The sequence below is a fragment of the Carya illinoinensis genome, chromosome 11 (assembly GCF_018687715.1).
Source record: "Carya illinoinensis cultivar Pawnee chromosome 11, C.illinoinensisPawnee_v1, whole genome shotgun sequence".
In the NCBI taxonomy this organism is placed as follows: Eukaryota; Viridiplantae; Streptophyta; class Magnoliopsida; order Fagales; family Juglandaceae; genus Carya; species Carya illinoinensis.
The window spans coordinates 12,250,757-12,393,086 of record NC_056762.1 but is presented as its reverse complement, the minus strand read 5'-3'; the positions used below and the strand labels follow the sequence as shown (position 1 = coordinate 12,393,086).

The window sequence follows — 142,330 nt, the reverse complement described above, 5'->3', positions numbered from 1 at the left end:
TAAATCCTTACCCTTACCCGTTATGTCATCAAAAAAGAAAAGAGACTTAAATGTGGAGATGAAGGGTGAGTGGGGGGAAGCTGATTTGAAAAAACTGAAGAAGGTGTTTAAGGAGGGGGAAGAGAGTAATGACTTGGGATTGGTGGAGGCTGCTTGTCAACCCCGCCAAGAGTTATGAAAGTACTAAGTTGAAACTGTTGGGGACCCCTGAACAGTTCAGATCCTTTGCTCTATAGTAAAGGAAAAGCTACTCGAGATAGTTTTCTTAATGGAAACTAGAATGAAAGTAAGGAAGACAGGTTTTGTGCAGAGGAAACTGAAGCTTGATGGGTGTCTAGTAGTAGAACCGAGGGGTTTGAGTGGAGGGTTAATAATGCTCTGGAAGGATGAGGAAATGGTGGAAGTTGAAAACTACTCCCAAAGGCATATCAATGTTTGGGTGAGAAAAGATGAAGGAAATGCCAAGTGGTTATTGACTGGTTTCAATGGGCACCCTGACCAGAGTCTAAGGAGTCTCTCATGGGTTCTCTTAAAATCCTTCAAACCACCAGCTAAGATTGACTGGTGTGTGGAGGGGGATTTTAACGAGATTGTTTTCAAGAAGAAAAAATGGGTGGTAAGGAGAGAAAAGAAGAACAAATGGATTTGTTCAGGAAGGCCCTTGAATGAGGTATGATACATGATCTAGGTTGGAAATGGTATAGGTTTATATGGAGCAATGGCCACGATGATAACATTTTTATAAAGGAAAGATTGGATCGGGCAGTGGCTAATCAAGAGTGGAGCGGTTTGTTTCCAGTAGTGGAGGTTAAGGTTATGGTGACTTCTGTTTCTAATCACAGATCCCTTTTGTTTTCATGTAATAAAGAGTTAAGGAAAAGAAAATATAGGGGAAGGTTGTTTTGATATGAGAAGGGTTGGGAGTTAGATGAGGAGTGTGGCAGAATAATTGAGAAAGAATAGATGAAAAGGGGGGTGGGTGATGATCCAATGGGCAAGGTCCAAGTATCTCTCATTGAATGTAGAAAAGCATTGGGCACGTGGAGTAGGAACTCAGTCGTTGCAAGAGAAAAAGAGATGAAGTGGAAGACTAAAAGTTGAAAATACTTCAGAATGGGGAAGGTCCAGAGAAGATGGATGAGATAAGGAAGTTGAAAATGGAGCTGGGTGTTCTCTTCAACCAAGAGGATCTATGGTGGAGACAAATGGCTAAAATACATTGGTTACAAAAAGGGGATAGAAACATCAAATTCTTTCATGTCTGTGCAAATCAAAGAAGAAAGAAGAATGTTATTGAAAAAATTGTTGATTCTTCGAGGAGGGAGACTTGTGACAAGGAAGAGGTGGAAATGGTTTTTTTGAGTTATTTCTCTGATCTATTCTATACAACACATCCTTCTAACACTGATCTAGAAGCTAATGTTATGGGTGTTGAGGGGAAAATAAATGAAGTTTTGGAGGAAGATGATGGGAAGGGAGTTTACTGCTGAGGAAGTAATGATGGCTTTGAAGCAAATGTCAGATTTTAAATCCCTTAGACCCGATGGGTTTGGGTCTAACTTTTATCAAAGGCATTGGGGTATTGTCGGGGAGGAGACATGTAGGGCTATTTTAGACTTTCTGAAGCATGGGGAAATGAAAATGTGGGTCGATCAAACCCCCATTACTTTGATTCCCAAGATAAAGGCCCCAAAAGAAGTAAATGACTATAGGCCTATTAGTTTATGTAACGTGTTGTATAAAATAATTGCCAAAGTCTTGGCTAATAGAATCAAAGTAGTGCTACCTGAGATTATATCTCCAAATCAGAGTGCCTTCATATCTGGTAGGTTGATCACGGATAACATTATGAATGCCTATGAAATGTTGCATTCAATGAAGAAGAAGCAGAGAGGGAAGGTTGGTAGTATGGCCATTAAACTCGATATGTCAAAAGCTTACGATTTTGTGGAATGGCCTTTACTTGAGGCCATGATGAGGAGACTGGGATTTGGGGAGAAAATTGTGAGTCTGATCATGAATTATGTTTCTTCTATGAGCTACAAGGTGATGATTAATTGGGCATCAGGAGAAGCTTTATTCCCTCAAGAGGGTTAAGGTAAGAGGATCATCTATCCCCATACATCTTCTTAATTTGTGCTGAAGGTCTAAGTCAGCTGCAGCAGAAAGCTAAAAGAATGGAAAATATAAGAGTCACAACAGTAGTTAGAGATGGGATAAGGTTGAACCATCTTCTATTTGTTGATGACTATGTGATTTTCTGTAGAGCCTTGGTGAATGAATGGGTTAGACTATACTCCTTATTGGGGGTATATGAGAGAGCTTCAGGTCAAATGTTGAATAAGCAGAAAACTTCAATAATGCTTAGTTCAAACACTGATAGTGAGTCAAGGTCTGCAATGATCAAAGAAGCTGAGACATTGGCATGTGATTGTTATGAGAAGTATCTGGGGCTGCTTGCAGTGGTGGGAAAATTAAAATATAATGATTTTCAAAACATAAAGGAGAGGGTCTAGTTTAAGATCCAAAATTGGAAGAATTTCTTTTTGTCCAAGGCCGGTAAAGAGGTGTTAATAAAAGTAATTCTACAGGTTATTCCTACCTATACAATGAGCGTGTTTAGACTACCTAAGAAGCTGTGTAGTAACATTGAAACTTTAATTGCAAAATTCTAGTGAAGTCAAAACCAAAAAAATAGAGGTAACCATTGGAAGAAATGTTGTAGGATGGGAGAAGGCAAGGCAGCTAGGGGCTGGGTTTCAAAGAGATGGAGTTCTTTAATAGTACCATGCTGGCAAAGCAGTGGTGGAGGTTATTAAAATACTACCAGTCACTTGTGGCCCGCATTTTCAAGGAAAAATATTATAAGAATTCAAATTTAAATGAAGCTACATTGGGAAAGACTCCTTCATACTTATGGAGGAGTATTTGGTCTATCTTGGAAGTGGGTAGGGAAGGTGCATTGTGGAGAGTGGGTGATTGTGAAGAGAAAAATATATGGGGTCAGAAGTGGTTACCAAGGCCCATCATCGTTTCTATCTAATCACATATGAGAAAACTTACTAAGAACTCTAAGGTATAATATTTGTTTTCAGAAGATGATAAGTCATGGAATGTGAATCTGGTGGAGGAGATTTTTATGGAAGAAGAAGCAAAACTGATTTGTTCAATTCCTATAAGCAAAACTGGAGCTGCTGATAATTTGATTTAGGACTTCTACAAAAGGAGATCTTTTCTATCAAGAGTACATACTGTGTGGCCCAACAAATGAGGAGAATGGGGGAGGGGTGTTCTTCTGAGGAGGACAGGTGGGGGAGTTTTGGAGGCAGGTGTGGCAACTTGATGTCTTGGTCCACGAGGCTTTTTCTATTAAGAGCCTTAAATGACATTTTACCTACAAGGCTCAACTTATGGAAAAGGAATGTAATTGATGATTCAAGATGCTCAATTTGCAATAGGGAAAATGAATATGTCCTTCATGTTTTTTGGAGCTGTCCAGCCTCATCGAATGTGTGGGAAGACCATGTTAGCCCTCTACATAAATAGAAGGTCTTTGGTTGGGATTTTCTATAGTTGTGGTCTATAATGTGCAATGAGCTATCAATAGCTTAAGTTGAGAAGATTGTAGCAATAATCAAATGCATATGTTCTAAAAGAAATAAGTTTTGTTTTGAAGAAAAGTTTTCTAGTCCCAGAGCTGTTGTACAAAATGTTGTTGTAGGATTTAATGAGTTCCAGAAGAGTAATAAGATGTTGGAAGAGGTGAGGTGTGTAAAGGAAGGGACAGTGGAAATGGGGGTTTGGAAAAGACCGTGCAACAGTTTTGTTAAGGTCAACTGGGATACTTCCCTTGATCAACAAAATAGAATGATGGGACTTGGCATTATTTTCAGAAATGATATAGGAGAGGTGATGGCGGTAACATGTGGTCGAAGGAACAATGTGACACAACTTGCATTGGCTGAATGTATGGCATTATGGCATGCTTTGAAGCTTGGGCAGGAGCTTGGTTTTCAAAGAGTAGTATTAGAGGGGGATGCACTAGCTGTTATAAATTTTGTAAATAGTGATATAGAAGACTTGTCTTACATAGGGCACATTATAGAAGATGTTAGACAGTTTCTTTTGTATAAACCTGAGTGGAAAGTGTATTATACACATATGGACAGTAATGTAGTTGCTCATACACTAGCTAAGGAAGCTTTAAAGTTTGAAAAAGATTGGGTGTGGATAGAAGGGGGTCCTGAGTTTATTTCTAGTCTGGTAACAAAAGACAGGCTCTATAATGACATTTGTTATGATGAATATGAATTAAGGAAGTTTATACTCCAAAAAAAAAAAAAAAAAACACATAATTGTCAATAATCAATACTAGTACATGTCTATTTACAATAATGTATAATAACATTATAGACTTATAGTGCATTTAATACCAATTTATAATGACACTAATTCTATTTAAATTTTAGACAATATAGCACAAGTTGATTTAAATAATAATTGTTATTAATCAAGTATAATAAAATGTAATACTATTGTATAATAACACAAGTATAATAACATGTATGTAACGTCCAGACCCCAAAAGTGTAATTTATTATTATTATTATTATTATTATTATTAATTTGAGATATGTTTTAAGATAGGTTTTAAGATAGTGTTTGTTGTTGATTAAATTTCTTCCCCAATCCAGAGTATTTTTCCCCGTTGGTTTTTCAGTTTGAATAAGACCCCTAAATCGAAACCAACTCTCAACTCCAAACTTTATCTATCTCCATATCACTCACGAATCCTCCCTTCCTCTTGTCTATAAAAATCTCATGAAACCCTCAGATTGATCGTACAAAAATCTAGTCAACAGAGAGGGAAAAAAAAAAACTCGCTCAACTAAGTACTCTACCCAACCATTGCCGATCACCCCAGGACGTTAAAGCACCACCAGCGATGCCAAAAACTGCCAGCCAACCTTGTGCTGTCGCACCCACTCCCTCGGGTAAGCAACTGTCGTCACACACACCCTTTCTCCCCCTCGGTTGGTTGAGTTTTCAATTTCTCTCTCTAAGATTTCTTTCCTTTGTAACTCTCTCTCTCTCTCTCTCTCTCTCTCTCTCTCTCTCTCTCTCTCTCTCTCGGGTCACACCACCATTCTAAGGAACCTAGTGGTGTAGCCTCAGCTTCCCCTCAATGAGCATCGCACGACCGCTTCCTTTTGTTTAGTCCCAGTTTCCTCTATTGCGCGATGTGAGCCTCTCCCCATAAGCCTTTATGCTTCCTTTATATTCAATTTTCCAAAATAACCATGTCATTAGGATGTTTTTCCAAAATGCCCTTCTTAGTAAGTTGAGTTTTGCTAGGGTTGGGTTTTGATTGTAATTGGGCTAATATTTTAAATTGGGTGGGCTTGATTTATTCAGAAACTATCATAATAGTTAAGTGAGTTGAACTCATGAGGGCTTGATGTTTAAAGTAGGCTAGTTATATTTTTTCAGAAACTATTTTAGTGTATTTGAGTGGACTGTTTTACTTAAATAAATATATTAGTCATAGACTTGTTTTTAGCAGAAAAATATTTAAAAGGATTGTTAGCATATTTTAAACTATTCTTTTATATTATTTTTAGCCTATAATTTTAGTTAATTTTCCAATGACCTTTAACTACTTTTTTTTTTATAGAATATTTAAGATATTGTTTACACAGAATATTAAGTAGTATGATATGATTTTTGAATAATATTATTTCATGTAATCTTTGTATAATTTTATATTTATTAAATTATCTCTTTGGTATTATTTTAAGTATTTAAAATGCTACGACATATTTTTCTAGAAATGTTAGTGACGATTAGTGCCTCGTATAGGTCACAAGCTACAACATAAGATTTTGGAAGCAGCGCTAAGAGGTAATTAGTATAATCATATAATTGCATGTATACTATAAATGTTCTAATAGTATATGAAAATATGATGTTTTTCTATGCTATGGTACGAGTTAAGTCAAGATTAGATTCCTTTCATGATTTTTTATGAATAATGACATTATGCTTGCATGAATGAATTTGTTGTTTGATGGATTGTATGATTTTAAAATCACATGGAAGTCATGAAATATTCATGTAGTAATTTTAAGTCAAATATGCCAGGTAATATAATAGCCAAATTATGTATGTCATGTTTATGTAGTACTTAGATCATGTATGCCATGTTTATGTAGTGATTAAATCATATATGCTATGTAATGTCATAAAGTATTTAGATCCAGTATATTATGTAAAGTCCATATAGAACTTAGATCATGTATGTCATGAAATGTTTATGTTTAGATCATATTATGCCATGTACAAGAATATGCAATGTTATGCCATCTACAAGTATATGCCAAGCTAGAAAAGTTTATGATATTCAATAAGTTCTCACGCATTAAAAAAGATAAGATATTTAAGGGTAAAACAGATCTAAGCATATTCACCACAATCTATGTTAAGATGGTGCCACAGAATTAAGCGTGGTTCACCATAAGTTAAGTGAAACATGAATCTAAACGTGTTTCACTCCAAGTTATGTTAGGGATGATACAGACTTAAGCGTGTTCATCACAAGTTATGTTGAGGATAACACAAATCTAAGTGTGTTCATCACAAGTTATGTTAAGGGTGACACGGACCGAAGTGTGCTCACCACAAGTTATGTTATGTGGTGCCATGAACTCAAGCATGGTTCACCTTATGTTAAGGGAAACACGAACTCAAGTGTGTTTCACTCTATGTTATGACAAGTTATGGGGTGCCACGAACTCAAGTGTGGTTCAACATATAATAAGTGAAAGACAAGATAAACAAGTAATTTATACATTCACGTTATATGTTTCCCATGATTATGTATGTTTCCGCTCATGTTGTTGATGAATAAACATGCTATGAGAATCTGTGAATGATATATATTTGTTTGAAGATTCTTTCAAAAATTAAGTCTAAGCTAAGTTATATTTTACAGTATGATGTGCTATTTACTGAGTATTCGACTCAATTTTTATTTTTATTTTTTGTTTTATCCTATGTTTAACTGTCACAAATGATAATTGTGAGGACATAAAGCTGGGAACCAAGAGTAGATCTAGTGCAAGGACTTAATTTTCTTTTATGAGTTTTGGATAAAAAGTTACACATTGGTTTAATTTATGTTTTTACTTTACGTTTTCAATTTCAAGTTTCAAGAGCAGTTATGTTCAGTTTAATTAATGTTTTCAATAAATTATGCATTTTAGGATATGAATCTCTTTACCTAGTATTATGTTATGTACATTAGTAATATCTCTATCCTACGAGAATAGGGTGTTACAATATAATAGTAGTGTATAATAATTAATATATAATAATATGTAAAACTAACGTATAATAATAACATGTAATACTAATGTATAATAACATATAATACTAAAGTATAATAACACTAGTATAATAACATATAATCTTAGTCTAGTATATATATAAGTTAAAAACTAATATAATAACATGTAACACTTTAAGTTGAGTATAATAATATGTAATTAAACACTATAGTACAAGTCTATAATATGAATAAGTTAGCCATTAGTATAAAATATTATAATGAGTTAATAACATGCAATAGGATAATATAATAATATGTAATTAGACACTAGTTAAATAGTAATGGTTAATAATCAATACTAACGATAAAACTTAGTGATAAAAAATTATAAAACTCATAAATAAGAAAATTTATGGCTAAAACAAAAATTAAAATTGGTTTAGGATTTGACTTAGGGTTTAGGAAAAAAAAGAGGCTAAAAACAAGGTTTCAGGAAAAAGAAAAGAAAAGGTTTAGAAGCCGAAAACTCTTGTAGGCCAACCCAAAAGGCCCAAAACAGAGTCCAAGACTCAAAACGACATCGTTTTGACTTTGTAAACCTCACCACAACCGTACTATTATGTAAAATGGTGTTGTTTTTATAGGGTAAATACCATTTCATGTGTTTAGGAACTTTACAGCCCCCACCCCTTGTTTGATCTCATCACTTCCAGAGTTCACCGCTATGTCTTCTAAGAAACCCTAGGTCCCCCGGCTCATCCCCACCTCTCTCTTTCTCTCTCTCTCTCTAGTGCCTCTTTTGCTCGTGACCTCACTCTCCCGTCATCATCCGTGTGTTCCTCAACCCTTCGGAGTCGCCATAACTACCCCTTACCTCTGGATCCTTCTCTTAAGTCCCTCTCTCTACCTCTTGGTCTCTGTCTCTCCTAAATCCCTTACTGTCGATCTCCATCTCTCGCTCGATCTCTGTCAATTTGTTGATTTTAATTGGAGTGTAAATATGCATTTTGGATGATTTTTCTTCCAAATTTTGGAGTTTATGATTTCGGTGATTTCACTTGTGAAAGTTACAGAGTTTTTCACTCTTCAAATAATTGATCATTGGCCTTAAAACTTTGCGATTAGATATCTTTGTCCAGTATTTATTAGGGTAGGTTAGGTTTAGGGCATAAGATAAGACACAAAATTCTTATATGATCTCATTTCATCTCATTTTATCTTATTCCTAAATATAATTCAAATACAAAATTTTTAAATTAATCATTATAACTTTTTCAAACTAATCATTACAATTTTTTCAAACTTTCAAATAACAAATTAAAAACAATTTCAACTTTTTCAAATCCTCAAACAAAAGTAATATGATAAAACTATATTCTTACAATATATTTACTTTATAATCTTTTTATTCTTCTTTTTCTATCTCCTGTCCCAAAACTTAAAAAATAATTAATTCAAACTATCTTATTGCTATTCACAAACTATTTTACTACTATTTACAAAATTCTCATTTTATCTCATTTCCTAAACCTGTCCTTAGTGTTTTTAATGACAAGTGTTAGCTCATAAAAAACTGACATGTGTCATTTCATTTCAAATTAACATTTATATAAAGATATAATAAACTAACATCAAATCTAAAAAATATTTAATTAAATTTAAATTAGCAATTATATATCCAGTCTTGTAATGGAGGGAATAAAGCTACTTTATTAAACTCAATACATCAAATAAAGCCTGAAAATCTCATTTGAAGGCTCCAGTGAAAAATAATGGTGCTATTATTGGTACTCTATTCTGTTTAATGTTGTATATTAACCTATATGTTTTATTCTCTAGACTAATCATGTTCCATCTTATCTTGTTTAATCTAATCTTTGGATCTCTTTCTATTAACCTTGTTGATAGTTTTTTATAAATAAAATCCCGCCACGTTAATCAATATAAAATATATATTTTCCATAACGACTTACAAGTTACAAATAAAAAATAGATGTATTTTATGGTTGAGTTTGGTTGTTGAATCAAACTCAAATCATCTTAACTCATTTCAAATCAATTATTGATATGATCCATTATTTTTTCAACTTCTTGTAAAAAAGTTAAAATCATTTCAACCTACTTCATTCATCTCAACCTAAAAGTTAAACTCATCTCTACTTAAAAAAATTAAACTCATCTCAATAAGTACCACTAAATTCTACCATTCACAACTCATTTCAACATCCAAATGTAGGCCGTAGTTCGTAGTCATAAAATATGTAACTCTTTTACAAGCAAACAATAAAAAGTTACCATGATTTTATTTTGATTATATTTTTTACTCTACACCATCAAAACTAAGCATTTATAAAAGAGATGGGCAAAGAGAGAATTAGAATATACGGCTAAAAATAACATATAGTGGGAGTTTAGTATTTTAACAAAATATAAGGAGAATGATAGGGGTTTTGGTCAATATTTTATGAGAAATGACATTTGTAGTCCTAGAGTGTGCAAATCTCATACACTTTCTTTAAAAAAAGTGGGTAAATGGATAAATCTAAGACGTATATGAAGAAAATCAATTTTTAAGGGTGAATTCTATTTTTTTCTAAATAAGTACGCATGACTTGCACATCTTGAAACTGCATCTACTATTACTAATAATATTTTATTAACTACCCTTCCAGCTCCTCCTATTCAACCCAATGTAAAAAGAAATGAAAGACTGAAATTATGAGAAAAATGGAGCGAATGAACATTCATTTCAATCCATTGCATTCTCTTTTAATTAAGAGTTTTGCTATATACAAGTAAAGTCACGTACTAATCTGCGTACCAATATTGATTTATTCATACTTAAAATTTAAATTAACACCATTTTTAATAAAATTTACTTTTTGACCAATCACATCAAGTTGGTGCGCAAATTAGTGCACAATTATGCTTGCAATTATATTTTTCCTTTAATTAAACATTCAAATATGGGGATTCTCATTCCATTTACTTATAATTAAACTCCCAAATGTGAAAAACAAGGTACTATTCTTAAAACTAGGGGTGAACAATTAAACCGTCCACACAAGCCGATTCGAAATTTCGACCCGAACCGCATAATTTTACCCGAACCGAAACAAAATAATTCGGAAGCGGTTAATTCCATTGCTACATGTTTTCAAACGGTTCGGGTCGAGTACTTACCCGTTAACCGATTCTGTGCGGAGTTATTTTTGAGAACCATCGGTGATCGCTGCGAATTCACCGAGTGATCCGTTGGACATGTCCGTCAAGTTCCAGTGGCTAGATAGGATTCTCTTGCCAAAGAGAGTGGTGAGAGCCGCGGTGCAACCGGACAGGGTCGAGGCCACGTTAATGCCAAACAAAAGGTTTTCTATGTTGAAAATGCTGGCCTAGCCTTTGGGGTACCAAATCCAGTGGGATACGACAAGGTAAATGAAACCAGTGAGGAAGGAGTAGATGAGGTAGGCGACAAACTGGGTGCCCCTGGGGATGGAGCCGCTAGTGATACCTGCAACTGCGATAGCAAAGGCCCACTGGTAGAGTAAGTTACCGTAGTCGAAGGACGACAAAGGAATTTCCTTGAATCTGAAGAAGTGGCGGCTGATGAAGCTGTTGGAGGGGGAGCCAAAGGCGAAGGCAAACCCGAGCAGGTAACGCCATGGAAAAACCGTGTCGGTGAACTTGTTGGAGATGGTGGAGATTTGGTCACAGAGGTAGCCTGCGGCAGCCGTGGCGTCGGTAGTGTTTGGGCCCAATACCTGAACCAGTCGGCCAAGTGAGCTGCTCGGTAACGGTGTAATGCCATGGCTCACTCAGAACAAGAATGAGAGAGAGAGAGAGAGAGAGAGAGAGAGAGAGAGAGAGAGAGAGAGAGAGAGAGAGAGAGAGAGAGAGCTCACTTGGCATGGCATTACGCCGTTACCGAGTAGCTCACTTGGCCGACTGGTTCAAGTATTGGGCCCAAACACTACCGACGCCACGGCCGTAGGAGGCTACCTCTGTGACCAAATCTCCACCATCTCCAACAAGTTCACCGACACGGTTTTGCCAAGGCGTTACCTGTTCGAGTTTGCCTTCGCCTTTGGCTCCCCCTCCAACGGCTTCATTAGCTGCCACTTCTTCAGACTCAAGGAAATTCCTTCGTCATCCTTCGACTACGGTAACTTACTCTACCAATGGGCCTTTGCTATCGTAGTTGCAAGTATCACTAGCGGCTCCATCCCCAGGGGCACCCAGTTCGTCGCCTACCTCATCTACTCCTTCCTCACTGGTTTCATTTACCTTGTCGTATCCCACTGGATTTGGTACCCTAAAGGCTGGGCCAGCGTTTTCAACACAGAAAACCTTTTGTTTGGCATTAGCATGGCCTTGACCCTGTCCGGTTGCACCGCGGCTCTCACCACTCTCTTTGGCAAGAGAATCATATCCGGCCACTGGAACTTGACGGACATGTCCAACAGATCACTTAGTGAATTCGCAGCGATCACCGATGGTTCTCAAAAATAACTCCGCACAGAATCGGTTAACGGGTAATTACTCGACCCGGACCGTTTGAAAACGGGTAGCAATGGAATTAACCACTTCCGAATTATTTTGTTTCAGTTCAGGTAAAATTTTGCAGTTTGGGTCGAAATTTCGAATCGGCTTGTGTGGACGGTTTAATTGTTCACCTCTAATTAGATCTTACTTTATTTTTAATTATTTTAATTTGTCCAAAAAATATATATGTATTTTATATTCTTAAAATTGATATTACATTTTGAGATAAGAGTCTGGCATACCTGTCGCCCTAAAAATATATACAAATGAAGTAGACCCTACCAACCAAGAGTTACATTAGTAGAGTGACTAAAAATTACTTAAAAGTGACTATACATAAAATCTTTATATCTGAAAATATATGAAAACAGTTATGTTCCATGCTCTAAATGATTTCGTACACAGTTTTTGCATTCAAGTACGTTCTGACTAGGCTAAGAGTATATCTGTTGCTGCTTATCTCTAAAGGCTCATCCTAACTCATCTGACAGAATTCACTGCCAGCTTTAAAATTACAGTTCAATGGAAAATGGAAAATAAAAAAAGATAGGAATGCCAAGTGGGAAAAGTCCCAAGGACATTTTAGGCACCATAACACTTTCTCGTTGGAGCCAATTATTCTTACAACACCGAAATCAGATAATTCTACTTATTTGTGCTAGCAATACTAAAGTGAAGAGAAACTAATGTGCTGAAAGGAGTAAAATATCCTTCTCCCGAGCACATTCAGGAACATCCTATATTAACAACTATGTTTTCTTATCTTCACAATCTATCTAGCTCAAAAATAAAAAAATGTGATGGGATCAGTTCTCTCTCTGAAGAGCGCCTATGGAGTTTATCTATTTGAAGACATGGCTTCTTCAATGCTCCTAATCACGGTGCCAAGTCCGCTACCATTTTCCAAAGCTTTAACAGCAGCTCGGTGTGCATGTCTATGCCATTTGAGCAGATTATAAGATTGAAGAACCGACCATCTTGCTTGATTTGACATCTAATCAGGGTAGCGATCGTCAGATGACAAAACGAGTATATTATAAACAAAAGAGAACAATCATATAATCAAGCAGATAAGTTAGAGAGAGACCTCAGCAACAGATAACGGCGGTTGCAGAAGAACACAAATACTCCTAAAGAGATTTTCATCGTTCTCTCCACCCTCTGCCTCACCATAAATGAGTGCTTCAGCAGCAATGCCTGCAAAAAGCACCATGCAGTACCTAACCATTGTGTCATTCCAAGAATCAGTTATCGCTTGAAAAGAAGGGAACAAAAAGAAAGCAACCATTTCAGTTGCCATATGACATGCTAAGTCACCTCCATTCGGGGGTACCTAGGGCTGCCAATTCTTGACATGACATGCAAACCCGAAATAGGGCTAGGGTTGGACATAATTGGATTCGGGTCGGGTCAACCCCCACGGGTTCACAAGTTGACCCGATTAGCCAACACAGAAAACTGCCATTCAGTCATTCCAGGTTATTCCGATTGACCTGCTACATATTTTTAACTAGGAATTTAATTTCAAATTAAAAATATAGCTCTAATTTTAAAATATTCTCTTAAATAATTCTTGTATAGTCTTTGTCTTGTTATATAATAGAAGGAATGATAAAATATTTGTGAATATTTTCATTTTTCATTTTTTTGTTTTATTTTTAAACTGGTCAAATGGTTTGTGTTCAACCCATAAAATAATCATGTTGGGTTTGAGTATTAACCCGAACCCCTGAATTACCCAACACGATTAACAAATGGTACCACCACCAAGCAGGTATCAAAGTTTGTAGGCAGTGGGATGTTTGGTATTTATATTTTTTTGATGGAATAAGTTCCTTTTTTTATTGGCAATGGGTGTCCAGAAACAAAGTCCCAACAAGTGTGATGGAATAAGTTATTTATTTATTTATTTTTTGATAAGTTGATGGAATAAGTTCTAAAGAGTGAAAGTCTTAGCAGGACAATTTTTTATTTTTGATATAAAGTCTTAGCAGGACAATTTAAGGAATCATATATATTTTTTAATCAGTAAACAAAGCTTAAGGAATCATATAATATAAGTCGTGAAGGGTATTTCAGGCTTTTGGAAGATCCTTTGGTAACTAAAACTTCAAACATGGTTAAAATTGTTTGTTTTCAGACAGAAGCTAAAAGTAAATGAGTTACAACTTGAACCAGCTTAATTAGACAAAGTAGTTCCTGCAGGAAAAAATAACGTAGTAGTATGGACAAAAATGCACTATTCATTCAGCTATAGGCAGCCAAACACTTAATTAATTATTCAAGGAACCTTTTCCATTCACGACTCACCTGTCAAAAGCAGTGCCATCAAGTCGTCCTTCAGCAAGATCATTGGCCATTTTCTCATCCCAAAACTGAGTTCCAGCCTATAAAATCAAACTACGAATGAGTCTTATTTGTCATAAAAAGAATGCAAAATCCATGATGAAGCTATATTTATGCGAGTATAAGGCAAAGTTGAATTAATTCAAGACCTAATCAGAGTAAACACAAGTTGATTCAATTAAAGAAATCAAGAAGGCAAACTTCTTTTACTAATAAGTTGTTTAAAATATTTACTATATTCTAACCCAAAAAGATATAATAATATTTGCTTATTCCTTGGTGCAAACAACAAAAAAGTTGTGCTATAACGAATTATTCATTGCATCATAAAAAATTTAATGTCCATGCCCCAATTAACGCCAGAGGTTTGATGTTTTGATTTATGGGTTTGACCATAGGGTGGATTCTGATGGTTCTTTGTGATTGTGAAATACGTATGAGCATATTTCTAAGTACGTGCACGTGAAGTGACAATGGAAAAGAACTAGAGTTTGTAATCTCAATAAAATAACCATGAAGCTGAGCACAGAACATTGTATGTTAGAAACAGATTTATTCATCCTTAAAGTGATAACCAAGAAAAACTGCAAAGCAGAAATATTCAAATAAAAAAATAGAACAAAAATAACTGATTTGATTAAGAATGTGTTCTTGCTAGTTATTCCCATAAATTCATTGACTTTAATGATTGGGCAGGTGCTATTTTTTACCCCTAATCCATCCAAGAACTACCCTGCTTATAGGTTAAGAATTAATACTTTACCAAAGTAAGAACAGCCTATCCTATTATTCCCATGCATAAAAAATTACAGCATATCTAACATGATGGGTGACTCCATAAATAGAAGCACACATGTCTAAAGATTAACATCGAAAAACCCAAGCCAAAGTGGTATATGATTGAAGCTTCAAACATGAAAGACGATAAGACAAAGAAAACAATAAACCATCCAAATAATATATACATATTGAGTAATGGTCTGTGGTTTAATGGTATGTCAAAAGGGCTCTGATACTGATATGCAACTGCAACCTAACTCTAATCTCCTCCTACTCCTCTTTCCCTGTATAACGTTTCTTTCTCCCTTCAATCTCTTCTCATTCTCTCTATTGATAAAAATGTTTTAAATGAGGGAAAAAATTGAACAAACATAATAATTTAAACTTGCATCGTTTGGTTTTGTATACATCTTGTATCTACCGGTAAAAGAATGTTTTCGATTTAGGTTTTAAAACAAAAAATAACATAATCATAGATACACACAAGCATAACGTATTGAATGAAGCTTTACTATGCCATCTTCCTGCATTCCCAAGAAAAAAAAAGGTGTACGAATGGTTACATCATGAATATCCAACTAAGCATGTAAGAGTGTCAATGATTCAAATCGTGATACGATAGAAAACCAGACCAGGTGCAATTCTACATGAAGCACAAAAGAGAAAAGATTACCTGCCCTTGAATGCCCATTTGCATTGCGACAATTGGATCTAAAATTACTCCACGAATTGGGCAGCCCATTAGGTAAGCTGCAAATTCATCCAGAAAATCCATGTGAGACTGTAGATGTAGCAATGCACATCTGTTCAATAAACAAATTTTGTCAGAAGCTTAAGCTATTCTGTATTGCTTAAAGAATTATACCAATTTTGAAGCACCAACTTAACATCAGGGCTTACCAGTCAGGAGATGCCCTGCTTCATGAACTAGGATCCGCCGCCTATTTGGTGGCCAATAACTTGAGATTTGAGCTAAACAGGAGCCACCAAGGAATATAGAGTCCATGAAGGCTAGCACCAATATCACTGCAAGGTTAGGCCTGATATCAATCCCTTCCGAAATAAGGAAAGATACCCCACCAAGAAAAGCAACCAAAACAGCCTGGGAGCTCCCTGAAACACCCCACTTCTTTGGAGAGAGTTTAGACACTGGACATCAAAATTGGAAGAGGAAAAAAATATCAAGATACATTTGGGGAAGACTATATTTGAAAATTGTAAAACGGTCACAACACCAAGTATTTTCTGAAGTATGAATAACTTGAACACTCAATGGTCGAGATGAGAAGAGAAAACTCACCCTCTAAACCCGTTGAAGACTTCAATATAGTTGGTGTAATGCTTCTTGGTCCCTCCAAAACTGCAGACAGTAAAGACAGAAAACAGAGTGAGGCAATCGATTTAATTAAAGGTATAAGAGTCTTAATGCCTCCGTGAAGTCTCACAGAATGACATCAGAAATTATCACCTTGTATACAAGAATTTCTAAGTAATTGCAAACACAACCCATGCATCAGCCTGTAATTAACACTAAGTCCAAAGACCATTGGCAAATGGACGTGAGTCAAAAGTATCAATAGACACATGAACAACGGAATACAATGCTCAACTGCATATCCAACTCTTAGGAAACTCCTAAAACATATTAGAAAAAGGTTACACATTAAAAACAGGCCTGGACCTATATGGAAAAGTTCACTAATGGCACACTAGGATGATGATTGTTGGACCATCAATGAGAAAAGGTCTCCACTATACGAAATAAAATGAGAAATACAAACTTATTATGAAAATGGAGGCTATGCCCGTAATAACAGAGATACAAGGAACAGCAGTCGGTAATAGCAGCAGACATTACACTCTGCTAGCAAGCTAAAGTGGTAGATGGTTGCAGAACAGTAATAACTCCAAAATATCTTCGAAAAGTCCACCTTTGGCGGCATAGAAACAGGTATGCAGTGACATTGTAGATGTCCACCTATTGTGATAGGGAAGTAGTGACACCCCAATGTTGCTTCGAAGGGACTGCTCAATGTGCAAATAATTACACCGCTCCCCTTTACGGCTCTAATCCCTTTCCATGGGCGTCTTCTTCTACAATAGAAGTAGAAGACATCGCAAGTCTACTAAAGAGACTAGATCGCGGGCTCCCTCTTAAGATTGATGAAAAAATAACATTACTTCGCTTTTTCTACCGTAAAGAGCCTAACGAGTGCCATTACACAAGTCAATAGCCTGAGCACCAAATATTGGCAGCATCCACGAAAGACCAAAAATCATAACTGCAAGAAGAATTTATAGCAGAAATAAAAGCATCATATCACAGTAACAAAGTGGATACTGTCTTGTTTTCAAAACATAGCAGGACGCGAAAAGATTGAGTTCTTGCGACAAATGTTCAAGTTAGTAAAATTTGCAACTATGCTACCATCTTATGTAGAGGGTATCTAAAAACTCAAAAAATATACAGAAAAACCATACTCAAACAAACGCAATAATTCCAATATAAAAATATACAACGAAAAAAAAAATCAAAAGACAATACCAATATTCCTGCATTTGCCAAAGTTGGGCAAAAACCCCCTATCCTTGAGGAAACCATAAGCGCTCGCCACAAGCTTCATATCATCAGCATTCAGACAGGTGTCCAGAACCTCCCAGTCCCTCTCGTAGCCAACCAGCCCCAACTCACCGAGCAGGGACCGAGTCGACTCGGCCGAAGCAGACCCATTAATGCGCTCAATTTGGTCTTTATTGTTGTCGCGGCTAACGGTCTCAATGGATTTCAAGAACCTGAGGGCTCCAACGAGGTCCTTGCGCTTCACTGCCTCCTCATATTCACGCCATTCCCGGAGAGCCGCCCTCGTGTTGGCGGAGGAAAAGACCAAGAAGCGTTTGGTTCTTGTACTAGGTGGCGGGGTTTGGACGCAATGAGAAGAACGCTTTGGATGGGCAAAGGGGGGGAAAATTGTGGGGTTCGAAGGAGCAAGATTGAGTGCCATGAGAGACCATCAAGATGGAGCTCGCTATGATAATTAATGAGGAAATTACATTGCACACCGGAACGAATATAAAATTTACAAAAAAAATTTATGGGAAATCAATTTTACACATCTTTTTATATATTTTATTAATAAAAAATAATTAATACAGTCAATTATATTAATAAAATTTATAAAAAAATATATAAAAGTAATTATATATATCATTTCACTTAAATTTAAGACTGTTGATTTACATATTTTGGATTTACATATTTTGATTTAGGACAATGCTACGTGCCTCCCAAATTTGTCTGTATATTATTACAAATGAGTTTTTTTTTTTTTTTTAATTAAGTAATTAAGCAATACGTAATATAATTATATAATGAGTAAGTATCATGTAATTATTTAAAAAAATTATTATTAAAAATATTAATTTCTTTTTATATAGATATTATATTTATTTATTTATTTTAAGTGATTGCGTGACGCTTGCATAATTATAATTGTAACTATTATTTCTCTTTTTTATTTTTATTTATTTTTAAGTATTTTTTAAACATTCTTAACTAATAAGAAAAAATATAAATTACTAATAGTCACTTCTTTAACTATTAAAAAAATAAAAAATATATAAAAATATACGAATAAATACATTTGATGGATATATTTGATATATCATACTATCATTTTCCATTAAGTTTTGGGAGAGATTACAAAAAGGTTTCCTAAAAGAATAATTCATTTTTTAAGAATAATCTCATAAATAGTGTAATTTCACGTAAAATAATTTTATAATATAATCTATTACGTCAAACTATATTAATTTGTAAATTTACTTATATCAAGTTCTTTTGCAGAAAAGTATTTCTTATTGCTAAAAGAAAAATGTTACATGTATAAAAATTTTTATAAAAATAAACTCATAAATTGACGTGACTTATATGACATATTTGATCTACTTTACAACGTGATATTTCACATCAACCTACACTAACTTGTGAGTTTATTTTTCTAAAATTTCTTTGTGATTAAAGTATTTTTGTCTATTTTTTATTTGTTTAAAAAAATTTACTATTAAAATTCCAAAGGGTGTTGTACTAACACCGTATCATGAGTTTACCCTCTCAAACTTATCACTAGTGCAAATTACAATTTTGTTTTCTTTTTTTCAACTTTTTTTTAAATATCTTTAAACATTTTTTAGAAATAAGAAAATATATCACGTCATTGATAGTCACTTCTTTAATAATTAAAAACAAATAAAAATGAAGTAAAATATTCAAGCGATAACTTTGAAGATGCAAACTCATGGGGCAAGTATCATTTTTCAATTCCAAATGTTTGGACCTTTTATAATTGAGTAATGATAAATGTGTTATATCTTACATAATGAAATAAAAGTGAGATAATAGTGTGGTGTATAAAATTTTTCTTTATAAATTGATCCTATAATAATAACTGGTCTATAAATAAATTCTATAATAATAAAATTACAGATTCATATGGTTTAATACGTTACGTTAAATTGTAAAATTTATTTGATTATGAAATAGATCTAACGTCTCACATTAAGTCACATCAATTATATAATTTCTATATACATGTAGCATTTAATTTACTCTGGCTGGATTGTTACATGGAAGCCATCCAATCAAATAACTCCCCAACTGAAGATACCCTTCAAATTTTAGAATGTGCAACTTGAAACTTGACTCCATATTTTTCACATCAAATGGATTGATGGTGTTTTCATTGTTACCGTCATCATCCCCATTTCTCCGAATTCTCTCTCTCCAAAATGTAGATTTTGTTGATTTCACAAAGCCGTGGAGCCACTAGCAGAGTATTTCAGAAGAGAGCACTCCTAATAGATGCTGTATAATATAATTTTCTTTAAAACATAAAGAAATTATCTCAAAAGTGACATTTAATGGATCTTGTGTTCCATATTTTATTTTACATTTTGTTACACGAACTCACTAAATGTTGAGGAAACTATTCATAATTGTAAATATGTTAAATTAATTTCTCTCCTGCTATCCATTTTCTATTAAAGGAAAAATATTAAAAAGTATAATATTTAAACGTTATGAAGAAAAAATAGATAAGTTGATATATGGTATATAGTAAAAATCAATATGTAAAATAGAAAAAGTGAATTTTGATGATATATTTTAAAAGATAAAATAAAGAATCCATTGATCCCAAATCCATGTCTTGCATTGGCATCTTTTGCATTGTGCTACAAAACGAGTGTCCAGATGCTCATTTTGTCTTGCAAAATCATTGCTCGGACTTCCATTCAAACAAGTCATCCTCAATATGCTCCCCATACACCATGGTAGTAAATTCAGGAGGCTTTGAAAAATGCAATTGGCTCTAAGACGAACTAATGCAACTGGTTGCAAGCATTTGACTTGGATGCCTGTTGAGGTTTAATATGCATATTTGGTTCTAATACTAACTAATGCAGTGTATGGTATCAAAATTCGATGTCGCAAGTGCAGCGAAATGTCGTAGAACAAAATTGGCTCTACTTTAGATCACACAATGCTTATGAAATCTTAGTCCACTCTAAGATAATAGGTGATAGGGATTAGGAAGAAATTCTTTTGCAAATTACTTAATATATAAATCTAAATATAATAATAATAATAATAATAATAATAATAATAATCAAATTCTTCCGAAGATGAAATTCTCAACATAGGTAGTTGTAGGAGAAGTGATGCGGAGAGCAAGTATTTGCACGAGAATGCTACCTACAAGAGCTAAAAACGGGAGAAGGGACATATGAGTGATGAAAAAATTGAGGTTTGGCGAAGCACCATCGTTGTCGCCACCTGAATTCATTAACCATGACGTCGAAATAAGGGATGAGTAAAACTTGAGACAAGTAGAGGTGAACGAACCTCTAGAGCTCATAACCCTGGACCCAGACAATCTTGAAGCAATGGTGAGGATTGGAACCAAAATGGGATCATGAGTAAGACTGCAGTTAAAGTAACTCCTGATTGAACACAAAAACGTTTTCGCTTGAATTTATGAAGATATGCCTGGAATCGATAATGAGGTCATTAAGCATTGCCTTTGTGTAAGCCTCGATGCCAAAAACATCCAGCAGAAATGAAGGAGTTTTAGCATCGAGAAATACACAGCAATAGTTGAAGAAGTAGAGACTCTTAGCTTTAGGGTTCGTTAGGGAGGCTCACTACCCAAGGTGGCTCTCTAATTTTGGTTTTAGTGAAGAAGTCAAATGGCATATGGAGAATGTGCGTTGACTTTACTTCAACAAGGCATGTCTAAAGGACGGATTCCCTTTGCCACATATTGATTTAATAGTAGACTCCATGGTAGGCCACCGAATGTTGAGCTTTATGGATGTTTGTTCTAGGTATAACTAAATTTAGATGAACCTAGACAACCAAGAAAAAACCTCCTTAATAACTAATTGAAGACTATATTGCTACCAACTTATTAAGGATATCACTCAAGATCTTCCTGATTCAAAGGGATAAAGCACATCCAAAATCTTGTCCTTATTCATAGGGTCAATTAGTCAAATGTATTATAAATGCTTGATTACAGGAAAATGTTATAGTAGTATATAAGGAATTACTTTCCTTAATGGCAGCCAAGGTTGCCTTGTATTCCTCTTATAATTGTTTCTGTAAAAACCAACTCTCTCTGAATGTATAGCACATAGAGAGAGATACCATTCATTGCCTTGTTTTATCGTATCAGAGCATACCGTGACCTCTGTCTTCTTTTCTTCCTAAATGGTCATCAATAAGCTAACCAAGGACAATTACCTATTGTGAACAGCCCAAGTTGTTCCCTATCTACATGGGCAAAAATTGTATGGTTTTGTAGATGGAACTATCTCCTGTTCTCCCACTTATATCAAAAATCCAAAAGCAACTCTGTCCATCCATTGCACTTGCAGAAATTATCCTGCATTCACTAACTAGTTTGATCAAGATCAGATTGTTCTTAGTGTCTTCCTTGTCTGAAGGCGTTTTGGCTCAAATGGTGGGGATATCAACGTTTTTTGAAGTTGAGACAACCTTAGAGAAGATGTTTTCATCTCACTCTAACGCACAAGTTATGCAAACATGCCAGTCTCTCTCTAATCTAAAAAATTAAATCAGTCAATTTCAGAATATTGTCAAAGCATCAAAACACAAGTCGATACCTTGGCTTTCATTGGACAACCTCTCCAACGTCATGAGTTCTAGTCATATGTACTTGGAGGTCTAGATTCAACATATGATGCTATAGTGATATCCATTTCCACTTGTGAAGATCCTATGTCAGCAGAGGATCTATTCGGCCATCTTCTCAACTTTAGGTTGAGACTTGAAGGCTCTTGAGGCCACTATGGGCTCTATCAACATAGCCACACGTAATGAAGGCTCTTGACCCCGAGGTGGGAAAACACATTTTCAGCGTTCTTCATAACAGCCTCATTATCAAAATAATTCTTTCTAAGGCCACGAAAGAGGTGGTCGTGGAAGAAGTGGTCATAATGCTTCAAACAACAACTCATGTCCCACATGTCAAGTGTGTGGGAAGGGAGGACATACCGCAATCCAATGCTATCACCGTTTTGATTAGGCATACCAAGGCACACATCCCACCATGGCTACCTACTTGACCTCTCAAAATTCTACTCCAGACAGCAATTAGTATCTTGATACTGGATCAACCAATCACCTTACACATGAGTTCCAAAATCTGAATCTACATTCAGAACCTTATACCGATAGTGATCAAATCCAAATCGATGATGGGATAGGTTTGTTGTAACACCCGTCCTTGTGGTGGGTCCTTTTCAAAACGATTTTAATAAAAATCGACATGAATTACGATTTCTTTTAAAATTTCTTTTCCTTCTATATCAGGATACAAAAGATTCTATGTTATAAATAAAATTCATTTTCTTAATTAAAATATTTCAGTAGAAAATATAAAATTTCATAATTAAAGTTTCTCGTACAAAATATTTTGCTTAGGCCTTTATTCTCTTCTCCTTGGGCTGTACCCGTCCTAACTTGTCATGCTCATCTTGTCCTTGGGAGAGCACACATAAAAACTAAAATGAGTCGATGACTCATAAACATTACTTCATACAGTCAAAATATAATAATATAGGTTTTCAGTCATGCAGTTATCATTCCATACATACATATCTTACATAGCATGCATAGACATTCTTTTCGTTTTAAAATGTTGCGAAGTGGAGTTTTTTTTTTTTAAAACATGCTTTCTTCTTTAAAATAGTTCCCAACGCATCGCTGCCTTCATTTCATAAAGAGTCTTTTCATGCATTCGTCCTTTTAATACATTCATGCATACATACATTCATGCGTTCATCTTTTCTTACTTGCGTACATTCATGCATTTTGTTCATTCATATATACATGCATTCCTTCTTAACATGCATACGTTCATTCTTTTCACTTTCATTGGCCATAGCACACTATTACGTTCCGTGTGTTGGGGTTAGCGATTTTTTGGACTTGATTCCGCTCATGGTCACGGGTTGGGAATCCATTCCATCAGGGTGCAGCACTGGGTGCACTACCAGTACTACTTACATGGCATTGCAATTTGCCTCGTCTAGTCTATTCATTGGTACGATTTCCATTCCATTCATGTGGTCGTTACGTATCTTCATACATCTTGCATTCAGTTCGTTCATTCCTTTACAGTCATTTCCTTTCCTTTACAGTCCATTCTTTCATTTCAGTCCTTACAGTTCTTCAGTTCATAAAGTCATTTAAAAGAAATAGTTTTCTTTCTTTTTGTAAAATTCGTTTTAAAAGAAGTTTCTTAAAAAGAAAATAGTTTTCTTTCTTTTCATAAAAGTTATTTTAGAAAGAGTCATTTTTACGAGAGAAAGTTATTTTAAAAAAAATAGTTTTCTTTCTTTTCTTAAAAGTTGTTTTAGAACCAGTCCATTACAATTTCAGTTCTTACAGTTCTTAACGGTTTTTCCATGCTTTTTAAGCTTCATTTCATTTCCTTTCGTGAACATACATACAATACATACTACTTATAGCATCCATTCACATGCATAAATGTACATACTTTGGGTGCGTGAAAAGGGGCTGCCAAGGAGGGCCTCTACGTACTTATACTTGCAAACCTATGTTTTGTTTTCTTTTGCTTTCGTAAATCGTATCTTTGTGGAGAAAAGTTTCATTTTCCTTTTAGAGAAAAGCTTACATCTCCTTCTTCATTTATATAAGAAAACTCTAGAAGAGTATGAACATAATACTTACCTGAACTTCATGCCATACTCAATCTATGCAGTCCATTTGTGTGTGTGTCAGATAGCAACCTACATGCATACATATAACCTTACGTCATCATCTATCTAATGCATAAGTAACTATTCTAAAAATAGAATTATGCCTCACTTGAAACACTCTCCTTTCATCCCTGGGCTCTTACATGCCATTTACTATACTAAAACCTTCGGGGTCTTATTCCTTAAAGTGAACTTCTATGATTCACCTTAGGGTTAAGACACTAAGACCTCGATCTCATTCTTCTATTTCCACATTCCGACGCATGATTCCGACCGACAAAGTCATGCGTCCCAACCTTAGACTACTTACCCGTTACTACCTTCACGTATCCTAACCTATACTAATTTCTCATTCCCAACCAGTCAGGCTACATGGATTCAATTCAACTCTAGGGCTAAAACACCATGTAACTATACTCAGGACATATTACCCATTACATATGATAAACCTATCTGGTACACGTGTCTCGCTAGAGACACCTGTATCTTATCCCCTTTTATTACCTAAAAACAACTTATAATTCCAATGAACACCCGTTTGTATAAACAAACTCCATACTCTAATACCAACTTGCTCGGACCCGGTCGATAGGACTTTTCCTACTTCTCGACTTTGTACAAGTTCATCCCAACACTTGATAGGAGAGGACTGCATTCACAGATGCACCTCTGTTACATCACGTAACTCAAGACTAATCCCGAGTCACGTCACAACATCCATCATGCTTCCGCTACACTTTCTGATACCTTTTCACCACTTCCATATACTTTGAGCCATAAGTCAACCACAAGGTGACATCTGTCATCTCGGACTACAGGCCATATCACCCCTACTTTGGGACACTGTTACACAATTCTTGCCACTTAACAAGAGGACTACATCCACAAATACGCGTCTATCACATCACGCAGCTTGAGACAAATTCCCGAATTACAGTACGATGCCCATCATGCTTCTAATACCTTTTCACCACTTCACACATACTCTTAGCCACAAGTCAAACACAAGGTGACACCTGTCACCTTAGACTACAGGCCATATCACCACTGCTTCGGGACACTGTTATATAATTTCTGATGCTACACCATACACTCCATGCTTCTCCGCTACGCCATCCAACCTTTCGTGATACATCATCCGGTGTATCACGACATGGCACATAGTACACTTAAGTGAACTCTCTTCCATCCACACTATGACACACATCACTACGATGCATGCCTCATGGTGCATCGCTACACAACAGGGAGTACACACCATGCGTACTTCCTTCGCTACATCACTTATTATCATGACGCACATTGCACGGTGCATTGCCATATAACACAGAACACATGCCACGTGTACTCTATTCACTCTATGCCACACGTCACTATAGCGTACATCACACAGTGCGTCGCTGCAGTACACAGAGTATGCTCCACGCGTACTCCCTTCGCACTTCATGCTGTATCACAACTACGTCGTCCATCTCATGCCCATACTCACAGTACAGTCCACAATACTACCCAGTCAAACCCAACATTTCACAACTATACTTCACCTCACAACTACGTAGCGAACTCCACAATTATTAACCATGCGGTCCACAATCTAACCAACCAACTAATATAAACATAAATAACTAGAGATAGAGGGTTATACCATCGACGGGATAACCCATGCGTTGCTCGCTACTCATCACAATCAAGGCGTTGGAGGAGTCATAAGTGGCGGTAACACCGCGTACGGTGGTTGTCCACAACGTAAAGTGGCAGTTTGGACTTGAGAATAGTTAGGCGTGGTCTTGGAAAGGCTCAAGGTGGCCTCGTGGTGGTCAAAGGTGGCAGAGCACGTCGGCATCACGGAGTGAACAGTGAACCCGAAAAGGAGAAAGGTTGCTTGTAGTAGAGAAAGGCTATAGAACTTTATGGGGAGCTAGGGAGAGGTAGAGGAAGATGTGGTGGAGCTGTGGTGGCAAGGTGGTGGCCAAGCGGTAACTCACGGTGGCAGATCGGCCACAAGAGGTGCAATTTGTGCCTTGGAGAGTGAGAATTGTATACAACTTTGTTGGACATGAAATTTATTGGGGAAGGTCATGGTGATGAGAGGAACAAGATGGTGGTAGTGAAACATTGTGGGTAGCCGTGCATGGCGGTGCAACCGAACCTATGGTTGTGGAGACCCATCAGAGAGAGAAAGAGAGGTAGAGGAAAATGAGGACATGTGGAGAAAGCTCATGATGTGGTGAAGCTGTTGGTGGTGCTTGGTGGCCATTTTGGTCGTGTATGGTGGCTCTAGGTGGAGGAAATGGGTGTAAAACTCATTATGAAGATGATGCCGTGGAGGGAGGAGGAGGGCACGTGGGGGCTCGCCGATGGAAGGGAATGTTGGCCAGAGGGTGGTGGTCAATTGGTGATCGGTGGTGAAGCCAAAGCTGCCGTCTACGGCGGCATGGATGTGGAAGATGGGTTTTTACTCATTTCAGTCAAGGACGCCGTCGAGAGAGAGAGAGAGAGAGAGAGAGAGAGAGAGAGAGAGAGAGAGAGAGAGAGAGAGAGAGAGAGAGAGAGAGAGAGAGAGAGAGAGAGAGAGAGAGAGCATGGGAGTTGGCCAACGGGAGGGAGTGGTGGCCGGCATGAGGGCATGAGAGGAGTGGTTGGTGGCCAGAGGTGAGGCCAACAGAGGCTGGTGGCGGCTGGGCCATGGAAATGAAGCTCACGCACGGTAAGGAAGAGCAAGGGCACGTCAGCTTCTCATGCATGCTGGGGAGAAGAGAGCAGATAGAAGAAGAAAAGGAAAAAGAGAAAAATTGAGGAAGAAAGGCTAGGGGCTTGGGTATCTAATCCAAATCCTTCGTTTCAGGAACTTCAAAAGATCTAACGATGAGTTTAAACACTAATTTAAAAACGCGTAAATGTTTTATTTAAACTAAAGTTTAAAATAAAATACTGAGAGGAATTAAGATAAAATATTATTTTATAAACTAAAATTTATAAAATAATATTTCTTCATCATTACTTAATTTGATGAAGTATCGTTAATTATTAAAAGAGAATAAAATCATTTAAATTAAAGTTAGAATTTTCAACGTAAAGTTAAATCTCTTAATATTTTAAAATAACTAAAATATTTAATTTAATTAATTATCCACAATTATAATATTTTTAGATCTCATTAAAATATTATAATTGTGTTACTTTAAAAACAATCTTATCTAATAATACTATAAATATCTCCTATAAATATTTTTAGAATATTTAAAAATATCCGTAAGTTTTAAAATATCTATCTTATTTTAAAATCCGTTTGATAACTTTTGGAACACGCCATCAAGGTACAGCACGTAGGATAAGGCTTAGCACGTAGATTGAAACTTGGCACATAAAACGAGGCTCAACATGTAGACCAAAGCTCGGCACGTAAAACGAGGCTCATAATTAAGAAGAAAAAAGAAGTAGCAGATATCACATTTGCCCATTCAAAATATTGGATCCTGCAACATAACCCTCTTGTATCTTTACTTTATCCCATTTATTGCCTGTTCCATCTATTAAAAAAAAAAAATCTTATTGCTATGATTCCTTTTGGTAAAGAAAATAAGGTTTTTATTGAATTCATGCTTCTTCTTTTTGGTGAAGGATGAAGCGTTGGGGAAAGTTCTGCTGCACGGCCAGTCTAAGGATGGATTCTACACCTTTCCGCCCACCTCCAACTCATCCCAATCCTTCCTATGTCAACATGTTCCTCTCGAAGTTTGGCATCATCGCTTGGGACATCCATCTTATCAAAATGTCCAACGTCTTGTTTCAAAGTTTTCCTTACCATGTTCAACGAATAAAATTCCTGGGATATGTTCTGCATGTCAACCAGGAAAAAGCCATCGCTTGCCATTTTTTGAGTCTCAGTCAAAGTCCAGTGGTACACTTGATTTGATTTTTTCTGATGTTTGGGGACCTTCCCCTATTATATCAATGAATGGAAATAAATATTATGTTGCCTTTGTGGATTAATTTAGCAAATATACTTGGCTTTATCCTATCCCCTCAAAATCTGATGTTTACAATATTTTTTACTCTTTCCAAAAACTTGTTGAATGTCAATTCAATTGCAAAAGAAAATTTTTTTCAAGCTGATTTTTTTTTGGGGGGGGGGGGGGGGGGGGGGAGTACCGTTCTCTCCATAAATGTTTTACAAACATTGAGGATTATTTGCCCTCATACCTCCTAACAAAATGGATCAGTTGAAAGAAAAGATAGACAAGTTGTCGAAACAGGTCTCTCTCTCTTATCCCACAACTTCATTCCCCACTCTTTTTGGGATGATGCCTTTCTTACGACAAAATGCTTAATCAATAGATTCCGACATCCTCTCTTGGCATCTCACCCTTTGAAAAACTTTATAATAAATTTCCAGACTTTACTCTTTTAAAAATCTTTGGGTATGCTTGCTTTCCTTTTTTACGTCCCTTTAATCCCCACAAGCTTGAATTTCGGTCTAAAATGTGTGTTTTTTTTTGGGCATAAGTAACATGCATCATGGCTACAAATGTTTGGACCCCTTCACTAGGAAAATTTTTCTATAACATAATGTAATTTTTTACGAGATTTTGTTTCCATTACCGTCCTCCACTTACACTCCCACTCAATCCACACAAACGCCTTCCGAAACAACATCATTATCCTTCTCTTTAACTCATTCTAATCACATGTTCCCACCCACCAACAATCTACTCCACACCGACCAAGCAACTCACTCCGTTGCCATCTCCCACCATCATATGTTGTCACCTCTTTCTCCCTCCTAGCCACTCCTGCACCAGTCAAAATTCGTAGTCAGACCCATTTCTCTCCTCTTCGTCATCTGCATCTCATGGGCCACATTTCACATGCTGTATCTTCCTCTCCTGAGCATCTCTATACAGATCCCATGTGACCTCCGAATCTTTTGATTCTTCGTCTCTTCCTACACTTGCCACAATTGCAACTATCCCTGTGCCTCGTATCCACCAGATGAGGACCTGCTCACAGAATGCCATTTTCAAACCAAAGAGATTCCATGATGGCACTATCCAATACCCTTTAACCAAGGCACTTCTCACATTTAGTACCGTGCCTGATGCCCCCACATGCTACTCAGAAGCTAGCAAACATGCTGATTGGCGCTTGGCCGTGAACGTCGAATTCACGGCCCTGATGACGAACAGCAGTTCATCTCTGGATTCATACCAACCAGGTATGAATATTGTTGGTTCAATGTGGGTTTTCAAATCCAATAAGAAGTCAGATGGTACTCTAGATTGGCGTAAGGCCCGCTTGGCAGTCAAAGGTTATCATTAGCAAGAAGGGGTGGATTTCACTGAGACGTTTAGTCTAGTGGTAAAGCCTACCATAATTCGTTTGGTCTTGAGCATTGTAGTGTCTAACAAGTGAAGCATCTCCTTGTAGTGGCATACAAAATGCCTTCCTCCATGGAGTTCTTTTCAAAGAGGTACATATGTCTCAACCCATGGGGTATGTTGATTCTAATTTCCCCACGCACGTATGCAAGCTGTACAAAGCAGTATATGGCCTGAAACAGGCTCCCAGAGTGTGGTATTCTTGTCTTAGTGAACATCTTCTTGCTCTTAGCTTTGCTAACTCAAGCTCAGATACTTCTCTACTTGCATACAGATCTGGCTCAGTTACTATATTTATTTTGGTCTATGTAGATTATATTTTAATAACTAGGTCTAGTGCAGATGCCATTTCTAAGCTTATTGCAGATCTCACCATTGAGTTTGTCATCAAAGACTTGGGCACGTTGAGCTATTTTCTGGGGATATAGACTCTTTACACTCAATGGGGCATTGTCTTATCTCAAAGACAATATATTTTTGACTGAAGCCATGCTGATGTTGTCACCCATGTCCTCTTCTCAACAACTCTCACTTTTTGTTGATCAATCTTTTGATGATCCTTCTCCTTACTGCAGTGTAGTGGGTGCTTTACAATATTTATCATTGACACATCCAGATATTGCATTTGCTGTCAACAAAGTATATCAATTTATGCATCATCACACAAAGGTTCATTGCATTGCAGTGAAACATATTTTGTGATACTTGAAATTTTCTGTTGATTTTGGACTAATTCGGTCTTTTTCATCTACCCATCTCTCAATCTTTTCTAATGCCGATTGGGTGGGATGTCCTAATGATCAAAAATCTACTTTCGGTTACTACATTTATTTTGGTGATAATCTTATTTCTTGGATTTCTAAAAAGAAACCAATTGTTGCTAGATCAAGCACTGAGGTTGAATATCGAGTTGTCACCTATGCCACTGCCGAATCTCTCTAACTTCAGTCCTTATTACATGATCTTTGCATCTTTCTCCAGCAACGCCCCATTGTATGTTGTGACAATATCGAGGCCACTTATCTCACTACAAATCCTATCTTCCATGCTTGTACCAAACATGTGGAAATAGACTATCATTTTGTCCAGGAAAAAGTGCAACAAAAGTCACTGGAAGTCCGCTTCATCTCCAGTAATGATCAGATCACAGATGGATTCACCAAACCCCTCGTGTCCACACGGTTTTCCTTTTTACGGTCCAAACCCAACATTCTTTCATACCTGTTGAGTTTGTAGGGACGTATTAAGGATATCACTCAAGATCCTCCTAATTCAAAGGGATAGAGCACAACCGAAGTCTTCTCCTTATTCATAGGGTTAATTAGTCAAATGTATTATAAATACTTGATTACAAGAATATGTTATAGTAGTATATTAGGAATTACTTTCCTTAATGGCAGCCAAGGTTGCCTTGTATTCCTCTTGTAATTGTTTCTATAAAAACCAACTCTCTCCCAACGTACAGCACATAGAGAGAGATACCATTCATTGCTTTTGTTTTACAAGTGATGCCTTTCGGGCTGAAAAATGTCAAAGCCATGTATCAAAGGCTAATGAACTGCATGTTCAGAAACCAGATTGGGTGAAACATAGAAGTGTATGTAAACAAGCTGCTTATCAAGAGCAAAGAGCCTAAGTAACATGTTGTTGACCTATGAGAAGCTTTCATCGTCTTGCGGCAATACATGATGAAGCTCAACAATATGAAGTGTACTTTTGGTGCAAACCCAGGCAAATTCATGGCTATCGTGGTTTCGAAAAGGGGAATCAAAGTTAATCTTAAGAAAATCCTGGCGATCATCAACGTGAAGCTACCTCAGAATATAAATAAAGTATAAGAATTGACTGGCTGGGTTGTAGCACTTAATACATTTGTCTCCAAAGCAATGGACCAATGCTTACCATTTTTTTAAATACTAAGGAAGACCTAATCTTGGGATAACGAGTGTGGACAAACATTTGAAAAACTAAAGGAATACGTGCCAACTTGCCCCTCCTGAGTCAAGCCAGACAGGGGGAAACCTTATATTTGTATTTATCAGTCTCCTTGGATGCTATCTCAACATCTTTAGTGAAGGAAGATAAAGGCATCCAAAAACCAATATACTATATAAGTAGAGCCTTTAGAAGAGTGGAGACTCGCTATTAGCAAATGGAAATGTTGGCATTTGCATTGGCGGTGGCTACTCATCAGCTTAGACCTTACTTCCATGCTCACTTAATCAAGGTATTAACAAAAGCCCCCTTTAGGAAGGTGCTGAGCCCGATACGTCTGGACAACTCATGAATTGGTTAGTCGAGCTAAGTGAGTTTGATATTGAATATCTTCATTGAAGTGCCATGAAAGGTCAAATATTGGTAGATTTTATAGTGGAGTTTGCCAACTTTTCTGAAGAAGTTCAAGCTAGATTGACAAGAACTCCTTGGCAAGTCTATATTGATTGCTCGTCTTACTACTTTGGCGCAGGGGGGAGTAGGCATGCATATTACAACATATTTTGGAGAAAAACTTTATTACATGATGATCACCTTTAAGACCACCACCAACGAGGTAGAGTATGAGGACTTACAAGTAAGACTCGTCATGGCAAAGGCATTAGGGCAAATAAAGTTGATATAAAGGCTGATTTCCAAGTAGTTGTCAACCAATTGATAGGGGAGTATATAGCAAAAGGCAAAAAACTTAAGAAACACCTACAACAAGTGTGGGAGAAGTGAGAATGTTTCCAATATTTCAACATTAAGGAAATACGAAGGAAAGAAAACCAAAAGGCGAACAAGCTCACACAAACCACCTTGTGCATGGAAGAATCTACCTTTCCTTTGGAGGTAACAACCAAAACGCTAGAAATCCCTACTATTGAGATCTAAGTCTCTGAAGTAAGACTAGGAGTATCAGAATGGGTGCTGGACGTAATCAAGTATTTGGCTGCAGTAGAACTTCCCGATGAAAAGTGGGAGGCGAGAAAGGTGAAGAGCAAAGCAGCATGCTTCACTATGATAGATGTGGTATTATATAAAAAGGCTTCTTCACACCCCTTTCAAGAAGCATCTTGCTAGAAGAGGCACAATATGTACTACTAGAAATACACAAAGGAATGTTTGGAAATCACTCTGGCGAGAGAGCCTTGGTGGGGAAAGTCATGAGAGCAGGCTACTAAGGGTCGCATTCTCTTAAGGACGAGGAAAAATTTATTAGAAAACATGTAAAATGCCAACTATACGAACCAATACCTCATTGTCCACTAGAAGAATTGATGTTGATCATGTTGCCTGGCCTTTCATGCCATGGGGAGTCAACATAGTTGGTCCCTTGCCCCTAGGCAAATGAGGGGTGAAATTGTCACTATGGATTACTTCACAATATGGGTAGAAGTAGCAACCTTGGCCACAATCACGACAAACAGAATCACCAAGTTCCTGTGGAAAGTTATTGTATGTTGATTTGGCATACTCCAGAGTATAACTTAAGATAATATGCGATAGTTTGACTTTGATCACTACTTAGACTAGTGCACCAAGCTAGGAATCAAAGTTAAATATTCCTCCCTAGGTCACCTTCAAGCTAACGGGCAAGTCAAAGTGACCAACAAAACCTTACTTGGATTTTTGAAAAAGAGATTGGTGGACAAGAAAGGGAATTGTGCTAAAGAGCTGCCAAGAGCCTTATGGGCATATAGAACAACTACAAAGATCCCATCGGGAGAAACCCTTTTCGTTTTAACCTATGGAACTAAGGTAGTTATACTAGTAGAAGTCGGAATGCCAAGCTACAAAGTCTAGCATTATGTGAAGGATCTAATAACAGAAGGATATACGGACATCTCAACCTACTGGAAGAAAGAAGGGAAGAAGCTGAAACACGAATAAAGACCAATAAAAAGAAAGCATAACACTATTTCAATAGAAGAGTCAAGTATAGATCATTCAAGGTTGAAGACTTAGTTCTAAAGGAAGCAAGAGTAGGGGTGGCAATTCTTGTTTTTAGATCATGTCATGTCAAGTCATGAACATTTGACTATATAGGTTAACTAGAACCTAATTTGTTAAGTTAAACGTGTCAAACTTTCAAATCCTAATCCGACCCATTTAAATAATGGTTTGTGTAGTGTCACTTGATTTGATCCATTTACTAATTAATTAAAAGTATGTCAACACGACATAATTTATTCAAACCTATTTTATATAAATGGGTTTGAACTTACATACATAACCTATTTGACCTAATTAACATAATTTCATATAAAAAGTTAAAATTTATATTTATTAATAGCTACAATATCCTAAAAAGATAAGACTACCTACTAAAAATAATCAATATTTTCTAAATTTTAACATATAATAAAACCAATATTACAAATCCTACAATAATAATATGAGTATAGATCCAAAATTACAATTTCAACAATTAAAATATAAGCATACTGAGAGATATCAATATTATAATGTAACAATAATAAATTATAATTTTGAAATAAAATCTAAATGGATTAAAACGGGTTGATTCGGGTTAAGTGGGTTGACCCGTTTATAAATCGTGTCTTAATAGGTCAACTTGTTTTGATCCAAACCCATTAACATCAAATCCAAACTTGTTAATTTCGTGTCATACTCGTGTTGGGTTCACGGGTCGTGTTACATATTACCACCCTTAAGCAAGAGCTGTTAAGGTTGTATAGAAATCAACGGGATGGACAGTCGCCGACATGGATAGGCTACCGAAATTCAAAACTGGTCGAAACCGGCAGAGAACCAGTCGGTCGGTCATATAAATTTAATGAAACTAAACTAGCCAATAATATATATATATATATATCTTACGTAAAACAACGTTGTTTCACTTAAGTGAGTAAAACGGCATCAATTTATACCCATGATTTAGGAAAAAAAATTATATAAAACGATGTTGTTTGGTTTAATATACTAAATGATGCCGTTTTGGGTTATGGCTTCAATCTCAACCCTTGAGCCCCACTTCCCCTCCATTGTGTCGTTTCAATCTCTCTCTCTCTCTCTCTCTCTCTCTCTCTCTCTCTCTCTCTCTCTCTCTCTCATAGATTCTTTCATCTCCCTCTCAACTCTCTCTAATGTCGTCGCACTCTCCAATGTCATTGTTGCCCCGTTGCTGTCCCTCTCTCCCTTCGATCCATTTGCACTATTTCAGCCTTTCGGCTCTCTTTCTCTCTCTATGAGATTCTCTCATATCCCTTTTAGCTTTCGCTCTCTCCAGCCCTATTGTTGTCCCTCTCGCCACATCAAAGATTTGTTGATGGGGTTGTTGTAATTTTTTCTGATTTTGGTAATGATTTTCTTGTGAAATTTGTTGATGGGTTTCTGAAGGAAAAACCAACAGGAACACCGATGAACCGATCATAACTAGTCAAAACTAAGTTTGCTGGTTTTATTCCTCTTAATCGGTTGGTATCATCCTCTGAAAAACATGTCGGTGTGGTTTCTATTTTGGACGAAACTGCACTGACAGAAACTGCACTAACAGTGTCAATTTGCACCCTAGGAACAATGACACATGGAGAAGGGAAACTTGGTCCGCGATGGGAAGGTCCATATGTAGTTACTCCAACCACCAATTAGGAACATACAACCTCAAGGATGTGGAAGGAAAGGAGCTACCCTATCAAGGGAATGAGCAACATCTAAGAAAATATTTTACTTGAGGTTATTTTTGTAAGTTCAAAATTATAAATAAAATTGTCTAATTTTTTTAATGCTATTTCTTGTCACACAAAATGTTTTTCTTTGTGAAACAACGACTTTGTGTGAAAGTTGAGTGCCTTGCACTCACGTATGGTGATAAAAAAAAAGATGACACTTCCTTGAGTGCATCAACCCTTGCCCCCCTAAGCCGAGTGCCCTTAAATTTAAACATAGCGATCAAAGGATGATAACACTCCCTTGAGTGCAGCAACCCTCACCCCATTAATCTGAGTGCCTTTGTACTCGCACATGGCAATCAAACGATGATATGAACTCGGGGATTTAGAATCCCTTGAACTCACAATCAATTTAAAAACTCATCCAAGAAAGTCAAAATCAAGTCAATGGATGGACGAATCTAAACCCGTTGAGAAACTCATTAAATGGTGATGACACTCTCTTAAGTGCAGTAACCCTTGTCCCCTAAGCACAGTTCCCTTGCACTTGTACATGGCGATCAAAGGGTCATGACACTTCCTTGAGTGCAGCAACTCTCACCCCCTAAGCCAAGTGCCCTTGCACTTGCACATGGCCATCAAAGGGTGATAAAACTCCCTTGAGTGTAGCAAACCTTGCCCCATAAGCTGAGTACCCTTGCATTCACATATGGCAATCAAAGGGTGATGACACTCCTTTGAGTGTATCAACCATCACCCACGAAACATCATCCCTCGACGTCACACCAATTCTATAATTGGTTACAGAGCCAAAGCATGCACAACAGATGAAGCTTAATCCAAATAAAAAATAATCCAAATTGAAATTAAAAGAATAAACGTAATTTTCCAAAAAATGATCCAAGTAAAAAAAAAAAAAAAAAAAAGAAAGATAAAAAGTCAGGGGTTTTGAGCTAGAGGGGGAAAGGCATTAGGTATCACATCCTTGCCTAAGGAATCAGTGACCTAATAGGTGGCATGACCAGTGTTGACAAAATCTAAATCCAGGGACCTCAAATTTATATGAGGATTCTTCAACAAGTGGTCCCTTAGTTTATGCTGGCCAAGTTTGCAACCTAGCCCCCGACTCTATCATGGACATCCTTGGTTGCCACAAGCTACGGCAAAAGGTGAACAACCTCCACTCTTGAAGCTCTCAACTCAACATCCAACTTAGCCACTTTTTGCTTAGATCCTCAAATTGAGCCTCTAGTAATTGGGCCATCTCACCACTGGTAATATCAAGGTTTAGGCTGAGCTTATGACGAACCCTCTCCGCCTAGGCAGCCTTGTTGGCATACTCGCGAGAGCACTGTTTGGTCTCCTCCAATTCCTGGTCTAGACGGAGCTTGTCCCGCAAGGTGTCGTGTTCCTCCTTAAAAAATTTGGCCTCGAAGTAACATCATGATACTTCCTTATAGACTTGTCCAATTCCTGGTTCATGGTTGAGAATATGAATTTTCTTAGCTGACATTTGAAATATATCATAGATCTTTGACAATCTCAATACTTTTCTTTTCATACTCTTTTTTCTCTCTCTTCTAATTTGTTCACCATTGTCAATGTTTTTCTCTCTTTTTGGGTTATTGGTCTTAAGATCTATGCCTCTTATCTATCTTCAACTTGGGGTGTGCAAAAATTCTAGCGACTCTGATTCTGGCCGACACCCGCTTCGACTCCGACTCTAAAAGAGTTGGGAATTCGGAGCTAGAGTTGGAATTGAAGGGTAAAAATAGTCAAAGTCAAAGTCGAAGTTCGGAGTTGAACAAAACTACAGAGTATTGACTCCTACTTTAGTTAATGTACTTAATATATTTTATATCGTAATATAAGTGATAGAAGGTTGAGTAGCCTAACAAATTGTGGTATTATTTTGTAAACACCACATGAAGGGTTTGAGCCCCCACGGCCACAAGACCAAATTCCTTCAGTTTTTATTTTTTTATTTTTTTATTTTTTTATTGATAGTCTTAAAATGATATCGTTTTTCTCTTTTTATATATTCATCTTTTTCCTTTTCACTAACCCTAACCCTACTCATCTGGTTCTCCTCAGTCTCTTCCTTTTCTTTCTTCATCTTCTACCAATCATCTAAGTCTCTCCGTATGATATTTTCTACTAGTTTGATGTGTTGTTAGGCCTCTTTTGGGATTTTCTCTGTCCTGTTTTCACTTCCTCAACTTGTTTCTTCTTCTTCATCCTCCCATACTTGGTAGATTGATTTTGTGTGTGTGTGTGTGTGTGTGTGAGAGAGAGAGAGAGAGAGCATAAACAATTTTCTATGTTTTTGGAACTTTATTCGAAAGTCTTATGAGTTGTATTCTTGAATTGGAGAGTTGAGGATCTAAGATAGGGTTTCATTTCTGTGGCTTTTTCTGAGTCAAGGGTATTGTTGGTGTTGGTGGGCTTGATTCCAGTGGTGGATTGAAATATTGATTAGAAATGTAAGTTTGCTGAAATTCTAGCTCCAATTTTGAATATAAAGCGCGAATTAGGAGATTGTATAAATGGATGTGGATTCTTCTTCAATGCTACCGAAGCTGCCACACTCTCACCGCTGTTGCGGCAGTTGGAGAAGAAGGTAGACCTGGGTATATCGATCCTAGGTTAATTTATTTTGGAGGTTCTACCATGCTTAAGGGGAATTTTATAGCTTTTGGGACTTTCTGTGGCTCTAACTCTGACTCCAGCAACTTCGATAGAAGTTGGAATCCATTTCGATTCATAATCGGAGTCAGAGTCAGAGTTTAGTTTGGCCTTTAACCAAAATCAGAATCGAAAGTCGAAATTAGGCATTTTGACTCTGTCAAAGTAGGAGCCTATCCCTATATTCAACCACCACACGCCCCACTATGAGAGTCATCTCTTATCAATTTATAGACCTTAGTAATCATTTTTTTTATGCCCAACAAAGTGTGCGGTTCACACACCTCATAAGGAGGTGCATGAGCCATAAGCACAACTCATTCTTGCACTTTGCTTTCCCACCATACATGACTGTACACCACTCGCGTCACCATTGGCAAGCTGCTTCCCGTGGATTGCTAAATTTCTATGTCGATCACCTGTCATTTGAGTCATACCTTTTAAGGAATTACACACTTATCCTTTCGACAATGTAGATGATGTTCAATAACATTTACTCCAATAAGAATATTATAGTGTTCTTCATGACAATCTGACAATATCATGTGTTAAATATCACTGACAATAATTTCCTTCCTCTATGTCAAATAACATGGAAGTGATTTTTTTTTTTTAACCATTTCCCATTTTTTATTTTTATTTTATTTCTTAATCTATATAAATCGGATATTTGTCTAATTTTCCTCTCCCATTTAGAGTATTCTTAATGGCTTATATATTATTATACAAGAAATGTAAATTATTTAAAGAATTATTCAAAAACAAGTTTTATTCGATTATGTAAAAGGAAATCTAAAATACAATTTGCTATAGTAACCCGCTATATATAGAGTAAAATGGTCATCTATCCGGAAAAAAAAAAATTATTCATTGTTTATCTCTCATTGTTTATTTCTAGTTTTTTTTTTTTGTTTTTGCTAATTTCTTTTACTATTTCCTCCTATAGTACATACAATGTCAACATTTAAGAATCCAAGTGTGTGAAAAAACTCTTAATACACTCATTTTGTTTTCATTTTATTTTTATTTTTTCTATTTAGGTTATTTTTATTATTTAGAATGTGGATAGACAAATTACAATCACATTAATAGGAAATATTAAAAATATTGAAAGATGTAAAGACATTGTAAATATGCATATATACTTTTTAATATTCTCATACTATAATATCATTGTTATATATATATATATATATTGAATTTATTTTTACTTTATATTTGACTTATAAATCTTTATTTTTTGTGTATTGGACATAATTGTACGATATTGTATATGAAGAGATATTGTAAATTCATGAAATATTTGAAATGAATAAAAAATATTAAAAATATAATATTTAAATAATATAAAAATAAATAAGTAGATGGATGATATATTATATAAATTAGTATGTAAAATAAAATTTAATAAAATATTGTAAATGATAAAGAATTCATTTCAATCCTCTTAGCTCCGATTGGTTATTAAACTCAACTGAGATTAATTCTATTTAATCTAATTTTAAATTAAGTTTAACATCTAAGTACCTAACTCTTAAAATATTAAATTCACTCAATTTAAAATCTTTTTACACATGTGATTTATAATCTTTTTTCAACTTTTCATAAATATATCGAAACTATCTTAACATTTAAACTTATTTTAAATAGATGCTATATAACTCACTCTTAACTCAATTTATTACTATTTACCAAAAAACTCAAAACATCCGAACAGAAACTATCTATCAGTTCTACTTGGCCACTGAGATTTTTCATATGAGAATTTTGAGTTTTAAAATTAAATATTAAAATATTTTATTTTAATATTATTATTATATTAGGATTTGAAAAAATTAAGAAAAAATTAAATCATTTATTATATTTTATATAAAAATTTAAAAAAATTATAATGATAAGATAAAAATTTTATATTTGAAATGAGAATTTTACCTGACGAAGTACCTAATTTAAGTCATCTTGCTCGTGAAAAATGAGAAAAAAAAATAATAAAAAAAAATAAAATAAAATAGATCATGAGCCAGCCATGCCGTCTGCCGTATGATGCTTAGTAGCACAACCTCCAAAGCATCGAACATCTTCAACCTCTCTTCAACGATAAGAGAAATCCAAACATTGCCCAATCATTCACATTCGGCTTCACGTCAACGTTTCTCTCTCTCTCTCTCTACGGCTCTCATCCTCTTCCCAATCAAAACCAATCCATTTATCTCGTCCACATAAACCTCTCACTCTTCATACACGCGCTCTTCTTCGCTCTCTCACTCTATCTGAGGCGTATCCGATAACGCAGCAATGGCCTCAGCCACCGCACCCACAACCCTCTCTCTTCTCCCCACCGCCACTTCCTCCTCCACCTCCCACATCCGCTCCTCTCTCCTCCACCTCTCCCCTACCTCCTCCTCTTCCTCCTGCTCCATTTCCCTCCGCTCCTCCAACATCCGCCGCCTCGGCTTCTCCGCCGCCGACCCTCTGTTCGCCCATGGAGTGGCCTCCAAAGTTCGATCATTCGGCGGAAAAGCAGTGAGAGGCGTGGTTTCCATGGCTAAGAAGAGTGTTGGGGACTTGTCCGCCGCAGACTTGAAGGGGAAGAAGGTTTTTGTGAGGGCTGACTTAAATGTGCCTCTGGATGACAACCAGAATATCACTGATGATACAAGGGTTAGAGCTGCGGTACCAACTATCAAGCATTTGATTCAGAATGGAGCTAAAGTCATTCTTTCCAGCCATTTGGTATGTTGGCTTTGCAGATTTTGAGGTTTTGGTTTCTGGGTTTTGATCACGCAGCGGATTTTCATTGTGCTTTGTGATTGATGGTTTAGCGTTATCTTTTTTCTTTGCTGAATTGGGTTTTGATCATGCCGTCAAATTTTATGGTTCTTGATGGTGTGGCCTGTGGGTTTGATAGTAGCTTCATTTTAGTCTTCTTGCGTTAAGTTTCGATCGTACATTGAACGTTGATGGCTGCCTATGATTTTGGGTCTGTTAATTATTTTTCAGTCTTTGCTGAATGGGGTTTTTAAAGAAGTCCGTAGAAAGTTTTTTAGTCCCAGTTTAACTATTTACTAGCTGAAATGGACTTGGGGAAGTTTCAAATTGACTTGTCTTTTGGGGATTATAGCGAAGACGTGTCTAGTGCTTTTGTTACGTGCTGAATTGTGTATTATCCAGCATATTTTGTCTTTTTTAATTTTTATTTTTTGCAGTCATAGAAAAGTTTTTCATTCCTAATGGTTGGCGGAACACACTCAATACCTGGGGTCGAGAATAATGCCATGTTTTCTGTTGAGGGCTCATTCTCTGGGGCTTTTAACAGTACGCTAGAGGTTTGGTCAGTTAATCGATGATCCATAAAATCATTGCATACCGCAGAAATATATAGTATATAGGTTTAGCTTGTTTTCATGATGTCTCGCTCAAAGATGTTTCTGAAATAGTTATCTGTTGACACATTTGGGGCACACATTCTTTTCTCTGCTGTATAAGGTAATACTTTTAGTTTGAGGAGCTAAATTGGTGTAACTTTCAATAATTCTTCAGGGACGACCAAAGGGTGTTACTCCAAAATTTAGCTTGGCACCTCTTGTACCTCGGCTATCTGAACTCCTTGGCATTCAGGTGCATCCTCATCTTCATCAATATAGAAGTAAAATAAACAATTGGGAAAAAGGATTGTCAGTATGTGGTGGATCGTGACTCATATCTTGGAATGCCTTTGTTATTTTGTATTATATATGAACAGGTTGTGAAGGCAGATGACGTTATTGGTCCAGAGGTAGAAAAGTTGGTGGCTTCACTTCCTGACGGCAGTGTCCTTCTTCTTGAAAATGTGAGATTTTACAAGGAGGAAGAAAAGAATGACCCTGAGTTTGCAAAGAAGCTCGCCTCCTTAGCTGAGCTTTATGTGAATGATGCTTTTGGGACTGCACATCGAGCTCATGCATCAACTGAAGGGGTTACAAAATTCTTGAAGCCATCTGTTGCTGGTTTCCTATTGCAGAAGGTGGATTTCTCATTTTTATTTGTTTTTTATGTATTGATTTCTAATTATTCTGCTGTAGTTTTTACTTTCTCCAAAAATTTTAATGAGGTGGCATTTTTTACTAATTTCATATATTTCATGAGCCTCAATTAACTGATGCCAGCTGATATAAAATCCATATATTTGAGTAACACAGTTTGAATAGAGGAACAATAAAGTTGGGGTGGATAAATGGAAAGAATCAATGCTTCCTTCCTGTGTATTTTGTGATATGTATCTAGTTCGTAGGAGCTGTAAGTGGTTTATATGAATGATCAATCCTTCATTTTATTTTTCTAGGAGGAATCCTTGAGGGTAGTTGACAGAATTTGGAAATCCCAGACTTGATAGTATTTTCTTCTTTTCTACATGAATTTATGATTGACGTGTGTACTTATCAACAAAACTACGAAAGAAGTATCACTTTCTGTTATCATTTCTTGTTTTAGGAACTTGACTATCTTGTTGGCGCTGTATCAAGCCCCAAGAGGCCATTTGCTGCCATTGTGGGTGGCTCAAAGGTTTCATCAAAGATTGGGGTAATCGAGTCACTTCTAGAAAAGGTTGATATCTTACTTCTTGGTGGAGGAATGATCTTCACATTTTACAAGGCCCAGGGCCTCTCAGTGGGTTCATCCCTGGTAGAAGAAGATAAGCTAGATCTTGCTACAACACTCATTGCCAAGGCCAAGGCAAAGGGAGTTTCCCTTTTGTTACCCACTGATGTGGTAATTGCAGACAAGTTCGCTCCGGATGCTAACAGCAAGGTTTGTTTTCTAAGCTCCCTTTACAAAATTTGTTCCTTGGATATTTTTTTCTCACATTCCATTCATTTCAACGCTTTACTGGAAAATAAACATTGTCATTGCAGATTGTGCCAGCTTCTGGCATCCCTGATGGCTGGATGGGATTAGATATTGGACCAGACTCTATCAAGACATTCAATGATGCTCTGGACACTACTAAAACTGTCATCTGGAATGGGCCAATGGGAGTGTTTGAGTTTGACAAGTTTGCAGTTGGAACTGAGGTATGCAAGGAACTTGTTTTATTCATTTTTGTTTTCACTGTTTATGAATCTGTTTCATCCTATGGATGGCATATTTGGTTGGACATAACGTGTATAGGGATGGTAACATGCAGTTCAGCCTAATGTATCCTATACAGACCGTGTTTGAAACTCTGTAGTCTGTACAAAACCCAGATTGCTATCCAATTATCTGTACACAAACAAACATAGCCTAACAAAGTCTTTGCAGGACGGATTACCCCATAACCGACTCTGTTGCTTGTGTGTAAGAATGTATGTTGGAAACAAGAAGTAAAAGTCAAGTTACTTGGGATGCTATACCAACTTTATCCAGGCCACACCCATATTTGACTTGAAATACATGACCATATAATAGGGTTGCATAGGGACATATGCATATTCATCTCCATTGCATTTGCATACTCTTTATATATAGATAAATAGAGAACAAGTGAAGTTGTACCTATGACTGCAGTCTATTGCGAAGAAGCTAGCAGAGCTTAGTGGGAAGGGAGTGACAACAATCATTGGGGGTGGAGATTCTGTTGCAGCAGTAGAGAAAGTAGGAGTTGCTGCTGTGATGAGCCACATTTCAACTGGTGGTGGTGCCAGTTTGGAATTGTTGGAAGGCAAAGAGCTCCCTGGTGTCCTTGCTCTTGATGAAGCCACTCCTGTTCCCGTGTAAGACATTTTAAGTTGATTTTGTTTCCAACCATTCCCATGCTATTGTTTTTATTTGAGGTGAGGTTGCCAATGAGAAGTAATATTGTAGGAAGATACGAGTTCTGGTTGTAAATGCTCATGATGTTTCCTTTGATGTAAGGTCGAATTGAATTCCAATTTCTGGGGAAATTCAACAGAACATATTGTAAGATTGGGCAGGGAAAGTCATTCAAACAATCTAATAAATTGGTTCTTTGCCATCCTCAATTTCTCCTTTTGGCGTGTTATTGCAGGTTGTAACCATTGCAGCTCCAAAAAAATAAAAAAAAGGTTTGATTCAGATTGATTCAATGGATTCAAAATTAACTCGGTCAGAAAACAAACTGATTTTAGTGTATTTTTTTAATTGTTTATTGAAACGCTTTAATAAGTTAATATTAGGTTTGTGCGGTTCATGGGACTGGGGTTGGGTCCAAAGGGTTTTGCCTTAGAGAGGTTTCTCGACATATAAAAAAAAAAAAAAAAACTAATTAATGAATTTATATTTTATTATTTTTATAGAAGATTTTCAATGCTTAAATTATATTATATATTATTTTTAATATTTTTTAAGTAATTGAATGCGTCTTTCCTGATTGATCTATAACCTTCCGAGCCATATAGCCTTGTAGCTGTACAATTTGTGACGGAAAAACAATAATAATTGTTTAGGGCTAACACTGAGGAACTCATTCGTTTTCTAACGAGGATAATTGTTTAGGGAATGCTTGAAAAATAGGTGAGATAAAAATTTTTGTAAATAATATTAAAATAGTTTGAATTATGATGTCTTATGAGGATTTGAAAAATGAAAGAGAAAAATTTAAATAAATATATTATAAAGTTGAAATATTATTAGAATAAAATTTGTTAATATAATTTTTATTTTGAGATTTGAAAAAATTGAATTATTTTTTATATTTTATTTAAAAATTTAGAAAAATTATAATAATTAAGTAATAATTTGATCATTAAATAATAAAAATAAAAAATAAGTTTTTTTTTTTTTTTTTAGTCACCAAAACACATAATCGAGATACACAATCTAGAGTCCTAGACAAAGTATTTCTATTTTCAAAGATGGTGATATCGTCAAAAAGGGGAAGGGGCTGATTTTGAAAACAGCCCATCTCAAGAACTTGTAATTCTTGACCACAAAAACGAGAGGTCCACATTTATTATGACCTTTTTCTTGCCTTCGTGCACGTCATAATCACATGCCACGCCTTTTCTTTCCCTCCTGTTCTCTTTGCTTTGCATTATGGGCATTAACCAATCTGATCAAAGGGTAATTACTTCTTTCACCCATAACTAGTATTTATTTTTATTTTATACCCTAAATTATAAAAACTTTTACTTTACACCTAAACTATCTATATTTTAAATAATGTGAGAGTCTGAGTTTTCATTTTCTCTCTCTCCATAGTCCTTTTCTCTCTACCAAGTACTATCGGCAGCATTCTCCTTCCTTTGCCTAGAGGGGGTTGGAGATTCGACTCCCTCCCTCCTCCGATTCGGCCAATGCCAAAGTTGTTTATAGTGTTTTTTTCGTTTGTTTCAGTGTTTTCCGTCCACCACACCCTGCACCAATATACTCTCAAGCTGCTAATCTGTCGGTGGTCGAAGAAAACTATTCAAAAAAATGACACGTGAAACTCACACGGTTACGCACTAGAAAGCATTTGCCGACGTCACTCATGACACCACTGGGACTAGTGGCTTCAGATTTCTCAGATCCGCACACGCCATCACAGACAATGAAAGTTGTATGCCGGTGTATTGATGCATCCTCTAGTTGTTCCTATGTTCATTATTTTCCTAATCGATGATCAAGATAAAATGGTCGTGGAAGACTCCTGCAACTAGTCCAGGCAAACAAGTTACAGCACATACCATCACACTGTGACTTTTAGTAGCAGTTTAATATTCTGTTTATTAGATTATTCTAAAACTGCTTCAAGTGACTTCCCCTTGATGAGAAATGGGCGGGAGTCAATTTTTTGCTCTAAATCCCTCTCTTTTATTTTTACTGGTGTTGCGTTTGTTTATTTTGGGATGGTTGTTGGGGATTTCCACTCCCATTAAATCTTGTATCATGTAACCCTTAGTTTATTTATGAAACTGCTTGCTTAAAAAAAAAATATCTATATTTGTTCATTTGTATAATCGAGTAATAGCTATGATTGTTAAGATGACTATGTTGATTGCGTGATATAATTTTAGGAAAATAATTTCCTTGCGAAGTTCTTTTAAAAAATTATGTAAATTTAGGATTCACGTGAAAAAAATAATTTTTTAATAGTGGTATCTACTATTTTTTCAAAAGGAGTATGCATGGTCTGTAAATCTTAAAACTATATTTAGAATTACTCTTTTTTTTCAATTTTATGTGAGAAAAATAAGATAAAAAATATAATGTCTTTGAGTTGGAAAAAAAGAACATGAAGTTGGTTGGATAAGATTCAGGTTCCAAATACGAATTAGTAAATTGATTACCTGAATGTATTTTACAAGCGTTAGTTCATTTTTTGGGTTTATTGACCTAAGTCTAAGAGCTGGAGAGCGTGTGGAGAAAGTCTACATGCTAGATTGAATTTAGTTGAAGAAGTGGAATATAGTAGTCATGCTTTGTGTTACAGATAGACCATAAGTGGCATTCATTCAAGGCTCAAACAAGGTCAAGATGGACCTAAGCATTATACCCTTCAACAAGGCTTGCTGTTGAGGAAAGGCAAACTAGTAGTGGTGCATAATTTCTCCTTTGAAACTCAAGGTGTTGTAGCATATTCATCATAACCCACAAGTTGGCCATGTGGGATATCATAAGACATTGTATAGAGCTAAGTAGGATTTTTTTGGGGAAGGCATGAGGAAAGATTTCAGAAAGTTGGTTAGAGCATGTAATGTCTGTTAGAGAAGTAAGAATGAAACAGTTCACCCAGCTGGCTTTTTACAAACCCTACCTATTCCCTCTTCTCTATGGCTAGACATTTCTATGGATTTTATAGAAGGGTTGCCTCCTTTTAAGGGATCCACAATGATCTTTGTAGTAGTGGACAAGCTTACCAAGTTTGGCAATTTCTTTCCTATGGCCTATCCATACACAGCCACTAAGGTAGCAGAGATCTTTTTCAATGGAGTTTTCAAGTTGCATGGACTTCCCAAGTCAACTGTATCTAATCGAGACCCTATTTTCACAAACAGTTTTTGGAAGGAGCTATTTTAGTTGCATGGTACTGCACTTAATTTTAACTCTGCTTATCACCCATAATTTGATGGCAAATCGAGGCCTTGAAAAAGGTTTTGGAAGGGTACTTGAGGTGTTATACTAGTGGCAATACTAAGGAATGGAGTTTGTAGATTCCTATAGCAGAATCGTATTATAACACCACTTGTCACTCATTTATTGGTTTATATCCTTTTGAGGCTCTTTATGGATTTCCACTTCCTAGATTGTTGACTTACATTTCTGGCACTACTACTAATGCTGCAATGGATCAACAATTAAAATCAAGAGATCAAATCTTGGGCTTATTAAAGGAGAACTTGCTTAAGTTCTAGCAAAGAATGAAACTGTTTGCTGATAGAAGAAAGATTGAAAGAATTTTTGAAGTAGGTATTTGGGCATTTTTAAGACTCCAACCATATAGATAGAGGTCAGTGGCTATGAGGCATAATTTGAAACTTGCTCTAAGATTCTTTGGACCCTTTAAAGTGCTGCAGAAAGTTTGGTCAGTGGCTTATAGTTTGGATTTGCCTAACACTTCAAAGTTGCATCTAGTATTCATGTTTCTTGCTTGAAGAAGGATCTTGGCCAAAATATTACTCCATTGCCTACTCTACCACCCGTGGACTCTCAAGGTCAAGTCCAGCCTGAATTGGAATAGATTTTGGAAAGGAGATTGAGGAAGGTGGGGTGGCATGCAGCTACTAAAGTGCCAGTGAAGTGGCGTGGTGCACTAGCTGCGGATAGCTCCTGGGAGTTATTATGAGAAATGTTTGATGAGGGGTAGATTTGTTAGGTCCTTGAGGTCAAGGACATTAAAGAGAGGGGTAGATTGTTAAGTGTTTGAACTTGCTATGTGGAAATGAAGTGAAAGGAAGGGGAATTCATGAAGGCAACGATATTAACTTTCTGGAGTGAAACGGTGCATTAAATTTAATAATACGATGCGTTGAGGAGTAGAGATTAGTTGAAGGCAAAATGGTGTGTGTTGGTTAATGAAATGGGGAGCAACGAGGGTTCGAGGATGTTAATATGTTGTAGTGGTAAAACGTAGTCATTTGATTGTATAAATGTAATAAAACGTAGTTGTTTCTACAAAGTAGGAAGATATAAAAACAGAAGGCCTCGTATGAATTCTTTTATCTAGTTTCTTGAAGATTAATGATTAAGTGGAGGTTGGAGGTCCCTCGAATATTTCTTTCAAGAATCCATTTCTTGATTCTTGGGTTTTCTGTCATTCTTTTGTTCTCATTTTTACGCATTCTTTTATTGGGTTTTGTTTGTGTTAAGGTGTGGAACTGTATAGGATACTTAACAATTGAGGTAGTGGGCCTAGTGGCTTCCATCATGTAGGAGATAGCTCGACACTGTGAGTGATGAGCACCATGATGAACCGAATCTTAAAGATCTCTTACAAGTTCCAGATGGACCAATTATAAGGTTAAGAGCTAAGAAGATCAATGAAGCAATGCAAGGATTGATGCAATCCACTTGAGCCGAGTTTGCAAATTTATCAAGTAAGACCCCAACATTTAAGATGGATTTGATAAAAGAAGAACTAGTTTTAATCCATGTGATACAAGTTACAGAGGGGGAAGGCATAGCCTAGTGGTTTAGTATAGACTCTTTATTTCATTAAGTATAGGCGTGTGAGCCTATTTAATGTTTCTATGGTTGTAGACATTTGAGCCTATTTAATTCATTAAGTGGACTTCTTTTAATTAGTTATAGGCGTGCAGTTTAGGATATTTTGGACTTAAAGATGTTCAGTCCATGTCTTTTAATTGATGAAGGCCCTAGTTGGCCCTAGGGTTTCATGGAGGGGTTTAAAATAAACTTGTAGCCACATTTTGGAGACAGTTGAACTTGAATGAAGTTTTCTTCATGAAGAATTTTCAGTTTTCTCTACTTGTTCTTGATTGAACTAAAAACTTATTAAATGTAGACCCTTTATGGTGTTCTTACTGAATCTAGGTTCTCGAAACAAGATTTCAATAGGTCTAGATCATCTTGATTTGATTCTTGACTTTCTTGGGTAAGTTTTAATTTAAATGTGGGTTCAACGAATTTCAATCCCGTGGGTTCACATCAGTGAGGTGGTGGTTTACGGAGGTTTGTGTCTACGAGCCTTGATATTCTCATTGTTGGTTTCACGTGGTCTATGGATGGTGTTGAGCTTGATTATGGTGAGAGTCCTTCATGACCTACTGGGAGGTGCTTTATCGTGTGAAAGGATGAATTGCATGAATGGTCCAATGGAGTGGGTGTAGCACTGATAGGGTCCTCGGTCGAGATCCTATACACCGAGCTGTCGCGCCCCTTCTTGCTCCTCGATGACCGATGTGAACTGCCACTTGCTTGACCGTGATGGTTATGGGTGGTGTTGGTTGAGTTCGTATGATTGATCAGTGGTTGGTGGTGGGTGTGATTCTAGTGACTGGGCGTGTATGCATGCATGTGCAGTAGCTGAATGGGCTAAAACGGTTGTGAGTGGGATCAGGCGGTTAGGTGGCTGGTTGACCAAGTCAAGCACACGTGGCTCCTGCTGGTGGCCTGACCAAGTCAGGCACATAGGTGTCTCCTAATGGTGGCTGACCAAGTCAAGCACAGGTGTCGTTTGCTTGGGGGCTGACCAAGTCACGTACAAGTATCTTCTGATGATGAAGCACATGTGACTAAGGGTGGTTTCAGTGGGTTAGCCGAGTGGGTGATGGCTGAGCGGTTTAAGAGATGATTGGTTACTCCCTACAAAGTAGGGGAGCGGTTATGGCTAGACAGGTTGCAAAGGCTGGGCGTGTGGCTTTGCTGGTGGGTGGTAACTGTCAGCTTGTCCCTGACCTTACTCCAAATTCGACCAGGGTGGCCTGGTGTAGACCAGATGCCCTTCAATGGCAACTCCTCGCTGCCTTACTCGATGCCTCACTCGAACGGTTCAAAATGATCAGCAAGCAAATGCGAATGTGATGCAATAGACACAATCCAAAATGCTGAAATACCTTAACAATGCATTAACCAAAGGAAAACAATGAAATGAATAGGTTACCCTGATTCACGAATTGCACAGGGTGAGCCTTCTCCTTTGGGATTCACGGATTGCACCCAATGGAGCCTAAGTGACAAAACACCAATGTGTATATGGGGGCTTACAAGCCAAATTCGTCCAAATGTTCAAAGATAAAGATAAGTGGTGGCCTATTGCCTAACTTATACTAGAAAGCAATTAAAATGATTACAAAGGGAAAATGGTTCTGGGTCCACGCCTCCTGGTTAAGGTCTCATGCTGTCAGTGGCCCATGGGTGGCCAGGATGACTCACAGCATAGGCTGCATGCTTGCATGTGTGGGTCTTCAGGTTGGCTTGCCGGGCTAGCCTTGGATGGTCCATGGTCCTTGCATGTGTGGCCCAGGTTGTGTGGGCTGGGCGCCATTGGTGAGTCGCTGGGTTGGATCGTGGTTGGCTTGAACATGGCAGGCTGCTGCATGGCCTAGGCCAGTGGGGTCTGGGCATTGGTTTGCATGGACCTGGCTGTGGTGCCTGGGCGTTGGTCAGCAAGACCCTGGGCAAAGTTAGGATGTTGATCAGCATGGCCTTGGTCAAGACCAAGGCATTGAGCAGCAAGGCCCTGACCAAGGTCAGGGCGTTGATCAGCATGGCCCTGGTCAAGACCAGGGCATTGAGCGGCATGCCAGCATGCGTGGGCCTGCTGGGCAGCCGCACCGTCAATTCCAAGGTGGGCAAGCAAGCGTGTGCTGTGCGGTGCCTAGGCCATGCATAGGCCTTGTGCCTATGCACAGCCCATGCATGCACGCGGTGTGTGGGCATAGCCCATGCGTGCAGTCTAGCCGTGCGCTGAGTGTGGTGTGATAACCTCACTTGCATGCGCGCGCTGACTGTTCGCTACTTGATGGAGGGTGACCGTGGCCTAGCATTCATTAAGGGCTCGGTTTGTGGGCAATCAAGTGACGCCAACAGTGCTGCTGGCGTGTTGTCCTGGCATGTGCGGGTGCTAGTCAAGGCATGGCTCGTGGCATCCTACCTTGGGGTTTTGACAAGCACGCAGTGGGTTGCTTCGACAAGGTGATAGACGCTGGGTGAAAGGGATAGAGGGGTTTTGGACTATGGCAAACCTAGTTTGTGAAGAGAAAGATGAACTTACGTGCATGGGGCTCACAGTTTGGATATATATAACCATCGGGTAGGGTATTTTGCAATTGGGTGATGGGTCCTTTACCATGGGTCTTGGGCTTATTTCATGGGCTTAGTCACTTAAAAACTCTAACGTGATGATCTTAAACTCTAAAATGAACTCAACTTATCCAATAAATATTTTTAGGCTTTTTAATAAATTATTAGGCCTAATACCATTTAAATAGAGGTGCAGTTGGTCCATAAAATATTAGATGTGCTTTAATTTGATTATTGGACCCAATAAAACCATTAATCCACTACTAATAACTTTTAGTCTATTCAAAATTATCCAATAAATCTCAATTGAGCTTTAAAAAAATATTAGCTTATTAATCCCATCTAGAATTCTCCACTGAACGTTAACCAGCATTTAAATCTGGGTTATGACAAGATACAATTCTATGGTGGCATGAAGCCCCTTTATTAATCTCAGCTTGGGCTAATCTTGATGGTGTAATCTAATTTCAACTTGTATTTTGGAACCAATTTATGAATGAAATCTTAGTTTTCTATTAAAAAAATTAATTTTTATTATTTTTAACCTGGTTTAGGTTTAGCGTCATTATAGTTATTTCAAATGAATAAAGCTCAAGTTTTAATTTGATGGTGGTTTGAGATTTAGATAGAAATATACATTGGATTTCTTGAAACATAATGGGCAGAGCCAAATCTGATGGCGGTTTGGGACCTAGAGACTTGACAAGTTTTAATTTGGCAATGCTGACCAAGCAAATGTTGATATTATTTTAGTATCCTAATTCACTAGCCTCTCAAGTCTTAAAGATGAAATATTTGCCAGGAATTTTTCATTTTTCAAGCAAAACTTGGAAGTAGACACTTATTTATCTGGAGAAGTAGACTTGTAGCTCGATCTTTGCTTGATGAAGGTGTTGTTTGGAGAATAGGAAATGGGCAGCAGGTGCAGATTTGGAAAGATAAATGATTACCAAAACCCAGTTCCTTTAAAATACAAAATGTTGTAAAGATTCTTGATGAAAATGCAAAGGTTCAAGAGTTGATTGATCCTGATACAAATTAATGGAGACCTAAGTTGATTAATGAAATTTTTTCTCTTGATGAGGCTGCAACAATTAAAAGGATTCCAATTAGCCAATGCAAAAATCCATATAAGAGAATTTGGAAAGGAACTTCAAATGGCCAATTCACAGTGAGAAGTGCATGCCACATGCAAAAAGAGGTACAGACAAGCTTAAGGACAGGCATCTTGTAGCAAAAATCAAAAACACATTTGGTCTACAATTTGGAACCTAAAAATCCCCCCAACTAAAAAGATTTTCTTATGGAAAGCTTGTCTAGAAGTAATACCAACAAATGTAAATTTGTTCAAGAAAAAAGCTCTGGAATATCTAAAATGTCTTAATGAAAAATAATCAGTGATCCATGCCTTCTAGGAATGTAGTATTGTACAATACATTTGGGGTTAGTGTTCTAAAAGAATCCAGAAAACTAGTTTCTGCGTGAAAACTTTTTTAGATCTATCTGGAGCTATGAATGTTGTTTATGATAAAGAGGAGATGGAAGAATTTGTAGTTGTAGTAAGAAGAATCAGGCAGAGAAGGAATTTGTTTGTTTTCCAGTCTGATTTCATTCATCTAAATGCTATGGTGTAGCAGTCAAAGAACATATTGCAGGAATTGAGAAGTTTACAAGATCCAAGAAATGCAAATGCTGATGTAATAAGCAATTCAGTTCAACAATGGATACCTCCTCCACAAGGTACTCTGAAATTGGATATTTCTGTGGACAAAATTCAGTGTAAGATAAGTATTGGGATCATTGTTAGAGATTGGAAAGGTAGAGTTTTAGCTTGCACGAGGATGAATAGGCCAATGTTTGCAGATGCTTTACTTACAGAAGCCACCGGCGCTTATCAAGCTATCTTATTTGGTCTTGAGTTGGGGTTAAGTCAAATTATTTTAGAGGGTGATTCATTACCAGTTATCCATCATATCATTAGCAAATGAATTCTGGACCAGCTTTGGAATGATAATTGGTGATATCAAGGAGAGGATTCTTCACTATAGTAGCTGGACGGCTCCGCATGTGAGAAGAGAGGTTAATGCAATAGCTCATATTTTGGTAAAAACTGCGCTTTCTGTTACTGACACTATTGTCAACATGGAGGATCATCCTTCATGCATTTGTTCTTTCATTCATACGAGTTACTTAATAATATTGTTTTCCTTTCAAATAAAAAAAGTGAATAAAGTTCAAGTTTCTATCATAATCTGCTACTTACTGAAACAAGTAGTTCAATTAGTTAGATCTTGAGTTTGCTTCTAAATGGTCGCCAGTTCGAGTCCCCTCAAGATTACTGGAGGTTTACCTGGTCGTTAATTTTAAGGCTCCATAAAATTAGTCGACGTGTGTACAAACTAACCCGGATACTCACAGATATTAAAAAAAAAAAAGATCTACTACTTACCAAATAAATTAACTTTAATCATATCAAAAATATAAGGGACGTGTTCTCAAGACGTGTTTACAAATATGATTTTTCTTTTAAGAATATAATCTAAATTGTTTATGTAGTTCTTATATTTATCTATGAGTAATGCTATTGTACTATTCTAATTATATCGCTCATTTTGCTCTATTAATATGATCCTATTATATGGTACCACATGACTTATTAAAATATATATATATATATATATATTTAAAATAAAATGGCGTGTGAAAAAAAAAATCTTAAGTTTCCTTTATCCCTTTTATAGTTGTATTTTTAATTTTTTTTTATAATGTCAAGTCAATAAAACAAAGTATAACTGGAGCCGCGTAGAAGCATTTTTCTTTATCTATTTAATTAACAGAAATGATTTGTGCAGTCGGCTGTAAAAAAAAAATTAATACGGGACCTACATGAAAAAAAAAATTATTTTTATAACTTTTTATAATTCATGTAGGTCCCCCTGAATATAAAATAATTTTTTTATAATTTTTTTTATTCATTCCGTACAGCCGACTGCACGCCGACTGCATTTCCCGACTCTGTGTAGCAAAGCCCTTTAATTAAAGGCTCTTACCTTGTAGACATATTTCAATAGGATGCCCAAGTTTCAAGCCACCGAAGTATTCTTTCTTCCAAAAGAACTTATAGTTCTATAGAAGAAAATAAAGATTCTAACTACATAAAAAATAAGCAATTAATAAAACAACGGTCTGATGCTCTCATTATCAGTTCAGATTTTATTCCTTACAACTAATGGAGGAAAGGAAACTCAGAAAAAAGATCAAAGAAAGCCCAAGCGGCCGACACCCGTAATGTTTATTACAAGTTTGTCTTTTGTAAAAAGGTAATGATATTTATATACTTTCTTTATTATTATTTTGCTATTCAGTTATTTTATTTTTTTATTTAAATTTAGATTAAAAATGTTAAAATATGGCATTTTTACATAATTTTAAAAAATAAATTCAGTAATTATATAAATTAATTTAAAATAAATTTAATTTTATAAAAATTAACTCAAAGAATAAAAGAAGGTAAAATTTTATAAAAAATTATTTTTAATTAAATTATATAATTATGTTAATTGATTGAATTTATTTTCTTTTAAATTATGTAAAAAATTTATGTTTTGAATTTTTTTTTTAAAAAATACTGAATAATAAAGTATATCGTTATCATGTATAAAAATATAGATTTCATTTAATTTTTTTATATTATTTTATAATAAAATCTAGCTTGTCTAATACAATGATCTCACTTTTCTGAAACCATTCCAATTTTTGAGTCCGTGGATTCTCTAGAAGACTAGAACACAGATTTGGGCGCGGCTAGATTATTCATGCCAAGAATATAACACGGGCACTACATAGTAGCTCTTCACGCCGACAACCCCCATATATACTTTTCTCCAACCTTCCATCTGCCTTGTCTTTATTTGATCACGATTATCTCTTCCTCTCTGTCTAAAAGCTCGAAAGTTTTCTAATTTTCTTTTTGATCACTGTAAGTATTCTACCCACTAATTATAACGACGACCAATCTCTGTAATAAGTCTGATTCTGATCTGGGTGTTAGTGGTTTTGTTCTTGTTTTGTGTGTTGAAGGTAAGGAACTGATATGGCGACCAAGAGGAGCGTGAGCACTCTGAAGGAGGCGGATTTGAAGGGGAAGAAGGTTTTGGTGAGGGTCGATCTAAACGTGCCTTTGGATGACAACCTCAGCATCACCGATGACAACAGAATCCGTGCTGCTGTCCCCACCATCAAGTATTTGCAGTCTCATGGCGCTAAACTCATCCTCTGCACTCACCTCGTATGGCATGCTTACCTCAATTTCAATGTTCCACAATTGGGTGATGTCAAATCTGAGTTTTTCTTAGTATCTTTCGATTCAAGTCGGGATCTTTTTGTTTGGATTTTTATGTTTTGTTGACTTCTCTTCTCAGTGATGGCGCATGGTGATTTTTGTTTTGTTGCTTTTCTTTTGGATGGATTCCATCCGATATATTGATTGGATCGTTGATGATCCACATGGGTTCTCTTTGTAATGTGTAGTGAACAGTCCGAGGAAAAAATATAGATTAAACAGATTGATCTAAAGTGTTCTCTTTTTTAAGGAAAGAAAAGGAAAAAGAAAAAGAGTCCACGAAAAGATGGTACCCATTGTTTTTAAATCTCAGACCTTTAGATGTTGATTCATCAGTTAACTTGTTTCTTAACATTAATTTTGGCTAGTGATGGGTTTCTGATAGTTAGGACTATGATATATTTTTCACATTTTCTGAATATTGTTTGCATACCGATAACTCTATTGCCTGTTTTGTTGTTGCTCTCCTGAGGCAGTATAAGTTGATATCATTATTCACTTTGAAAAATATTCCGTCTTTAATAGCATTCGAAGTTAATAATTTTGGCATCAAGAATCAGTCCCGGGTGAAGAAAAACGAAGCAATTTACTTTTTTGATCGGTAAAGTTGAAGCCATTTATATAAATTGCTGTCTCCAAAATGTTTGTTGCTGATCTCTTTACTTTGATGGTTCTGCTGTAAAAGATTGTTTTATCAAAGATGGCAAATTCGTGGCCTTTAACTGCCATGAAATGTCTTAAATTGATAAAAAAAAAAAAAAAAAAAATGCAATGAGATGTCTTAAGAAATCCTTGGATTTTCTTGGAAGTTTGGATATTCGGGGTTCTTGAGGATTAGGAGTTGTTATTTTAGAAGTGGTCCTGTTTCTTGCAAACCAGTCCTCATTGTCGGTCTCTATCATTATATTGATATTTTTCTGCTACAGTCTTATCTTGTCCTTGTCTGTTTTATGGGTTCACTTTCTTTGTTGTTTTTATTGAAGTTTTGACATTTAATTTTTACTCCTCTGCCATTGGTTAGTCTAATGAGTAAATGACGTCATGATGGTTATCAAAGTGAAAGTTGTGAAAATCTGTTGGTACTTCAGTTCTTTGTTCACTTTTGTAGGATTAACGAAGCACATTTTGTGTCCTTTTCTTTAAAAGCTCATTTTGTACTCAGAGATAGATATAATGATAGTGGAGTATACTGAAATTGTTGGTTAATCTTTTTGTGGATCATGGGCAGTTATGAAAGCAAATTGTAGTATGAGGATGCTGCCGTTAATTCTCTTAAAATCTAAGATAATCAACTTTTTTTCCCTCATTGTATTGATTAAATAGGTATTCTTCTGCTATAGTATTGGTTAGCTACCGAGCTTTTTGGGACGAGTATAATTTAAGTACGTCATAATGAAAAATGTTTTCTATAATGAAAAATGTTATCTTGCCAAGTAAAAAGTGATGGGCATTAATTTGGGCGTATTAAACATCTTATGAGTGATTGTGTGGATTTCTATCTCTCTCTTATTTTGTTAATGTATCATGATTCAATTTGGGCGTCCACTTTTCTCCTCCTATTTTCAAATATTCTCTTCCTTTTCCTTCTTGCATGCTATACATTGTTGCTATTGTGCAGCTTGACTCATTGTGTGGATTTCTGTCTCTGTTATTTTTGTTAATGTACCATAATTTAATCTTTGCAATTGATAACTCCTGAAATTATTTCAACATGGATTGTGGCTCTCAGGGACGACCAAAGGGTGTCACACCTAAGTACAGTCTGAAGCCCCTTATTCCAAGGCTGTCAGAACTTCTTGGACTTGAGGTTTGTTCTTTGTTTGCACGTGTGTGTACTTGAATTTCCAGACTGAGATTCACTTTTTAAAGGCTTTCTTTTGCTCATGCTTATTTATTTCTCTTGCTAATAGGTCAAGATGGCAAATGACTGTATCGGTGAGGAAGTCAAGAAGATTGTGGATGAACTTCCAGAAGGAGGTGTTTTGCTCCTTGAGAATGTGCGGTTTTATAAGGAGGAAGAGAAGAACGACCCAGAATTTGCAAAGAAGCTGGCTTCTCTTGCAGATGTCTATGTGAATGATGCATTTGGCACTGCCCACAGGGCCCATGCTTCCACGGAAGGAGTGGCTAAATACTTGAAACCAGCTGTTGCTGGATTCCTCATGCAGAAAGTATGTTGATCATTGAGTAGTTGAGTCATTTATAGTATTAGCATTGAATGCTAGGATGGTTAACTGAGCTGAACTTGAACCTAAGCAGTGCTAGCATTCCTTGTGCTCAGTTTGATCAAACTCAATTGATTATGAGTAGTTGAGTCATTTATAATGTTAGCATTGAATGCTAGACAGCTTAATTGAGCTGAACTTGACTTTACCTAAGGAGTGCTAGCATTCTTTGTGCTCAGTTTGATCAAACTTAATTGTCTCTGAGCTTGGCCTGCGGCTTCCCAGGCAATATTTTCTATTGCTTGGTTATACTTGGCTATCCATAAACACTGATGAGAGGCATAAAAAAAGTGGTATTTGAATTGGGTCCTAATGATATATGGAATACTTATATTATAGTTAGTTGTTTGTTGCATCATTAATTTGTTTCCATGACTTGTTTTGTGGTTTCAGGAACTGGACTATCTTGTTGGAGCTGTAGCAAACCCCAAGAGGCCATTTGCCGCTATTGTTGGCGGTTCAAAGGTGTCAACCAAGATTGGAGTGATAGAATCCTTGTTGGGGAAGGTTGATCTCCTTTTGCTGGGTGGAGGGATGATGTTTACCTTTTACAAGGCGCAAGGATATTCAGTTGGGTCTTCCCTCGTGGAGGAAGACAAGCTGGATCTTGCAACATCCCTAATGGAGAAGGCCAAGTTGAAAGGGGTGTCTCTACTGCTTCCAACTGATGTGGTTATTGCTGACAAATTTGCTGCTGATGCTAACAGCAAGGTTCATTCCTCTATAAAATATTTACTCTATTTCAAGATGTGGATTGATCATTTTGCATTCTTATTTGGTTGAAAATTGAAGTAACTTAATAGGAAGAACCCTCTTTATCTAGTGAACAACCCTCTGTCATGAACGAAATAACCTAGTGGGAAGAACCCTCTTTATCTTAGTGAACGACTATCTGTCATGAAATCAAGTGTGCTGGACTTGATTGAATTTTAATTGATAGAGTAGGAATTTGAATTCATATTAGAGAACCTAAATACTCTATCGATATATTTGCAGGTTGTTCCAGCATCTAGCATTCCGGATGGGTGGATGGGTTTGGATATTGGACCTGATTCCATCAAGACATTCAGTGAAGTTCTGGATACTACCCAAACCATCATCTGGAATGGACCTATGGGTGTGTTTGAGATTGATAAATTTGCTGTCGGAACAGAGGTATAGCATTCATGAGATCTAATCAAACAGCAGTCTCTTAATTGAATCATTCGCATGTAGACCCATACCAATTTTTGGTGGAATTTTGATGCCATGGTTTGGATGGCTTTGCTCATTTTCTCCAAAGATGCAGTAAAATGATTATGGGCCTTATTTGTTTTTAGCTGGTTTGTCATCAAATTGTCTGCTTTGATATTTTTGAGCTGGTTTGTCATCCAAAGAAGTTATTGCCAGTGATTGTTTTTTCTATGACCATATTCAAAGCTAGATGGTCTTTCCTTGTAACGAAGTTCTATTTCTACTAACTCAGAAAAAGGTTTATTTTAACAAATATTTGAAGGGATTGCAACTAATTTACCTTCTCACGGAATGATTTCTCTGTAGTGGTAAATTGATCGCTGCCAATGTGGGAATTGAAATCTTGCTTGACTAGCCTCTGACTGGTTTCATGTTTTTAGGCTTAGAAATGAGGGCAATTTGTTTGCTGCTTGCAGGCGATAGCCAAGACGCTGGCAGACCTGACTGCCAAGGGAGTGACAACAATCGTTGGAGGAGGCGACTCTGTTGCAGCTGTGGAGAAGCTTGGGCTTGCTGAGAAGATGAGCCATATCTCAACTGGAGGTGGTGCCAGCTTAGAGCTTCTTGAGGGGAAATCACTCCCTGGTGTCCTTGCTCTTGACGATGCCTGAGTTTAAGATGTGTGTGCCCGTTCTCATTTTTCTCGTGCATTTTTAGTGCTGTTATGGTTGGTTTTTCAACCTGAGTGATGTCAAAATAGATCCTATCTTGTAGAGGGTATAGGTAGACTGGAATAAATGGTATCTTTTTTGAGCATCATTAGGGATATGCTGATGCACCGTCTTGGATTGAATCCTTTTTGGAACAATGTTGTTGATTTAAGGGCACGAGTTTGCTTGATGCCCGCTTAATCTACAGTAATAACTTTTGCCGATTAGCCAGTTGTCTTCTGCTTTTATAAAATTGGGATGGTTCCATTTAGTAGGACATCAAACAAACAGTGTTGATATTCAGTAGCACCTTACTTTTGGGGGGGCTATACTTTCTTCTTAGGCCAAATTTTGATCAATGATGTCGGTCTCGTCTAAGCAACAATTGAGTAACAATATGTATACTTCTTTTGTTAGTGGGGCGCAAGCCATTAGAAAACAAGGTGGGAGTCAACACTTCTGAGTTTCAAGGGGTTTGTATGTTCTAGGCTTATTAATGTTGAGTAATGGTATCCACACAACACATTGATGTTGTAAAATGATGTTAGTTTTATAAGGTATTTTATAAAAATATCTATTTTTTTAAATAGTGTAAAGTGTTGTGAAATGTGAGGTGTGTTTATCATATCTTTTTTAAGGAATTGTCTTCCTTACCTTTTGTTTAGGTCTGAGATGTTGTGTCGGTCATATATTTATTTTAGAGAATTGCTACAAATACAGAGATTACATAAAAATAAACTTATAAATTGATATGATTTTTCATGTGATGCGTCATATTTACTTTACACTAAAATTAGCTTTACAATCTGACGTATTAAAACAAATTACGTCAGTTTTTTATTTTTGTGTGATTTATTTTATAATAATAGTAAAAGACACTTAAAAAGTCTAAAGACTTGTTTGGATATTAAGAATATCTCAAAATATTTGTGAATAATAAGGAAATAATTTGTAAATAATAATGAAGTAATTTGAGAATATAGAACAATTGTGTTTTCAAATATGCCCGAAAAGTCTTGTATCCTCATAAAAGGTGGGGTGGGAAGTGATGTTGATTAATATTGAAAACCTGTTGTACATATTTTTGGAAGACACTGTCATCGTAAACAATAAACAATGTTGATCTGTTGAGGTTGAAGTGATGCGAGCTAAGGCAATGACTGAATGGTGCACGCTTTCAATTTAACAATGCCTTTATTGTTACAAAACTCTACCATACATGGAAGTAGAAAAAAATTAATTTTCTTTTTTAATTTTGTTAATCTCTATTTTCCCCCATATTTCTATTTTTTTAATCTATTTAAATTCAATTTAAAGACTCATACATAATAAACAAATGTTCAATTTCCGATTTGTCCGGAAAAATGTGTTCATTTGATGAAGAATTCTAGTAAGGAAAATGCTAGATCCCCTGCTAGGGGATCCCAGTGTGTTTTTTTATTTTTTTATTTTTCTTAATAATTAAGAAAAATTTGTTTAATATTATTATGATTTTTTTTTTTTTTTAAAAAATGTTTCAAAGTATTAAAAAATGTTGTAAAAAAATAAAATTTCTAAACCTAGTGGGAGCTCCGAACGGGGTCCTCCAGCGGCTGTAGAAGGCTCCTTCTAGTAATTTATAGTCTTACAAATAACATCATCATTGTGTGCGTGTGGCAGTGCAGTGGAAGGGGATAACTTATGAACAGACCCATACAGATCTCTGGGGTATAACATTGTCTCTCTCTCTCAAAAAACCAAAATGAAAACAGAATATATATATGGAAAAATCTATTAATCATCTATTCTCTTATCATCTCATGATGTGACATTAAATAATACGTTTACAAATAAAAAATCATAATCTCTAATTATCTAATACCGTATTATGAGATGATGAGAATTGAGATGATAAATAATATATATATATATATATATCTCTATTAGAAGGAGATGCATTGGCTCATTGGTAAAGACGTCATTTCAAAAGAAAATGATGATTTAATTTCACCAAACCATGGGATAGATTTAGGGGCCCAAGGGCTTGGGCATAGCCCAATTCGAATCAGTGACATGGGCACAAGGCTCAAAGAGATACAATGCTTGGGCAGACCAAGGCTTGTCCATGGCTAAAGAGACATGATGCTTGAGCTGACCAAGAGGCACTTGAATGGGTGGCAACGTTTTAAAATTAATTCAAAAGAAAAGTGTTCTTAGCAAGACCCAACCAGTGCCATCCATTTGGGGTGTGATTCACCTATCATTGGGCTAGGAATTATTCTTGGTATGTACATGAAACATCACGTCCTTCAAACTAATAAGTACCAGTTAAAAGTTACAATTCAAGCGTTGCATCTGCAATTGCTAATTTTGTTGTATCTTGGAGGTAAATTGTTTACAACTTGATGGCAAACTCTTTCGAAAGGGGCAATTATTACCCAAAGATACACCTCAAAGTATCATTTATTTTTTCAGACTATTGTATCCGTTCAAATTTCTTCAACAGAACTGCGTTAAAAGGTATGTTTAGTTGGCAACTTGATCGTCCACCTTCTGCTGCTCCTCCGTCTTCAAACCCAATAATCATTATACACAGATTCAATTATTTTAATGTTGTGTTTGAATACTCTCCGTCAAATGGTGATGTGGGGGACAAGATTCTGGCAACTAGAGATGCAGATGTGGGAGATCTAATAATGCAGAGACATGGTTGGCTCCCATGTGAAATCTTGTTAATAATCAATCGTTCTTCACTGTAGAGACAACAGGAATCCTGACAGCTTTGCTTAGAAATCCTCCTGAAACATCATCACTTTTACTCAGAAAAACACTGCGAGTTTACAACATTAGTTTCACTACAAATGCTTTGAATTATTCAAATGCTTGGGTTTGTGGATTCGATTCAACTCTTTCATCCAGCTGAATTCAGCTTTAAAAAAAGTTCATGTCTTGCCAAGCTCACCCTTAATTGTGTAAGCTTGAAGATGCTACATGGCTGTCATGATAATAGAAAATATATAATGAATTATAAATTATGATTTTCTTTCTTCAACTTAGAATTCGATATTTCCATTCGGAGTTATGGTTTTGGAGAACAATATGAATAAGTTTGATTAAGAGATAACACAGAAAAACCATATGCTGCCTTTTTTTTTTTCCTCCGATAATACATGTTTTGCCACGTAGAAATTTATTTTCTGCACACTTTTTCCATTTTTTTGGACTTATATCAAGGACTATTTACACAGTATAGGGCAAGAAACATAAAATGCAATCTGTACAACGATCTGTCAAATATTGTCTTTGTTAGTCTTGCGGTGGTCAATGCAGGGATGTGTGTTGCTATAACTTGTGCACATTCCTTCTATGGTTGCCTTCAATTATTGGTTGTTGATAAACTATTAAAAGTTGATGATTCGTTTCGTGGTTCATGGGATTTGGATTCAGGAGCATCTTCAAGACCTTGAACCTTTTGATTCTCAAACTTTCCAAGCATTCAAGATTCCCATGCAGATTATGCATCTCATTTCCTAACCTTTCTCAAGTCTGATTAATTGGCTAATAGAATAATGGTCTTCTTTTTATGTTACCTTCTGTTTTTTTAAAATTTATTTTATATAGCTAACTTTACATGACCGTAACCAATATTTGGGAGTTAAAAATAAATGCCGAGGAAGATATTAATCAAGTAATGTAGCAAAGATGATTTCAGTAAGGGAGTAATATTTATTTTGGGAAAAGAGAATGCACAAACAGATCAATCATGTACAAGTGTGAATACTAAATACTTTATGTTTTTTCTTCTTAAGCTCCTCTAGTAACAAAAATGGATGCCCATATTTCTCTGTGCATCATGATCATTCAGACTAGTAGTTGAGGATGTTGAGAAGGGAAACTCTGGTTTTGATTAAGCGCCTGAAAAGGCGCTCTAGTCCTTCTTCAAGATCTTGAACATTCGGCTCCAATTTTCCCAGCAAGTTCTGCACATTCTCAGCATTCACTATGTGATCAGGTTTGCTTGCTTTTTCACTGATAATGGCATACAATGCAGCATCGACCATCTCGAGTTCAGATCTTTCTGTTTCTTCATTGTCGCATGCTACTCTTTTGGGAAGGACCAGCTTGGAGACCAAAGACCAGCTACTTGGTTTTGATCTCAACTTAGGGCCAATTATATAGGATAACAAGGATTCAAAGACATTAAGGGTGGCTGCTTCTATTTCTCTTAATGTGCTAACCATGGCCAGATTCTCATGGTTTTTGTTAGCACGCTTACTCTCCATTCCTTTAAGGGCTCTTTGGACTGCCTTCTTGACAACCTTCCTGGACATCAAGTATTTCCTGACCTCCCTCTCAAATCCCATGTCATCTCCTCTTCTCCTGCGCATAATTGATTGGAGCTCACGTGTGCATTCCTTTGTATGGATCACGGCATCCTTGGTTGCGCTACACCCATCCAATAGCTGGAGAGATCCATCAAAAAGCTCTTCGACCCACTTTTCATGGCGCTCTTGGACAATGGCTTGCTGAGTTTGGGGTAACTGAAGCAACTTTTCAACACATTCGTGCAGATCCTGAAGGCAACTCAGTTTGCTTCTTAATGTTGTTGATGGTGATGAAGTAGTGTCTGAAGCACCTAACCTGCACAGATGCTCATTGCATTGTAGAATGAGAGGGTGTGGTCTGGAGGGCAAGCTAACAGAGCGAGCATGGTAATTGGACTTTTGGTTTAAAGGAGAGGAAGCCATGATCTGTTTTTTTTTTTGCCTTCAGATCAGGAAAGAGGAGAGCTTGAAGTTGGATGTTCAATTCAATCTTCAGATTTGCCTTCTTTCCTTGGCATCTACCAAATATATATCACAGGGTGCAGGAGACAAGAGGAATCACATTGATTTCAAAACTCAATGAGTAGCACATGATTTTGATATGGATTTAATTGTTATCTGGGCTATGTTTATGCATTGTCTCCCCAACAACTGTCATCAGATCCCCCAACTCATCACCAAGTATATTTTAACTTCTTAAAGCACATGAATCTTCACTTAGGTAATACGATAATAGAATTTCGTGAAATGACAATAATAGAATATTTTACACACGACGGGTATTGTCACCATCTACTGCAGTACTAGAAAGGCATTATTAGCCATTCTTTCTACTTCACCTGCCTTCTCTGGCGACAAGTCGTGTCACTCGTGGGCTCGTGTATTATAAAATAAGTAACTGCTCAATGGGTGTTACTTTAATTGAAATTAGGTTATTTTTTTTATATGTAAGCAGTTACTGTAGTTATGAAAATGAAATACCAGGACGATTCAATGCAGAGATAGACTTAGACACAGTATTAAATGTTCATGTGGACTTCACCCAGTCCGAAAGTTCTATATGAGAAACATTAAATATTGTAGTATCCACCTTATGTTTGTATCTCTCTTCAGAATTGGTCACGAGAGACAACTATTTCTGGTCAACACGCCTTCCTTCCAAAGGAAAACTCATCCATAATAGTCAATGAAGTTTGCTATCTTTGTGGGGTTATCAAATTTATAAAAACGAGTTATGACAAGTGACAGCCAGTCTTGTCTTTCTATGCCTTCCTAACATGTAGTTATGCATCTCTCAATATGTTTTAGTTGCGATTCTTCTGATCTATATCCCTCATTGCATTCTATAGTTAAATTAGACAAAATCTTACGACTAAGTGGCACTGCGATCTTGTCTACATTAACTTCATTTCTCAGCCCGTGTATAGCATCCTTTTCTAACCTTTGGCGAGTCTGATTAATTGGATAATGGAATAATTGCAGGGGTCTTATCAATTCTTTTACATAGCTGATTTTACACAGCCATATCCGGTCTTTTGGTGTTAATAATGAATGCTGAGGAAGATATCTGTAATCAAGTAATGCAGCAAAGATGATTTCTGTAAATGGTATTATATATTTTGGGAGGAGAGATAATACACATATTGCCCATTCATGTACAAGTGTGAATACTGATACTTCCCTTTTTTATTTTTTCCCCCTTCTATGCTCCTTTAATAACAAAAATGGTTGCCTATGGTTATATATACAGTTCATTCATGTACAAGTGTGAATACCAGTGGTTGAAGGCGTTGAGAAGGGAAACTCTGGTTTTGATTAAGCGCCTGAAAGGAGCTCAAGTCCTTCTTCAAGATCTTGAACGTTTGGCTCCAATTTTTCCAACAAGTTCCGGACATTCTCAACAGTTACCATGTCATCAGATTTGCTTGTTCTTTCACTAACGATGGAGTACAATGCAGAATTGACCATCTCGAGTTCAGATCTTTCCGTATCTTCATTGTCACATGCTACTCTTTTGGGAAGGAACAACTTGGAGACCAAAGACCAGCTGCTTGATTTTGATCTCAACTTAGAGCCTGTTATATAAGACAACAAGGATTCAAAGACATTGAGGGTGGCTGCTTCTATTTCTCTTAATGTGCTAACCATGGCCAGATTCTCATGGTTTTTGTCAGCACGTTTACTTTCCATTCCTTTTAGGGCCTTTTGGACTGCCTTCTTGACAACCTTCCTAGACATCAAGTATTTCCTGACCTCCCTCTCAAACCCATTGTCACCTCCCCTTCTCCTGCGCATATTTGATTGGAGCTCACGTGTGCACTCCTTTGTATGGATCACGGCATCCTTGGTTGCGGTACAAGCGTCCAATAGCCGGAGAGATCTGTCAAAAAGCTCTTCAACTCACTTGTCATGGTGCTCTTGGACAATGGCTTGCTGAGTTTGGGGTAAAAGAAGCAACTTTTCAACACATTCATGCAGATCCTGAAGGCAACTCAATTTGCTTCTTAATGCTGATGATGGTGATGAAGAGGTAGTGTCTGATGCAACTACTCTGCACAAATGCTCATTGCATTGTAGAATAACAGGGTGTGGCCTGGAGGGCAAGCTATTAGAGCGAGCATGGTAATTGTATTTTTGGTTTAAATGAGGGTAAGCCAAGATCTCTTTCTTTCAGATAAGAAAACAGGAGAACTTGGAGTTGGATGTTCAATCCAGTCTTCAAATTCGCCTTCTTCCCTTGGCATCTGCCAAATATATATTTGTATATATCACAAGGTACTTTAGGAGACAAGAGGAATCACATTGATTTCAAAACTCAATGAGTGGCAGATGATTTTGATTTGGATTTAAAGGCTATCTGGGCACTGTCTATGCAATGTCTCCCCAACAACCGATTCCCCAACTGATCACCAAAGTATATTTAAACTTGTTAAAGCACATGATCAGTGTCTTCACTCAGGTAATATGATAATAGGTCTTATTGCAATTAGGATAATAATAAAATATATAACACACGAGGCCATTTCCTGCAATACTAGAAAGGCAGTGATCCACCAGCCTTTCCGGGAGATAAGACGCAGGTTGTGTCACTCGTGGGCACGTGTATTATGCAATAACTAACTGCTCAATAGGTATTACATCAATTGCAATCAGGTCATTTTTTTGGTATGCTAACCAGTTAAAATAATTAGAAAACGAAACATCAATGCAAATTTCTTCAATTATCTTATTAAATTGGATAATAAAATACAGGAAGATAGACATGACATTATGTCTACGTGGTGTGCTTCATATTATTCGGAAATCTTTTAGGGGCAGCATTAAATGTTGTAGAGCTCACATTATGTGCCCTATCTCTCTTCAGATCTAGACGGCCATCCAATTCAGTTAGGCAACTAGATACTGTTACGATTCCACATTGACTAAGTATGAGATTGGTTGGTGGTTTATAAGCCGCCTAGGTACCATTCCCTTGCAAGCCAATTTTCAAGGGTGAGTTTTACCTAGTGGGTTCATAACAAATGGTATCAAAGACACCCCACGCTTCTAAGGCCATATTGCGACGGTTGCAATCGTGAGGTACATGGGGTGATGCCGGCATGATGTGTTTGTTCGGGGCTAGGAAAGACCTAGCGCATAGCCAGCCTGTGTAAGCACCGGGACTGCTGTGTGGATGTTTGCTGCGGAGTGTGATGGTTGTTATGACCCCACAACCACTAAGTATGAGATCTGTTTTTAAGGATGAGTTCTACCTAGTGGGTTCATAACAATCTTCACCAAAGAAATTTATTGCTGGTTAAACACACCTTCCTTCTAAGAAAATTCTTCCATAGAAGTCAATGAAACTATCTGTATGGGGTTATCAATTTACAAAAACAAGTTATCTAGCACAAGTGACAGCTCATTCTTGTCCTACATGTAGTTATGTATGATCTCTCATTATGTTTTAATGGCGATACTTGTGATCTATATCCCTCATCGCATTAATCTATATATAGTTAAATTAGAAAAAATCATAGCACTAGGTGGCACTGGGATCTTGTCTCCCTTAATCTCCTTTCTCAGTTCGTCGTGCATTGCATCGGTTTCACACAATTATTCATTAAAACATTAGCCTAATTTCTAACTACCACTTTAATTTATTGGGAAACTTAATATATGTTTGTCTCTGATCTTGGGAAATCCTGAAGAGTTTTATATAAATTAAGGAGCATGCATGTGGTTCTCTCAGTTCCATTCGTGCGCAAAGATGATCATATGCATGCACCATTTGCATAAAATAAAATGAGCAGTTCAGCGCTTAACGTGTTGGTTTTAATATCTAATTGAAACCGGATCCATGTTTAAGGGTTAGGGTCAGGGGAACATTTAGCAACAACCATTGGAGTTGTAGGCACATGAGTTGCTAGATCCAAATCCAAGTCACGTTAGGACCCATCCAATCCACATGTTATATATTTTGGCATGAAACTGTATGTAACATGATGTTATAAGGAACGTCTTTGATATTTTAAACCACACAATATTAAATAAGGGTGGTAACATATGACACAACTCTGAACCCAACACGTCATTACATGGAATTAGCAGGTTTGAATTTAATATAAATGTGTTAGGGTAAAAATGGATTGACTCGTTAAGATACGATTAATAAACAAACCGGGTCAATAATGGACCAACTCGCTTAATCCAAAATCAACCCATAATAATCCGTTTAAATTTTATTTCAAAATTATAATTTTATTATTATTGGATTATAATATTAGTATTTTTCAATATGTTTATGTTTTCATTGTTAAGATTGTAATTAATTTTAGATTTATGATATTTGTTATTGTTGGGTTTGTAATATTACTTTTACTATATGTTAAAATATGAAAGATATTGTTTTTATTTTTATTTTTTATTTTTTTATTATTTTTTATAGTAGCCTAGTAGGTGATCTTATTGTTTTTTTAGAGATAATGTGGCTACTAATAAATATAGATTTTAAATTTTATTTGAAATTATGTTGATTAAGTCAAATAGGTTATATGGGTCAGTTCAATCCATTTATATAAAACAGGTTGAAATAAGTTGTCTTATTGATTCATTTTTAATTAATGATTAAATGGTTCAAAACGGGTCCTATCATGTCACCCGTTATTTATATGGTCGTGTTAGGATTTGAAGGCCTGATTTGTTTAATATAACAGGTTGTGTTTGGGTTGACTTATAGAGTCAAATGTTTATGATTTGACATGACACGGATACGATCTGCAAATACAAATTGCCACCCCTAATATTATATTTAATAAAACCCATTCTTTAAACTTACTTAATTGTCCATTTAACCCACTTTGATTCAAATAATTTTGTCAAATATGTTATGGAAAAAGTTCATTTATGTACTTTCTCTTCGATATTGAGATGTTTATGTAGTTTCATTAAAATACCTCTTATTTCTAGTGAAATTGCGATAAATTTAATTGCTGAGTCAATAACTACAAGTCTCGGAACAAAATTTCTCACCCATTAATCATATATTGTGGCCTCAAAATAGGCACCAATTCAGTTATGCCATATGTGGCTAACGTAGCATATTGTTGATGTATAGTGCACAACCTAGGGGTGTTCATCTGGATCAGATTTTTTTTCGGTCCAGTCTAAAAATCTGGAATCATCGCCTAGATTACACCTGGACGGTTGAGGAAAACTCGGATTCGGTTTTCTAACCCGGTTATCCATAACTGTATTATACACCCAGTTTTTTTCTTTTTTTTCTAGCTAAGAGTAGTAACATTGTATTAGTTTAATTAGTTGTGATGTATTATTATTTATTTTTTTCTTTGTAAATTTATGTTTTGCATTGTGATGTAACAACAATGTTACCTATTTTGCATTTTTTTTTTATTTTGTTCTCCAATTTATTTTTTAAAAAAACTTTTAAAAGTGTTTAAATTATTTTATTTAAAAAAATCTAGGCAATTTGAACATGGTATCAGATTTTTTTTTTTTAAAAAAAAGTGCTATAATTTTTTTTTTTAAAGTTATAAAGCTTTTTTTTTTTAAAAAATAAAATATTACAAAACCTGGATTGAATCCGGTTATAACCTAGATCCGAATAACCGCCCGGTTTTTGGAATCCAGATCCGGATCCGGTTATGACTGGATATCCGGATCCAGATGAACACCCCTAGCATAACCAGTACAAGTGCCCCATGTTCTGGCAATTAGAGGGTGCCCACTTTGGGCCGTGGGGGCCGGTGTCTTGGCTACTCTTGTGGTGTTTTGACCTCTGGCCGCCATGGAGTGGCCATGTCTCGATCACCACATGGCCACCTGTGGTGGCAATGGGTGGTTTTGTTTTTTGTTTTTGTTAAAATCCTAAATAATATAAATTAATTTTTAATTAATTATATGTATTTTATTTTTAAAAAAAGAATTTAGTTAATTTTTTTTCTAAAAAGAAAATAAAAAATTGTATTCTTACTAATTGTGAAAGCCAAAAATTGTAACAAAGGGAGCTATTGTTAAAAACTTCAAACTACAAGGAATCTATTGCTAAAAAAATTGCAAATGGTTCTAAATCCTAATACGGGCATAGCGCAGGGTGTCCCATCGAAGTTCCCAACATAAAATTTTTGTTAAATTTTATAAAACAACATACATAATAAGATTTAGAAGTTTAGGGTATATTATAGAGTTTTTGTTTTTTCTTTTGAAAAAATTAATCCGATGTAGTTATTGTGAGAACTGTGCCCTTCGAAGGTAGGAACACCCCATGCACAAGACTAAAACATTTGTCATCTTGGGTGCAAGGGGAGGCCTTATCGAAGGGACAAGGCGAGCAAAAACCTTAGATAAAGCATTACTCAGGCAAGCATGGCCCTAGGCGGGGAAAGGATTAGGAAAAGAGTAATTAAATAATGAAGTAGAATTTTTGGGAGTTTGGTTTGGCAATTTTTGGACAATTGGTTTGGCAACTTTGGGTTGCCATTTTGAGTGTGAGTTTAGGGTTGTGCATCGTAGTCCCCGGTGGCCACCAGGCCATTTCGGTGTTCGCCTCCCATCATAGATCATTTGTTGATATACTGCTTGATTCTCCACAACCTCTTCCAAAGGTGGTGGTGCCTATTTCGGTCTCACAAAACTTTAGAAGGGGACTCATGCATTATGTTTTCTAAGGATGAGATTGATCGATCAGTGGTGCCGTACCAATTTTCATTGGTTCTGAAACTCTTACGTCAGTAACCTTCTCTTGATTCCATTTGGTCATTTATCTGAAGCAGATGGGGATTGAATCATCAACCAGTCGTTTCTTCGATAAGAAGGCCCATAAATGTTTTTATTCATATGATGATGGAAGAGGATTTTGTTAAAGCCTTTGCTAGAGAATCATGTGAGATTGATGGGATTTAGTACATATCATTTCATTGGACTATTGACTTTCGTGAGGATTAGGAACCTGTGCGTGTTCCTGTGTGGATTACATTGCTGGGCTTGCCTCCTAATTTTTATCATGAATCTTTTCTGAGGAGCATCATAGCACCGATTGGTAGATTCCTTAAGAGGGATAATCCAACACGTTGTGCTACTCGCATTGATGGTGCAAGAGTTTATGTGGAGATGGATGTGACTAAGGACCCATTGAAGGCGATCTGGATCGGGACTCCTTTAAATCCTCAGAGTTTTTATCAAGAAATTGTATTCAAGATGTTACCAGCTTATTGTATGAGATGTCATGTGCAAGGCCACAATGCGAGGACCTATAAATGGGAAGGAAAGCGTTGAGATGTGATTTAGAAAGGGTGGAAAGGGAGTAGAAATTGGTTTCGAAAAGGAAAAAATGCAGAAAAGCCAGTAATGCAACAAGGTGAATCTAGTAATGGGCATAATGAATATGTAGAATCAAGTTATTACGAAGGAAAACGATAGCCACTCATGAGAATTAGAATATGATGGATAGCATGGAAGAGACTAGAGTTATGGAAAATATTGATGTAGATATTTAAAACATGATGATGTTGATGTAAGGCATGCGTTGGATTCATCAAGGGATGTGGATGTTGTGGAGAATGATCTCTTGCTTGCATTGATTGAGAAGGAAGTCCCAGATTTTGTTTCACTACTAGTGGAAGGTGAAAATTTGCTGAATAAGGATGTTGCTTTGATGAGGAGTGAGCCTGTGAAGGAAAGGGTGCGGGTTAATATGGGGCATGAACAGTAGGGTGATGAAACTATTGATCCAATGGTTGAGAATTGTGTGGAAATTATGGTTTGGCAAGAGGGTTTGTTGAGAGGTGAACAGAAGGGAAAAAGATTTCATTGTTCATGACTGCTCGAATCCTAAGTCTGAGGGGGCCATTGAGCATTTGGCAAAAAATAAACAGGTGCCAATTGTGGAGAATGCACATGCTCTCTTGGTCAGCATGTGAACTTGGGGATAGTCGAGGCTGCTACGGGGCATATGGACATGCATGCTTCAAAGGCAGTTTTGGAGGATAGCAGTGATGGTCTGGAGGATTGTCCTTCTCTCGAGGATATTGGTGATGCATATAGAGAGTTAAAAGTTGAAAGTCATGATATTGAGGGTTTTATGGGGAAAAATAAACTGTGCCACTCAAACTCTGAGAAACATAATGTCCCAGTGGACCAAAGACCCTAGGTAAGGAAACTGAGGAGTTCTACCAGGGCCCCAAGCAAGCCTTCTTTCTTGAATTTATGATTGTTAATTTATTGTTCTGGAATGTGCAAGATCTACGAACCTCAAGACAAAGGTTGAGGATTTTAGTGAGGAAATTTAGTCTGGGAATAGTTGACATCGCAGGGCTGTTTACACCTAAGTCAAAGTTCTAGTTATTTAGAAGTCAGATGAATGAAGTTTGTTGTCCAGATGACTAACACAAGAGAGAGTTGAATTGGGTTATATTTAAAAATTAACAATTATAAATTAAATACATAATATAAATATAAACAAAATACGAAACAATAATAAATATAAAGAGTAAGGGTAAGAGAGAAACAAACTCAGTATGTTAACGAGGTTAAGCCCCACTGCCTACGTCCTCGCCTCAAGCTACCCCTTAAGGATCCCCAAATTCACTATTCAACCTTCCTCAGGTGGAGATAGAAACCTATTATACCTTTGAATAACATTGCTACAAAGGATCCGCGTAGAACACATTCTACACTTGCAATTACCTTATACGTGATGATTCAACTATTCCTTATGTAGAACATTTTTTACACGCATAAGGGTTATTCTACGCGCATAAGAGTTATACACACTCTTTTACTGATACAAGAGATGATAGTGGGTAGGTTATCAGAGAACGCTCCTCAATGAATGAAATAAGAGCAATACAGTGCAAACTATATATCTCTTAAAATGAACAAAGATTAAAGCTCAATACTTAGAGAAGAGAGATTGAAAACTTTGAATGAATGTTGCAAAATTTGCAATGATATATGTATGCTCTTGGTGTTGTAAATTTGAAACTCTCAAATGATCTATTTATAGGCATATGAGACTTCATATTCAAATTTAAAAAGATTTACATGTCAAAGACAACATGATTCACTTTTTCAAAAAATTCAAATAAAATTTTCTTGTTTTTCAATTGTCAAAGACAACATCATTCATTTTTTAAAAAATTCAAATAAAATTTTTTTCTTTTTCATTTGTCAAAGACAACATCATTCACTTTTCAAAACTAATTTTTTTTTTTACTTTACGCATATGACAAAAAGAGTACTATTTACTTTTCAAAATTTTCAAACAAAATCATCTACCTTTTGTATAAGTCAAAAAGAACATCAATCAATTTTGAAAATATTCAAATAAAGCATGCACATGTGAAAGATGACAATCAATCATGTTTAATATTTTTAAAATTCAAACTTTTAATCATTTAGTGCACATGTGAAAGATGACAATCAATTATCTTTCAAAATTTTCAAATTTAATTTTCAAAATATTCATGCACATGTAGAAAATGTTTTTGATGCTTTATGATAAAATATTAATTTTGAGCCTTAATCCTAATTTTGAGTTTTTCAAGAGATGTATAAAAGCATTTTATGAGTTTTAATGTGAACTTGTTCTCTTCTTGCTTATGCTTGGTCCCTTGATGTGCTTGATTCCATTGTGTAGGCAATTTGAGTCTGAGACTCCTTTATTTTTTGAATTCATTTGTTATCATCAAAATCAATGTGTAGATATATAATTACATGAGGGTTGAAACTTTGGGTTCAACAATCTCCCCCTTGTTGATGACGACAAATACTTGGTAGAAGCTGAAGTCTGTATTAATTACTTAAGCTTTCCATGAGAATGTGCATTAGTTTTTCAAGTAAAAGTATAAATATAATTCAAAGCATATATAACAAGTTTAACAATTCAAACAATGTGAATGTTATAGTCTAAAAGTTTTCCCCCTTTTGGCATTATTATAAAAGATCTGCAGCAAGTAAATGGACTGAAAACAAACGTATGTTAGTAGAAACTGTAGATAGTTAAAAAATTAGAGACGCCCATGACTCGACAAGTGCTGCAAAGTCTTGAGGCCTAACTCTATGAATTTAGTGTGGCTGGAGATTTGAACAATAGTATGACATTATTGACAAACAAGATTGATGGTTATGAGTTTCTATAAAAAAATGATCATTTTCATCCATCGGATACAAAAAAAAAAAAAAAAAAAAATCATATTGCTCATTGATCTGGGTTCTGTTTTTCCATAATGATAGTATGGCCGAGCAATTCTCTTTCACTAATATTGCAGACTTGAATCAAGAACCCTTTATGCCACAACCATCAATTTCTCTCTTGAGGTCGTCAATACCATGATAGGAGTAGAGGTCCGTGTTTTTGGTAGGGCTGATTCTGAGATTGTTATAGAATCAAGAATGCTCAGTACTTAATATGCTGCCTCTGTTATAACCATGTCTCAGAGGTTAATGGCGAGGGTGAGTGAGGTTGATCATCTTAACAACCAAATATTTGAGTTACAACATAAACTTGCTAATAAGGATAGAGAGAATAAAAGGCTAAAGAAAGAAAACAAAGAGTTGAAAAAATTTGTAGATTGATATACTCATGATCTGCAACCACGAATAGAGGAGCTGGAATGAGAAAGAGTTCAGATACAAGGTCAACATCGGCAGATAACAGTAGAGGTTCATTGTTTACGAGAAAAATAGGGACAGTCTACTGCTAATTTCGCTGGTTTAGTAAGAAAACTTTTGACAATATGTGTCCAGCATCTTTTGTATTTTTTAACTAAATAAGATTTGAAAAGATGATAGTTTGTCTTGTTCTTTATGCTATCTCTATAAAATCAGTCTTAAAGTTCATCCAATTAGCATCAAATCTTATTCTCATATCTATAACTCATTTGCATTCTTTCAACATTCTCGCTTTAAGTTTTCAATTATTTTCTTAATGGCTCATTCTTTTAACATTCCTCTAGATCCATCCATGAGGTATTCGACACCTCAATATTTTGTCCTTTCTATAGTTTCCATTAATGCCATGTTGCAGCAAGAAAATAATAATTTGGCTAATAAGTTAGACTCCGATGCTATCTACGACTTGGTGAGTCTCGGGACTTGCTACTCCTCCTCTATAGTTACTTTTTTTCATCGGCTAAAGGCAAAAAACCATGAGATTGAAAAGCTTAAAAAATAAATTGTTGTACTTTAGCGAATTATTCAAGAGTCTCACACAAGGGAAGGAATCATTCGGCAGAAGAATAAATATTTGAAGTCCTTATTAGATTCTTCATTCCGCTTGCCAGTTCCCATGGATAGGGATGACATGATATTGTACGAAGAGAATAAACATCTCAAACATGAGACTAAGAACCTCAAGTTTATGTAAAAGTATTTATAAAAAAATTCTCACTATTTTTATTGACTCTGGTCTATCTTTTAAGAGACATTCATTGCATGCATTATACCTATTTCTTTTCTAATCATACATAGTCTATCTTCTGGCAAAGGATTTGTAAAAATGTCTACTAACTGATCTTGTGTGTCTATGAGTTTTAGTACTATATCACCCTTCTGCACATGATCTCGAAGAAAATGATATCTAATTTCAATATGCTTAGTTCTAGAATGTTGTATTGGTTTCTTTGAAAGATTTATAACACTTGTATTATCACATTTGATTAGAATGTGATTATATATGAGTTTAAAATCTTTAAGTTGTTACTTTATGTAAAGAACTTGAGCATAACAACTACTTGCAATAACATATTCTGCCCTAATATAGATAATGCAACATAATTTTACTTTTTACTAAACCAGAAAACTAGTGCATGACCTAAAAAATGACATGCTCCACTAGTGCTTTTTTGATCAATTTTACAACCAGTATAATCTGCATCTGTATAGCTGATTAGATCGAAAGATGTGTGCTTAGGATACTATAATTCTAGGTCAATTGTACCACTGCGATATCTAAGAATGCGCTTAACTGCAATCAAATGAGATTCTTTTGGAGATGATTGAAAGCGTGCACATAAGCATATATTGAACATAATATTTGGTCTACTGGCTGTCAAATATAATAAGTTACCAATCATACCTCGATATACCTTCGAGTCAACTGACTTACCAGTTTCATCTTTATCAAGCTTAGTGGATTGGCCCATTGTTGTTACAATTTCCTTAGCACATTCCTTCCCAAACTTCTTGAGTAATTCCTTAATATATTTTAACTGATTGATCAATGTTTCACTTTTTGCTTGCTTGATTTGCAATCCGAGAAAGAATGTAAGTTCTTCCATAATTTTCATTTCAAATTATTCCTGCATAGTCTTAGTAAAAACTTGGCACATAGTTTTATTAGTAGCACCGAATATTATATCATCAACATTAATTTGAATAAAAAGAATATCATCATTTTCGTGTTTAATGAAAAGAGTTGTGTCGATTTTTTCTTTTGAAAAACCTTTTTCAATCAAGAAAACTCGTATCAAGTTTTAGGAGCTTGTTTGAGCTCATATAGTACTTTTGTGAGTTTGAAAGTATGATTTGGAGAAATATGATTTTCAAAATCTGGAGGTTGCTCAATATATACCTCTTCATTTATAAAACCATTTAAGAAAACACTTTTAACATTCATTTGAAAAAGTTTGAAATCTTTATAACAAGTATATGCAAGTAGCATTCGAATAGCTTCTTATTTTGTGACTGGTGCAAATGTCTCATTACAATCTATTCATTCTTCTTGATTGAAACCTTGGATTACAAGTTGAGCCTTATTTCTAATAATGACTTTGGACTCATCTTTCTTGTTTCTAAAAACCTATTTTTTTTTCAATAATAGTATGATTTTTGGGTCTAGGAACAAGTGTCCAAACATCATTTCTTTCAAATTGATTTAGCTCTTCTTGTATAGCTAAAATCCAAAATTCATCAAGAAATGCTTCATCAATATTTTTAGGTCCAATTTGAGATAGAAAAACAGTATGATTGTAAATATTTCTAAGAGATGACCAAGTACTTACACCTCGTGAAGGTTCTCCCAGAATTTATTCCACTAGACGATCTTTCACAAATTTCTACTATTTGGTTGCATCTTGTATTAAATTTTGATGATCTTTCCTAATGTATTCATATTGGACTTCCTCTACTGTGTTCTTTTTGTTGAGATTGAGACTTTGTATATTATTTATACTTCCTGTTTCTTCATCAATGGATTTCCTGGAGAGTAGATAATTAGATTCATTAAATACTACATGCATAGATTCTTGTATAGTCAAAGTCTTTTTATTGAATACTTTATAAGCTTTAGTATTAATAGAATATCTGAGAAAAATACCTTCATCAGATTTTCCATCAAATTTTCCTAAATTATCCCTGTTATTCAAAATAAAACATTTGTATCCAAATACATAAAAGTAATCAATGTTGGACTTTTTCACATCCCAAAACTCATAGGGGATTTAATGTAGTTTAGACCTTAGTATAACTCTATTTATAACATAACATGCAGTACTTACTGCTTGGGCTAAAAAATAACTAAACAAATTGTTCTCATTGAGCATTATTCTTGTTATCTCTTGAAGATATCTATTTTTCCTCTCTACTACCCCATTTTGTTGAGGAGATCGAGGAGCAGAGAAATTGTGTACAAAACCATTTTCATCACAAAAGGTCTTAATATTTTTATTAACAAACTATTTTCCCCTATCACTTCGGATACTTGAAATAATATAGCCATTTTCATTTTGAATTCTCTTGCATAACTTGGTAAAGACATTATGTGCCTTATCTTTATGAGCAAAAAAGATGACCCAAGTATATCTAGAAAAATCATCAACAATAATAAATGCATAATATTTTTCTCCTAAACTTGCAACTCTATTTGATCCAAAAAGATCCATGTGTATCAGTTGCAGTGATCTAGTAGTGGAAGTATGTTTCTTGATTTTAAAAAAAGTTTTTGTTTGTTTCCCAAATTGGTTTGCATCATAAATTTTGTCTTTAAGAAAATTTGCCTTTGGTAAACCTCTCACAAGATCATTTTTTAAAAGTTTAGAAAGAAGTTCCATGTTGGCATGACTTAGTCTTCTATGCCACAGCCAACTAGTTTCATTTTGAGCTGAAAAATAAATAGGATCTTGTGAGGTAATTTCTTCAAAATCGATTGTAAAAATATTGTTGCTTCTAAAAGCAATAAAAAAAATATTACAATCATGATCATTCACATACAGTTAGTGAAAGACTGGATAGATATCTGGCTAATCAGGGGTGGATTGATTGGTTCCCAGGCTTTCGAGTGGTACATGGTAGTGCAGCCTCCTCTGACCACCTCCCAATTCTTCTGTATTCAAGGAGAGAAAAAAGTTCCAAAAGAAACAAGCTCTTTAGATTTGAAGCTATGTGGACTGAGGAAGGGGAGTGTGAAAACATTGTGGAAGACTCGTGGAATGGAAGAACAAGTGGTAACCAAATGAATAACATCAAGACAAGGATTGGAGCCTGCTCCCAGAGACTGGCACAATGGAACAAGACCAAGTATGGTAATGTGCAGAAGAGAATTCAGCAATGTAGAACCCACCTGCAACAGGTCCAGGAGAGGGACCCCTATCATTCTCAGATGGAACTCCACCAAGAGGCAAGATGTCAGCTGCAAATGTGGTTGGAAAGGGAAGAGATCCTATGGTGCCAAAGAGCTAAGTCACTATGGTTACAAGGGGGAGACCAGAACACCAAGTATTTCCACCAGAAGGCTTCTCAGAGAAGGGCAAAGAAGTGGATTAAAGGACTAAAAGATGAGGCAGGTGAATGGCAAGTTGATGAAGGGAGAGATACAGTGATCATGGAGTACTTTCAGAACCTGTTTAAAGCCACTAATCAGAATGGTAACTTGGATTTTTTAAACGACATGGAGGGTAGGATAACTGAAGACATGAACCAGGACCTGTTGAGAGAATTCAAGAGAGAAGAAGTTAAGGCTGCTCTTGACCAGATGCACCCAACCAAAGCTCCTGGACCCGATGGCCTCTCTCCTTTGTTTTACCAAAAGTATTGGCATATAGTTGGCACAGCTACAACTGATGCTGTGATGCAGGCACTACAAAGTGGCACCCTCCCACCTACTATCAACCATACCTTTATCACCTTGATTCCAAAGAAAAAAAGGCCTGACAAGATAACTGAATTTAGGCCAATTAGCCTATGTAATGTGGTCTACAAATTAGTTTCGAAGGTCTTGGCAAATAGGCTCAAGCAGATACTGAATGATGTTATATCAAGCTCACAGAGTGCCTTTGTACCAGGAAGATTGATTAGCGACAATGTGTTGGTGGCATATGAGATGATCCATTATCTAAGGAACAAAAGGAAAGGAAAAGATGGGTATATGTCTATTAAGTTGGACATTAGCAAGGCCTATGATAGGCTAGAATGGGACTACTTAGAGGCTGTGATGAATAGAATGGGCTTCCACCCCCGATGGACTCAACTGGTTATGATGTGTGTCAAGACTGTAAGTTTTTCAGTACTCATTAATGGAGAACCAAATGGCCCCATCCATCCCTCTCGAGGTATAAGGCAAGGAGATCCTTTGTCTCCTTACCTATTCCTCTTAGGCACTGAAGGACTCATTAGTTTACTGAAACAAGCAGAAGAATTGAAAAAGCTACCTGGCATCAGAATCTGTAGAGGAGCTCCAAGAATTTCACACTTGCTGTTTGCAGATGACAGCATCCTATTCTGTAAAGCTAACAAGGCAAAAAATAGTCACATTCAGCAACTTCTTTGCCAGTATGAAGAGGCTTCAGGGCAGAAAGTAAATAGAGACAAAACATCAATGATTTTCAGTAAGAATGTGGACTCAACCAAACAGAAAGAACTGATGGATTTATGGGGGGTGCAACATTTCCAGCAATATGACAAGTACCTGGGATTACCCCCACTAGTGGGTAGATCAAAGACAAGAGCCTTCTCGGATATCAAACATAAGGTATGGACCAAACTGAAGAATTGGAAAGAGACTATGCTATCTCAAGGGGGTAAGGAAGTCCTCATAAAAGCAGTGGCCCTCTCCATCCCAACATATACCATGAGCTGCTTTAAGCTACCAGGAAGCCTTTGCCATGAGCTGGAGCAGATGATGGCACGATTTTGGTGGGGGCAGAAACAGGAAGAACATAAAATCCACTGGGTTAGCTGGACCAAGCTTTGCAAACATAAACAGGCAGGAGGGTTGGGATTCAAAGACCTTAGAACTTTCAATGATGCTCTCTTAGCAAAACAGGGTTGGAGAATCATGCAAGAACCAGGTACACTGATTCATAAGTTATTTAAGGCAAGGTACTTCCCAAAGGATCAATTCCTAGAGGCCAAGTTAGGATTTAACCCGAGCTTTGCATGGAAGGGAATTTGGGAGACAAGGAAACTATTGGGGAGGGGATGCAAGTGGAGAGTGGGGTCAGGACAGAGTGTTAAGGTGTGGGGAGACAATTGGATCCCTGGCCTCTCACCCCTAAGCAGAAGTGATGGAACTGCAGCAGCATATGACCAAAATGCCACGGTTGATAGCCTAATAGACCCTCAAACTAGATGGTGGGATATGGAAAAGGTTAGGACCTTGCTGCCTGCCCAAGCAGCAAATGCAGTTTTAAAAATAGTCCTGAGTGGAAGTAACCATGAAGACAAGATCATCTGGGACCCTGAGCCACATGGAAAGTTTACAGTTAAGAGTGCCTATCGGCTTTTTAGAGAGGCAAAACAGAATGGGGTGGAAGGTGAGAGCTCGAGAAACATGGGACTAAAGAAACTATGGAAGGATCTATGGAACTTGAAACTCCCAGCCAAGATTAAGATATTTGCATGGAAAGCTTGCAAAGAAAGCCTACCAACTAAGCTCAATCTGGTGCAAAGAAAAGTGCTATATGAGGAAACTTGCAAGCTATGCAACCGAGAGATAGAAGATGTAGCTCATGCATTATGCTTCTGCCCTTCAGTGAGGAAAGCTTGGGAAACACACTTGCCTATTATCTTCTCATCTGGCCTGCCTAAATTGTATGGGGACCTTGCTGGATACATAAGTGGCCTAAAACAGAAAGACCACCTGGAGCTCTTTTTTCTGATTTCGTGGAGCTGCTGGTACAGGCGTAACCAAGCAACCTTTGAAGACAAACACATCCATGTTGACCAAGCTATAGCCCACGCCCTAGCTGTCCAGCATGTCTATAAAACAACTCGTGGCCAACCCCTGAAAATGGTGAGACAATACTGCAGATGGGAGCCCCCCCAGCCAGGAACTTTCAAACTAAATGTAGATGGGGCTATTTTCCAGAACCAACAAAGGGCAGGAATTGGTGCTATCTTAAGAGACAGTAAAGGTGAAGTTCTTATGGCAGCTAGCAAAAGGGAATCAGCAGTGGGTGATGCAACAAGCATTGAAATGCTGGCAATCCTCAGGGGCCTACAACTAACACTTCATTTGGGTATTCAGCATCTTATCATTGAAAGTGATGCCTTGACCTTAGTTAAAGAGCTGCAAAAGACAGAACCATCGATGACTCTAGTTGGTAATGTAATTAGGGATACTAAGGAGCTTATGAGCTGCTTTCGAGTGTGTGATGTAAGACATACTATGAGATCTTGTAATGAAGTAGCACATAAACTTGCAAGGCATGCTTGGCAAGTTACTGATATTAGTCTTTGGTGGGGGTCTGTCCCTGATGTAATTGCTCCAGCCCTATGGGCGGAGAGGCAATTGTAATGCTAATATCTGTTGAATGAAAGGTTTCTTTCCATCGAAAAAAAAAATAATGCACTTATTCATTTTAAAAGTAACTGTAAATCCTTTATCATATAATTGACTTATGCTCAAAAAATTATGCTTTAGACCTACAAGTAGAACATATTCAATTAATAGAGAAGATTCATTTCCAATTTTATCTATTCCCACGATCTTCCCTTTCAAGTTGTCTCCAAATGTCATGTGTCATTCTTCTTTATATCTAAGATGAAAGAATTTAGTCTTGTCTCCCGTCATGTGTCTTGAACATCCACTATCTAAAAACTATTTATTTTTGCTTGTTGAGAACTTCATGCATTCCTATAAGAACAATTAAAATGATTTTTCTTAATACCCAAATTCTTTGGGTCATTCATTTATTAGTATTAGAAGAAACAAGATTTTTAGGTACCCATATGGCCCTAATAGTCATTGTATGCTTTCTTCTAATAGGACAAGCATGATAATTATGATAATTTTTATTACAAAAATTGCAAATAGCATGTGGCATATATGAAGAATTTGAGTGATTGTAATAGTATCTTTTTTTGACAAAATTATTTTTTTGAAATATATATTTTTTTGATAACAATACTGCATTCATTGATCAACATGCAACAAGATGTGATACATCACTCAAAACAGAGTTCAAGACCACCAAGGGTCCACTCTCTACCCACACCCTCTCGCTGGACTCCCTAATAGCTATCCCTGCTGCATTATGAGCAGCACCATTAGCAGACCTGTAAGCAAAAGACAACTTCCAACCCGAGTGAAGCCTCATCACTTGCTGCAAATCATTTGTATCTTGGCCACCCCACGAACTATGCTCTTCCTTGGAATTAATAGCCTTTATGACTGCCTTTGCATCCCCTTCGAAAACAACCTGGTTCATGTCCATGTCGCTTCTATGATTGCCTTTGCATCCCCTTCGAAAACAACCTGGTTCATGTCCATGTCTAAGCACATATCTAAAGCCTTTTGCAGTGCTGTTTTTTCTGCTTGGGCAGCTGAGAATACCTGACCCCTTGATGTTGTTAGGCATGCTTGTAAATTTCCTTCACTGTCTCTCACTACTATGCCTATTCCCACTCTATTCGAATTCTTATCATATGCTACATCAAAATTTACTTTAACAGCAGGCCACTCAGGTGGCTGCCACTGCTGACTTTCCACTACTACTGACCTTCTCTCTTCTAGCCTGCTACTAACCTGAAGTTTTACCTCCCTTAGCACTGTAACTTCAGCCTGAGCCATTGCTGTAATGGTTTTAGGACTCATGAACTATTCTTTGAAGATAAACGCATTTCTCCTGCTCCATAGAAGGTAACATAGTACTGCAGCCATCTGTAGGTCCTCTCTATCTAGTCTTGTTGACATTTCTTCCCACAGTTGCTGGAAATCACAGAAAGAGCCGTTCCACTTCTTGAGCTTGCTACTATCAACTCCCCACACATCTCGAGCTGCTGGATAGGTCCACAGGGTATGTAGTATAGTTTCAGCCTCTCTTGTACAAATAGGACAGAGGTTACTCTCCACAATGTTCTTTTTATACAACATGTCTTTGTTGGAAGGATGTTGGATAGGCTCCTCCATACAAACATTCTGATTTTCCCTGGGGCTTCTAACTTCCATAGATCCTTCCACATCCCTGCATATTCCCCTCCTGAAGAAGACTCACCCCTGCTTCTTTTTGAAAGATTAGTGTCCATGTAGTAAGCACTTTTAATTGTGAAAATGCCCTTTGAAGACCCTGCCCATATCCTTTTGTCACTTGCCCCCCTCTTGCTAATGGGGAGTGAACAAATCAAGTTTGCTTCCTCTTCACTGAAAATGGCCTTGACTAAACTCTCCTTCCATGAATTAGTATCTACATTAATTAATGCATTCACCTTACAGTTTGAATGTAAAGTATTGATGGGGGTCTGCACTTGATATGTTACTGGTCGAGGCAGTCACTTTTCCTTCCATATTGGTATATCTCTTCCATTTCCGACCCTCCACACTAATCCTTCCTTCACCAGGTTCCTACTAGACCAAATACTTCTCCACACATACAAGGGAGAACCCTTCAGCTCAGCCTCCATCACATCACAATTCAGGAAGTACTTCTGTTTGAAAACCCTTGAGACTAAGGACAATGGCTCTTTTATCAATCTCCATAGTTGCTTTGCTAAGAGGGCTCTGTTGAAACTATTAAAGTCCCTGAAACCTAACCCACCTTGGTTTTTAACTGTCCCCATACTGCTCTATGACTTCCAATGGATACCCTTTCCTACCTCTTTTTGATTCCACCAGAATTTGGCTCTAATAGCTTCAATTTCTTTTAGTAGCTTTCCAGGCATCTTGAACACACTCATAGCATAGGCTGGGATGGCTTGTAGCACACTTTTAATTAGAATTTCCTTCCCTGCTGAGGATAGAAACTTGTGATTCCAGTTGTTTACCCTCTTCCATATCTTTTCCTGAAGACTTTTGAAGGTGTTGTATTTTGATCTGCCCACAATTGTTGGAAGCCCGAGATACCTGTTATAATTGTTACACCTTGAGCCATTTACCTGTTGCAAAATAAAATTCTTTGTTTCCACCTTTGTATTAGAGCTGAAAAACACACTTGTCTTCTTTTTATTCAGTGTTTGACCTAATGCTTCCTCATACACTGACAAAAGGCCCTTGACCTGGTACCATTCAACCAGCTTAGCTCTACAAAAAATAGCACAGTCATCGGCAAAAAGAAGGTGGTTTATTCTGAGTCCATTCCTTGATACTGCAATCCCTTGATGAGATTTTTCTGTTCAACACTGCTCAAAAGGGAGCTAAGGGCTTCAGCACAAAAAAGGAATAAATAAGGTGACAAGGGGTCACCTTGTCTCAAACCTCTTGTAGGTGTGATTACCTCTCATGGGATCCCATTTATGATGGTGGAGTAAGTGACTGTTCTGACACAGCTCATCAGAAGATTAGTCCACTTCATGCCGAAACCCAACTTAATCAGGATGGCCTCTAAAAAATCCCACTCCACCCTATCATAGGCTTTTGACATATCTAACTTAATGGCTATAGAACCCTCCCTTCCTTTCTTTTTTGAATGCATGGTGTGTAACAGTTCGTATGCCACCATTATATTGTCTGTGATAAGCCTATTGGGTAGAAATGCACTTTGGTTCCATGAAATTACCTTCTCCAAGACACCTATCATTCTATTTGCTAAGACTTTGGAGACTAGCTTGTAAGCAACATTGCATAATGATATAGGTCTGAAATCATGAACTGAAGTTGGCTGGTTTACCTTAGGAATTAAGACTAGATGGGTATGGTTCAATCTCCATGGCATCATCCCTGAACTCAGAAACTCCATTACTGCATTGGACACATCCTGCCCCACAATCTTCCAATGTTCTTAATAGAAACATGCACTATACCCAGCGGGTCCAGGTGACTTAAAAGGAGACATTTGCTTTAGAGCCATTTCTACTTCCTTTGCAGTGAAATTCCTTTCCAGCTTAGATTTCATTTCATCGGTTACCCTTTGTTCTATTCCTTGCAGACACAGATTAATACATGTAGAATCAGGCTGAGTGGACTGATAAACTGACTTGAAATAAGCTTTGAACCCCTCTGCTATAGCATCTCTCTCTATCAATTCAGTCCCATTCATATTCTTCACTCTTCTGATGGCATTTTTCTTTTTTCTTTGGTTAACACATGCATGATAGAATTTAGTGTTTCTGTCTCCTTCTACCAGCTAGTATCTTTTTGCCTTTTGTTTCCACTTTATGTCCTCTTGATTTAATAAATGATTAAGGTCCAATTGAAGCTGTTTTTGCTCTTTTGAATTCTCAGACCTTGCATTCCTTTGTAACGTATTCAGTTGGTGTGTCTTCTCTTTTATAGCCTCTAGCCTTTCTCTATTCAAATTCCTACTCCACTAACTGAGTTTCCTTTGGGTGGCTTCTAACTTCCACATCAACCTTTCCATCCTACTCCTCTCTCCCATATGTTTTCTCCATGCTTCTGCTACAACCTCATTGCAACCCTCCTCATTGTTCCAGCTGGCCTCATATGTGACGCCCCCAAATCCCACGTACGGACACGCGGAAATCGAGACGTCGGGATAATGACAACACGGGTCACCACCCTATCGCCAAGTGCCAAGTGTGTGTACATGCAACAAGTGTGCAAATAAAAACACACAGCGGATAACAAAAGTCTTATAACTAAGTACCATAATTTTTCTTTGTTTAATACAAACCTGATTAAAACATACATAATAAAATATTACAAGTCTCAAATATCATTTCAAAACCAAACTACAAGGTATAAAACTCCAAATCAATACTCCGGCGGAGTTGCCTCCTCGGGCTCTGCCTCCTCCTCCTCCTTGACCTCTGCATCAAAATCTACGGTACCAAAATGGTGCCGTAGGTAAGTAAAGATCCAAACGCCACAAGATAAAAATATATTAAACTCAACAATATGCATGAAAGAATGCAAATGCACATATTCCATAAATCCACATTTTTTCCACGCACGCCAAAAATCTCATTTGGCCCCAAAAACATATTACTTTCTAACTCACATCAAAAGTCTCATTTGGCCCAATTCCAACTCAATTCAATATCCAATTATTCCAAATGCACCATGACCTCCCCTAGGGGTCATCCGCACACCCTGGCTCCCATCGTCACACCATGAGTAACGACCATGCATGTAACTTAGTAACGAGCGATGTCCAGTTCCGCGCTCCGAGCGTACGTAGCCAAGCATGGGAGTCAGTACGAGAGCGTTACCATCCCGTTCGCTCCTGTTGTCGCCTAGCGACAACTCAGGGGACGTCACTCAGTATACTACGCTCCCGAATGACCAAAGGAGCTCCACCGAGATAATGCTCCATCTCGGCTTTGGGTCATGATACATACGCATCCGAAAATCCATTTACATAAATAAAACCAGTTTTTCTCAATTTAATAAATGCACATGAATACATCATGCAATGCACACCTCAAGATACAAATCATCCAACCAATCACAAAATCAATAATAACAAACAACTCTGTCCTCAATCCATCCGACTCCCGACTCCCGACTCCTAGGACTCAGTCCAGAATTAACCAACCAGTCAATGAATTTATTGTAAAAGCAATAATATATTTAAATCTAAAATAGAGTTTGAAAAATACTTACAATGCTATATGATAATTTTTGAAGGATCACAACGTTGCAAACGGCGGAGAAAAAGCAACGTAACAGTGTAAAATACACTGTGGCCGTGGGTTGTAAAATACCCACTTTCGAATGGGGACAAATCAAGACTTGAAATTGATAAGGAATAACCTAGAGATGTTTATGAAGCTAATGAAAGTGAGTTTTGGCTGTGAGTGGCGGTGGAAATGGTAGTGGAAGTGAAAAAATGGCAAATTGGAGTTGAGCTCGTGGGAGCTGCTCCGGCAACGGATTGGGGCTGAAAATGGGTGGGTTAGGACGGTAAGAGGTAGATGATGAAGTGGTGAAGAGATGGTGGCCGGAGGTGGAACGACAACGGTGGAAATGCACAAAAACCGTGTGGCTTGGAGGGGCTCTCGGCGGCAAACGGCGGCTCGGATGGAGGTGAAACTTGGTGGAGTGGTTCACCGGCCGGAGGAAAAATTTTCTGGGTGGGTGGTATAGGCCACGGTGGCCGGACGGTGGTGGTCTAAGCTGAAGAAGCAACCAGCAACAGAGGAGAGAGAGAGAACGTGCAACGTGGAAGAGAAGAAAGGAAGAAAGAAAGAAAAGAAGAAAAAAGAAAAGAAGGAAAAGAAAAAGAAATGGAAAAGAGAAAAAGAAAAAGAGAAAAGAAATGAGGTCCAATCCTCACCTCCAGAGTCCAAAAATTGATCCGACGAAAATAATTTTAAAAACTATAAAATGACTAAAATAAATTTAAATACCACAACAAACTAAAATAAAACCAATTAAAATACAATAAATTAAAATAAAAGGACTAATATTTTAATTAAATTAAAATACTCATTCAGTAAAAATACACGTAAAAACGGGGTATCACATCATACTTGAAGAAATGATGCCATCTTCGAAATGAGCACCTCTCAATACTGCAGTTTAATAGTATTGGGCTGTGATCAGAACGGATGGCTGGGAGTGTCTCAACTGTATGCACCGGGTATTGAGATTTCCACTCAACATAGCTATTGCTCTATCCAGTCTCTCTTTTGTGAAAGATTCATCTTCATGGCAGTTGCTCCAGGTGAATTTGTTTCCAGCCCACCCCAAATCACACAAACTCCCTTCCTCCATCACCTCCCTGAATTTTCTCATAAGATACTCACTCCTAGGATTTCCCCCTTCCTTTTCATCACTGTAAAGAACTTCATTGAAATCCCCTATAGGTCCCCACCCACCAACCTCAGGCTTAAAAGATGATAATAAGCTCCAAGTGTTACTTCTCAAACTTGAAACAGGATGACCATAGAAGCAAGATAGCAACCACCTATTACTGCCTGATTCATCACTTACTCGCACATTAATGTGATGTTGGGAATAGTTGATGAGTCTATCAAATTCTCCTCCTTCCACATGAGCATAAGCCCCCCCTTCTTCCTACTACATCTACAACTACACAGCCTTGAAAGCTGAACCTCTTAGAAATCCTATTTGCTTTTGTATACGATAGCTTGGTCTCCATTAAAAAGACCACCTCGGGCTTCTTTTCCTTTATCAACATACCAAGATATTGAACTGTTTGGGGGTTCCCAAGCCCTCGACAGCTTAGGATCCTCATAACTCCTAGTGGGGTTACCTTGCAGCCTCCACCATATCCACTGAGGGGGCTTCCTCTCCAAGTTTGCCATTCAAAGCACCTAACTTATGCTTTTTCAGGGGGCTAGAGTTTACCAAACTTACCTTGGCTAGGCGTTTTTCCCCTTGGGAATGGGTAACAACAGTTGAGGAGGATGGTTACTTCAGATCTCTTGCTAGCCTCTTCCATCTTCGACCAACTCTTTGACTTTGTGTAACCTGTACAGAACATACAACTCTGTCGATCCCTTTGGCAAGAGAACTAGCCGTTGAGGTTGAAAGCATCTGGCTTATGGGCTTTGGGACCGAGAGGTTTTTTATTGGATCCCCTTCAGGCCCATATTTGTAATCCAGCTTGCTATCCTTTTTCTCAAATAGCTTGTCTTCCTGCCCTTTTCTTTCTCGCTGCTGGCCTACTTTCATTGTATCCCTCATACCAGGTTGGTGCACTTCGACCAAGGTCACCATACCTTCCTTTGACACTGCTGAGGTTCGTACTGTTTCCTTTTCCATTATTCTTCTTCCATTTTTGACCATCACTGGGCACTGTGTGTGGGAGTAGTTGATGATGAGTGCATGTTCCTTCCACTGGCTTGCCGTCCTCCTTCACCGCTTCCCTCGCCACCTTCCACCTCGGCCTGACCACTAATATCTCTTGTGTAAAACTCCTCCCTTCCTCTGTCATGTTTGTAAGAAATTGAGTTTTGCTTGAGAAGCTCTCTGCCCTTAGCCAGGACCCGAACTGAGGCTCCGTCCCTCCCTCCTCTACTTGGTCTACATGCTCAGCCAGGCAACCCATCTCTCCATGAACAATCCATCCGCATTAAGATAGATTCTGGGTAGATTTTCATAAAGCGACCCCTCGGTATAGCCTTCTTCAGGGCTAACTCTAGTTTTACCCTTAGGTACCTTCCCCACCCAGTACCATCTTCTTCTACATCTACCTCTATGACCCTTCCCACTGATTTTCCAATTTGCTTTTCCCATTCCATAGACATGCAACCTAGTGGCAAATTATGGATTTGTAACCAAAAGGTTTCTTTGTCGAAAGCCATATCCCTGAGGCATAACTTCCCCTTGTATGGAACCAGAACGAACAAAGATGAATAAAAAAACCATGGTTTCCCTTCAAGGATTCTGTACATATCTACATGAGTTTCGAAGGAGATTACGAACGTATTCCTTTCCACCTCTTGGAAGACTGCCCTTTTGCTGATTCTCCATATTTTTGCCATGGTGTTACTAATCAACGTTTTGCTTACTGATCGGTCTGGACAAACTTTTCCTATCAGACTCTTTTCTCCCTTATGCTTAATCTCTTCGTTTCCATTTTGCGCTATCTCTACTACTTCTTCTTCCTCCTCAGTTAGTTTGAGCTTTCTCCACTGAGCCATTAGTCCTTCTGTTCTGCTTCGTTCTCCGCTTGCCATGAAATAACCAATGGGACTATAAACTCACCACCTCAGGAGCTTGTCGAAACTCGCTCTAGAGAGGAGATTGCTTCAATCGGATTTCTTTGTTTTTTATGGAAAAAATTTTGAATACTGGATTTTGATGTAAAAGAATTATCAAAGAAATTTTTATAAGGTTTGTATTTTTGTTTTGGCATATATTTCAAGCCTGCCTTGTCAAAAACACATATTTGACTATCAAGAAGTTTTTCAAAATTTCTTTTTTCATTTGTAAAATTTTCAACAATATTTTCTAAATCAGTTATTTTCTTCCTCAACTCAAGATTTTCATCTTTCACAACGATGTTTTCTTTTTTTAAAACATCATTTTCGTTTGTTAAAGAAAAATTTTTCTTATTTTTCTTTTTCAAAGTAGTATACTTGATACCCAATTTTTCAAGTTCTTCATATATTTCTTCTAAAACACTTTGCAATTCTTCATATGAAGGATCTTCAATATTATCAAGATTTGTTACCTCAATGTCATCTTTAGCCATAAGATAAAGATTTGTTGATTCTTCATTGTTTGCTTCACTATCTGAGCTACTTGAATCATCATTTCATGTAACTTTCATTGCTTTCTTACCCTTGCTTCGATATTTCTTTAGCAGAGGATAATTTGGCTTGATATGTCCAGATTTATTGCATTTATAACAAATTAAAGAGTTATTTTTACCTGAATCTTTCTTGGAAAACTTTTTGAAGGATTTCCTCGGATGAGCTTTATTTGTTTTAAGAATCTCTTAATTCTTTTTTTTATCATCACAACTTCTCCATCTTTATCGTCATTTTCCTCATTTTCATCACTTTCACTTTCATGAGAAACAACTTTAAGTGCTAAGCTCTTCTTTGGCTTTCTTTCTTCTTCTCCTCTTTTCAATGTGTACTCATGGGTGGTAAGTGACCTAATGAGTTCATTCACTTTGAGTTTCTTGAGGTTTATAGCTTCAAGAATCGTTGTCACTTTTGATTCACAGTATTTTGGTAGAGAGTTGAGAATTTTTCTTACTATCTCCACCTTGAAATAAATTTTACCGAGAGCTGTCAAACTGTTTATGGTGTTAGTAAAACAAGTGTATATACTAGAAATAGATTCATCATCATTCATCTTAAACATATTGTTGAGGAAAAAATGAGTTAATTGACATATTCTTGCAAAAACCTATGTAAAATAGTATTGTAACAAGTGTTGAAGTGATACACCCTGAAAAGGATTAAAGTGCACTCATCATTGGTCAAGCCAAACAGATTGGGTCGCTCGACCCTCACTCAACATGTTCCTCAAGCGAACTTAGGCAGAGTGGAACGCTTGACCCTCGCTCAACACTGTGCTTGAGTGAACTTAGACAGATTGTGTCACTCAACCATCGCTCGAGTGAACTTAGACAAATTGTGTCGCTCGACCATTGCTCGACACTTCACTCGACCATCACTCGAGCCAATGTTCCAGATCACTTAAACTTTAGGGTTTTGAGAGCCTCCTTTACTTGGGATTATAAATAGAACAACTTCTCTTCTGTTTGAGGTGTGGGGAATCAGAGCAAAAACCCTGAGGTCCTCCAAGAACTTTTTAGAGCAACCTCTCCCCCATTTGGTTGATTCTCTCTTGGATAAATACATCTCCACCGCACCACACTCAAGATCAAACTTCATATGGGTCCATTGAAAATGACATGTTCATTGGCTGGAAGAGTCCAGAGCTGCTGTTGATGCAGAGGTCAAGAGGTTCTCGTGGGAAGCTATAGAAAGGTCGGAGTTCCGACACTAAATACGTGTAGATATCGAGTGGGTCACTCGTGGTGTTGTAAGCTAAGTTTAGCTACTTCAAAGGTTTTGTGAGTGTCTCTAAATTGGTTGTAACAAACTAAATTTTCTATAGTAGATTTGAGGTGGTGTCTTACACCCAGAGTGATTTTAGATTTTGAACATATTTTTCAAATGAGTTTCCACTTCGTGATCAAAATCATGTATTGATTATTTGTGTTATTTGATTCATTTATTAACTGTTTGTTTGACTGTTTTTCAAAAGACTATAAAAATTGGATTACACCTATTCACCCCCTCTAAGTGTAGTGTTGTGTAGAACTATTGTTTTTTCACATTTCATATTCATGAGTAAGAATATAAATTTTTGATTACTTGACTTGCGAAGTTGTTTTATAAGTAACTTTTAAGTTATCTCAAATTTCCTTTGCCTTAGCGCAAGTCATTATTCTATTAAACTCATTTCTATTGAGAGCATTATATAATAAATTCATAGTACTTAAATTCAATGTATAAAGGTTATCGTTTTCACGATCAAACTCTTTTTCTTTCTCTTTGACGTTTATTCCATTAACCACTTTTGTTGGAATATAAGGTCCATTTACAATGTATTTTTAGATTTCTCGACCTTGAGTTTGAAGAAATATTCTCATTCTAACTTTTCAGAATGAATAATTGTCTCCACAAAAGAGTGGGGGCCGACTGCTAGATTGACTTTCACCAAATGAAGCTGCAATATTAGCCATAAGTTCTTGATGCAAAAGATGGTTAATCTTATAACAAAGCCCTTGTTCTGATACCAATTATTGCCCAGATGACTAACACAAGAGGGAAATAAATTGGGCTGTATTTAAAAATTAATAATTATAAATAAAATACACAATATAAAATATAAACAAAATACGAAATAACAATAAATATAAAGAGTAAAGGTTAGAGAGAAGCAAACTCAATATGTTAACAAGGTTTGGCCTCACTGCCTACGTCCTCGCCTCAAGCTACCCCTTGAGGATCCCCAAATTCACTATTCAACCTCCCTCAGGTGGAGATAGAAATTTATTACACCTTTGAACAATACCGTTACAAAAAATCCGTGTAGAACACCCTCTACACTTGCAATCACCTTATATATGTTGATTAAGCTATTCCTTGTGTAGGACACTTTTTACATGCACAAGGGTTATACCCACCTTTTTATTGATACAAGAGCTGATAGTAGGTAGACTATTAGAGAATACTCCTCAATGAGTGAAATAAGAATAATACAGCTCAAACTATATCTCTCTCAAAATGAACAAAGATTAAGGCTCAATGCTTAAAGAAGAGAGATTGAAAGTTTTGAATGAATGTTATAAAACTTGCAATGATATACGTATGCTCTTGGTGTTGTAAATTTGAAGCTCTTAAATGATCTATTTATAGACATATGAGACTTCATATTCAAATTTAAAAAGATTCACATGTCAAAGATAACATCATTTACTTTTTCAAAAAATTCTAATAAAAGTTTCTTGTTTTTCAATTGTCAAAGACAATATCATTCATTTTTCAAAAAATTCAAATAAAAATTTCTTCTTTTTCATTTGTCAAAGATAACATCATTCACTTTTCAAAAAGTTCAAATCTAATTTTTTTACTTTTCGCATATGACAAAAAGAGTACTATTCACTTTTCAAAATTTTCAAACAAAATCATCTACTTTTTGCATAAGTCAAAAAGAGTATCAATCACTTTTGAAAATATTCAAATAAAGCATGCACATGTGAAAGATGACAATCAATCATCTTTAATATTCTTAAAATTTAAACATTTAATCATGTCATGCACATGTGAAAGATGACAATTAATCATCTTTTAAAATTTTTATATTTAATTTTCAAAATATTCATGTACATGTAGAAAATTAATTTTGATGTTTTATGATAAAATATTAATTTTGAGCCTTAATCCTAATTTCAAAATTTTCAAGAGATGTAACAAATTACTCTTTGAGTTTAAATGTGAACTTGTTCCCTTCTTGCTCATGCTTGGTTCCTTGATGTGCTCGACTCCATTATGTAGATAATTTGAGCTTAATACTCCTTTATTCTTTGAATTCATTTGTTATCATTAAAATCAATGTGTAGATGTATAATTACATGAAACTTGAAACTTTGGATTCAACAAAGTTGATAGTTGCACTAATGTAGACCTAGGAGTTAAGTTGTGGGTTGTCTGGGATAGTGGCTTTCAAATGGAGGTATATGGGAGGAGTAAGTAGCATATTTCACTGCTGGTAGGGAAGGATAATTTTTGAATTTTGGTTTCCTTTGTTTATGCAAAATGCTCTCAGTAGGAAAGATGGTAGCTTTGGGAGGTTCTAACGGTGGAGAGGTTATCCATGGTTGATTAGTGGTGACTTTAATATTATAAGAAATGACAATGAGAGAAGAAGGGGTAATCCAAGAGGGGTGTCGGCCATGGAAGATTTTAACACTTTTACTGATAGCTATGGGCTCATGGAATCTTTGCATATAGGAAGACCTTTTTCTTGGTGTAATGGTCATAAGGGAAGGACTTGGAGGTGGGCACGATTGGACCGTACTTTGAATAATGTGTCTTGTTTGGAAGGCTATCTGAATATTTCTATGAAGTATCTAGCCAAGAATTCTTCTGATCATGTGCCTTTAATTATTAGTAGTGAAGCATTAGTAACCAGGTATGGCCCAACTCTAATTAAATTTCAACAAATGTGGACGACGCATGAAGACTTCCTAAGACGTGTTGTGAAAGCATGGGATATGGAGGTGGTGGGTTTGGGTTTATAGAGGTTGGCTACTAAGTTGAAGAAACTTCGAGCTGTGTTGAGAGTGTGGAATAAGGAGGTGTTTGGTTTTACAGAGGTGCAAATTAAGAAACCGGAAGTCAAGATTGCTTTGTTGGATGGTTCTCTTTAGGAGAATTACTTGGAGGGTGTAGAAAGTGATTTGTTGGCTTCTAAACTTAAACTTTTATTTTGGCCCCAAAGGGAAGAGTCTTGTCTTGCTCAACAAGCCAAACAAAAGTGGGTGGAAAATGGGGAGGCCAATGTACAGTTCTATTGTGCTTTAAATGGTAAGAGGCAGAAAATTGTAAAAGAAATGCATTTTAGGAGTGGTAGGCTTCTAGAATCTCCGGAAACCATTCATAATGGGGTGGTTCAATATTTTGAGGTGTTTATGGAGTAAAGACCTAGGGAGTATTTACTGGATTTATCAAACTTAGTGGTACCAGTGGTATTAGATATGGACAATGCTCTTATTTGTCAAATGCCCACACCTTAGGAAATTAAAGAGGTGATTTTCTCTATTCCTGTTAATAGTAGCTTGGGGCCTGATGGGTTTGGTGCTGGCTTTTTTCAAAATTGTTGGGAGATTGTGGTAGCAGATGTGGTGGAAGTAGTTTGGGATTTCTTTTGAGGAAATTCATTTATGAGATTCTACGATGCTTCGTTTATAGTGCTGATTTCCTAAGATGGAAAGACTTACTGGATTTGATAAATTCTGCCTGATTACTCTTTGTTCTATGGTGTACAAGGTATTCTCTAAATTGATGGTTAACCGTTTAGCTTCTACTTTTCCTAAAATTATTTCTCTTGAGTAAGGTGATTTAATCCCTGGGAGAAGCATTTTTGAGAACATTAGCTTTACTCAAGAGATGATCCACAGTATAAATAAGCCTTGTAGGGGAGGGAATGTGATGCTTAAAATTGATATGGTCAAGGCTTATGATAGTGTGGAGTGAGAATTTCTTTTCATGTGTTTAACTCCTTTGGTTTTCCCTGGCTATTTGTCAATTGCTTAGACAATGTGTAACAACCACATCGGTCTCACAGGCTATGAATGGAATGACAAAAGGTTTCTTTAAAAGTGGAAGAGAGTTAAGGTAGGGAGATCCTTTGTCTCCATATCTTTTCATTGTTTTAGAAGAAATTCTGACAAGATTTTTGAAGAAAGAGTTTGACCAGGGTCGGATTGGTGCTTTTTTACAAGCTAGAGGTACTCCTCACATTTCTCACTTACTATATGCATATGATATTGTGATATTTTCTAATGGAAGCAGGTAATCTATAAGGAGGATTATGGAAGTTCTTAATACGTATGAGAAGTAGTCAGGACAGGCTATTAGCAAAGAAGAAGGGCATATTTTTCTGACAAGTTCTGAAAAATCATGCATATTTTTCTCAAAACTTATTCCATCTCACCGAAGAAGGGCATTGCTAAGGCACTCAGGGTTTAGTCAAGGCAACTTTCCCATTAAATATCTTGGGGCCCCTATTGTGTATGGAAGATTGAAGATTAGTTATTTTGAGGAGCTTATTAGCAAAGTAAGGAATAAGATTGGAGGATGGATGCAAAAAGTTCTTTCTAACAACGGCTGAAACAACAACAAATGCATCACCAATTTGCTGAGTAGAGGGCTTGTTTGTATGAATGATTTTTGTCATGTTGATATCTAGGAGTTTTTGACAAAAAAAAAAAAAAAACTATGAAAGCAGGAAAGTGGATCAAGGATCTCGAAAGCACCTTCGAGCTATGTGGGTGCATGGAGGATCAGAAAGTGCTTTATGCTAGTTACTTGTTACAAGAGGAAGCCATTGTCTGGTGCGATACAAGGAGACAACTGATAATCATGGAGTTGGGATTGCTAAAGGCCGTAACTTGGCAGAGATTTAAGGAGTTTGATGACCTTTTCTTCCTCGCCATTGTGAAGCCATAGAAGGCTAGGGAATTCACCAGCTTAATTCAGGGTGGCATGACTGTCGAGCATTATGCCGATTAATTTATCAAGTTGGGGAGTCTTGCCCTCCATCTTATTTTCATGGACGAAATGCGTACAGAGTGATTTCAAGATGGGTTGCAACCATAGATACAAGACTTCTAGAGGCTAGTAGAATTAGCCATAATGACAGGCTTGAAGTGAAGGACATATCTTGAGGAAGAAGTAGTTTTGGGTTCCCTCAAAAGTTTGTGTCTAGATTAGGGACATGTCTGCAAGGAATTTGAGAAATGCGTATGGGAGGTCAAATGCCTATATGCAATTAGTGCAACAGGTCACACAAAGGGGATTACCGTCATACTGCTACCACTTGTTTTAGATGTGGTCAGATTGGGCATTTCACCAAGGAATGCCCCAAATTGGCCCAAGGGGGAAGGACCGTCTTAGTTGGAGGGAGGACAAATCAAAGGCGGATAGTGCAGGTGTGAGTGTATGCCTTGACGCATAGAGAGATTGATGAGGATGCTCCAGAGGCTTAAAGGGTGGCGTCATAACAAATTTGAACCCTTTCGGTTAAGGTTAAGTATGTTTTTAATGATAAGTTATGTTTTTAATGATAAGTTTTGGTCTAAAGAGTTAGAGGATTTGATTGTATCAGGAAGAGTCAGTTGTATAGATACTACGCATGTACCTTATTCGACTTGGGTCCATTCTAGTCATTTATATCTACCTTATTTGCTCGAATTTATAGTTTACAAGTGGTGTTAATGCAACATAGTCTAGCAGTAGCCCTACCCATCGAGGAATTAATAGTATGCACACAAATGGCATTGGGTTGCTCATTGGATCTAGAAGAAAAGTGTTGGAGGCAAATTTGATTATGTTCAACCAACTTGGATTTGACATTATTTTAGGAATGAATTGGTTTTTCTAGCACTACGTAAGCATAAAATTTTAAAGTTGGGTGGTTAGCTTTCAATTGTCTGAAGGAATAGTAATGGAGTATGCAGTTAGAAGGCTTAGGACATTGTTGAAGGTATGATAAGCTAAAGGTGCAACAAAGAAGAGATCCTAAGTTGATGGACATTTGGTGAAGGGTTTGGAAGGTGAAAGAACCCATGCATTTCAGTCTTAGTAGGAATGGCATCCTATTGTATAAAGATTGTAGAGTGATCATTGCAAAACCAAAATCAAGGAAAAGCTAATCATTGAAGCAAATGTAGTACCTTATTCGATACATTTTGGGAGCACAAAGATATATTGAGATCTAAAGAAGGGTTTTTGGTGGGAAAGAATGAAATGGAATATAGCTCAATTTGTTGAGAGGTGTCCCATATGTAGACAAGTGAAAATAGAACATCAAAGGCACCCTCAGAACTTGTTGCCCTTACCAATCCCATAATGGAAATGGGATGATATAGCGATAGATTTCATTGTTGGGCTGCCAATGACTCCAAATGGAAAGAACTTGGTGTGGGTGGTTGTGAATAAATTAACCAACCAAGAGTGCCCATTTCCTTCTAGTTACAAACACGGATATGCTGGGGAAGTTGACTTGATTATATGTTAAGGAGATAGTCAGGCTGCACAGGATACCTCAGACTATAGTATCAGATCAGGACCTAAGACTCACTTCCTATTTATGGAGGAGTTAATCAGTTATGGCCACCAAAATAAGATTTAGCAGTGCTTATCACCCACCGAAGAATGACCAATCAGAATAGACCATTTAGGTTCTGCTTGGCCACTGAGAATTCTCAGATGAGAATTTTGAGTTTTAAGATTAAATATTAAAATATTATATTTTAATATTATTATTGTATTGGGATTTGAAAAAGTTAAGAAAAAGTTAAATTGTTTATTATATTTTGTATGGGGATTTGAGAAAGTTATAATGATGAGATGAGAATTTTATGTTTGGAATGAAAATTTTTTGGGGCCAAGCAGAACCTTAGACTCTAGAGGACATGTTAAGCTCATGTGCTCTAGAATTCGAGAGTGCTTGGGAGAATTAAATACCCCTCATTGAATTTGCCTATAACAATAGTTACCAGGTGACTATATAGATGACTCTATATGAAGCTATGCATAGGAGAAAGTGTATGTAACACCTCATTCCTCTAAGGTTTGTAAAGCTAAAGGAACTAGATGCTAATAACCCAAAAACATACATTTTTTGCACTAGGCATAACAAATCCCAAAAATTTAGAAAATTACTAAATGCTTTACTAAGAATATCTCAAAAATAGACATTTGTTCTCTAGCACTTGCTAAAAGAAAATAGTTTATCATGTGCTATGCCTTGTGAAAACATAAATAATTTGAATGTAAAGATATCGTCAGAATCCTCTCTCAAAGCCTTAAGTCTCATTGTCATTGCCACCTTTTTGGATAGCATCCTCACCACATCATTGTCAAAAGCTTCCTCCTCTGAGGTGGAAAAAATATTAAAAATAACTAAAATGAGTTGAATACTTAGTAAGAACCATATCATGTAGTAAACATAACATATAAACATGATTTTCAGTAAAAAAAATCATCATTCTTTAATAAAAAAAATTACATTTAAGCATACATTAAACGTTTGCCTCATAGTCTAAAAACAATAAAACACTCTTTTCCTCAACCTCAATTATTAATCATTTGTTACCTTCACCTCATCCTTAGTGACACTTTACACATTGTTAAATCCCGTGTATTAGGGTTAGCAACTCTTGTGATCAATGGTTCTTCTTGGAGCAACCAGATAATAATCGAGCCTCAGGAATGGGTCATCACTAGGTGCATTGCTAGTAATGCATTCCTACTTTGCCATCCATCCAAACCTCAAGGTACCATCCTTATCCTCATTTGGCCATTTCATTAACTTCATCAAACACATGCAGTCATACCATTATTTTTATTTTCTTTACATTAACCTTGCCTTACCTGTCATTCTTTAAAATAAATAGTCATACTATATAGTATTCAGTCACACATCAATCATGCAGTTTTTTTGTGCATCATAAATAAGGCTTGTGAAAAGGGGCTATCAATAAGGGCTCATACATACATATATATATATATATAAATATAAATATAAATATATATATATTTATACCTTTGAAAACATTTACTACATATATATATACATACTAAAAGGAGACTTTATAGTTTACCACAAAGCAATGTGTAGAAGAAAGTGATCATAGTCACTTACCTCGGTCCTCAATTTAAGCTAATCATACATTTCTCCAGTTTTTAAATTGAACCAATGGGAAGCAAAGTGTTTATCCTAGGAGGTATTCTAGGGCTTTTGGTTTTACCATGAAATAGAAGAGAATTTTGTGGCCTTGGAGGGGGCCTTATTTAGGGCACATCTAATGGTAGGTAGGCTCTAATATGGGTGTATAAATAATGTTTGGAGGGTGTAGAGTCCAAGGGGTGTGTTAGTCATAGTGCTATGCATTTAGTGGAGTGTTTGAATGTGATTTGGAGTCATAGTTGCCATAGTAGTTATGGTTGTAGTAGGAACATGTGACTTCTAGTTGGAGTAGAACTAGAATTATAGAACTATAGTGCAAGTAGGTTTCGGGTATAAAATATGTGGGCTCACTTTTATGGGTTATATGGGTTTGGCAAGGATAATACTTGGCTTCTTCATCCTTACAAGGGCTTGGGCTAAAGTGCCACATTTTAGATTTAATCCTAATTTACTCTCTAAAAATAAAAACTCTGAATTTAGTGTAAACCCTAACTTTACTAAAAAGAGAAGCCTCAAAAGCTCGAGATGTTACAATGTAGGTATGCCCTTATACTGGGATGAGGTTGGAGAAAGCACATTGGACAAGAACTAATCTAAGAAATGAAGGATCAAGATGGAATCATACAAGATAAGATGACAGTGGCACAAAGTCGACATAAGAGTTATGCTGACACGTGAAGTAGAGACCTGACCTTCGAGGAAGGTGGTTCGATGTATATTAAGGTGTCAACCACGAAGGACATGAAATGATTTGGGAGGAAAGGAAAGTTGAGCCCAAGGTATGTTGGACCATATGAAGTGGTAGAAGAGATAGGCCTAGTGGCCTATAGAGTTGCCCTACCGGACGAATTTGGAGATGTACACAACATATTCCATTTATCAACTTTGAGAAAAGGTTTCAAGAAGTAGGAATCTCGAATAATAAAGACGTGTGAGATTCAGCTTCAACCAAGTCTTACCTATGAAGAAACGTTGGTACAAATTCAAGATTGGAAGGAATAGAATTTAAGGTCCAAGACAATACCCTTGGTTAAGGTATTGTGAGGAAGCTTGGAAGCCCAAGGGATCACTTGCAAAAGTGAAAGCATTATGAGGGAATGGTTTCCCTATTTATTTGGGTTCCAGTAACTTGGTAGTTATGTGTAATAAATAGGGAACGATTTTCCAAGAGGATTGCATGCAAAGCCATTCTGCCACCAAAAGTAATTAGACGATTCATTCAAGAAAGGCGTGAAGTAGCATAGATATGAGAGGAACAACAATGAGCTGAGGAAGAACACCAATGAGCAATAGCTAGAATTTGTGAGACATCACAACAAAGTCCTGGACAGCTGCAATGGTATCATGTTCATCCAGCTGACTTGAGCCCATGAAGTAAGGCTTGCAGCATAGGAATGAGCCTTCAAGGGGAAGGCAGAGTCTAGTAGGGCGGTGGAAGCCAGAGTGAGATGCACAAGAAGGAGGCAACAAGAACAAGGGAAGGAGAACTAGTGGAAGGACCTCCGAACCCTCCAGATGAAGAATTAGATCCAGATGCATTCGTGAATGCCAATTTTATTTAGAGGACAAACAATTTCACCATTACTCATAGGCAACCATGTCCAAGGGATCAAACATACCCCCTACCTATGAAGCCCGGTTCTCAATCAAATCCAGGGCCTTAGAAGGAAGCCAGTCCATCCAAAAACGATCATCATTTTGCTAGAAAGAAAACCCTAAACGCCCTCTTTTCCCTTTCTTTTCTTCTTCTCCTCTCTCCCTCCCAGAGTGCCATCTTCTCTCTCCCTCTGTGAAACATCGCAACAAAGTCCTGGACTATTGCAATAGAGTCTTGTTCACCTGACTAGCTAGACCCCATGAAGTGAGACTCGTGGGATGGGAATAATACTCCTAGGGGAAGGCATAGTCTAGTAGGGTGGTGGAAGGAAAAGTGAGATGCCCAAGAAGGAGGTGATAAGAACAAGGGAAGAAAAACTAGTAGAAGGACCTCAAAACTTGCCAGATGAAGGATTGGATCTAGATGCTTTTGTGAATTCCTATTTTGACTCAGATAGTGAACAATTTCACTACTACTCATATACCATCACCTCCGAGGGATCAGACATGCCCCCACTTGTGAGGCCTGTCACGTAATCAAACCCAAGGTTAGAAGGAAGCCTCACCAACCCTAGAAAATGACACTGTTTTGCCAAAAAGAAAACCCTAAATACCCCCTTTTCCCCCTTCTTTTCTTCTTCTCTCTCCTTTCTTGGAGTGCTCTTTACCATTCTCTCCTGTTTGCCCCCCTTTTGCACCATCCATGATTGGTAGTCTCTTAGCTCCTGTATGCTAGTTTGCACACCAATCTTACACACCCACATGTATGCAAAACCTTAGCCCCTCTTCTGCTGCCTGGCCGCCATCCACCACCACTAACCATAGTTAAGGACTGTGCTACCCATGACGAGCTTCTTAGCCTATAAATAGGTCAAGATCCCTCTCCCCTCCGCCATCTCCCTCATCCTTTCCTCGGCCTTTGACTTCTCTCTCTGATCTCTCTATCTCTTCGTCTCTCTTTCTCAATTTTTGTTTTAGTTAGGGTTCTGCTGTCATGGTCCACCACACTTTGACATCCACCATTGTAGATCTCCATCCCCATCTCGTGCTGACCATCACCCATTCTTTCCCTCCTTGTCTCTTAGTAAGTTTGACACTTTGGGTTCAAGAAACCCTAGTCTCCGCTGTCACCCCTTTCCACCATGGGCTCCCCTCCCTTTTGAGCTCATTGTCCCTCTCAAATCTCCCTCCTCCCTCTCTAACGCTCTCTTCCTCTCTTATTTCCCTCTTTGTTTCATCTCCATTGTGAGCACTGCCGCTACGGTCCTCCATGCCTTGGCCTCATACGTCGCCAAAAACACCTTCGCCACCCTCTATCTTTTTCCCCACACAATCGTAACCCAAACCTCATCCAACCAACACCATCACCACAGGCCAGCTAGGCCCTATCCCCTTTGCCACTTTCCGCTTCCTCTTTGTGTTTCTTAGTCCCTATAATGTACTATATGTCCCACTTCCCTCTTTGACCCTTAGCATTCTCTTCTTGAGAGTTTACATTGTTGACCACCCAATTATCACAATCCCTCCCACACGACTACTGTCTTAGCCACATGAACATAGCAATGTTTCAGAATCATAATCTTTGCTTTGAAAAGCAATAATGCAGTTTTCACAAACCACCCACACCCTCGGACCCACTGCCCAGCAACACCACCACTTGCATGACCATTACGTCACTTGCTAATGGGAACACCTCGACAAGCTACAGAACTGGGATGCTTTGATCATTCTGATAATTTTACCTGTACACAATAATTGGTTCTCAAAATATCCTTGAAATATTTCTTGTTGGAATTGTGAAATTGTGACCTTGGCTTGGTTGTTTTGATATGTGTAGTTATGCGAAGTGTTGGGGTTGAATTGTAGCTCTGGTTGAGAATTTTTAAGGTGGTTGAGGGTCCTTGTGAACTGTTGGGCTTGAAGATGCTGTTTAAAATATTATATTTTTCATAACAAATATTGTTGTTGTTATATCACTCCTCATGTATTAACTGCTGTATTTTTGGTTGCATTATAATTGATACCTGTTGCTAATAATCATGCCATTGAACTATGATTTTATGTGTAAGCAAAAATTTGTAAAATTCTTGGACTTAGTGTCAATGGATTTGTTTGTGTGCATGTGTTTCACGACCCCAATTCGAGATTTGGCATTATCTCAATAGAGCTCATTTGGTCACACGGGAGAATATAAAACTAAGTGGTGTCCCTAGGGTTGTCACCGGGTGACAATGGGCTTGGGTGAGATGGTAATCCTCTTGGGTCAACGCCGTTGCCTCAAGATTAATGGAGGTTAGATAATGTTTGGTCATGAATGCATTGGGTGTAAAACTAGGCATCGCTTGTTATGAAGTCAAATACATAGTCATTATCAGTGGTGTAAAAGGAGCCAGAGTGTGCAATGGTCCATAACGACCATTTGCACACCTCAATAAAATGGATGATTTAACAAAAAGTGATTTTTGGGGTGTGTAATCTCTTATGTGAATGATTGGTGCATACTTGAGATCAATAAATTGCAAACTGTCAAGCATTATATTTTCTTAGTATTTCTTTGTTTGCATGAATTTCTTTTCCACCTATATATGTTTCTAGCATTAGTTTTATTTACCACATACAGAGATTTGTAAAATCTTACCTTAGTGGTCCCACATATGTTTCCACCTCGTGTAACTGTATATTTTGATACAAAGGATGGGTACTTGTATGGAGGTCCGGCACCACCTGATGAGTGAAGATTGAGATTATTTTTCCTATGTATTTAAGTGTTATTCTTGGATTTGGATTAATAATGGATCACATTTCCATGCGAGAAAGATATAATTTCAGTAAGGTATTCAAATTACCCAAACTCAATTATATGCAATTTTTAGTATATGTTAAATGTAACTCTCCTTGTAGTAATTTATCTTTTCAAACTATTTTATGTTTTTCTATTTGATCTTTTATACATGTATTTTAGTACCACTCGTGACATATATGTCACATGCACAAAGCGTTGCTAAAAATTGATCGCGTTCGAACGTTCAACAGTTTAGTTATTTATTTCAGGCCATCTAACTAGTTTAAGGTTGTCCTTCCCTCTTTACAGTTTGCAGGTTTTATTGTACGTCATCATCTGCAAACACTTTAATCTTTAGTTATTTATTGCAGCCATCTAACAGCTGTAAGCTGGTTGTCCTTCTCTCTTTACTGTTTTGCAGGTTTTATTGTCTAGTTACATGTTTTACAGCTGTAAGCAGGTTTTATAGTCTCACAACCTAACTTACATGCTAACAGCTGTTGTGGGGTATCTCATGTATGGAGAATACGTAGAATCACAAATAACTCTGAATCTAACAGCTGTTGTGGGGTATCTCATGTATGGAGAATACGTAGAATCACAAATAACTCTGAATCTACCAAGTGGAGAAGTTGGTGCAAAAGTGGCTAAATATTCCACTTTGCTGATTCCAATTACAAAGTATGCATTAGTGATAACCCCAGTTGCAACTGCCTTTGAACGTGAGCTATCTACAAATTACAAGCATTGGAGACCTTTACGAATGATTATCCGAATCGTATTGCTTACAAGCACAGCAATTGTGGCACATGTATTTCCATATTTTGAGAACCTCATGGCCATCATTGGTTCTATATTTGTTGTGGCCGCTTCATTTGTACTCCCATGCTTGTGCTATTTGAAGATTGCTGTTTCACTCAATGGTTGGAGAAGTAAGTTTATGGGTGTTGTAGCAATAATAGTATTTGGAAGTGTAGCAGGAATTTTAGGGACCTATTTAGCCTTTGTTGACCTTTTACAAAATGTTTAGATCATATTCTGAAGTTTGTATTTTCTTTTCATATGCATCAATATGTCCAGTCATGCATGCATCCTCCTATTATTGTATGAGGAAAACAAGAATTTGATGAATTCTTGAACTATCACTTTTTTGTAGTATGTAATACAAACTATAAAATAAAATGGCAATTGCAAGTTTTGGTAGATTAATGTTAATTTCCAGTTTAGGTAGTCATGTAGTCTTGTCACTTTACGAATCGTCCACGCCCAACCAATGGGTTTGGCTGATTGCATTTCAAAAGCTCATTCATTATGCTCAATTCAAGCACTCGAACCTTTGTCTTTCTTGAAAACCTTGTTCTCTCATAAGCCATTTAAATTTTTCAATATGTAAACCATAACATGGAAAATAGAGTAAAAACAAAAAGAAAAAGCTGGGAAATAGTTAGGTATGGACAAAATTAGTTTATCAACGCTTCTAATCGATGGTAAGATGCATATACATATTCACAATTAATGTATCGTACGTGTCGTGTAAAAAAAATTCAACTATAGTTGGTCAATGAGCTTTCGTTAATTATGACTATGCTAACTACTCGAAATTATCGTTGAACCATATTGTTTGCGTTAACGTCGTCTTTCGTAATTAAGCTAGAATATTGTATATTTTATATATTTAAAATTAATATATTTTATTTATTTTATTACATTATTATTAGTTTTATATAAAAAAATATTAAAATAAATAAATTTGAATTGTGATTTAAATTAGTTAGTAACATAATTTATTCTTAATTTTAAAACTTATGATTTAATTGAATAATTTATTTTTATATATATAACATATATATATTATATATATATATTTTATTTTATTTATTTTTATATATAGTAGTCAAAAGAAATGGAAAATTTAAAAGTTATTAAAAGTTATAAGCTGAGACCGGAAGACTTTTCTTTTGCTTTTTGGGTCATTCATGCCCCAGAAGGAAAAGAGGGTTGGGGGCAACATATATAATAATATATGCATTTACATGCATTTATTCAAAGGGTGCCGCACACTTTTATTTTGGCTGGGGGCATTTTCAACACGACAACACTTTTATTTTTTCTGTGCCGCGCACTTATATTTTCTTTGGGCATTTAATTCAAGCGGCACACCTTCTTTTCGTTCATCAAGTTAGTTCGCCGCACATAATTTTATCTCTTGGGGCATTACTTATTCACGCTGCAGACATATTTTCTTTAGATGGAATTCACGCTGCATGAGACCTGTTATTTATTCTTTTCTTTTCATTGAGAAAGTGCAGCACCGTTGAAAAGCTTATTGAGAGGTCAAATTGTTGTTACGATCTAATCTCTTTCATTACTTTTAATCTTTATTTCCATCTATTTAGTTTACTCTTTTCATTTCTTATTTTTTATTTAATTTTAATTTAAAGTTTATGGTGTATTTTGATATTTTTAGCTTAAAAGTTTGGATATTTTATTTACTGTTTATTTTATTTTATATCAGTTATTTTTTTCTTGTTTCTTTAAGCTTCCATTAAATATACATTACAATTACATTTTAAATTGATTAAAGGTTAATTAAAACTTAAATAAATTCAGTTTTATTATTTAATTTTTAGATTAATTAAAATTATTTAGCGTAGTTGAGTCCTTAATTGTTAATTTTAATTTGTTAGTTTTTTACATTCCATTTCGACACTAAAAAATCTAAAAATATGAATCTAGTCTATAACTATTTTTTTTCTGTTGCACTCTTCCATTCATTATACGTACCACCACTTTTGTTTGTGAAACTTTTACCATTTTATACGAGTTTGGATTTAAACAACTTTTTCCGAAGAGACGATCTAGGAATTTTATTCCTAATTATTACATGATATCTTCCTGCACTTGGGATAGCCTTTTGTGCTACTCATTTTTGAGTGAGTCATTTCGCACACTTATGGACCAGACTCTTAGCAACTCGAGTTTTCGATCTTGGGCCTGCGAACATAAAGAAAATACCGCGAGACATCAAGCGACAACAGTTGCATAAAGATGTGAAAGAAAAGGAATGAAGAAATTTCCATCGAGTTAGTCCATTTGGTGGGGTAACTGTAAGGGAATTTTTTCCTCGAGTTAGAGGCCCAAAGTGTAGGCCCAAATACGAGGGGGGCCAATGTCAGCCGGGCAACGCATTGGCCCATCAAAGGACCCCGACCTCGGAGCAGAGGTCAGCCTACGACTTCGAAAGTGTGGGAAACCCCCCATAACCTAAAGAAAGGGGGAACACGCCACCTTGGCATCCCTCTACAGAGCCTAGTCTCATGTAGCTTTGAGCAGATAGGTGGGTACAAATCACAGGGAGCCCTTGATCCTCTGACAGATAAGGAAAGAAGAGTTTGACGGCGTGTACTTGTAAGATAAACAGGATAGGGAGCCACGCCTAATTAATTACGCCACCCTAGAAGTCACGCTACATTAAAGAAATTTAACTAAAGGAACTACTGATGGGACACATCTCCCTGACACAGGGCATGGGCAGTTGACCCCAAAAATCGGGTATAAATGGCAATCCATAGGTACTAGCTAGTACAATTTCGAACTCTATATTCACTTGCATAGAACTAAGACGATATTGACTTTGGCATCGGAGACTTCCCAGTCTCCACCAAGGCCCTTGTCTCGAGGTATTTTCTTTGTGTTCGCAGGCCCAAGATCGAAGACTCGAGTTGTTGAGAGCCTGGTCCATAGGTGTGCGAAATGACTCACTCAAAAATGAGTAGCACAAAGGCTATCCCAAGTGCAGGAGGATGTCATGTAATAATTAGGAATAAAATTTCTAAATCCTCTCATCGGGAAAAATTGTTTAAATTCAAACTCGTATAAAATGGTAAAAATTTTCACAAACAAAAGCGGTGGTATGTATAATGAATGGAAGAGTGTAACGGAAAAAAAAAAAAAAAAACAATAATCATAGACTAGCTTAATATTTTTAGATTTTTTAGTATCGAAATGGAATGTAAAAGATTAACAAATTGAAATTAACAATTAAGGATTCAACTACACTAAACAATTTTAATTAATTTGAAAATTAAATAATAAAATTGAATTTATTTATATTTTAATTAACCTTTAATCAATTTAAAATGAAATTGTAATGTATATTTAATGAAAGCTTAAAGAAACAAGAAAAAAATAACTGACATAAAATAAAATAAATAGCAAATACAATGTCCAAACTTTTAAGCCAAAAATATCAAAATACACTATAAACTTCAAATTGAAATTAAATAAAATGTAAGGAATGAAAAGAATAAGTCAAATGGATGGAGATAGAGATTAAAAGTAATGAAAGAGATTGGACTGTAGTAACAATTAGACTTCACAAAAAACTCTTCAATGATGCTGTAGTTTCTCAATGAAAAGAAAAGAATAAATAACAGGTCCAGTGCGGCTTGAATTCCATCTAGAGAAGATATGTCTGCGGTATGAATGAATTAATGCCCCAAGAGATAAAATTATGTGCGGCCTTAAATGCATGAATTAACTTGCTGAACGAAAAGAAGGTGTGCCGCTTGAATTAAATGCCCAAAGAAAATATAAGTGCGCGGCGCAGAGAAAATAAAAGTGTTGCCGTGTTGAAAATGCCCCCAGCCAAAATAAAAGTGTGTGGCGCGCCTTTGAATAAATGCTAAAGCTGAGAAAAAATTCGAAAATCCGACTCCGGCTCCGACTCCGCTCTGGCTCCGACAAGAGTCGGAGGATTTTTCCGGTGGGAAGTCGGAGTCAGAGTCAGAGTCGAAGTCCAGGCGGATCCGACTCCGACTCCGCTCCGATCCGACTCCGACTTCCCACCGACTCCGACTCCGACTCCGCTAATGTATATATTTTATAAATAATATATGTGTTTTTCTATATATTAATCATATAAATATAAATATAATAACAAGTAATATTAATGTATAAATACTAAAATGCTTAATAACATGTAACATTATAATACTAATGTATAATATAACATATAACACTAATATATAAGTAATAAATTTATAATAGCATTTAATACTAATGTATAAAAATTAAAATTGATTATATAGATTTTATATAACTATATCTTATATATTAACATCATTAGTTAAATTCAATAATTTACTAGTAATTCACACTAGTTATTAGTTATAAACTTATAGTAAATAAGTTAATAAATATTAATAATTTACTATATACTAATAGACTAATAGTATTAGACTATTAGTATATAGTAAATTACTAATATATATAATAGTATACTATTAGTTATATATATATTAAATTAATATCTTTAAGTTATTATCTATTAGTACTAGACTACTAGTGTAACTAGTGTTATCACATATTATTAGTTACTAGTTACTAGACTATAGTAAATAAGTTAATAATTATTACTAATTTACTATATATTAATAGACTAATAGTATTAGTATTAGTATTAGTGTATTACTAATATATATTATATATATAATAGTATAGTATTAGTTAATATATATAAATTATAATAGTATACTATTAGTTAATATATATTAAATTAATATCATTAAGTTATTATCTATTAGTACTAGTGTAACTAGTGTTATTACATATTATTAGTTACTACTTACTAGTTAGTAGTTATTACATCTAGGCTATCTAGTTATTAGACTATAGTAAATAAGTTAATAAATATTACTAATTTACTAATTTAATAGTATTAGCATTAGTGTATTACTAATATATAATATATATAAAAATTATAATAGTATAGTATTAGTTAATATATATTAAATTAATATCTTTAAGTTATTATCTATTAGAACTAGTGTAACTAGTGTTATTACATATTATTAGTTACTAGTTATTACATCTAGTTATTTGTTATAGACTATAGTAAATAAGTTAATAAATATTACTATATATTAATAGACTAATAGTATTAGTATTAGTATATTACTAATATAATATATATATATATATATATAATAGTATACTATTAGTTAATATATATTAAATTAATATCACAATATAATTACATAATTATTAAATATATTCCCTTGGATATAAAAACAATAAAAAAAATTTGTCAAATTTCTAATATATAACTAACTCACTAAGTTAGTAATAATTAATAAAGTAATAATTAACTAGTGATTTTTTTAGTGAGTTAATTAAATAATACACATTAAATTGTTACTTAATTTTATTTTTTAATGTATTAATTTTGGTTAGATAAATTAGAAATCTCAAATTATATTTAAAAAAAAAAATTGATATGGAAGCCCAAATCCGATTAGAGTTGCAAATTGTAAAATTGAAATATTAATTGGGTCAAAGAAAAAAGTCTAAAAAAAAGTCCAATAAAAAAGCCCAACAAAAAGCCCAACTCCGACTCCGCTCCGACTCCATTCCGACAATTCGGAATCGGAGTCGGAGCGGAGTGGGGTCTAAGTAGAGTCGGAGTCGGAGGTCGGATTCGGCCTCCGACAAAGTCGGAGTCGGAGGAGGGCAAATCCGACTCCGACTTTGTCGGTGCTCAGCCCTAATAAATGCATATATATATTGCCCCCAGCCCTCTTTTCCTTCTGGGGCGTGAATGACCCAAAAATCAAAGGAAAAGTCTTCAGGTCCCAGCGTATGACTTTTACTTTTAAATTTTCATTTCTTTTGACGACTACATATAAAAATAAATAAAATAAAATAACAAAAACAATATAATATTTGTTATACATATAAAAAAAAATTATGTATAAAATCATGCTACTAACTATGTATAAAATCATGCTACTAACTATGTATAAAATCATACATAAAAAAAATTATGTATAAAATCACAAGTTTTAAAATTAAGAATAAATTATGCTACTAACTAATTTAAATCACAATTTGGATTTATTTATTTTAATATTTTTTTATATAAAACTAATAATAATGTAATAAAATAAATAAAATATATTAGTTCTAAATGTATAAAATATACAATATTTCAACTTAATTACGAAAGACGACTTTAACGCAAACAATATGGTTCAACGATAATTTCGAGTAGTTAGCATAGCCATAATTAACGAAAGCTCATTGACCAACTATAGTTGAATTTTTTTTACACGACACGTACGATACATTAATTGTGAATATGTATATGCATCTTACCATCGATTAGAAGCGTCGATAAACTAATTTTGTCCATACCTAATTCTTTCCCAGCTTTTTCTTTTTGTTTTTACTCTATTTTCCATGGTATGGTTTACATATTGAAAAATTTAAATGGCTTATGAGAGAACAAGGTTTTCAAGAAAGACAAAGGTTCGAGTGCTTGAATTGAGCATAATGAATGAGCTTTTGAAATGCAATCAGCCAAACCAATTGGTTGGGCGTGGATGATTCGTAAAGTGACAAGACTACATGACTACCTAAACTGGAGATTAACATTAATCTACCAAAACTTGCAATTGCCATTTTATTTTATAGTTTGTATTACATACTACAAAAAAGTGATAGTTCAAGAATTCATCAAATCCTTGTTTTCCTCATACAATAATAGGAGGATGCATGCATGACAGGACATATTGATGCATATGAAAAGAAAATACAAACTTCAGAATATGATCTAAACATTTTGTAAAAGGTCAACAAAGGCTGAATAGGTCCCTAAAATTCCTGCTACACTTCCAAATACTATTATTGCTACAACACCCATAAACTTACTTCTCCAACCATTGAGTGAAACAGCAATCTTCAAATAGCACAAGCATGGGAGTACAAATGAAGCTGCCACAACAAATATAGAACCAATGATGGCCATGAGGTTCTCAAAATATGGAAATACATGTGCCACAATTGCTGTGCTTGTAAGCAATACGATTCGGATAATCATTCGTAAAGGTCTCGAATTCTTGTAATTTGTAGATAGCTCACGTTCAAAGGCAGTTGCAACTGGGGTTATCACTAATGCATACTTTGTAATTGGAATCAGCAAAGTGGAATATATAGCCACTTTTGCACCAACTTCTCCACTTGGTAGATTCAGAGTTATTTGTGATTCTACGTTGTCTCCATACATGAGATACCCCACAACAGCTGTTAGCATGTAAGTTAGCGTTGTGAGACTGTAACTAGACAATAAAACCTGCAAAACAGTAAAGAGAGAAGGAAAACCAGCTTACAGCTGTTAGATGGCTGCAATAAATAACTAAAGATTATAGTGTTTGCAGATGAAGACGTACGATAAAACCTGCAAAACTGTAAAGAGAGAAGGACAACCTTACACTAGTTAGATGCCTGAAATAAATAACTAAACTGTATGATCAAAATGTTTGCTTTGATGTAGGTGAACTACATATACATGGAGTTATTGATGGTATATGAACAAGAAATGCATCGAAAATTGATAATTAGTTATTGGGCTTAAACCCATTTTAAAGAATGGTCTTAAGGTTAAAAATTTTGTGTTGGTCTCTAGGTTTCATTCTGTTAAGATATTGTCCCTCCTGCACGAGTAAGTCGATTGAGTTTTTAACAAAAATATTGACCGGTATATATATTAAAAGTTCAATCGACTTACTCATAATATATGGGATGTGTAGGTTTGTGCATGTGACATTACTAAAAAAATTTTCGCGTGACGGAAAGAAATCGTCAACCTACTGGCACAACAACTGGCGACTGCATCACCAAATAGATATTGTGTCGGTTTACTATTCAACCGTTTTGTGATGGTTTGTCACCCAACATTCGGTTGAACGTTCGAATGTGATCAAATTTTAGTGACGGCTTGTGCATGTGACATATATGTCATGAGTAGTACTAAAATACATATAAGATCAAATAGAAAAACATAAAATAGTTTGAAAACATAAAGTACTATGACAAGGAGAGTCTCATTTAACATATACTAAAAATTGCATATAATTGTGTTTGGGTAATTTGAATACCTTGCTGAAATTACATCTTTCTCGCATGGAAATGTATATTGAAGGGACCGCAGGATGTCCGCCAAAGCAAACAATATATAAGCTAACTGCAGTAGGAATGCCATCCACATTTAACCACGTTCCCTTTGCTTGAAATCCAACTCCACCAAGTGCACCAACGTAGAAAATGGAGCCAACTATGACAACGCAAGTAAACACTCCCATGGCAGAGACATAAGATAGTATACTCAAGTCAGATAAGAGCATAGAGGGCAAGATAACTAGTGCTGTAATGATGACAAATGAGCATCTTCCACTGATTATCAGTGTACCAATCTTGAGCGCAAAATGTGGAAACAACTTCTCTAAGTTGTCGACTTCTAGAATCAAAAGCCCTATTCCAATAAGGAACAACTCAGAGCTCATGATGATTGAGACTATTAGTCTACCTCTTTTACCAAATGCTCGTTCAGCAATGTCCAGGTAGTGTCTAATTGATGGATCAGCATCCATACATCTCTTTAGCAAAATGCCAGTGTAAAAAGTCAAAGCGGCAATTAAGAAAAAGAACACCAAGCTCAACCACCCTCCTCTTGAGAGTGCATAAGGGACTGTTAGTAAACTGATTCCTGAGAAGTAAAGACACATAGTAGTTATTGGTCTGTATAATTTAATAGCTATCAAGCTAAATGAAACAAGATCAATGTAAATAATGTATATAGGATGGAAGCATCCTTATTTACCTAAGAACGCGTTTGTTACATTGTAGCATGCATTCAAGGAACTCGATCCAGTCCTTTGACTAGTTAGTGGTGTCCCTAAGTCACTTGACATGATATTTCAGTCTGGAAAATTGATTGTAGAAAACCGGCTTTGATTGACGGATTCTGCACTGAAATATATATTGCCTCCATAAAACACAAGTTCGAGTTACCAAAGTCGACAAAATTAATTAATAACGACCAAAATGTTGATAGAAGTTATGGCTAATGATCTCATGAAATTTTAGGAATATAAAATGAATGCAAGATACCTAAATGATCGATCTTTAGTAACTAAAATAACCATTATCACCTGAAACTCTTATAGATGGAAGATTGCAGCCTTAGCCTCCTCGGATTTGGCGCTGAAAAATAATTGAACCTTGATCTGCTTCTGCATCTTTCTAACGACAAAGGAAAATAATTTGGGACCAGAACGTTAAGGATGCATATAGACAATATATGAGATCACATGCGTTAGACAGTACTATATATAATATACCATTTCAGAACTGATTAATTTATACCTAATTAATGAGATTCAAAAGGAAAGTTAGGAAGCTCTACTTAAAAAGTGATAAAGAATTAACCAAAAGAAAGAAACAAATGGCAAAAGCTAGGCATATATATATATATATATAGAGGGAATGCTTAAGCTTATATAGATCGATCGATGATATATAGAAAAAGGCATCAAATAATTAAGAGAGCAGTTGCATATATAGATCAGTGTAATGGGCATGGAAATTAAGATTGGGTCCTACCATATTATATTGCTCTTAAATATGCCTCATATATAGCTTGTAGCTAGGCATGAATTTTTCTGGGCAGCCATGAATTTTGTTTTAATGTCTGATCATGACTGAAATTTGTTATATATTAAATGACCCCACTTTCCACAAACAAGATAGGGAGATATTCTCCATACTTTGCTTGTATCTCTCTCTAGTTCTTAGTTGTAACTGGGCATGATCTTTGTATGCCTCTAGTGTACTCAGGCTATGCCTCTTTCATTAATAAAATTTACTTTTACTTATCAAAAAAAAGATAGGGAGATATCGAGTATTTTACACCACATAATTCCAAACAAGCATTTCTCGTTTCCGGTTTTTCAGGTATTTTTTCCCAAATAAATTAATTATTTCTAAAATCTTTACTTCGATCGGTAATCAAAACTTTGGGATAAGACGAGTCTAGGAATTAATTATTGCAAGGCTCAAAGAAAAAAAATCATTAGTCAATGGCTTTTGAGCATCGTGTGTAATTATTTATTTATTTTTTAGGACATCTTCTATCCACAATAGCTGCATCGTGCGTAATTGATATATATTGTAATTAAGAGGCACGTGTATTTTGCAGGCATGCACATATTATATATATCTTCTATATATAAAAAGTGGGTATAAAAGGGAATTTCTTGTTTAAACAGTTTTTCTTTGTTTTTCCATTATTTAGCATTTTCCTCAGTTTTCTAAGCAATCAAACGTCTGCTTAACAAAAAGTATAAGAAAACATGGAGGAATTCGAGGATGGTGCGTTGTTGATTTTATTTCCTACTTCTGACCCACTGCTAAATCCGGTACCAAGAATCAAAGGGAAAAAATAATAGTCAAGAAATGTAAATCTGTAACAAATTTTGAGTAGGAGATGTCTTGGTCGAAAAATATGAAGAAAGAACAGAAACAAAACCAACAAAGAAAATGAAAGAAAGTAAAAGATTAATTGTACTACTGAATTCTTAACTTACAATGGAGATTGCCCTCTTGCTCGAAGCTCCCACAAGATTTAATCAGAAAAGAAAAAAAAAATGCACAAGGATGAAGGCTAGCAAGATTTAATCAGAACAGAAACAAACAAACGCACAGTTGCGAAGAACTCGAAATTGGAGTTGCAGGTTTCGTTCAACCGCTTGAAGGCTCTGGCTCATGAAGCAGTTAAGAAGCACGACTAGAGCGGGCCGGAGGCAGGGGGATGAAGCTCTGCGCGAGAAGGAAGAAGCTCTAAGGTCAAGTGAGAAGGTCACAACAGAATGGGCTAAGGCGAATAGTGCAAAAGAAGAGCTTTCGAAGCAGAGAGATGAGATTACGAAGCAATTTGATGAAGCGGTGAAGGAGAGGGACGGATTAAGAGCAGGAAGAAGAGGAAAAAGATGAAGAAGAAGAAGAAGAAGGGGGGAGGGGGCGTGCGGCGCGCAGGAGGTAGGAGATGAAATAGGTTTCCAATCTTAGGCTAAAACGGCAGTGTTTTAAGTGACAAAACAGAAAACAAATAAATTTAAAACAGGAAGTCAAAGGGAATCTAATAAAAAAGCTAACCGAAGTTATAAATTTAGACTTGATTACTAAATGACATGTTTGGTTGAGTGGACAATGGAATTCTTTATTCTTATAAATTTGGACTCATATGACAAATACTGATGCAAATATTTTAGATCATAACAAAACGTTAGAGGCCAGAGGGAGAGGAGATCAGTATGCCGGATTCTTTCGTTCCATTTCGATGCACGACATCGTGTAGCCCAAGTGGCCTGGATTTTGGGAATCTTGTACGTACAATAGTCTGCAACTAGCTTTCCATAAATGTTATTACTATTTTTCGAATAAGGGGTTTTTGGGTTTTTGCATTTGAGGAATTGATTTATTATTTTAATTTTTATTATTTTTTCTTTATTTTATGATGTGGTATTAAATAATAGATTTATAAATAAAATATAATAAATAATTTTAATTATTTAATACTACATCTTAAAATAATAAAATAATAATAAAAATAATCCTGAATCTGAATCTCAGCTGGTTAATCATTATCCAAGCATGAATTAGCAATAAAAATATTCAAAAAGAAAACTGATTATAAGATAACCATATTTTAATATTTTATAACGCGCGATTAATGAGGAGCATCGCGTGTGGACTTCTTGGTTCATATAAATATCCCATTAGTTTACAGATATTTAATTGTAGTGATGACTCATGCATTCAGCCTAAAGTACTTTCAACATTATTTTTCTGTATAAAAATTAAATAGATGGGGGGTTACGATATTTTAAACTTTTTTAGACTATTTAATTATATATCTTCAAATTAAATGTTTAAAATTTGTCACAGCATGATCATTAATTATTATATTTACCACTTCATCGAATATATTTTCCATATTGTAAAAATTAATTAAAAAATTACTACTGAAATTTAGTGGTTCTACAACCAAGCGAGTTCAGAGTTTTATCAAATAATGGAACAAACAATATTAGAAATAAGAGAAATGATATTTACAGTTGTGGTTGTGCAAGCGGCGTGCAGTCGCTTTGAAAAAAATGAATTAATATTGGACCCACATGAAAAAAAAATAACTTTTTAATCGTGGACCCCACTTTTTTTCAAAGCGATTGCACGACGTTTGCAATTTCACGACTGTATGTAGCATTGCTCTAGAAATAATTATCGCTTTGCATGCGCTGGGATATTGCCTAGTGGCAGGTGACTACATTTAGGATTTTCAGAAGAAGATGCCATTTGTTTGATGAGAAATAAAAATGAATATTGATAATTTGAGTGACTGAAGCTGAGGCAACTACTTTAGAAGTAAGAGATATCAAGCATCAACTTCGCTACCCCTTTTTTTTTGTTTTTTTTTTTTATTTTTTTTTTAAAAGTAGACTTGCATTAATAGCTATGAAACCATAGTTTGAATACAAGATGGAATGTTTACAAAAGTTGTGGTACGACCACTGATGCTAAGAGCTAGCATCTTTGCTTAAGGCATGAACAACTACATTGATTGCTCTAACAATATGCCTTATTGACCATGAATTAAAAATGCTGAGGATGTCTCTGGTGTCTGCTATAATCAAGCATGAATAATTGAGGTCTTCTGTCTTTGATTTTAGGCCTGATACAACCAATAATGAGTCTCTTTCCAAGATGATGTCTTGATAGCCTAGTGACTTGCAGAAGGTTACTGCCTGGAAAGCTGCAAAGGCTTCTGCCATGTGAGGATCTGGGAACAAATCCTGATTCATCCTAAGGGTTGCTAACACTTTGCTCTTCCAGTTTCAAATAATGACTCCCACCCCCACCTTGCATGATACTTTGTCCACTGAAACATCCCAATTAATTTTGATTTTGCTTTGAGGAGGAGCCTCCCAATGGGTACTATTCTGCTGACTCGGTGACTTGGTCTTCTTACTCACATGTAGCCATTGAAGGTCTTCTACCAATTGTTGAGATTGTTTGACCACAGAGGTGGGGTGAGTGAGGTGACCTTTGAAGACCCCTTCGTTTCTTCTTTTCCAAATGTTCAAAGAAGTGATAGCAAAGATGAGTAACTCTTCTGTCCCCAGTGAGTCCTCTAAGCTTTCTAACTTCTCTACAAATGGAGGACAATGTGTGCTAGCCTTCTGAAATTTCCTATTACTCAATGCCCACACATCCCTTGCTGAGGGGCAATCCTAAAGGGTGTGTTCAATGGTCTCTGTTGTCTGTAAGCAGATGGGGCAAGCTGGGTCTTCTGTCACCTTTCTTCTTTTTAAATTGGCTCGAGTGGGTAGAGCATTAAGGCAAGCTCTCCAAAGGAATGTTTTAGTGGTATTGGGGATGTTTAATTTCCATAATCTGGTCCATGGTGCTTGAGGGATTCTGAGGTTAGATGATTGACCTCTAGTTTGGTCTTCCAACTCATTTAGGAGGTGGTAGGCTGACTTGACAGTAAACTGGCCTGATGAGGTGCATCTCCAATATAGCCTGTCAGGCTTGGAGAGGGGACTAATTGGGATTTTCAGTATTAACCTAGCCTTTTCCTTAGTAAACAGGGAGGAAACCAAATCCCTTTTCCATTGAAATGTCGAATTATCTATGAGGAAGGATACTTTTGTATTCTCATGTAGGAATCTAATTGAGTCTTTAGGCTTGAAAGTATTTGGTTTGGGAAGCCATTTATCCTTCCATATCTCAGTTGTCTCTCCATCTCCAATTCTCCATATCATCCCCTCCAATAGTAAGGGTCTTGCTGCTAGAAAGCTTTGCCACACAAAGGAGGTGTTCTGCCCCAGTTTTGCTTTGAGAAACTTTTTGTTGGGGTAGTATTTTTCCTTGAGCACTTGGGCCGTTAGAGAATTAGGATTGGAGACTAGTTTCCATCCTTGCTTAGCTAAAAGGGCAAGGTTGAAGTTTGAAAAGTCCCTGAGGCCAAGACACCCCTTGCATTTAGCCTTCTTCATCTGGTTCCAACCCACCCAGTGGATCTTGAACTCCTGAGTCTGCTGACCCCACCAGAAGTTCCTTACCAATTTGTTGAGTTCATGGACTAACTATTTGGGAAGCTTGAAAATACCCATGCTAAAGTTGGGATGGCCTGAATGATGGCTTTAATAAGTACCTCTTTGCCAGCTTGGGAGAGGAATTTATTCTTCTAGTTAGAGATTTTTGCTTGCATTTTATCTAGAATACCCTTGAAAGAGTGATTCCTGGATCTTCCTATTAGAGCAGGGAGTCCTAGATACTTTTCATATGCATTTGTGCCCCTTATCCCTGTAATGCTAGTGGTGATATCTTTGGTGTCCTCTTTGGTGTTTGAGCTAAAGAATAAGGAGGTTTTCTCCTTGTTTAGTCTCTGTCCTGATGCAGCTTCATAAGTTTCCAGCAAGTGATATAAGTTACTCCATTCAATGGAATTGGCTTTGCAAAAGAGGATACTATCGTCTGCAAAAAATAAATGGTTAATGGAGAGCTTATTTTTCTTGATTGGTAGACCTGTTATAATCTTAGACTACTCAGCTTGGTTTAGCATGCAACTCAAGGCTTCAGAACACATAATGAACAGTTAGGGGGAGAGAGGATCCCCTTGTCTGATACCTCTTATGGGGAGGAAGTTGTCTTGTGCCTCTCCATTGATGAGAATGGAGTAAGAGACTATCTCTACACATTTCATTATCAAATTGACCCAGTGATGCTCAAAACCAAGTTTTTTCAAAACTGCTCTCAGGAAAGGCCATTCAATCCTATTGTAGGCCTTGCTCATGTCGAGCTTAAGTGCCATATAACCATCTTTTCCTTTTAATCTGGTCTTCATTGTGTGGAGGGCCTCAAAAGACACTATGATGTTGTTTGTGATCTGTCTGTTAGGGACAAAAGCTGTCTGTGTAGGGGAAATAAGTGCAAGTAATACAAGCTTGAGTCTGTTGGCTATGGTCTTTGCAATGATTTTATAAAAAACATTGCATAGACTTATTGGCCTAAAATATGTCACCTGCGAGGGGCTTGATTTCTTGGGAATAGGGGCAATGTAGGTCTCATTTACAGCATTGGACCAACTGCCTCCATTCAGAGCAAAAAGGATTGCTTGTATAATTATTGGCCCCACTGTCAACCAATGGTCTTGGAAAAAGACAGCTGGAAATCCATCTGGTCCAGGAGATCCCAATGGATTCATGTTGAACATAGCCTCCTTAACCTTATCTTCTGTGAAAGACTGGGATAGGGTAGTTTTCATTTCTGCTATGAGTTTACAAGGTAGTGTGTTCAGGCATTCAGCTATTCTAGTGGGGTTGGATGTGGTAAAATGTTTCTAGAAATGATGTTGGATCTTGCAGCTAATTCCTTCCTTGCTTGTAATCTCCTGACCTGCCTCATTTAGGATCTTAGTGATAGTGTTATGCTTTTTCCTCTGGTTGGCACATTTATGAAAAAAGGATGTGTTTCTGTCCCCCTCCCTGAGCCAGTTTTGTTTGGCTCTTTGTTTCCACTTTGTGTTTTCCTCATCAAGTAACTAGTCCACTTCCCTTTTGAGTTCTCTAATTTCAACATAGTATTGTCCTTCATTCTATTCTTTAAGGTGATTGAGCATGATCAATTTTGACTGTAAGAGTTCCTTGTCTAGCTTATGCAATTCTTTGCTCCATTGTTGCAGGCCTAACTGACAGTTCCTTAAGCTTTGAAGAGTATTGCCAATAGTATCAAGAGTTTCTTTGAGGTTTTCCCATGATCTTTTGATTAGAGCCTCACATCCTTCTCTTTTACTCCATTTGGCTTCAAATCTAAAAATTCTTTTTTTCCTTAGCCTGCTGAGCTTGTTATGAATGGTTATGAGTAATGGTCTGTGGTCTGAGGAGTATGTTGCTAGGTGATAAATAGAGTGGTCTTCAAACATAGCAATCCAGGAGGAATTTCCAAGCACTCTGTCAAGCCTTTCCTTAGTCAATGGTCTGCCCTCTCTATTGTTTGCCCAAGTGTATCTATCGCACTCAAAACCAAGGTCACTGAGATCATAGTGCTCTAAAGTCTGCCTGAATTCCATTATTTGTTTGTAGGGTCTTATGGCTGCACCATATTTTTCATCTATGTTGGTTATCTCATTGAAATCCCCAAAGCATAGCCATGGGACTTGTGGTGCTAGTGTTAGAGCTTTTAGGATTTGCCAGGTTTCATTTCTCTTTGCAGTTATGGGGTGCCCATAAAAACCCGTTAGAAGCCATGATTTATCAGTGTTTGGCAGTTTGGCATAGGCTGAAATGTGCCAATCAGTATAAGTGTCCATTTTCACCTCCACATTTGAGTTCCATAAGAGGGCTAGTCCACCACTTTTTCCTTTACTTTTCATAGTAAAGCAGTTATCAAAACCCAGTTTAACTCAGGTTGTTTCCATCTTATAACTTGAACACTTGGTTTCATTTACAAAAACCAAGTGTGGGGTCTTTGTCTTCACTAGTTGGAGAAGCTCATGAATTGTCTGGGGGTTCCCAAGCCAATTCCAGCTTATGCAATTCATTGGGCTAGGTGGGGCTACTGACCAGCCACCACCTCTGGTTCTTGTATTGGACTCATTGCAGGTTCTGTCATGGTTTTTGGGTTTTTGAGGCTTCTATAACTAGACCTGATTTCTATACCAGATGCTAGTCTTTTGACTTTAGGGGAATGGGTATACACACGCTTAGAGTTGGTTATGTCAGCTAGGGTAGGAGCTTGTTCCCTAGCTTTCCTTTTCCATTTGGTGCCTACTCTAGTTCCAACGGGGCTGGCTTGGTGTTCACTATTCTGAGGTGAGGATTTTGAGTTGTTTGACTTAAACAGAGGGGAGGGGTCTATTGGTGAGCTAAGGTCAACACATATTTCACTATCATGTAAAGGAAAAAGGTAAAGCTTGACCTATTGTGCTTACATGTGGCAGTGAAACTGAAGGGTGAGGCAGGAGCCTTTTCCTTGGAACATCAGTTGCCTCATGGTGTGGGGGTCCCTCGTGCGGACTAGTTGGGCAACATACCTGATCCTCTAGTTTGTTCCATGTTTGGTTACACTGACATGTCAGGGTATGGCCTATATCTTGCTTCTGACAACCAACTGTTGTATTCTGACTTGAAGATTCATCCTCGATTGCTATGTTGGACCATCCCACATTATCCTTTTGGGCCCCTATTGCCTCTGGTTGCTTTGGAGTTGGTGTGCCTTGTGACGCCTGTTCCGGTGAACCACTGTACTTCTTCACTGAAGGGGCATGGAAGGAAGTATGTGATGCCCACGTCCACTGCCCATACTGGTCTTGAGGCTGCATGGATGGGTTGAAACTTGAGCACTTCCCATTAACGTGTTGCAAATGCCCACATTTGAAGCAAAAGTTAGGGAGACGTTCATATTTAAAATAAATCCAGCATTGTTTACCCCTTAAGTTGATCATCTTCCCTTGATGGAGGGGTTTGTTTATGGATACATCCACCCTAAGTCTGAGAAAACTTCCCCAACCGCAGCCTTGGTCATCTAATTCAACTTTATGGACCTTCCCAATAATTGATCCTATTTTTTCTCCTTGTTTTACGTTCATGCCTGCAAATGGTATGTTATGAACTTGCACCTAGAAGGGTTCTGATGTGAAGAGAATCTCGTTGGGGGATAGTCCACCTTTGAAATTCTTGAGGCAAATGAGGTGGCAGTCGAACGACCATGGTCTCCCCTGAAGCACCTTCCTCTTGTTTGAGAGGAGTTGGAATTCTATTAGGAACTTGTTCAAACCTATCTATGTGAAAGTAATCAAACCTTCCAAATTCCACACCTTAGCCATGGTGGACTTGAATGCTTCGCGGTTTGCATTTCTCTCATTCAGGATGAGAGAAAAAACACAATGGCTACCTCTGAGTTTAGTAGATAATACTGCTTCCTCTGGTAGAACCAATTCTTGTTGCTCATCTTCCGTCAATTTCAAATAATTCCACTTTGTAGCTAAGTAGTCGGCCATTTGGAAGAAACAAACTCTATGGACCGCCGTTCAAAAGACAAAAGCTTTGTCTGGAGACAAAGCAGAGAACCTCAACCTTTCGGAGAGGACGGATCAATTTTCAACTTCGCAACTTTAATGATTCGAAAGTTGTGAAAATTTATCAATATGAAAATCGATGTGCACATAATTTTGCACAATGAGCAACTTCAATGCAAGTCTTTGAAAATATTGCTATAATCTTTATCCCTCCTAGTTTCTTGAACTTTCATAGTGGGAAAGACCCTCCCATAATCTTGTAATATATAAATGGGATCTATTGTACCGGTCTTTATTAGTCATGATGGTGCAGTTTCTAGAGAAGTCTTTTCCACCCTTAATTAATCTCAATTGTGGGCAACTTCGTCTATGACTAGCGGTATTGTATGGTGAGGAATAGAAGATTGTATGGTTGGTTTTATCATCTTTTTGACTTTTTTTTTTTTAGGATTTGTGAATTAAAGATTTCACTCATAATTCATAATTGATATAATATATATACATAAAAGTTGGCCTAATTGATGATCAAACCCTCTATAATCTAATTTGAGAATCTTTTAAGTAGAAAATAGATAAACACATAATGTGATTCTATAAATTTTAACGAGCGTTTGAAGTTGTTTAAAGAAACCACACAAAAAACAATAAAAATTATAGGATCCATGTCCATAATTATCTTTCACACTTGGGACTATCAAATTTGAATACAATTTTTGTCTCGACCTAAAATCTCATTCTTCACTTACAACGCGGCATTTAATACACGAATGAGCAATTGACACCCATTCATCTAAAGGGTTAGTTTGGTTGTTTGATTGTACTGAGATCAACTTATCTCAGTCTATTTTTAAACTGAGTCTAAAATCCAGACACACAATTCTTAAATTTACTAAACTCATCCTAATTCAAAACTTTTTTACACGTGGGACCTACAACTTTTTTCAACTGTCCATAAAAAATATTAATCTCATCTTAACATCCAAATAAATATAAACTCATCTTAAATGGGCTCCACAAAACTCAATCCACCATCTCAACTCACTACTATTCATAAAGAAATGAGCTCAGCTCAACTCAACTCTACATCCAAACGTAGCCTAAGTCTAGCATAAAAATAAAAAAAGAAATTTCATTTTGATGTAAAATAAATTAAAAAATTACATCATCTAAATTATCTTTGTTAAATATATATAGATTTCTATATACGTGAAAGAAATGATTTTGATTAGAAGAAAAAAAAAGAAATGATTTTCATTAGAAGAAAAAAAAAGAAATGATTTTGTTTCAATGATTTATTATTTTTTTACTTTAGAAAATTTTATTAACCCATTTTTAATAATAATAGAAAACAAATTAATTACAAAAAATTTAATTAATATTTTGTTAAAAAATATTTATAAATAAATATGAGAGACATATTATATCCTATCGATTTGTTATTATTAAAACCATAGAGAATATGTTTGAATAAAATGATACAATTTATATAAAATTATGTTCAGCGAATGTCAAAGCGAGAGAGAGGTCCTCTCACTCTCCATCTCTCTACATTGGTCGCAACCGCAACCATCTCTCACTCACTCACATTCCTCACGATTTTTCACACTTCTTCTTCCTCTCTCTCTCTCTCTCTCTCTCTCTCTCTCTCTCTCTCTCTCTCTCTCTCTCTCTGTGGCTCTTTTTCTATCACTGTTCGGTAGGGAAATAAAAGTCTCATTTTGGGATTTGTCTTTTTCTATCTTTGTGGGGGTTTTTTTTTTCTCATTTTGTTCTTGTTCCTTATTGCTTTGTTTTTGTACAATTTGAACAAATCTCAATAGATTTGAAGAATTTATAGATCTAGCTCTTTAATAGTCAAATTTCTGTGCAATACTTACAGATCCTACATCTAACCGTTGTGTTGAAAGAAACTGTTCAATAAGCAATAACCTGCTAAGGTTGCAAGAACAAAGAGAGAGATACATACCCACCTGATGCCAAAATTCAGGAGCAAAGAAGCCAATTCGCACAGCCTAAAAGATGTACAACTCTGAAGATTTGAGGGGACAGAGCAAACTATTAAGCTTGCGGCTTAACCTACAGAAATTCTGAAATGGTACAGCAGCAATTCGAGACACCTTTTTATTATGTTTTAAATATTTCCCCGAAACTATTGAACTTCAGAGTTTTTGTTTGGTGTTTTTATGCAGACATCTATTTTATCATATTGCACAAATTCACATATCGCCAACTAAGACTAAAAAAAAAAGGCAGAAATCATACCCAAGAGATCGGGAGAATGCAAAGGCTGAAGAGCAAGCTGAGAAGTACTAAAAGTTTTGTGTGTAGATGTGAGGAATAAAATACCGAGAGGCGCTACGGTGAGAAGAGAAGATAAACTTCAAAATCGTAAAAAGCAGTGAAAACTTTTACAAGCGCTGTAAACGTGCATACCCCATTTTGTAATCGTGTCATCATATTTCCTTCACTAAGTGGCAAATTTAATCTAGCATAAACATGTACAGCCTATTTTGTAAAGCCGAAAGGCTAGCTGTTCACGTGATTGGGAGATCATTGCTACAGAAAATACAGCAAAGAGTGAGGATAAAATGGGATATAAATGTTGTAACATTAATTACTGTTCATTTGAAGATTGATGCTTTTATATATACGAAGATAAGAAGATATGATCATATGTTTGCTAGCTAGCTTGCACATACATAAAAAATGTTGCTATATATATATATACTCGGAAGAGAAATACATAGCGTTATTATTAATTATAAATTGCTATAAAATATCTTGTAAGATAAAAATTTGTTCATCATTTTACTTGTTTTATATAAATTGGTAAATACCTGTATTCGCTATGATGAAGTTTAACCCTCATTATTTATTGATCGCATTTATTTTATTATATAAGAGGATGGGATATACATTACAAGAAATATGGGTTTTTCCTATGAGTTTTTTTCCAAGGTATGCATCCGTAGCAAAAACTTAGTTTATGATACAAACGCTATCCGTGGAAAAACAATGTCTTTTTCCACGAGATCACGTTCGATGAGGAAGACTTTGTGGAAAAAGCATTTTTTGTAGTGACTTTGTGTCACTGCAAATAAATCAACCAGATTATACTTCGAACCTAACTTATTTGTTTTTGTGGCGAGGAATTAAGAGATGTTACAGCAAAAATAAATCACCAACCTCTTATTTCTTTCTTCCCCAACCCGATACCCACTCTCCCTCCTTCGGTTCTCCCTCGGTTTTTCTTCTCATGGCACAATGCCACCAGCACAGCCCTTGCTAGTAAGTTTCTCTTCATTCGATGGCCTAGCTTTGATGGCCTCCCTCCGACGACCTCCCTCTCTCAGCATTTCTATCTATTTCACTCTTTTTCTCTCTGTTTCTCTCCTTCATCCAGTGCCACCACAAATCTTCTAAGTTTTGTTCAGCTTGTTTATTTTATTGTCATTTGTTCTACTTGTTTAATTTCTTATGGGACTACAAACTTGTCTTATATAATAGTGTGAAAGCATTCGCAAACCCATCTTTTGTCCTAGTTCCTCTCTCTTGCCCTTTGTAAACCCAGGCCTGGCCAGTTCCTCTCTGTTTGGAATCTTTGCAAACCCAGACCAGGACCTTTGCAAACTTAGACCAAGCTAGAAATCTTCTTTGATGGATCGATGAGTTTCTATGGTTGCCTGTTAGATCGGTGATTTTTTGTGGAGCTTTATTTTTCTCATCTTCTGATTTTTTTATATATGATCGAATCTTAGCCAATCAGATATTCTTGCTAACTGTTGGCTGTTGTTGGGTTTGGTTTGATCGAATGTAGAGTTTTTCTTTATTAATGCTTGTTGCTGGCTGTTGTTGGGTTTGTTGGCTGTTTAAAATTGATTTTTCCTTGAATGCTCTAGTTTTGCTAGTAGCTTCAAGATGATGTTATACTAAGGCGTAGTGAATTGTGAAATAGTGCCCCTAAAATTGGCATTGGAAATGATGAATCATGATAATCATTATGAGAAATGCTACTTATCACCCCATATCAATATGGCTATGTTTAAATAGAAGGTCAAGTAAAAATGATAAATCACATGTTGATGTGTGGTGTAGGGGATGATAAGTAAGATTTTTTAATCATTATATATGCATTATACATGAGAGCCCTTCTACTCATCCCTACACCACACAACATACTTAATTTTTTATTTTATTTTATTTTTTTAGCGTGGGATGTAAAAATGAGAAGTAGAATTTTTCTATATATGAATACCAAAGAATCTCGATATTGCATGTATAATCCTCTTTTCGGAATGCAACACTAGTGGGCTTATGAATGGATGTTATGACCACACTAATAAAATATATTTCCCTAGATCAGAAGATTAGTGGGATGAATGGGCCCAATCTAAGAATGAGACTCACAACTTTTATGATGTTTATGATTAGTAAGAGCGTCGTGTTGTCTCGCCTCGCATTTTCTGCCCTCGCTTCTAAAGGATGTTAGGAGACTCGGCAAGTCCCATCTCCATTGCATAATAACCGCTTCGTAGACATGGTTAGACAAGGAGTCTAGGACTTAGAATCACTTCTAGACCCTAACTTATTCAACATGATACCTAACACCTTCCTAGGTCCTTCTCTTGAGAAACTACTGCTAGTGTCCCCTTCATCCATGGCTTCTAGTAACTTCGTGGAGTTGATAGAGACCAAGGAGGGAAAATGCAGCTAGAGCACTACCAACTGTCCGATGAATGAGTTGGGCCTTACGTTAGCCCATCTACTCGCAAGGAACAAGCGGTGACCCCAACCTGGGATGTTTCATCAAGCGCAAGAGCTTCATTTAGAGGAAAAGCAACCCTCACGAGAGATGTGCTTTTGACCGTCGTAGCCTTTACTAAGGGGGTATCCACAGTGGCCATTGGTATTGCCTGACGTGACGCCTAGAACGTAGATGAGAATGAATTTGTTCCAAAGGGCTTGTCACCCCCCCCCCCCCCCCCCCCAAAAAAAATCCATGGTTTGAGTCTCTTTGGATGTGCTTTTGCTTTCTAGGGGCTTGGCCTCCTCTGTTGAGTGTCCTCGAAGGGCACCTACTCTAGAGGATGTACTTCGAGGATCTTTGTCTCTTCTAAGGGTTTTAGACCTAGAGGTTGTTTAGACTTCCAACACACTCGTTACTGAGGATGAAGTTGTTCTAGAGAGCTCTGCAGGCCAAAATGTGGTTCCCCTTGATCCATGGGTTGAGTCTCTTTGTTGCACTCCCTTATCATCTAGAGACACATCTTCCAACCCATTTTTCACTAGGATTACTCAAGAGCTCAATGTATTCCTCACCTCTATATGAGATTACATTACATAGTTGTGGGTTTTCATATACATTGACTAGTTATACTTGGATTGTGCATTCTTTGCAGGGCCTATCCTCTGTAGCTCAGTGGGATGCCTAGCACCTACATAGATTGGAGAAGAAAGTTTAGTCCTCTCGATTGTATATGGAAGGGACTTTTCATGCAGTGATAGAGGCGATGGTGGAGAAGAGACATTGGGAGGAGGCCTACCTCTCTTTGGGTGGCCAATCTCAGGTGTAGGAGGTCGAGATCACTATGCTAAAGGTCGAGATGTCAAAGCTGCAGTGCACTTTGGCCTCCTCATTAACATGGGCTTTAGGAGATTTGGAGTAGCGCAATATTCTTCAAAGATGAGTTGGTTGCTGAGTGCCAAGTTAACTACGAGTTGCAGGCTAGGCAAGATGAGGCGTCGAAAGCTACCGAGGCGGAGAACGACTGATGTGTGAGGTAATTTGAGATATTCACTATGGGTGAAGAGTCATTTAGGAAGCTTAGTATTGTTCTTGATATGTAGGGTGAGCTGAAAGAACTCTCGGCTCGACATAAGATCAGCTGAGAGGAGTTTCGCTAGGCTGAGGATGGCTACGTGTGGTTGGTTGAGTCTAATGAGGTGTTGTGAGGAAAGTTGACAAGGGCCTCACAATGATTTAGTGTACTTGACCCTGCACTCCAAGAAGCTATGAATGATGCATCACATCTTTTTCAACAATTATCCATGGGGAATCGGGTAGAATCTAGGTCCCTAGAAATTAAGGAGGTTCATGCTGGCTAACTCAGGGGTCGGCTTGAAATCTTTGGACCTACGCAGTGTCCTTTCTGATGTAGATACATTCTTCACCCAGTCGATTCCTCCTCTTGACTGTGGCTTATAGCCTTAAATGCTATTTTTATGTATTATTTTTTGTACTGGCTGAAGGTTGCGAATACTCTTTATATTGACTAATTTTTATCGATTTATTTGGCCAATTTCATAGTTCCTTTTGCTATTATGCCTTTATTTCTGTCATTATGTCTTAGCTAATACCTGGGAGTTAATGCTGCTTTCTGTCTTCTTTTAGGATATTAGCTTTCAAGGGGTTTACCCCACTTAAGTTGCTTTTGACCACCTTTGTTTAGGCAAGCGCTAGCTTTGGTCACCAACCCTTGGTGCGAGTGTTAACCCTGATCGCATGCACGTTATTAACACTCTATTGCTTACTTGAGCATCATGCAAAAGGAGCGGGAGATTTTCTCAACTGTTGTTTAGGTGAGTACTAATCCCAGTCGCATATGCGTGCACTAGCCTTAGTTTCCAACCATTGGCACTAGTGTTAAACCTAGTCGTATGCATGTTGTGAACACTTGGTTGCTCGCTCAAGCGGTGTGCTAAGGGAGCGGGAGAATTTCTCAATCGTTGTTTAGGTGAAGGCTAACTCGGCTTGTATGTGCATACGTTAGCCTTGGTAGACATAATTGGCATGATTTTTAACCTTGATTGTATGTGTTGTTAACACTTGGTTTCTCGCCCTAGAGGTGGGCTGAGGGAGCAGGAGATTTTCTCGTTTGCTATTAGGTGAAGGTAACCCTAGCTACATGTGCCTAGGTTTGCCTTGGTTGCGAACCACTGGTGAGAGTGTTAACCCTGGTCTCATGGGCATTGTTAACTCTAGGTTGCTCTCCGAGGAGTGTGGTAGGCTTGTTCCCATTTATGTTCTCCAACTAGGCTCGAGCTTTCAATGCTCTTTTCTTTTGGTGGCCATCCCAACTTCCCTTAACACGAGATCTCTGACTTTGAATGCCCATTGCTTAACTTTATTGTTGAAGTATTCTGTTGTTCTCCTCCTATAGGTTGCTACTTTCACTTCTACCACTTTTCTCTTTTCTTGTAGTGGGTCAAGATTCCCTTCCAAGCCTTTGTCATTTACTTCCTCGTAGTAGTGATGGACTTGATAACTTGGCAAACTGATCTCTACCAATTTTACAACTTACTATCATAGGTCATTGCAAATGGAATTTCTCCTATTTGGGTCCTCATGGTGGTCTTGTATGCCCATAGTATTCCCCGGAGTTCTTCAACCCATGCTCCATTCTGATCACTGAGCCTAGTTTTTACCATGAGGAACACAAGTTTGTTTACCGTCTCAACTTTTTTGTTAGCTTGTGGATGGTTGGGGAGGAATATCTAACCTTAATTGCCAACTCTAAGCACCATTCCCTATATTGGTTGAAGTCAAACTGGCTGTTATCTGAGATTAAGGACAACGATATGCCAAACTGACACACAACTAATTTCCTTTGAAACTTTATGATGTTGCCTGCTGTAATTGTAGCTAATGCCTTTGCTTCTACCCACTTCGTGAAGTAGTTATTGGCAACCAAGATGAACTTGACACCTCCCTTTCTTGGTAGCATCGGTCCTACAATGTCTATTCCCCATTAGGAGAAAGGCCATGGTGCCGTGATCGTGGTAAACTCATTTGGCAGGTTGTGAGGCATGGTTGCTTCCATTATGGTTGGCTGCCCTAGTCTTATCTTTCTCACCTTCATTTTTTCTCTTGGAAGTTCCCCTATGGTTAGGTGTTTTTTCACATCTTGTGCCCATTTTGGTATAACATTCCTATTATTGATACTTTGCTTCCTATAGACGAGTTCTCCAACACTAAGAATTTGTGTACTTCAACTTCACTTGCGCCTTACCCATTGGTCATGACAAGTCCTATCGAAAGTGCTCCATACTTTGCATCATTTTTGGTCCCCTCGAATGCCAATTTTATGGCATAGTGAATTTCTTCACCCTATTCTGTCATGAGGTAGACACCTACTCCTCCACCATTGTGGTAGGAGGAGCCATCGATGTATACATGCTAGTGTGTTCCCTTTGATGCCATCTACGACGCCTTTGGGAAGTGGGCAAATTCTACAACAATCCATTTGGATTTGTCCTTTTATGGCTCTTCTTGAGAGGTAATCAAGATTGGACTCACTAAGCTCGATTGATCAGTTCACAATTTAGCCCAACATGTCTGTCATGTGTAGGACTTTCTTTAGACGTCATGTGTAGGACTTGGATGGCCCTGATCCCTCTTTATGACAACATGAAGCCCATGAATTTCCTTGAGACCACGTCAAATGTGCACTTGGCTGGATTGAGCTTCATGTTATACTTCTGTAACATGGCAAAGATCTCATTTAAGTCCACCAAGTGGTGGTATGTTGTCTCCAATTTATTTTTCGAACATGCAATTTAATAGTTGTTGATATGTTGCTCCAACATTTTTTAGCTTAATGGCGTTACCAGATAAGAGTAGAGCCACTTATATGTTATAAAGGATGTCTTTTCTATGTTGCTCTCATAGAATTTTTTCTGGTTGTACCCTGAGTAGGCATCCACGAAGCTCAACATTTGGTGTCCAGTTGTCGAATCAAGTATTAATTCATTTTTTCGCAAAGGGAAGCTATCTTTGGGACATGCTTTGTTCAATCGGTGAAGTCTATGCATATTCGCCACATCCCATTTTCCTTCTTCACCAATACTATGTTGAAAGACCACTCTGGGTAAGATTCCCTGATGAAACATGCTTCCTGTAGGTGACCCACTTTCTAAAGCTCCTCCACTTCTATCTTATTTGTTTGGCCTTTAGATCGACACAATGTCTATTGTCACCATGTCCTCGTGGCTCCAAGCTAACACATCTCTAAGCTCGATGGGGAGCTACTTCATTCGCTCTGGTGCCATTTGTGTCCCTATCCTAGCTAGGGAATTTGGTCAGTCTGGCAAAAGGTGACCTATGGCACCCTGACCCCCTGTAAATGTCTAGGCGAGGATCCATGGTGTCAAGGGAATCAACCATACAACAACACCCAAGATTTAAGTTGAGATAGGCATGCAATATTCATTAGGAAAGAGTAATGGTTCGTAGTGGAAAGATAGGTTTAGTTTGAAGACGAAACGATATAGTACCAAAAATATAAAAGAAACCACGATTTTATTTTCACGATATCCACAATGTCACAACATATGGTTGCTTACCCTAACAGTTAAAAGTATAGTTTCTACAACCAACCAATCCTACAAAAGGAAACAGGCCTAGTCACCTATTGCTCAGGTTGGGTTGGCTCTCCCTCCTCGGGTGCTCTCTGCATCAAAGTCTATGGTTATGATATCAAAACCATAGGTAGGTTAGGCTGAAATGACAAGACCGTTAACGAGAAACAATGCTAATGAATATGTAACAAACAATTTTGTGCAGTGAAAACAAGAGTGAATGCATGCGTTGGTGTATGATGATGAATTAACCTCTCATGCAATAGCGCATGTATTAGAAAAAATGGTGAGAAATCATTCCCTCGGTAAAATACATTTATAAAGTATGATGAGGAATCACCTTCCAAGGAATTACTATCTGTCGCAAAATTCAAGACATATCTAGGTAGTTATGCATGTCACTAAGGCTAGAAATCACCCTTCTGTCAAGCATGTACAACCCATAACACTAGTCACACAACAGTTCACCATCAACATATAGATATTCATCACATAGACATACCTTGCTTGGTGGGCCAGTAAGGGAGAAGCTACATGTATCCTAACACAAGTTGACTCTTACATAAAGATATACATGTTGCACCAGGGAAACATCTACCAAGCAAACCAACTCAAAGACACCATCATGGGATACGCTCAGGGGATTCTACATCTCGTCTATCAGATGAGGCCAACATGATACCGCCCCACCCCAATCATCCATGGGGACTCTCTCTACTTGTATGAATCTAGTGGTGATGTCTCACAGGAATGGTTCATGGAGTTTTCCATCTCGTCCATGATAATTGATACACGGTAGGATTACTCACTCAAATCTTAGGAAACACAAAGTGAAAATATTCATAAACATAATGGCAAAACATTTAATTTTTCATGATTAGAAAATGGGAGATTATAGAGTACGCATGAACCAAAAGTCCATAACCTTCTCAAATAACATTTACCCCCATTCCTTGGTACTGTCTTAGAAGTTAACCTACCTCATTGACTCACGGCAGAGCTATATTGCTCATTTCTTTGTCTCCTTGCAAGTCCTTGGCTCCTTCCAAAGAATCAGAATCCAAGGGCTCTCAGATGTTTATGAACTCAAAAATGAGATTTTGGCTTTTGGCTTAAGCCTTTTATAGCATAGGTTTGTTAGGTATCCTTTTGACTCCTAATGTGACTGAATTGGAGCCCTTTACTCTTGTTCATCCTACTGTAGGATGATAGAGACAGACTGGTAGGGCATGATCTGCACATCCTTACGGCCTTCCTTATTAGCAATCCTTAGTCTCTCTCTCAGCTTGAGCGTTTCTCATGTGGCGTTAGACCATACTTTTGGGTTCAGACGATATGATTTGCCAAGTTGCAATCCTTTCAGATGGAGTGGGGGAGATTGTGCATGACATTGCCACTGCTTGAATGTTTCCGTGTAGTCCTACAAAGCTTATACCAGTCAACAAGGGTCTTGTCCCTTCCACTCATTCTTTGCCTTTGTACATTAGGTGGCTTTTATGAAGTAGGAGCCTCTTCAACCCCTCGTTCTCACCACAGCGCTTGCCTGTCCTTCTGTTAGACTAGCTGCATTCTACAGACTAGTGTTGCCTCACTTTCCACCTACATCATGGAAGGATCACCTTTGCCTTCCACTAGGCAAGGATAAACCTTTTTCTTTGCCTTCCTTTGCTCCTAGATGGTGGTCTGGTCTCTTTCACTAACATGGTCTTCAAAATGACCAATTTTAGAGGGTTAGCGGCTTCACCCTATTTAAGATTCTCTTCATCCCAAGTCTTTATCGCCTAGTCAATGAGCTCTAGAGTTGGGGGAATCTTATCTTTGTCCATTGCATCCTTGACAACTTGAATTTCTGACACTCCATTCTTTAGCTCCTGCACATGGCATTCGTGTGCTAGTACTTGCTTACCACGTACTTCCCCGATACCCGTATCTATCAAGAAATTCATCTTTAAGTGGTACATTGAGCTGATTGCTCTCATCTTGTTCAGGGTTAGGCAACCAAACATCGTGTTCTATGACGAATGAGCTTTTACCACCAAAAAGTTCGTGATTGTTGTCGTCGTGCTGGGATGCAGCTCGTCTCGTGATGGGTAACTCCATGGAACTGATCGACTGCATTATTTCTTGTGAAGACCCCTTCCATGGTGTAGGGGATGGCCACAAATTGTATTTGCTTAATGGCCATCTTCAAGAACATGTTCCAAAATGGTACATCTACTATAACTCTTGTTGTCAATCAAAGTCTCGTAGGTAGTATAGTATGCGACAAGCAGAGTTACTACCAAAGCATCATCTTGCTAGTACAATGCACCTTGCACTTTTCATTGCCAAAGTATACAGGAGTACTCTTCCCTATTTTAGTTTACTTTAAGGGCCTATCATTAGCAAAAACTCCTTCATATTTTGCCCTTCTAGCATTGGCCAAGTGGCTGATGTGGTTTGGTAGAGCCATGACAATGGGTGAGCTTCCTTATAGTATTCTTTTCCTTCCTTGGACTCTTGCTCCTGAGCCTTCCTACAAATCTTTCTCTTCACTTCCTGGCTTGCCTTGATGGTGGCTCATGTTCAACAATGAGGCACTCCAATTCCCTATTCTCCTGCATAATCTCTATCATGTGCTTGAGGTTGTGACAATCTTCAGTCGTATGGCCCCTTGCTATGTGATAAGTGTAGTAATGGTCAGATCCCTATTAGAGTTTTGTCATTAGTCTTACGTGCAAGTGCATCCTCACAACCTAGCACGTTCATACTTGAATGTGCTACCTTGGAACCTTAGTGGCGGGAGTGGGAGCCACTTTCCTTCCTTTCGTCATAATGGTCACTGCTCACTTTTTCCTCATTTTCTTGCCCTTTATAGCTTTTGGTCACCTCCTTCGCATTCCTATTTGCATTGTCCACTTATGCGCTTTAAGCATGTGTTCTGCATTGACAAAGTTGTTAGTTCTATTTATGAACCCTAGTAGGGTCATTGGCATCTTTTTTGCCAATTGTTCCATGAAGGGACTTCTAGGCCAAATCCCTCCTAGAAGAGCCCTTAGCATTATCTTTTCATCTTGGTTGTTTGCCATTAGACACTCTTTTTCAAATCGGGTAAGATATGCCTTTAGGCTCTCATCTTCCAACTATTTCATGGTGACGAAGTATGCGGGTTGTTGTCTTCTCCTCTTGCTTGCCATTAATTGATTAAAAAATTATCTATAAAACTCCTTGGAACTGATTATAAAGCTTGGCTATTGATTCCCAAACCACCCTCTTGCCATGCCTTTAAAGGTTAATGGGAAAGCTCAACATAGAACCTCTCTCTGGAATCTGTGTAAGGTCATGTGGGCCTTAAAGGCCTCTAGATGCTCCAATCTTTGGACCAATCATAAAGGACTATTTGTGGCACTTTAAACTTTTAAGAGGGGGACCATCTTTTTCTCCCTGCTACATGGCAGGTCCATGCTATTGAGTAGGTCGTCGACCAATGTAGATGCTCCTACTCATCTTTCCATTTCTTCATATTTTTTCGTGAGATCTTGTAGATTTTCACGCATCTTCTTCTTTTTGTTTTGATTGCTCTAGGATTTCTCATCATGCTTCTTGTCCTATCCTCGACCTTCACCTCCTTTAGATTTGACTTCCCTTTGCTTCCGGATGTTGTTCTCTCTTTGCAAGATTTAAGAAGGAATTTAATTAACATTACTTTCTTGTCATTGTGAAGTAGTAGAATTCAAAGGACTTTGCTAACTTGGTTCAGGGGAGCATGCTTGTTGGGCAGTATGCTGCTAAGTTTATAGAATTGGGGAGATTTGCCCCACACCTCATTTCAATTGAGAGCATGAGAGTGGAGTGCTTTCAGGAAAGACTACAGATGCAAATTAGGGCTCAAGTAGCGTGGCTAGAGATTAAGGGTTTCCAGAGATTGGTACATGTGGCCTCCATAGCTGAGTGAGAACAATGCGATTCATTGTTTGTGCTCAATAGTTTTAAGAGGAGAACGTTTACTGGTGAGGGAAGCAGTTCAGGTGCCCCTTACAAGTTCCTATGTAGGATGGGAGGATGATTGTCAACTACCTCCAAAGCGCGTTTGGGAGGAAGGACGTCAGTGTGAGGTAGTTCTCATAGGGCTCATGAGGGAGAGTGTAGTTAGGCCCTAATCTTATGTTATCATTATAAGCGGATGGGACACCATGCCAAAGATTGTCCCTAGTCAATACCGGTGCAATGAACAAATCATGACGTTGGACATAGAGATCAAAGATAGGCCGTACAAGCAAGAGTGTACTCCTTCACAAGACAAAGACGCCCAAAGACCTAGGAAGCAGGTGTCATCACAGTACATGACCTTAACTCATGATCGTCGTATTTGTAGGAATGTAGTGTAAGTAGTAAGTCGGCTGGTGGTTATAGGACAAGTTAGAATATCGCATTTCTACCCGAGAACGCTATTTGACTTGGGTGTTTCCCAGTCAGTTGTGTCCACTGTATTCACCAAGATGATTGGTCTTCAAATGTAATCGATGTGGCAAGGAGTCTCAGTAAAGTTATCCAAAGGAGGAACGCTGTTTTGCATTAAAGTCATTGTTGAATGCCCCTTAGAGATAGGTGGAGCCATCTTGGAAGCAAACCTAATAATGTCATTTTAGGTATGGACTGGTTGTTTAGGCACTTTGTGAGTATAGATTGCTGGCAAAGGATTGTAACATTCTGCATACCTGGAATGGAAGGTAGGATTTTTCGAGAAAGTAAGTTAAGATCAATGCCAAAAATAATTACCTTGTTGCATGCCAAGAAGGAGTTGGCGAGCAGGGCCGAAGCCTACTTAGTACATTTAGTACTTAAGGAAAATAAACCTAAGGAGATAGAGGATATACCTATAGTAAATGAATTCTTGGAGGTATTAAGACAATTACTAGGATTGGCCCCTTTTGGAGAAGTCGAGTTCTCAATTGAGTTGGAACTGAAAATTCTAGTAAATAATTTGTCCTATAGGATGGCCCTGACCGAGTTGAAAGAACAGAAAAGCCAACGGTTGGAGTTGTTGAAGAAGGGGTCTATCAAGTCTAATATCTCACCTTAGGGAGCACCGATGCTATTTGTTAAAAAGAAGGATGTAACCATTAGGATGCGTATCGATTATTAAGAATTGAATAAGTTGACCATATAGAATAGATACTTGCTATCAAGGATAGATGATTTTTTTGATCAGCTAGAAGGAGCTGCAATGTTTTCTAAGATTGACGTTAGGTCAGGTTATCACCAATTGAGGATTTGGGAAGGCAGCATTCCAAAGAAAGCTTTTTGGACGAGATATGGTCGTTTTGAGTTTATGGTGATGCATATCATGTTAGCTAATGTTTCGGGAACTTTCATGGACATTATGAATAATGTATTTTGGCCGTCTTGGACTTATTTGTAGTAGTGTTCATAGACGATATACTAGTGTATTCTAGGAGTGTCGAAGATCATAACGATCATCTGAGATTAGTATTGGGAAAGCTCAAGGAACATCAATTGTTTGCCAAACTCAACGTGTGAGTTCTGGTCAAAGGAAGTGAGATTTTTCGATCATGTGATATTCAAGGAAGGAGTCATGGTTGGCCTAAGCAAGATTGAGGCAATAATGGAATGACAACGTCCTACATTGGTTCATGAAGTTAGGAGTTTCTTGGTTTTGCTGGTTATTACCATAAGTTTGGGGAAGGATTGGCTGGGTTATCAAGTCCTCTCACAATGTTAATTAGGAAGAATTTTAAATTCATTTGGACCAATAAATGTGAGTAGAGTTTCAAGGAATTGAAGAGGAGATTAACCACAACCCTTGTTTTAGCCTTACCCGAGCCTCACAAACCATTTGTGGTGTTTAGCAATGAGTCAAGGTGCAAATTAGGTTGAGTCCTAATGCAAGAAGAAAGGGTAGTGACTTATGCATCTAGGCAATTATAGGACTACGAGAAGAACTATCCTACTCATGACTTGGAACTAGTAGTTATAGTATTTGCCTGGAAGGCACTACCTATATGGTGAAGAGTGAGAGGTGTACACGGACCATAGGAGTTTAAAACACCTATTTACCCAAAAGAATCTTAATATGAGGCAATAGAGATGGTTGGAAACCATCATTGACGACCGGTGTGAAATCAAGTATCACCCAGAAAAAGAGAATTTATTTGCTGACATGCTAAGTCACAAGTTAAGCTCAAAAGGCATGGAAGATTCTACAAAGGTGGACTCACTTTTGGAAGGGATGAGACACCTTCTTTTGAAGGATTTTTTTTCACCAGAGGATATTCTTAGCGGCATGCAACAAATGAACTTATGTGTCAGCAGAGGAATGACCCAAAATTGGGATTTTGACAAAGAGTTTGCAGAGGTAGGGGACCTGTACATTTCAACTTAGGTGAGGATGGAACCTTATTGTTAGAGAAAAGAAAGTAGTTTAGTCTAATTCAAAAATGTTAGGACGAATAGTAGTAGAAGCTCATTCCTTACCATACTTGATACAAAGATGTACTGAGATCTTAGGAAGGATTTAGGTGGGAAGGAATGAAGTGAGACATCACCCACATCATCAAGAGATGTGCTTCATATCGAGCGGTGAAAGCTGAGCATCAAAGACCGGTTGAGGATTTATAGCCCTTACCTATTTCGTAATGGAAGTGGGAAGACTTTTCCATGGACTTTATGGTAGGGTTATCCCTAAACCTCAATGGTAAAGACAACATATGGTTAATCGTAGATAGGTTGACCAAGAGAGCCCACTTTTTACTAGTCGCTTTATGAACACACTAAGTTTGTTCACTTGGATGGACATAAGAGAAGCAGCGATGGGCACTAAGCTGAAATTCAAGAGTGCTTACCATCCCTAAATTAATGGACAGTTCGAGCGAACTATGTCTAAAGGACATGTTAAGAGCATGTGTATTGTATTTTAAGGGGCCCTGGGAAAGCCATGTCCCACTCATTGAGTTTGCATACAATAACAATTACCAAACGACCATCCAAATGGCCCCTTACGAGGCATTGTATAGGAGAAAATGTGGGTCACTGATATGTTGGGTTGAAGTAGCTATTAATTATCAATTTATATGTACACTTCAATTTATCAATTGAAGTGTCAGGACATGCAACAAAAGGTCATATACTCTTGTTCATGATAGTTAAGAATGCAATGCACCTAACATACTTATAAGAATATGTAGTAATCATAGCGGATAATTTTCTATTAGCCATACATAATGTACAAGATTTTTAATCCCTAATCACTAACACTTATCCATTAATATTCACATATCAAAAGTCATTTCATCCGTCTAACAAGTTTGTAACCAAAACATAATACTAGAGACAGATCTCCATAATTATAGACATAATATAAACTAAAATCAAACACCAATCCACTCACGCAGCTTGACTAACACATCGTATACCACTCTATGGGGGAATGACAGTTAGGATTACTATAATGAGTTTTTATAAAATCTCAGCTATTAAAGCTCCTAAGCTAATAACAGTAGGAATAAGCATGCATATTAGGAACATGACACGTATGCTTGATTAATATGAACATGCTTATGCATGATACGACTTGGAAACATCATAACTTGACATGAACACGATATACTTGCTTGCATGAACATGAGATATCCATACATATACATGTTTGATTATTTGAAAATGGACACCTCACGGCTCCCCATATACTATGCACTCCTGCCATACCACATCAAAGCACAGGTTCTTGCATCAACTGTGAATACATTATTCATGAAGGTTTTACCTGTAGGTAAATCAATAACTTGTACTTGTAGCATGTTTCGGCACCCATTGATATTTGGTGCCTAACTTCACTCTAGGAACCAATTACTTAGGTCTCATTCAAAGTCAATTGACGGTTCTTTGTCAACCTAGGAGATTTCACTCCATTTTAGACACTTCAGAGAGGACTGTAGAGTTCCACTAGGATAATCTCTCATCCTAGCATTTGGGGTCATGATAAAAGAAAACGACTCATGCATGATTTAATAATATTTTTGTGACATACTTTTTTTTTTTCTAATCAAGCTTGCATATATATATTAATGAACTGAAGAAGAAACAGGAGGGTCTTTGCCACTATCTATAGTTACAAAACTGGAAGGTAAAATAGCTACTGGAATGCGACCAACAATACCATTGGGTGCTGCCCATTGCGCCACAAAATGCGCAAATCGATTTTGAGATCGATTGATTTTTTTAAAGGACCATCCTTGGTGTAGATCTAAAAGAAAAACGATATCATCCAGAATAGGAGATATTTGCCAATGAGAAGATTTTCCTTGGATGGATGATATAACAATGAGAGAGTCTCCTTCAAAAGAGATTTTCAGGAACTGAGAGACATTTGCTCTATTAATAGCAAGTTTGGCTGCAAGTGCTTCAGCTACTACTGGAATTGATGTGCCTACTTTTTCTGCCCATACTTCTAATACTTTCCCTTGTGAGTCTCAGCTTATCGCTGAAGCCCATGAAGAAGAGTTCCTAACTGCAGCGTCAAAAGAGATACTTATGACATTGGGTTCAGGCTACTCCCAAGGTTGGTTGGTCTGATGAGTACTCTTCATTTCCCAGGCCTTTAGATTTTCTTGATAGGAGGAATTGAGTAGTTCTTTTGCTTTCTGCATTGGTATGACTATTTGATTGTGGACTGCCTCATTTCTCATCCGCCACGTAAAATCCATTATTAGAGTCGCAAAAATTTGAAAAGGGTGAACATCCTGGGGGTTTAGTCCCAGCTTCTGATTTGGATTGAGAATTATAGTAATCCATTCCTTAATAGTGTTGGTTACCACTGAGGAAAGATTTAAAGGCCATCTACTTTAATTCCACAAGATTCTTGAGATTGGGCACTCTAAAGAGATGGAACAAAGTTTCTTCTTGCTCATTGCATAAAGGACAAAAGAGAGATGGCATGAATGATAAGAATCTCTTCAAAATTCCTCTCGTGGGTAATATATCCCAGAAAATTTTCCACAAAATGAGCTTATGTCGATCATGAATTTTTAACTTCCAAATCTTCTCAAAAGCAGTATTATCATGTTTGAGGTGCTTACTTGGATGTCATTGTCGCTTTTTTCTGCCAAATGATAAGCTGTTTTGACTGAGAATTTCCCGTTGTGGTTTTTGACCCATATGCGACAGTCCTCTCTTAATCTTGTGCTAGGAAGTGGTATCTTCAAGATTTCTTTGATGCTTTCGTGACTGAAGAATTGTTTCATTTTTGGCAGGTTCCAATAGTGAGATTCTTGGATGATGAAATCTGAAACTTTGAGTGATGGAGATAAATCCGTAATATGACTTAGCGAATTCGGTCTGAAATTTTCAAGGGATGGTATCCATGGATCTATCCAAGCTCTCACTGATGTTCCATTAGAGATTTGATAACACATACCTTGTTCTAGCAGTTTACGAGTTTGTAGTAAGTTCTTCCAGAAGATAGAATCTGTTACCTTTGGGGTTACCTGCTAGAAAGTGTTTGTCTTCAGATATTTTTTTGTAAGGAGCGAGTGCCATATATTGGTGTTTG

At 36.9% G+C, this 142,330-nt stretch overlaps 9 protein-coding genes across 20 annotated transcripts; 3 read left to right on the top strand and 6 right to left on the bottom strand.

Moving 5' to 3' along the window:
• Positions 1-10,700: 10,700 nt before the first annotated feature.
• Positions 10,701-11,135, bottom strand: LOC122282215 (putative protein TPRXL). The gene has a single exon (XM_043094167.1). The coding sequence runs from the start codon at positions 11,133-11,135 to the stop codon at positions 10,701-10,703; it is 435 nt and encodes a 144-aa protein (XP_042950101.1).
• Positions 11,136-12,449: 1,314 nt separating this feature from the next.
• Positions 12,450-18,054, bottom strand: LOC122282812. 2 transcript variants are annotated; one of them, XM_043094848.1, is made up of 7 exons: positions 17,541-18,053; positions 16,296-16,355; positions 15,896-16,144; positions 15,669-15,745; positions 14,180-14,256; positions 12,957-13,089; positions 12,450-12,863 (listed from the first exon to the last, which is right to left on the bottom strand). In XM_043094848.1, exons 1-7 carry the CDS (start codon positions 17,995-17,997, stop codon positions 12,708-12,710), a joined length of 1,209 nt encoding a protein of 402 aa, XP_042950782.1. In that variant the 5' UTR covers positions 17,998-18,053; the 3' UTR covers positions 12,450-12,707. The 2 variants fall into 2 exon arrangements, 1 of the variants encoding a protein (XP_042950782.1); XR_006230470.1 differs by having other exon boundaries at positions 12,720-12,863; positions 12,957-13,066; positions 17,541-18,054.
• Positions 18,055-40,088: 22,034 nt separating this feature from the next.
• On the top strand, positions 40,089-43,954 carry LOC122282969 (phosphoglycerate kinase, chloroplastic). Its single transcript, XM_043095067.1, has 6 exons — positions 40,089-40,706; positions 41,514-41,591; positions 41,716-41,976; positions 42,444-42,761; positions 42,866-43,024; positions 43,500-43,954. The coding sequence occupies exons 1-6, from the start codon at positions 40,269-40,271 to the stop codon at positions 43,707-43,709; spliced, it is 1,464 nt and encodes a 487-aa protein (XP_042951001.1). The 5' UTR covers positions 40,089-40,268; the 3' UTR covers positions 43,710-43,954.
• Positions 43,955-54,890: 10,936 nt separating this feature from the next.
• On the top strand, positions 54,891-59,814 carry LOC122282968 (phosphoglycerate kinase, cytosolic-like). 2 transcript variants are annotated; one of them, XM_043095065.1, is made up of 7 exons: positions 54,891-55,116; positions 55,218-55,425; positions 57,209-57,286; positions 57,390-57,650; positions 58,098-58,415; positions 58,701-58,859; positions 59,354-59,814. In XM_043095065.1, exons 2-7 carry the CDS (start codon positions 55,231-55,233, stop codon positions 59,546-59,548), a joined length of 1,206 nt encoding a protein of 401 aa, XP_042950999.1. In that variant the 5' UTR covers positions 54,891-55,116; positions 55,218-55,230; the 3' UTR covers positions 59,549-59,814. The 2 variants fall into 2 exon arrangements, with proteins under 2 accessions (XP_042950999.1, XP_042951000.1); XM_043095066.1 differs by lacking the exon at positions 54,891-55,116 and having other exon boundaries at positions 55,189-55,425.
• Positions 59,815-63,272: 3,458 nt separating this feature from the next.
• LOC122282765 lies at positions 63,273-64,375 on the bottom strand. Its single transcript, XM_043094780.1, has one exon. The coding sequence runs from the start codon at positions 64,312-64,314 to the stop codon at positions 63,433-63,435; it is 882 nt and encodes a 293-aa protein (XP_042950714.1). The 5' UTR covers positions 64,315-64,375; the 3' UTR covers positions 63,273-63,432.
• A 1,331-nt stretch (positions 64,376-65,706) lies between these two features.
• LOC122282214 lies at positions 65,707-66,186 on the bottom strand. Its single transcript, XM_043094166.1, has one exon. It carries the CDS (start codon positions 66,184-66,186, stop codon positions 65,707-65,709), a length of 480 nt encoding a protein of 159 aa, XP_042950100.1.
• Positions 66,187-89,718: 23,532 nt separating this feature from the next.
• On the bottom strand, positions 89,719-90,366 carry LOC122282213. Its single transcript, XM_043094165.1, has one exon. The coding sequence runs from the start codon at positions 90,364-90,366 to the stop codon at positions 89,719-89,721; it is 648 nt and encodes a 215-aa protein (XP_042950099.1).
• Positions 90,367-104,997: 14,631 nt separating this feature from the next.
• On the top strand, positions 104,998-105,540 carry LOC122282212 (amino acid transporter AVT1J-like). Its single transcript, XM_043094164.1, has one exon. The coding sequence runs from the start codon at positions 104,998-105,000 to the stop codon at positions 105,538-105,540; it is 543 nt and encodes a 180-aa protein (XP_042950098.1).
• Positions 105,541-111,943: 6,403 nt separating this feature from the next.
• On the bottom strand, positions 111,944-116,427 carry LOC122281873 (amino acid transporter AVT1I-like). Of its 10 annotated transcripts, none has more exons than XM_043093715.1 (5): positions 115,934-116,427; positions 114,500-114,590; positions 114,169-114,312; positions 113,447-114,054; positions 111,944-112,641 (listed from the first exon to the last, which is right to left on the bottom strand). In XM_043093715.1, exons 3-5 carry the CDS (start codon positions 114,257-114,259, stop codon positions 112,123-112,125), a joined length of 1,218 nt encoding a protein of 405 aa, XP_042949649.1. In that variant the 5' UTR covers positions 114,260-114,312; positions 114,500-114,590; positions 115,934-116,427; the 3' UTR covers positions 111,944-112,122. The 10 variants fall into 10 exon arrangements, with proteins under 10 accessions (XP_042949649.1, XP_042949651.1, XP_042949653.1 ...); XM_043093717.1 differs by having other exon boundaries at positions 114,500-114,586; XM_043093719.1 differs by having other exon boundaries at positions 116,050-116,427.
• Between the last annotated feature and the right edge of the window lie 25,903 nt (positions 116,428-142,330).

What these genes read in the sequence shown, in the direction of transcription:
- LOC122282215 (XM_043094167.1), bottom strand. Translation starts at nt 11,135, where the DNA reads ATGGCATTACACCGTTACCGAGCAGCTCACTTGGCCGACTGGTTCAGG.
- LOC122282812 (XM_043094848.1), bottom strand. Translation starts at nt 17,997, where the DNA reads ATGGCACTCAATCTTGCTCCTTCGAACCCCACAATTTTCCCCCCCTTT. An exon ending in TGGCAAATGCAGGAATATTG is followed by an intron (nt 16,356 to 17,540) that starts GTATTGTCTTTT and finishes TACTGTCTGCAG; the next exon opens with TTTTGGAGGGACCAAGAAGC. An exon ending in GATGGCACTGCTTTTGACAG is followed by an intron (nt 13,090 to 14,179) that starts GTGAGTCGTGAA and finishes CACAATGGTTAG; the next exon opens with GTACTGCATGGTGCTTTTTG.
- LOC122282969 (XM_043095067.1), top strand. Translation starts at nt 40,269, where the DNA reads ATGGCCTCAGCCACCGCACCCACAACCCTCTCTCTTCTCCCCACCGCC. An exon ending in CTGAACTCCTTGGCATTCAG is followed by an intron (nt 41,592 to 41,715) that starts GTGCATCCTCAT and finishes ATATATGAACAG; the next exon opens with GTTGTGAAGGCAGATGACGT. An exon ending in CTGGTTTCCTATTGCAGAAG is followed by an intron (nt 41,977 to 42,443) that starts GTGGATTTCTCA and finishes TTCTTGTTTTAG; the next exon opens with GAACTTGACTATCTTGTTGG.
- LOC122282968 (XM_043095065.1), top strand. Translation starts at nt 55,231, where the DNA reads ATGGCGACCAAGAGGAGCGTGAGCACTCTGAAGGAGGCGGATTTGAAG. An exon ending in TCATCCTCTGCACTCACCTC is followed by an intron (nt 55,426 to 57,208) that starts GTATGGCATGCT and finishes TGTGGCTCTCAG; the next exon opens with GGACGACCAAAGGGTGTCAC. An exon ending in CTGCTGATGCTAACAGCAAG is followed by an intron (nt 58,416 to 58,700) that starts GTTCATTCCTCT and finishes ATATATTTGCAG; the next exon opens with GTTGTTCCAGCATCTAGCAT.
- LOC122282765 (XM_043094780.1), bottom strand. Translation starts at nt 64,314, where the DNA reads ATGGCTTCCTCTCCTTTAAACCAAAAGTCCAATTACCATGCTCGCTCT.
- LOC122282214 (XM_043094166.1), bottom strand. Translation starts at nt 66,186, where the DNA reads ATGCGCAGGAGAAGGGGAGGTGACAATGGGTTTGAGAGGGAGGTCAGG.
- LOC122282213 (XM_043094165.1), bottom strand. Translation starts at nt 90,366, where the DNA reads ATGGCAAGCGGAGAACGAAGCAGAACAGAAGGACTAATGGCTCAGTGG.
- LOC122282212 (XM_043094164.1), top strand. Translation starts at nt 104,998, where the DNA reads ATGCTAACAGCTGTTGTGGGGTATCTCATGTATGGAGAATACGTAGAA.
- LOC122281873 (XM_043093715.1), bottom strand. Translation starts at nt 114,259, where the DNA reads ATGTCAAGTGACTTAGGGACACCACTAACTAGTCAAAGGACTGGATCG. An exon ending in TGTAACAAACGCGTTCTTAG is followed by an intron (nt 114,055 to 114,168) that starts GTAAATAAGGAT and finishes TTTACTTCTCAG; the next exon opens with GAATCAGTTTACTAACAGTC. An exon ending in AAAGATGTAATTTCAGCAAG is followed by an intron (nt 112,642 to 113,446) that starts GTATTCAAATTA and finishes ACTGTTTTGCAG; the next exon opens with GTTTTATTGTCTAGTTACAG.